The 108,672-nt window shown below is 46.8% G+C and overlaps 1 protein-coding gene across 2 annotated transcripts; it reads right to left on the reverse strand.

The window, feature by feature from the left end:
* Nucleotides 1–3,583: 3,583 nt before the first annotated feature.
* Nucleotides 3,584–99,668, reverse strand: LOC147737108 (uncharacterized). 2 transcript variants are annotated; one of them, XM_086963892.1, is made up of 9 exons: nucleotides 99,431–99,668; nucleotides 91,095–91,221; nucleotides 88,746–88,856; nucleotides 66,149–66,250; nucleotides 56,496–56,606; nucleotides 50,659–50,760; nucleotides 42,629–42,730; nucleotides 32,740–32,850; nucleotides 3,590–4,753 (listed from the first exon to the last, which is right to left on the reverse strand). In XM_086963892.1, the coding sequence occupies exons 1-9, from the start codon at nucleotides 99,494–99,496 to the stop codon at nucleotides 4,074–4,076; spliced, it is 1,512 nt and encodes a 503-aa protein (XP_086820018.1). In that variant the 5' UTR covers nucleotides 99,497–99,668; the 3' UTR covers nucleotides 3,590–4,073. The 2 variants fall into 2 exon arrangements, with proteins under 2 accessions (XP_086820025.1, XP_086820018.1); XM_086963899.1 differs by lacking the exons at nucleotides 88,746–88,856; nucleotides 91,095–91,221; nucleotides 99,431–99,668 and adding an exon at nucleotides 70,608–71,026 and having other exon boundaries at nucleotides 3,584–4,753.
* Between the last annotated feature and the right edge of the window lie 9,004 nt (nucleotides 99,669–108,672).

Genomic DNA, 108,672 nt, shown 5'->3' on the forward strand with positions numbered 1-108,672 from the left:
CCAGGCCCACGCCCATGGCATCGACAGGGCTGGGACGGTTGCTGCAGTGCACACTGGGAGGTCTGGCATTATACCTCCAGGGCTTCACTATTGGTGGGGGACTGTTAGCTAGTATCAATAACCCCAGGGATTGTGCTGCTGCACAACTGTCTTTGAATCACGCCAGGGCAGTATAAGCCCCGTCTATGAAAAGTCTGGAGCTATCGAAGAACGTGTCAATTAGGGATGCTGCAGGTCTCCACAAACCTCGTCCCGACGTGCCTTCTGAGCAAGGTGCCAGTTCCAATGACCCTGCCATTGCGCTCTCTAGTGTCCAGGTGAGATCAGAGTGCATACTTGCCTGCGCTCTGACCATCATGGACCATTTGGGCTAACAAGGCCCGAGGTCCGCTGGGACGCCATCAAGATTTCACTAGCCATGTCCCATGAGGCTTGGGTGTACTTACCAAGAGAGAAAACTCCATTGATAGAGCTGGGTGCTAGATTAGCTGAAGAAAATATCCTGTTTATGAATGCATCAAGGTTTTTGGATTACCTATCGGGATGATTGGTTGGAAATTAATTTTGATTAACCTTGTCTTTTAAAGTTTGAACAATCAAGCTTTCTGGTTTACGGTGCTTGGTTAGGTCAAACCACTGGCGGGCATGAGGATGGCTTAGAACATGTATCAAGACGAGCATCTGTAAGGGCTTTAAGAACGGCTCAGATGAAGCTGGCCCTGGCTGAAGGATCTCAGTCAACACATTCATCGCCATCCATCAGGCCGTGACTTGCAGTGGAAGCAGGACCAATGCATTAACTCAACCTCTTCTTATAGTTTCGCTTCAGCTTCCGAATCAACTTTGAGTGCATAAAGGTCACTTGTCAAGTGACGCAGTTTCATGATCTCTCCTACGCGGTGGTCCCCCACACCAGAAAGACCAGATCGGGAGGCCGCTCCTTCTCCTTCCTCGCAGCCAGAGCCTGGAATGCTCTTCTGCTCCACCTCCGACAGACAACATTGCTTCCCATCTTCGCAAGAAACCTCAAAACCTGGCTCTTCGATAGATCCCCTCCTTGATAGACTGGAACCTGCACACCCTTACCTCCAGCGCCTTGAGACCCTTACGGGTGAGTAGTAGTGCTAAAGAAACGCCTGATTGATTGATTGATCAGAGCCCAAGCTCCACAGACGCAGCTTGTGCAGGTCCATGTCAGACATCTGCTTCTGTAATCTAGGTGTTCAGTGGGGACTTTGTTCCCTTGCTCATTGTGACTGCAGGAAGACTGGAGTGGAGCTCCAGATCCGTGCCAAAGGGTGCAGAATGAAAGGAACTAACGTCCATGCGCGGGAGTGGCACATATATGCTGTTTCGCTCTGTCAGTTATAGGGCAGTATAGAGTCGCCGCAATGCCATACTGCGCCACCTACTGATGCACAGGAGCATTGCTGGAAGAAGTCTCCAGATCCAGTCTGGGGCTTGGATGTGTTCCAGAGGCGAAGAATCTGCAGCTAAAAGTATCCATCAGAATTTTTTATTTTGTTTTACATAAAAATGGGGAGTGATTTCTGTAAAACAATTAACAAACAGCCCGACGCGCCAGCAGTTTCCTCTTAGCACAGGGGGACATGTACCCATATTTCTTATTCATGACCATCATGGCTTGCACATACACAACTGGCAGAAGAGCCACTCGACAGACAGTGCATCTTCAGACCCTGTTGAGCTGCCTATTCTGGGGCGGAAGGACTGCAAGCAAAGAGATTCGAAAGGTGGAGCTGGACGAGTCCCCACAGAAGAAGAGTAGCAATTCTACCACCCTTTGAAATGAGGAGCGAGAACCAAGATGTGGCTATGGCCTCCCAAGGGTTAAGGGGTCCCTGTTGAACTTAGAAATGCACTTTCTACCGGAAGGTTATCCTAAGGGCCCTTGATCTACAAATGAGTTTGTTAATCTATGAATGGAATTTAGGAATTTGGTATCTAATGAACTGATGTTAAAACTAAATATCAATGGTGACCGGAGTGAACACTGGCGGATTCCATGACTGATGGGTGGCAGTGAAGATAAAAAATATACACACTAAACTCACCGCTTTACATCCACCACAAGAAACAACAAAACCAGACAAGGCTCGACTTGTAGAGCAGGGCCAAAATGGAGGACATGATCAGGGCAGTCGAAGGCCCAGAGAGATGAAATGTCGCCTGCATGGACAGCCCTCCATTTGTTTGGACATGGGAGTGATTACAAGCGCAGACCAACAGTATCTTTGCCTCAGTATTGATGGACTCAAGATTTCTGGTTCTTCAATCGGTCCCAGGTTTCCCCAATGGTGCTTTGTTACCTTCTCTAAAACAGCAGCGCCTCCTGGAAAGCTATCCTAATTTACATCATGGGCTCTGAACTGGATCTCTTTAAGAGGAGGTGGCCATTGCAGGTCTGTAAAGAGCTGACGGACAGCATCTCACTCCAGGGAGGGGATAATTACTACATAGTCTGTTCGGTCATTTTTGCAGCAACATTGGATTGAATGTTGAGGTTTTTGGAGATCAAAAATGTATTCAAGGTTTTGTGCACAGAGCCTCTCTTCCCAAAGACAACTTGAGGTCACATAATCTGCACTGCTTCATACACTGCCCGTGGTATGTTCCCTGCTACATCAATACTACTTCACACACAATTAGTTTTTTACTCTCACATCCTCTTTGAGGCATCACTTAGTTCCTGGACCACATCTGCGGCCTTTGTCCTCTGCCAAGTGGTCACCAGATGAGAATACTTTCTCCTACTACCAAGATCTTCATCAGCAGGTCTCTAGACTCCATCAGCCTGATTTCAAATCCAGCTCAAGATACCAATGGAAGGCAACACCAACTGCTATCTTCCACTATCCTCGTTTTATGACAAGTTGGTTAACATGGCTGTAGGAGCTGCCTCAGTTGAATTGGTGGCTCCACCTAGATCCAACAGCTGGACAGAAGCGCTGTTTCCCTGCTCCACTGCCCCAAAACAATGCCCATGGCCTCAAACAGTAAGTGTTTAACCTTCTAGGACTACCACATAAGACTTGGACACATGTGAGTGGGCAGGGCAACTGCCATAGCTATTAGCTGTGTTTTCAGGAGTTTCTAGTGCTATAAGAAGTGGCAGGCAGCCATTTCTAGTGTCTACACTTTAGCCAGTGGGCGTGGCAGTCGGTGGATAGACTCAGTCCTGTAGAAAAGCTGCCGGCAGACCTCTTAATACCCATGCTAAGAGTGAGATCTAGCTATTGCGTGGAGATGGATTGCGCTAGTGGGTTAAAAGATATCTGGTACTTTGTTTGATACTGGAAGAAAAGAGCCATAACCTCCAAGGACGGAGTCAAGTATACGTCTTTTCTAGGTTTTTAAGTAGTGTGGCACACTGCCCGTTCTTTTTACGCAATGCTGTAAAATTTCGCTCTTTGTTGAGTAAAAGCCTGTTTCCAAACCTACGATGATGGACCTATACTCACTGTGTTTTTGTAAAGGGAGTGATGTATATCTGCTTTCTTGGTTTTTAGGTATACCTATAACATTCCACCCACCTCCTTCCTCTCATTTCTCTGACTTTTTTCTGGTAATGTACATCTAACACACACTGTAGTCTTGGGATGGCAACTCTATACTCAGCTTCTTTTTTTTGTATACCAGGTCAGGACCTTCATCAAGAGACAAGGGTTGCTACTATTCTCTCAAAGTAAATCCAGATTATTGTTAACACTTAGCTTCTTTATGGGGTCCATACCTAGTCCCTTTCATAGACTCAATGAGTAAGTTCAGACACAAAATCAACTAAATGTGCCACAACACATCTAGAACGATTTATACACTTCACGGTTTAGACCAGCTGCTGCAATCATCACTGGCCATCCTTATTCCTCTCACTATTTGTGGGGAAGACTTGACAATCAGTTGCAATAACATTTCTTCTTCTGAGCCATATATGTGTAGTTGTCTTTAATTCCATCTGAATGTCTCTTATAACTCTCTTTTCTATGCATTGGTAAAAGGACGATAACAACTCCATGTGCTCCCTAATTCGCTCATGGTCCACACTTTGGTATTTACATAATTTCCACTAGATGGAACTCACAATCGTCTACCATGTTTGGGTGTATTTTCTTGTGGACCTGCAGGTAGTCCTTTCGGTTGAATCCTTTTCCGCATACAGTGCACCGATGCAGTCTTTCTCCTGTGTGCATTTTTTGGTGCCTATTTAAAGCTCCTATTTGATTGAAGCTTTTTCCACACACGGTACAATGATAAGGTCTCTCCCCTGTATGTATTCTCCTATGTATGAGCAAACTTGACATCGCTCCAAAGCTTTTACCACATTCAGTACATGCATATCTTCCTTGTAAGTTGTGTTCTTGAAGATATTGTACATAGCAGCTCTTTGGGCTGGTTTGCCCACTGTCAGCATGTGTGTATGGTTTGCTACTTTGCGGTGTGGTTGATTCACAGAGAACACTGTTGTTTTTCACTGTACTCTCACAGCTCTTGTCTAATCTCCACTCGTAGGGTGTCGACTTTTGCAGAGCACTGCAAGCTCTTGGCCAATTTGCACTTTTCTCTCCTCCTTGTTCTTGAGTACTCGCTGGTGGCATCTGGCTATTGGAATGTCTTATCTCAGAAATGTTCTGGACCATGTTTACTTTCCTCTTTTGTGCCACAGATTTGAAAATTGCAGGTTTTTCATGATATTGAAAAGAGGTACTCATGTTGCTCTTCATCGATCCATTTCCTGTAAGATTGAAATAAATGAATGTTAGCTTTCTAGAAGGGAAATGGTGCATCAATCATTTCCACAGCAGGAGCGTATCGAAAGGCAGTAAGAGCACAAGCTCTGTATACACAACCAAGCACTTTGTGGCTGGACCATGGGTACCAGGTGGTAGAATCACGACTGGCTGACTGATTAAAGAGTTGTAAGGGTAAGCAGTGAAGACATTAGGCATTCTTTATGCTGAGACTATAACAGCACGGGCCGGAGACAGGACAATACTTTGTCTGCAGGCAGACATAGACTGTGAAAAGAAGCAGGGAAATGGGTAAGAGTTCAGCTCTCAATGAAGCCACCCACGAAAGCTACAGAATGAGCCTAACTTGAGCAGACAGAACAAACTACCCAGACAGGCTAATAGGAGTGAACCATCACCACTTTCTCACATGTGCAGACTTGCAGAAGGAACCACTGAGACAGATCAGCCAGAGAGCCACTACCACCTTGTAACGTGGAGCGACAGGAAGCCAGTCAGACAAGCCATCCAGAGAGAGCTATTGACATCTCCTAACATGTGCAGACCTGCAGAACTAAGCACCTACATAGGTGCCGAGAGAGGACCACTGCCACCTTGTAATGTGTAGGAAGAACGAGCCACCCCGAGAGAACCATCGCCACCTTGTAACATGCAGACCTACTGAATGAACCTTCCAGGGAGAGCCTGTGCCTCCTTATAACATGCAGACTGAACGAGCCACCCAGAGAGAACCACTGCCGCCACCTAAGGTGCAGAACTGCAGAACAAGCCAATCAAACAGGCCAACCAGAGGAAGCCTTTCCCACCTTGTGACATGCAAGCACAATGAGACACCCAAATAGGACACCTAGAGCAAAACATTACTGCCCTCTAATGTGCAGATAGAACAAACCACTCAGACAAACCAAGCCCAACCCACTTGGGCTGTCAACCCCCCCCCCCCCGTTGCACATCAACCAACCCCTTCTAAACAAAGCCACATGCTCATTTCAGTGTTTGACTCTGCTTGTGCTTTTTTAAAATCACTCCATAAAACTCCTGAGTCTGCCGCAACTGGAGTCAGAGATATACAGCCTAATTCACAAAGGTAACGTACACTTGTGAGTACTTTTACACTTTTGAATAAGCTTACTAGAGGCGCGAAGGGTGCAGAAAGAGCAAGAGAAGTGCAGAAAGAAGCAACAGAGGTACAGAAAAAGGCAAGAGAGGTGCAGAAACAGGAAGGAAAGGTAAAGAAAGAGGGAACAGGGGTGCAAAAAGAGGCCCAAGGGGTGCAGAAAGAGGCAAGAGGGATGCAGAAAGAAGCAAATGAGGTACAGAAAGAGGCAACAGAGGTGCAGAAAGACGTACGAGAGGTGCAGAAGACAACAAGAGAAGTGCAGAAAGAAGCAGGAGAATTGCTGAAAAAAGCAAATGAGGTGCAGAAAGAAGCAAGAGCAGTGCAGAAAGAACCAACAGAGGAGCAAAAAGAGGCAAGAGGGGTACAGAAAGAGGCAGCAGGGGTGCAGAAAGAAGGAAGAGAAGTGCAGAAAGATGCAACAGAGGTGCTGAAAGAGGCGCAAAGGGTGCAGAAAGAGGCAAGAGAAGTTCAGAAAAAAGCAACAGAGATACAGAAAGAGGCGAGAGAGGTGCAGAAACAGGCAGGAAAGGTGTAGAAAGAGGAAAGAAGGATACAGAAAGAGGCAAGAAGGGTTCAGAAAGAAGCAAATGAGGTGCAGAAAGAGGCAACGGAGGTGCAGAAAGACGCAAGAGAGGGGCAGAAACAAGCAAGAGAAGTGCAGAAAGAGGCAAAGAATTGCTGAAAAAAGCAACAAAGGTGTAAAAAGAAGAAAGAGAAGTGCAGAAAGAGGCAAATGAGGTACAGAAAGAGGCAACAGAGGTGCAGAAAATGACAAGAGATCTGCAGAAAGAGGCAAGAGGGACACAAGAAAGGGAAGAAGGGTGCGGAAAGAACCAAGAGAGGTGCAGAAAGAAGCAACAGAGGTACAGAAGGAGGCAAGAGAAGTGCAGAAAGAGGCAAAAAAGTTGCAGAAACAGGAAAAAGGTGCAGAAAGAGGGAACAGGTGTGCAGACAGAGGCAAGAGAGGTGCAGAAAGTTGAAACGACAAGTGCAGAAGAAGGCAAGGGGGTGCAGAAATGTGCAAGAGAGGTGTAGAAAGAAGCAGTGCAGCACAAAAGAACCAACAGAAATGCAGAAAGAGGCAAGAAGAGTCCAGAAAGAGGCAGGAGAGGTGCAGAATGAAGCAAACGGGGTACAGAAAGAGGGAATAGGGGTGCAGAATGAAGCAAGAGAAGTGCAGAAAGAAGCAACAGAGGTGCAGCAAGAGGCAAGCGAGGCGCAGAAACAGGCAAGAAAGGTACAGAAAGAGGGAACGGGGTGCAGAAAGAGGTAAGAGGGGTACGGAAATATTCCAGAGAGGTGCAGAAAGAAGCAAGAGCAGTGAAGAAAGAAGAAAGAAGTACAGAAATAAGCAAGAGAGGCGGAGAAATAGCAAAGAAGGGTGCAGAAAAAGGCATGAGGGAGGCTGACATTTGCAAAAAAAGGTGCAGAAAGAAGCAAGAGCAGTGCAGAAAGCACCAACAGAGGTGCAAAAAGAGACAAGAGGAGCACAGAAAGAGGTAGGAGAGGTGCACAAAGAGGCAAGAGGGATACAGAAAGAGGCACGAAGGGTGCAGAAAGAGCAAGAGAAGTGCAGAAAAAAGCAACAGAGGTACAGAAAGAGGCAAGAGAGGTGCAGAAACGGGCACGAAAGGTGCAGAAAGAAGGAACAGGGGTGCAGAAAGAGGCAAGAGAGGTACAGAAAGAGGCAAGAGATCTGCAGAAAAAAGCAATTGAGGTGCCGCAAGAGGCCAGTGGGGTGCAGAAAGAAGAAAGAGAGGTGCAGAAAGAGGCAATAGGGGTGCAGAAAGAAGCAACAGAGGTGCAGAAAGAAGCAAGAGGGGTACAGAAAGAGGCAAGAGAAGTGCAGAAAGAGGCAACAGAGGTATAGAAAGAGGCAATAGAAGTGCAGAAAGAAGCAACAGAGGTGCAGAAAGAAGCAAGAGGGGTGCAGACAGAGGCAACAGAGGTACAGAAAGAGGCAAGAGTGGCTTGCCCACCATTAGTGCCAATTTAACACCTACATTTAGCAATAAGTAACAGGTGACCATTCTAGGTTTGCAAAGGGCCTTCCAACACGCTTTAACACTTGTTGCTGCATTTTTGGTAACATTTGAGCTGTTTGAGCTAGAAACAAGGTTTTTTGTGTTCAAATCTGCAGATTAGGGAGCAGACGGTAGATTATGTGGCCAATGCGGAAAATGTATAATTGTGCGAAAGTCGGTGCAGCCAAACAGTTGCATAATTCCAGTGGTCCTGCTCATACCTCTGACTAGGTCCACAAGTGCTCCTCATTGATTCCTTTTTTTGTCTCACTGAGTTCATAGTTGAGCTTCTATGGAAACGAGGAAGACTAAACCTGAGGTTACCAGTCCACAACACAAGACTATCATACCACATAATTACTCTCTATAACACAGTCGAACTCTACATAATTCCCTTACACTAAATACCACATACTTTCTATCCACATAATCTCACCGCACAACTTACCACATGATTCCACTACACACAACGTACATCCATACCAAAAAACTTTAGTAAAAACTTTTACATTTACAACGCCAATAGCTCTAACTCTCGCAAATGCAAAACCTATTACATTGCAAACACTTCTTTAACTAGTAGTCACATTTGCAGAGTGGTGGAGAAAGGGTGATGGGCCTCCGATCAGCGCTCAGGAATTCCGCTGTGTAGGACTTACAGGAGGTACCAGGAGGGCTTCTTGGCTCCCAGAGTCCCTCAGGAGTAAATTGGACTTCATCCCTCATCCCGTAGTCTGCCAGGCCACGTTTGCAGAGTGATGAAGAGAGGGGGGCATGGCCTCCTAAAACGTTTTAGCAATCCCACTGTGTGGGGCTTACTGGAGGTAATATATAAGTAGTTGGCCTCCAAGGATGTCCTGGGGGGCAAACTACCCCTCCTGTTACCTCCATTACGTCCCACACAGCAGGATTGCTAAGTTCTCATAGCAGGCCACGCCCCCTTTGCACACCATTCTGTAAACGCGCTCCCTGGTGTGCTCTTGGATGGGGTTTGAAGTCCACTTCGCTGCTGGGGTCCTTAGGGGCCAACTAGCCTACCTCTTACCTCCAGTAAGCTCCACACAGTGGGATTGCTGAGAGGTAGACACAGGCCATGCTCTCTTTCTCCACCACTCTGCAAACGCTCCTCCTGGAGTGCTCTTGGTTGAGGGATGAAGTCCCCTTGCTTCCTGAGGGTCCCTGGGGGCCAACTAGCCCTCCTGTTGTCTCTAGGAAGTCCCACACAGATGGATTGCTGAGAGTGGTCTGGGGCAACGCCCCCTTTTTACACGCACCTCCTGCTCCTCGGGGGATGAAGTCCAATTGTGTCCTGTGGTCCCCAGGACACCAAAAAATTGTTGTATGATTTTCTTTACCTAATAACTCCTGGTTGAAAATTTGAACACAAATACTGGTCTGTTGCTGGTTGTTTCTCTTGCTCGAGTTGTTAGTAATTCAGATCTATTGATTGTTCCTGCCCTTTCTTTTGCTCTGGTCAAAAACGTTTCTGGATAATTCCTTTCCTTGAATTTTGCGAGCGTTATGTTCTGATTCTCCACGTATGTACTGGCCTGTGAAGAGATTCTTTTTATTCTTAACAATTGAGAATACGGCAGATGTCATTTTAAGGACATCGGATTGTGGTAAATATTTGATTTACCGTCCTAATTGCTATGCAGGTAAGTACTTAAACAAAAATAACTCAATCGGAAAGAAAGAGGCAGAGTCCGTGGTGTTAGAGTTCTTAGGGGTTTTATTCCTTAAAAAGGAATGGTTATGGTACCGGATATCATGTTCCTGCCACCGCTGGGGTGCAGGAAGGGATAGAGCAACATTTTATTGACAATACATAGCTTATATACTTAAATCATCTAATAGAAACCAATACAGTAGGCGTAACAGCTGAGAGAAACAAGATAAGAGCACACACGTGGTAGTGACACGTAATTAGAAGGCGTGAACTAGGCGTGAACATAGAGGCGTGTGCTAGAAACGTCATATGTAAGTGTCACAAGTGGGTGGCTACATAGCAGAATCTTGCAATGTCAGCAGAAATCTGAGGTCTGGATGCGCGCGCAGCTGCATGACATGTGATTGACGTGAAACTGGAGGGTGCAGGGGACTTGACATTTACACTAGCGGAAAGAGACAGAAGTCTGGCATGTCAGATCAACTCGTACCTCTATCATATCTGATATCTGATGTTTAGGAACCATATTATCTAGAAGGAAAAGGTCTCTGGGGCAGAAGCTATTCTATACTGACTGTGAGTGCGTGTATAAGCGTCTAAGTGTCTGCATGAGATGCGAGGGGGCATGGGCCTACCATGGTAACAGAGGCTATGAATTACTTGCACGGAGACAGTGAGGCCGGGCCCTTTGCTCTGCAGCTGGGGGGATGTTTACTTAAACTAGTAGGTAGGAATGCATTTTCGAGGAGCGGAACAGATAATGCGAAGGTTGAATACAGTCTTGGCAGGCAGCAGGCTGAGCTAAGCGCCGTGAGCCGCGCAGGGAGTAAGGCAGAGGTCACGGGTACAGAGGCCGGCCCAGGCTGAGGCATCTCAGAGTCAGAAGGCAGAAAAGGCTTGATGGCAGAATTCAGGGCCTACTTCGCCTGGGCTGGAAAACGTGTAAAGTATACCACAAAAAGACGTTGGCATAGCATACTTAGGAACGGAATATTCAACCCATTCAGGGTGGATCTGAAAGAGGACATGTTAACGTTGGACGCAAATGTATTTGCGTCTTCATAGCTGGCACAGGAGGGAAGTTACATGCACTTTAAGCTGGTACATGGAGACGGTGGGGTACACGTTAGGGAACATTTCTTGACCATAAAATTTATATTTCCTCATTCCCTCCTTGTTCCCTACGGACCCTTCATGATATATCGATCCTCATGAACCGATCAGTCTGTTCTTGTAACATCATTTGCTCTTCTTTCTTCTTTTCGCGTTTTGAGTGAAAACTGGAATGTGCAATGCACGATGTGGCGCACAGACCACAAATCGCTGGCCCACACTGTAGGCACAGGCAGCAACTGAATACTATGACAAGGGCAATGCCTAGGAAGGATAGGATCTTCCATCCCCAAGCGGTCAACGTTGTCCAGAACCAACCGGACCAAGTCCAGGTGCCTGGATTCTGATGTATCAAACTTGCAATCTTATGAAGACGTGTGATAGCTTTATATACAGTTGGCGCGTTTTCTGGAATGAAAACACAGCAACTTGACCTGATGACCTTACAAGCTCCGCCTTTATCTGCCAAGATGACGTCAATAACAAGACGATTTTGAAGGACAACAACCCGCATGGCAGAGTGCTCCTCTGTTAAGTTGCCTAGAGCAGAGGTAGTTTCATTCACTACTGCTTCGAGTGTTCTAGTTAATCTACGTATTAGTTTACTGTTTTGGACGGGACCTGTGAAGAAAAAGAATCCTTTATTGAAATCTGTGTATTGCTCCAATGCCGTTTCAGTATAGTCGACAATCGGGAGATCTCTTCGGAGTCTACTGTTTACTAGATTTGTATTTCTATGATAATCAGGAGGAGCTAGGAAAACAGGGGGCAGAAGGAAGGCAATGTAACAGGTACCATCCCAATCTGGAGGTAAGCGTATGTATGCGGTATGGTCACAAACAAAGTAGAAATGACGAGTAGCTCTAAATGAGGACCTGCCCTGATCATTGAATTCGACCACAGTAGTACATTTTCTATGACCTAAGTGTACCGAACCCTTCTTTCTGACACATAAATCACCAGTGACTGGTAATACTGACATAGCAGGGATAACGGGTGCGGCTTCGGATTCAACAGTAAGAATCATGAGGTTAATTGTATAATTACCTAATCCATATACTTCGTTTTCTAGATCAGTTCCTGTCCTAATGGGTTGTCCCTTCTGGTCAGGGTAGCAGGCGTTGAGCAGAACTAGGTTCAGGTTTCCCCAAATCCAATTCCCCCCGAAAACAGCGATATCAGAATCTAAAGAATTAATTAATCTAAACCATGCACCACAGGAGCCATTGTGAGTGAACGGGTACGGAAAGAGAGGCAGAACTCCCTTGTATTTCTGGTAGGGAGGGAGTCGGCCACATATCCAACAGTTTGTAGCATTGTTAGTCTGATGGGAGTGATGTAACATACTAATGAATGTATTGTTGCGCAGCGCAAGTCGGTAAGATAACTCATGAGGGGGCAATTCACTAAAAGAATGTTCGGCAGTGACATTGTAAACAGGTTGTGTATGCTTGAAGATAGGGTAATATAAGTGCAGCAAGATACTAGCAGCAATAACCAGGAGGCTTAGAAAAAACAGAATCAATAATGTCACTATACAGTGACTACGAAGTGATTTACAATATGCACGTTTCTTGAATTGTCTCTCTCTCTCTCTATCTCGATCTAGGGGATACATGTCAGAAACTAATTTAACCGATTTACCTAGGGGAGGACTTAAACAATTAAACTGTCTGACTTGCTAGATCGTAGTTTCTTTTTGTACTCCTCTTGGGGAGTTTTCTCTCGTTTGGGAACTTTAAAGTCACTAGATTCGAGGCAGTCCTTTGAGGGGGTGGACGAGTCAGTCTCTGGCAAAAGTTTGTTACATTTCTTTATATGACTCGTATGGATCCATCCTTTGCGGCCTTCCACCTTGATAGCGGTCCTCGTAGTCAGAAGGACGAGCTTCGGCTCCTGCCAACGGGGCTCCAGCGGACTCCTCCTGTCGAAGTTGCGGATTAACACAGTGTCACCGGGACGGACATCGTGTGGCTTTACATCAGTGTTGTCGGGAAAGGCTGCAGCAACCTGTGAACGACATGATTGGAGTGCAGACATCACGGAGGCAAGGTAATCTGTCAGCATATTACAATCAACATCGGTTATTTTCTTAGGCATGGGCGTCCCCCACATATTCGGTGGTCGGCCAAAGACCACTTCATACGGGGATAGTCCTGATCTCGAATGGGGGACCATTCTCATATAGAACAGTGCAACTGGCAGGGCGACTATCCAGTCGACCCCTTTCTCTTTACAGATTTTAGCAAGTCGTGTTTTCAGTGTCTGGTTATGCCTTTCTACAAGGCCAGCGGCCTCGGGATGTCGGACACAATGGAATCTCCACTGATATCCTAGCAGAAGGGAAACCTGTTTCATGAGCTCGGATGAGAATGGCTGTCCGTTATCTGAGTACACGATACGAGGCAAGCCGTACCGTGGGAAGAATTCTCGAACCAGCTGCCTGGCAGTGGTCGGGGCAGTGTAATCTGAGACTGGATATGCTTCGGTCCAACGGGAAAGTGCACAAACAACTACGAGGACATACTTAAATCCTCGACAACGGTCCATCTGGATATAATCCATCTGGAGGACTTCAAAAGGGTGATCGGGAGGATGAAATCCACCTTGCTCTACAGGGACGCTTTTACCTGGATTGAACTGACAACAGATCATGCAAGTACGCACTTTCTGTTTTGCTGCTGCTCGTAAATGTTTGTTGTACCAGAGGTTCTGTAAACTGTCTAACATAGCTTTTTCTCCTAGGTGTGCTGGACTATGTGCTGTATTTATTATGACTTGAACCATAGAGTCAGGGAGAAACCATGTAGATTTTCCCTTCGTCATCCATCCTTGATCTGTCTGAATCCCTCCTAGTTCAGTCCATTTCTTTATTTCATCTGAAGTAGCATGTGTCTGAATATCGATTACATCTAGTGTGGGATCCCTAACTGACATACACTGTGTCGGTACTATTGTCTTTGTCACATCAGTTGTCTGGGTGTGAGTTAATGCTGTATGTTTTGCGGTTTGGTCTGCCAGGTCGTTACCCTGGGAAACAGAATCTGTAACTTTAGTATGTGCTTTACACTTCATGATGGATATGCCCGAGGGCAGATGTATTGCTTCTAACAGTGCTTGAATGAGGGGACCGTGTTGGATCTTGGCACCCTGAGAGGTCAGAAAAACCTCGTTCTTGCCATAACACTCCGAAGTCGTGTACGACTCCGAAAGCATAACGGGAATCAGTGTATATGTTAACATTTCTGTTCTTGGCTAGTATGCAGGCTCGGGTCAGAGCGATGAGCTCTGCTGCTTGAGCGGACAGTGTATCAATACGATATGTTTCTTTAACTTTAGTTTCAGTGGTCACTGCATACGCGGCCACTAACTCTCCTGTACTCGTTCTCATGCATGAACCGTCCACGTAAAGTGTCAGGTCTGGATTTGTCAGTGGGACATCTGTTAAGTCTCGTCGGGGCTTTGTTACTGCATTAATGATCTCTATACAATCATGCGGGGCTGAATTAGTCATAATCGAAGGTAACAATGTTGCGGGGTTTAGAATGCTACAGCGTCTGATTTCTATGTGTGGCTGGAATAGCGTCAATTCATAACCTGTCAGTCGTGCTATAGTCAAGTGTTGAGTCTGTGTTCTGTTTAAAAGAACCTCTACAGAATGTGGAACTTGTACTGTTAATGGATGTCCTAAAACAATTGAGTCGCTCTGTCTGATTGCTAGGGCTGTTGCTGCAACTGACTTTAAGCACGCAGGGAGTGCCTGGGCTACTGAATCCAATGTACTTGAAAAATAAGCGCAAGGTTTATGTGAACCTGCTTGGTCTTGAGTGAGGACAGACAATGCTGTACCATCACGTTCTGTAACAAAAAGTGTAAAAGGTTTGCTGTAACATGGTGTCGCTAGAACTGGTGCTTGACATAAAGCTTTCTTTAATTCTTCAAAAGCCTGTGTATGTTCCTGAGTCCAAGGAAGGGCAGTCGAAGTCGCTGCCTCCTGTGTTGTCAACTGAATGAGTTGTTTAGCTAGAAATGCATACTGAGGAATCCATTGTCTGCAGTACGAGGTGAGGCCTATAAAGGCCCGTACCTCCTTTTGTGTCTGGGGTTGTGGCATATTTACAATTAACTGAATGCGGTCAGGAGTGAGCTGTCTCCCCACTTTGGACAGCAAGTGACCCAAGTACACAACTTGCTGAACACAGAATTGTAGCTTCGAAGGAGACACCTTGTGTCCCTTGTCGGCCAGAAAATGCAAGACTGTCAGTGATGCTTGTTCACATTCGGGTTCACTCCGTGCGGTGATCAGCAGATCATCGACGTACTGTAGTAAGGCAGTGTTAACTGGCATTTGAATACAATCAAGTTGTCTTTTCAGTGCTTGACTATAGATGCTGGGGCTTTCTGTGAATCCTTGAGGTGCGCGTGAAAATTTTAAACTTCGTCCATTTAAACTGAATCCGAAGAGATATTGGCTCTCTGGATCAATGGGCACACTGAAGAAGGCGTTCTTGAGGTCAATTACAGTAAAGAACGTTGCTTCTGAATCAATAGCAGTCAATAGGGATGAGATGTCGGGAACCACAGGATACTGTGGAACAATGCATTTATTCAGTTCTCGTAAATCAATCACCAGCCGATATACTGGCGGTGCATTGGGATCAGTACGTTTAAGAATCGGAATGATAGGGGAATTACAGATATTGGAGTCGGTTTCTACGACCACTCCTTGGGCAATGAGCTCTTCAATGATTTCCAGTAAAGCCACTACAGCATTGGGTGGTAACTTGTATTGTCTGATTCGGGGTAAAACAACACCTGGCTTGAGTGTAACACGGTATGGTGTAATGTGCATGCAGCCTACATCGGTTGGGCCTTGTGCCCACAAGTGTTCCGGTACATTTTTCAATCTGACATCAAACTCTCGTAATACATAGTGACCCTTGAAGTCTCGCAAGAAAAGTCTAACTCCTTCCGGAGAACAACATATCACTGCTCCTAGAGCCTTCAATGTTTTGATACCTAACAAGTTTTCTGGACATGATTTCGTGAGTAACAAGTCTGTAACACGTGATAATGGACCCACAGCCAGGGGGAGGGGTTTCGATACCTCATTTACAATAGGCTGTCCTGAAAAACCAAGGGAAACATTCTGTGAGCCTGAGAGGGGTGCCCCTGGGACTTCATCATGGCTGATTGTTGTGCGGCTTGCCCCTGTGTCAATTAAAAACTTTCTGTCTTTTCCCAATACTTGACTGTGTACATAAGGACCCTCTTGATCTACAGGAATCTCAATAAGAGGCAAGCCAACCTCCCTCTCTAGGCTGTTTCATGTGTATCGCTGATAATCGGGATAATCAGATTGGGCGTACTGGCACATTTGCCGTGAAACTTGCTGCGTCGCGGCAATGGGCTGTGGCTGTGATACCGCTGCGGTCTGTCCTGTATGTGGTGGAGCATGCATAGGCTGTGAATTCTGTGAAGTCTGTTGCTGGACCTGGTCTTGTCTAGGCGGATGTGGTCTTTCTTTAGTTTTACCTGTTGCTATATTGTGTTTCAGGACTGGACATTCATGTACGTAGTGACCTGGCTGCTTGCAATAGTTGCATGTCCCTTTAACGGGAGCTGCTGAATTCTGGGTCTGGGTCGTACCTTTTCTCTGGCCGTCGGCTGGAACCGACTGGGCCACTAACATTTTCATGTCTTTCATGCGTCTCTGTTCATGATCCTGTTCTTCTCTAATTCTGTTCTGGTGATACTGTAACATCTGTAACATCTGGGATGGCGTATTTGCTTGCCATGTACTTTCAACCTTGTATACGCGGTTCTTAACTGATGTCAGGGAATTCTCGACTAATTTCGTTACAAAAAGATGCGGGTACGACTCGCTACATGGTTTTAGGCCACTATTAATAATGATATGAATGAGGAAGGGTATTGCACTCGGGTGTACCTAATATTTGAAATATTCCTACAATAGGTGTGCTCTGTCAGATTAGTGCCTGCTCACTGGTAAAACAATGTATATGGCCTAGTGTGTAAAACACTAGGACTCTGACACGCACTACAATCAGAATGCTTTTCCTTTTAACCGTTCTGGTTTATTTTTACTCAATATCATAAATCAAACACTTCCATCACATGCATGTGATATGCAGTAATACATTGCTTAAACAATCATTATGAAATTCACATGGATAATACTGATTATTGTCCGAAACCAACAGTATATCATCAAATCAGAACAAATAAATCAACAAAAACCCAATGCATTTCGGGGCATAAAAAAGCCCCTTCGTCAGGGGTCTATTTTTTATCAACTAAACTCATGATTTATGGGTTTAGTTAAGCTATATTTTCATGATCTGTGGTGGTAAGTGAATTATATCTGTGTTTTAGACGGATTATATCGATAAAACGGGGACCTGCGAGCCTAGTAGTTTAAATGTCGGTCTCGCCGAAATGTCCGCTTTCCGCACTTCTATTCGATAAGCGTGTTGCTCAAAACGGAGTTCTCGCCATGGCTGTCACCGTACGAGTGCCGGCACTCGTACGGTGACAGCCATGGCGAGAACTCCGTTTTGAGCAACACGCTTATCGAATAGAAGTGCGGAAAGCGGACATTTCGGCGAGACCGACATTTAAACTACTAGGCTCGCAGGTCCCCGTTTTATCGATATAATCCGTCTAAAACACAGATATAATTCACTTACCACCACAGATCATGAAAATATAGCTTAACTAAACCCATAAATCATGAGTTTAGTTGATAAAAAATAGACCCCTGACGAAGGGGCTTTTTTATGCCCCGAAATGCATTGGGTTTTTGTTGATTTATTTGTTATGATTTGATGATATACTGTTGGTTTCGGACAATAATCAGTATTATCCATGTGAATTTCATAATGATTGTTTAAGCAATGTATTACTGCATATCACATGCATGTGATGGAAGTGTTTGATTTATGATATTGAGTAAAAATAAACCAGAACGGTTAAAAGGAAAAGCATTCTGATTGTAGTGCGTGTCAGAGTCCTAGTGTTTTACACACTAGGCCATATACATCACTATTAATAATGAAACATTTCTCGAATCTTGAATAGAAGTCACTAGTATCTTCATCGTGTTTCTGTTTACAGGCTGAGATTGCGTCCCAGTCTTCCTTTTTAGTTGTCAATAATCTTGGCAAAACCTGTACTATCAAACCTGGTAATGCTTTAGCTTTCTCCCCAAGGCCTAGCCCTGGAGTACAAATTTTTTCCTCGTCTTCTATTTCAGTCCATATAATCTTTTTATCTCCCACCTCCCATTCTCTTTCCTTGAGTTTCTCATAGATGCCGGTGGGCAACAATACCTTTAACAATTTCATAATATCCGTATAGGTGTAATCTCCCATGAGTAACATATCCTTAAGTTCTCGGTGAAAGCCTGCGGGGTCTTTATCGTGACAGGGTACTAGTTTCTTCATCTCTAATAGTTCTAACTTGGTCAGAGGTGTGTACACATACACACGTTTCAGGGTATTATCGGTACCCATGACTGGGTGTACTTCCCGTAAAGGATTCTGCCTGTCAAAATGCTCCATATGGAACATTTTTCTTTCTGGGCGGAGCGGAAACATATTGTGGGCCTAAGAAAGTGTTATATCTGTGCCGTTGTTCTAGAATTATTTGAATTAACTTGGTACTTAGACCTCTCCATCTATTCATAAGTAGTGCTTCTAATGTATCAGGTAAAGGACCTGGGTCCGAATGTTGATTTCTGTATAACATGAGGAGGTGTTGAATCATGTATACACCAGCTAATTTCTGCTCGTCTGGGGAAAGGTTCAGAAATGTCTGTGCTACTGTGTCATCATTGTATGTATTAGGATTGTCAGCCCATAGTACTGCTGACCGGGCTAGTTCTTGTTCATCCATAGAATTTAGTACGTGGTACCCCATTCGTTCTTGAAGCATTTTATCGGTATCTTGGAACAGATATTCAGGAGAATTCGGTTTTGATATGCCAGAGAGGAAAACTCTCTTGCTTTCTGGACGAATGCCTTTCCTAAGGTAATTTCCCTTACCTACATAAGCTATCATTTCTTTAGTTGTTTCTGGTTCTTCAGGCCCCTCCTACTCGGAGGAGTCGTTCCTGTCACTTTCTTTTTCTTGTTCTCTTTTGTGTATTTCTACTACTTCTTTTCTGATTTTCATGTACATGCTTGCTATGCAATTAAGCTTATCATGTTTTCCTTCGGCTATATTTTGACCCCACTTGTTTAGTGCTTCCATTTCTTCCTGGTCTACCCCAGGCCTGTCTCGGTCTCTTATTAAGCAATTTATGAAGAAACGTAATATATATGCTTGAGTGTCAACTTTCTGGTGTGCCAGGGCCTCTTTAATACTTTCAGGCTGTTCCCCAGTCTGGACAAAATGATATATTCTATCTAGGTGGTCGGTCATCCCTGGGAATAACACTAGGTAATCTGTAGCTTGTCGTAAGCGTAGTGATGCTATCAACATTCTATCGTCTTTACCGGGTACTGGATCATATCTGCAAACTGGAAGGGGTTCTTTGAGCATGTTAGAACCTGGTGATTGGGGTGTACGTTGTTTCAGCATGTCTCTAAAGTTTAATCTGTGTGCTGTTGGCGGGGTCTGGAGACCCCCCGTCGCACCTCCTGAGGCTGAGGCTTGAGCATTATCTCTCTGTGGGGTCTGTATGTGTACCTGAACTTGTCTTTTAATAGGGTCAGGCAAAAACGGATTTGGTATATTAACCTTAGGTGTGGGAAGTGGTGGAGGTGGAGGAACAGACTGTCGAGCGGGTGAACTTTGTTGCGGTAATGGCGGGATATTGTCTTGGAGTGGGTTGCCACCTCCGTCACCGTCAACAGGCGGCACGCGGGCAGATGGATTGGTGTAAGCGGGAGCTACATCATCTAGATAGGAAGCCAAGAATATGTCTTTAGTAGTCCTGTGACTTACTTTAGTTGGAACCAATGGTGGCGGCAGATCTTTCGGTATTTCTGAAGTGGCTTCAGGCGAACCCTCGGCCACTAAGTACATGCCATTTACAAGATTGTTTCGCGCGCTGTCTACTTGTTCTGCTTTTACTCGGATCCCTTCATTAACTAATTCGTTTTCTCAGACTTTATCCGACTCTCCTCTATGTCTGTCTTCTTTTCGGAGTTCTTTTTCGGCACGTTTATGGGATTCTTTACGCCATAATTCTATGGCATCTTTCTGTGATTGTCTGGCTTTCTTTCTCCATAGTGCTTCTTCTACTTTCAGGATGCACTCGGCATCCCACGTTCCTGTAACGGGCCACCTGTGTCTTTCTTCTAGGTGCTTAGTATAATCGGCCCATAAATCTAGATACAGTATGGCGTCTATGCCATGCTTATGGTACATGAAATTTCCAGGCGTGTCCCTAGGGGGGATAGGAATTTCTTCCTCTAGTATCCCTTTCCTAGTTCCTATCTGCTTTAACTTATTGAAGAACGGCACCTTATTTACTTAGTACTTGGATACTCAATCCTTGCTACTTAACTCTGAACACAACTAGTTACACAAAAACACAATAATGTACATCAAACAGTCACTCATACTATGACATTAATCACATGAGACATTTGGAACACATATGACTACCCTCGATACTGGATGTACTGCTAAACAGCACAGATACACTGCTGAGAACAGTGCAAGAACTTGAATGCTAGATATACTGCTAAACAGTACAGATACACTGTCTAAAACAGTGCAGACCGTGTTTGTGTACCCAAACCCGTCTTTACCGGATACATAATAATGTACCCGTCTAGATGCGTCCCCAGCAATGGTACTCACCGGGAAGCACGGAATCGGAAGGCCTCGGAAAACTCGACTGGACTGGACCGGACTGAACTCGACTCGATACGTGAATACTTCGGAACTGGTGGGCCTCTTGACACCTCGGACCTTGCTTCTTTCGGCTAGGCTCTGGTCGGGATCCTCCGCACTCCTCACCGCCTCGTCTGGGTGCTGATCGCAGTCTCCGTCACCTCCGTGGGCCAGAGGGAGATACAGGAAATCCTGCGGGTACGCGTAGTTCCGTCTTGACTTATGGCAGGGGGCAAAGGTTGCAACGCACCAACCGGCGCGTAAGGTGGGGGAGGGGTCCCTATTCGGGCGCCAAAATAATGTGGTAAATATTTGATTTACCGTCCTAATTTCTATGCAGGTAAGTACTTAAACAAAAATAACTCAATCGGAAAGAAAGAGGCAGAGTCCGTGGTGTTAGAGTTCTTAGGGGTTTTATTCCTTAAAAAGGAATGGTTATGGTACCGGATATCATGTTCCTGCCACCGCTGGGGTGCAGGAAGGGATAGAGCAACATTTTATTGACAATACATAGCTTATATACTTAAATCATATAATAGAAACCAATACAGTAGGCGTAACAGCTGAGAGAAACAAGATAAGAGCACACACGTGGTAGTGATACGTAATTAGAAGGCGTGAACTAGGCATGAACATAGAGGCGTGTGCTAGAAACGTCATATGTAAGTGTCACAAGTGGATGGCTACATAGCAGAATCTTGCAATGTCAGCAGAAATCTGAGGTCTGGATGCGCGCGCAGCTGCATGACGTGTGATTGACGTGAAACTTGAGGGTGCAGGGGACTTGACATTTACACTAGCGGAAAGAGACAGAAGTCTGGCATGTCAGATCAACTCGTACCTCTATCATATCTGATATCTGATGTTTAGGAACCATATTATCTAGAAGGAAAAGGTCTCTGGGGCAGAAGCTATTCTATACTGACTGTGAGTGCGTGTATAAGCGTCTAAGTGTCTGCATGAGATGCGAGGGGGCATGGGCCTACCATGGTAACAGAGGCTATGAATTACTTGCACGGAGACAGTGAGGCCGGGCCCTTTGCTCTGCAGCTGGGGGGATGTTTACTTAAACTAGTAGGTAGGAATGCATTTTCGAGGAGCGGAACAGATAATGCGAAGGTTGAATACAGTCTTGGCAGGCAGCAGGCTGAGCTAAGCGCCGTGAGCCGCGCAGGGAGTAAGGCAGAGGTCACGGGTACAGAGGCCGGCCCAGGCTGAGGCATCTCAGAGTCAGAAGGCAGAAAAGGCTTGATGGCAGAATTCAGGGCCTACTTCGCCTGGGCTGGAAAACGTGTAAAGTATACCACAAAAAGACGTTGGCATAGCATACTTAGGAACGGAATATTCAACCCATTCAGGGTGGATCTGAAAGAGGACATGTTAACGTTGGACGCAAATGTATTTGCGTCTTCATAGCTGGCACAGGAGGGAAGTTACATGCACTTTAAGCTGGTACATGGAGACGGTGGGGTACACGTTAGGGAACATTTGACCATAAAATTTATATTTCCTCAGGATGACAGCTGTCAAAATGTAAAGAATTGTTCCTGTCTCGACTCTTTGTGTATACATCTGTCTCAATTCTGTTGTTTTTGCATGTCACTAGTACATCTTGGAATGAAATACTTTCTGTGCTGACCGAATGTGTGACTTGAATGTGGTCGTCTATATTGTTGATGAATGTAATAAAGTCCTTAATCTCATCTAGAGGCCCTTTCCATATGAGAAAGATGTCATCAATATAGCGCCAAAATCTCAGGATCTTCTCATTTCATCTCGGGTTGGATAGGATGTTGTCCAGTTCCAGACGATGCATAAACAATTTAGCTTAGCTGGGAGCCGCACAATTGCCCATAGATGATTCGGCTAATTGTAAGAAAAAGTCGTTGTTCCAGGTAAAGTAACTATGATTTAAGGTGTATTGAAGTAGTTCTAAGAGGAAGATCTTTAATTCTTGTCTGATGTTGTGTTTGATTAGAAACAATTCAATTCCTTCTATGCCTCTGTTGTGCGGATTGGATGTTTAGAACGCACATACATCGATGGTGAATAAAGTTATTGTCATGGTAGGATCCAAAGTGGTGCCGTTTAATCTGGTTACGAAATCGGTTGTGTCGCACATGTAAGTAATTAATTGTTTAACTTTTGGTTGTAGATGTTTGTCTAAGTACCTTCCAATTGGTTCATGGATGGATCCCTTCGTAGACACAATTGGACGGAACAGTGTTTTTTTAGAATCCTTGTGTATTTTGGGAAGAATATGCAAACTGGGGCTCCACAGGTATTCTTGTATCAAATATTTTTTGTCCTTATCAGTGATCACACCCATTGAGCAGGCATTCTCCACAAAGGTTATTAATATTTTAGCAAATTCCCTTGTTGGATCCTGGGGTAGTTTCATGTATAAATCAACATTGTGTACATGTTCACTAACACTCCTTTGGTAGAAGTCTGAATCCATTATTACGAGTGCACCTCCTTTGTCAGCTTTGCAGCAAACTATATTCTGATTGTTGACAATTTGATTGATCGCTTGCCTTTCTCTGATGGTAAAATTGGTGTTTTTGTAACAGGTTTCTTAAACAGTTCCTTAATTTCGTTCATTGTGATGGTCTCATACGAGTCAAATATTTTTTGACTAACTGGTGCCATGAATGAGCTTTTGCTCCTTAAGCCCATATGAGTGTCTCCAGTTTCTCCTGTGGACTCGGGGGCCATATTGGTGAAAAAATGTTTAAGTCTGATGTTCCTCATGACTTTAAATAAGCTGGCTTCGGTTTCAGGCTCATTTGATTGATACGTTGGTACAAATGACGTGCCACGTTGTAGTGTGGCTATTTGACAATGGGTCAGTGTTTCCTTGGATATGTTAATGATTAGGTTCTTTTAACAATGCACCTTCCCTATTATAAACTTTGACACACGCATTCTAAAATGCAGAGTACTATTTTTGAAACCGTACACAAAAGAATGCCATATACTACATACCACTCACTATTTCCTAGGTCTACACAGACATATAATCACTTACACTGGTAGTTATTCATCAATACAGGACTATAATATGCACTCATACATCTATACATGCAGTCACACTCTGCCACTCATCCATAGAGTTACTCACACACCTAGTTAGTAAAGCAAAGAATCAACTACATACCTATTTGCTCATGTATACAGTTATACACACCAACTTTGTTATTTTTAGACATACTACTTCACTTATTTATACAGATACTGACACATATACTGTGTTATACAATCACTGATAGAATCACTTATTTAGCCACACACTCTTCAAATAACTTCGTGTCACTTATACTCATTTATATACTCCAACACTCACATATAGTGCCTTAAAACATATGTAGTTATTCACAGATATACCACTGAGACATTCATTCACTCACCAACACACCCATACGCACACTAACTCACCCATACAGCCCTTCCCAGATGCACTTTATAATCCATGCAACCACTGAATCACCCACTTAGACATCTATGCACAGACTCATACACCCCCCTCCACGCACCCCCACACAGACACTCAGGGACTCATAGAGATACTCAGACTACAAATCAATAACTTATATAGACACTCCTGTAGTTATTCAGCAACCCATGCAGTTGCTTACACACCAACGGAGACTAACACAGATTTTTACACTGTTTAGTCACTAACCCATGCATTCAGTAAGACACGTTCAATTACTCACTTGTACAGTCAGTCACACACCTACTAAATAATCTCTTAAGGTATTTGTAAATGCATTCATTCTTCAATACACTTTGGCATATATATATATACATATATATATAAAACATATTTAACCTTTACAGAAACACACAGTCACTGGATGTGAGATGTCATCAGTGATGTCATCATTGATGTCACTGACCATGTCATGAGTGATGTAATATGTGACATCATCAGCAGTACATTGCGGTCATGCGAGTTATAGTTAGCTCAACTAACCAGAACAGGCGAATTTCTCTGGTTTTATATGAGTGAAATGTCCAACTAACTATAAGGTCCATGAAACCTATGTTTTTTTTCAGTGAATTTCTAAGGTTCTTTAAATGCTAATTCCTAACTATAACTTCTGTAAACCCTATGGTTATATATATATATATATATATATATATATATATATATATATATATATATATATCAGTCAAGTACCAGATTCCCAAACAGTGAAGTGGACCACATGGAAGCTTCTTTAGAAAAACACGAGGTTTATTCACAACTTGCTCGTGACATCAGAACATGGTTGCAGCCTCAGTAATGTTTGTAGCCAAACGCGTTTCGGGATCACCATCTCCCTTCTTCGGTGGCGTTGAGTGAATGCAAGCGATCTCGCTCTTTTGGAGTGTTTGGTAAAACGCCTGCCCCTGGGCGGGGGCGTGGCCATACCTACGGCCTTCTGGGCGTTGTAGTCCATCAATTACTTCCCAAGTGGGTAAGCGAGTTCTATTGCCAGTAAACACCGTTCATGCCCCAGTGGGTTGAGGGGGCCTCCAGCTCCTTTGGCACGCAGCTTTGTAGTTGGGGGGAAGCTGTGTGAGCGCTATTCCAGTGCGCGCTCGCACAAACACAGTTTGCAACTACAAAGCTGCGTGCCAAAGGAGCTGGAGGCCCCCTCAACCCACTGGGGCATGAACGGTGTTTACTGGCAATAGAACTCGCTTACCCACTTGGGAAGTAATTGATGGACTACAACGCCCAGAAGGCCGTAGGTATGGCCACGCCCCCGCCCAGGGGCAGGCGTTTTACCAAACACTCCAAAAGAGCGAGATCGCTTGCATTCACTCAACGCCACCGAAGAAGGGAGATGGTGATCCCGAAACGCGTTTGGCTACAAACATTACTGAGGCTGCAACCATGTTCTGATGTCACGAGCAAGTTGTGAATAAACCTCGTGTTTTTCTAAAGAAGCTTCCATGTGGTCCACTTCACTGTTTGGGAATCTGGTACTTGACTGATGTTAGCGGCTGTTCCGGTCGCGAAGAGGACCCCCGCATTCCCGTGCGGACCTGCAGCTCCACCCGGGGCTTGCGAATGGGGGGAAGCTGTGTGAGCGCTATTCCAGTGCGCGCTCGCACAAACACAGTTTGCAACTACAAAGCTGCGTGCCAAAGGAGCTGGAGGCCCCCTCAACCCACTGGGGCATGAACGGTGTTTACTGGCAATAGAACTCGCTTACCCACTTGGGAAGTAATTGATGGACTACAACGCCCAGAAGGCCGTAGGTATGGCCACGCCCCCGCCCAGGGGCAGGCGTTTTACCAAACACTCCAAAAGAGCGAGATCGCTTGCATTCACTCAACGCCACCGAAGAAGGGAGATGGTGATCCCGAAACGCGTTTGGCTACAAACATTACTGAGGCTGCAACCATGTTCTGATGTCACGAGCAAGTTGTGAATAAACCTCGTGTTTTTCTAAAGAAGCTTCCATGTGGTCCACTTCACTGTTTGGGAATCTGGTACTTGACTGATGTTAGCGGCTGTTCCGGTCGCGAAGAGGACCCCCGCATTCCCGTGCGGACCTGCAGCTCCACCCGGGGCTTGCGTATGGGGGGGAAGCTGTGTGAGCGCTATTCCAGTGCGCGCTCGCACAAACACAGTTTGCAACTACAAAGCTGCGTGCCAAAGGAGCTGGAGGCCCCCTCAACCCACTGGGGCATGAACGGTGTTTACTGGCAATAGAACTCGCTTACCCACTTGGGAAGTAATTGATGGACTACAACGCCCAGAAGGCCGTAGGTATGGCCACGCCCCCGCCCAGGGGCAGGCGTTTTACCAAACACTCCAAAAGAGCGAGATCGCTTGCATTCACTCAACGCCACCGAAGAAGGGAGATGGTGATCCCGAAACGCGTTTGGCTACAAACATTACTGAGGCTGCAACCATGTTCTGATGTCACGAGCAAGTTGTGAATAAACCTCGTGTTTTTCTAAAGAAGCTTCCATGTGGTCCACTTCACTGTTTGGGAATCTGGTACTTGACTGATGTTAGCGGCTGTTCCGGTCGCGAAGAGGACCCCCGCATTCCCGTGCGGACCTGCAGCTCCACCCGGGGCTTGCGTATGGGGGGAAGCTGTGTGAGCGCTATTCCAGTGCGCGCTCGCACAAACACAGTTTGCAACTACAAAGCTGCGTGCCAAAGGAGCTGGAGGCCCCCTCAACCCACTGGGGCATGAACGGTGTTTACTGGCAATAGAACTCGCTTACCCACTTGGGAAGTAATTGATGGACTACAACGCCCAGAAGGCCGTAGGTATGGCCACGCCCCCGCCCAGGGGCAGGCGTTTTACCAAACACTCCAAAAGAGCGAGATCGCTTGCATTCACTCAACGCCACCGAAGAAGGGAGATGGTGATCCCGAAACGCGTTTGGCTACAAACATTACTGAGGCTGCAACCATGTTCTGATGTCACGAGCAAGTTGTGAATAAACCTCGTGTTTTTCTAAAGAAGCTTCCATGTGGTCCACTTCACTGTTTGGGAATCTGGTACTTGACTGATATATATATATATATATATATATATATTTATAATATATTTATTCAAATAGCACACCTTGATCTTCAGCTTTCAACGAAAGGACACAGCACCGCTCCAGAGGTAAAGAATAAATAAATATATATATATATACATATATATACATATATGCAAGGTACAATTCTGCTCGTCACTTCAGACCACAGACAGGAAGGACCACCATACAACTTCGTGAGAGTTTAAAACGGGCTTTTATTATCCATTCTTGCAATTTCAGCAGGCATGACGCGTTTCGGGCAGGGACTGCCCTTGATCACATAACGGAAATGCAGTTGTGGTCACTTTAAATAGAGCACCCACTCAATTTTTTCTTTCATTGTGATTCCACCACGTGTTTCAACTATAGACATAGAAAATAGACTAGTCGTGTAAAGTGATAGATAACCAACATTCGGTAGCTTTCTACTGTTGTTGTAAAGCTTCAGCATGTTTCATGTGTAATGCACAGTCAGCTATGTTATATTTACAACAAACGAAATATAGCAGCATAAATGCAGTTAGTAGTTTGTGCAAAAGTAGACTTAGCAGCATGGAAATGACAATAAAAAACTAGTACAAGCATATATATACACACATTCATATAGTGTTACAATACATTATCCCATTGCAATAAATAGATAAATAACATATAAATATGTTAAAAATTCTGTTGTAAAAAGACCATATATATATATATATACAAATTAAGGTCAGATCATAATTTACATTGAATAAATATTATGATAAAAATTATGCAAATGGAAATTTTGTGGTAAAACAACTATACATCTAGTGTATCCAGTCATAGTTTTGTCCTCATGCCTTGTCTACACTACCACATCTAGATGTCGTATTGTTGTTTGTATGACCATTTAACAATAAAGTGCTAGTGCTATGCTGACCATAATACTGTCAACGACAGCTAAGTGTAATGAAAGCATTTAATCCAAATGTCAGTGTGCTGAGTGATTAAAGTGCAACCTAGATTTTTAAAGGGTTAAACAAAGTGATAAAAGGGGAAGAGAGACAAAAAAGCAAATCTAATATTGATAGCTAAAAGGATGCTTATTTAGTGTTAGTTTGATTTACATATTCTGATAACTGACATTTATTGGTGATATGATACGCTCCAATAACATATACGAGATAAGACTACATGTCAGGGTGGGATACAGGATTGATAGCATATATTACGGTTTACAGGAAAGTATGCATATCCTCCCTGTCATTAAGGCCGTTTGGATGTTTACTGTTGAGATTCAGAATATATCTGGTCTCTAACTGCCTCAATGCCTTGTCTCTGTCTCCACCACGTTTTAGCACCGGTGCCTGATCAATGACAAAATAAGTCAAACAATTCACATCTTTATTATGACTTATTTTAAAATGTCTGGCAACCGGGTAGGCTGGGTCACTGTTGATAATTGCACGAATGTGCTGTAGGATACGCATATACACAGGATTTATTGTACTTCCCACATAGCGTAAGCCGCATGTACAAGTAAGGACGTATACGGCGTATTCAGTGCGGCAGTCATATTTCCCCCTAATTGATAGTTCTTTGGTATTGAACGGGGTACTGTATGTGGTAGTATTGGCTCCAAAGTTACAAGCCCTACAAGTAGCGCATTTGCGGAAACCATTACTTGTGGGCATCCAGGTTTTAATACTGCTAGACCCAATGGGAATCTCTTTGGATAAGAGATTTTCTACGTTTCTGGATTTTTTGAATGTCACATTTGGACGGTCCGATAACGTATTTTTCATAATTGGGTCAGTGAGAACTATGGGCCAATTTTTATTCAAGATGTTACGTATTTTGCGTTCCTGTCTGCAATATGTGGTAATGAGTCTTGGGGAATTATTTTCTTCTGCTGTAATGACATTCACCTCATTGGTGCTGGGAAGCAAGGTAGTTCTAGGTCTCTCATTTGTTTTTGTCATGGCTTGCTCTAAGATCTTTTCGCTATACCCTCTCTGCCGCATACGTTTCAAGCATGACTCACTGCAAATGTTAAACTGCTCAGTTGTGCTGCAGATCCGCTTGAGACGCAGCAGTTCCCCGTAGGGTATGCTGGCTATTAGATGCCGAGGATGAGCACTTGATGCATGCAATATTGCATTACCAGCTGTTGGCTTCCTAAAAGCTGTAGTAGTTAGAGTTGCATCAATTATTTGTACCTGGACGTCTAAAAATTCTAGCATAGTAGCACTCATGTTTGAAGTAAAATGCAAGTTGAAAACATTTACATTTAATAACTCAACAAACTCCTGTGCACTCTGCATACTGCCCTTCCAAATAATAAAAACGTCGTCTATATAACGAAGCCATGCAACAACATTATTCTCAAATATGACCTTGTGTTCCTTCATGAGGACCTGCTTTTCCCAAAACCCAACATGCAAACATGCGTAGCTCGGAGAAAAGCAGGCCCCCATGGCTACCCCTTGCTTTTGTCTGTACATATTTTTTCCAAATGTAAAGTAATTATTGTCTAGGCACCATGAGATTAAAGACAATAGCATCTTATTATGCATAGCATATTCAGCAGGACGTGTATTTAGAAAATGCTCAACACCACGTAACCCACATTCGTGACGTATGCTAGTATAGAGAGACTCTATATCTAGCGTTAGTAAAATCCATTCTTCTGACCAAGATATGTTATTGAGGTACCTTAAAAAATCACCAGTGTCTTTAATATAGGAGGGCAAAGTCTTGACTAGGTCCTGTAAATAAAAGTCAATATATGAGCCCACATTCTCAGTCATGCTCCCTATCGCCGAGATTATAGGGCGTCCTGGAACAGGATTAGTGTTCTTATGGATTTTTGGTAATAAATATAGGAAGGGTACTCTTGGATGAGTCCTAAACAAGAACTTATATTCATCGTTTGATAATAGGCCCTCAGATTTCCATTTAGAAAGCTCTTTCTTAAGGTTCTCCTTCGCTTTGTTATATTTAATCCAAGTTGTAGACTCATAACATTCCTTATTATTTAATTGTCTATTGGCCTCTGAATCGTATTGCTGCTTGGGCCACAGGACCACATTGCCCCCTTTATCAGATTTTTTTACCAAGATAGAAGCATCCTTGGCTAGCTTGTTTATTAACGTGTTCAAAGAAGCTTGTCGCTGGTTTGGAATGAAGTTTCTTTTGTGATTTGTGGAACAGTGTAATTCTTTTATTTCCTCCACGACGCGGTCATGGAAGACATCGATTGAGTCTCTCGGCATCAATGGCATAAAGGTGGACTTTGGTTTGAAAGGGCTTTCCCCTGCACCCTTTTGTAATAAATTCAGTTCTTTTAATTTTACTTGTGTTGGTGCCTGGGAATTCAGCTGATCTTCATTGTTCAAACCGTGTAATGTCCATAATGCTGGTATTTCCCCGACCTGTAGGCCGGAGGAGTTGGAGGCTCCCTGGTTATTTTGTTTGTCCTCTCCCAGATTCTTTAGGGCATGAAATTTCCTGAGTTTTAATTTACGGATGAACAAAAAAAGGTCTACACGTGTTGAGGCATAATCAAAATTAGTATTTGGACAAAAGTTTAAACCCAAAGAAAGCAATTGCTCCTCTGCTTTTGTAAGCGTCATAGTACTGAGGTTCACTACCGTATTGTCACTTATTGTTTCTTCTTCCGCCAGTAGTTTTGCCGCTTTTTCGGCTTGCCTTTTGCGTTTTCTTCGGGCGGTTTTTCTGACGGTGTTCCGCCTTCGTCGGCTTGCTGCAACCATGTTCTGATGTCACGAGCAAGTTGTGAATAAACCTCGTGTTTTTCTAAAGAAGCTTCCATGTGGTCCACTTCACTGTTTGGGAATCTGGTACTTGACTGATATATATATATATATATATATATATATATATATTTATAATATATTTATTCAAATAGCACACCTTGATCTTCAGCTTTCAACGAAAGGACACAGCACCGCTCCAGAGGTAAAGAATAAATAAATATATATATATATACATATATATACATATATATATATATTCACACACACACATATATATATATATTTTTTGAGCAAGCAGTATGGGCTGCCATTGAATCCATTAGAATGTGAATAACAAGGGAAACAGCTTTTTAACCGATTGAGATAAGTTTTGCCTACATCAGTGGCAGTAGACTTGGCCCACTAGGGCACGATAGGAGTCATCCCTGTACTCAACAAGGCAGATCTATTAATGTGTATATATATATATGTGTGTGTGTGTGCATGTATACATACACACACATATATATTTATTGAGCCAGCAGTATGGACTGGCATTGAATCCATTAAGATGTGATTAACTTAAGTTTTGCCTACAAGAGAGGCAGTAGACTTGGCCCACGGGGCATGATAAGAGTCATCACTGTACTCAACAAGGCAGATCTATTAATGCATTGACTGATTTGGCAGCAGTCCTCCTTTTAACCAAAATTAGTATGCAGTGGAAAATGTATGGGACATGAACACTGATCACCCCCAGATGGAGAGAAGTAATCTGGCACGGTGAATCAGGGACACTCCAAGATGGTGCCCTGGTTGCTCGTGTGATGGACACATAGTATGTTTCAAATGTTTTACATCGGTGTAAATATATATGGTGACGTATTGTTTGCCAATGTCATCCATGACCAAGGCCATAGTGCCAACCGCATCACCAAATTGGATAGTGAATGGACACTAAAAAATTAACTGAGCACCTTGGAGTGAGCACTGTTGTTGTCCAAGGATCCGAGCTTCGTGCATATATTTATGTTCACTGGAAAAAAAACACAGTTAAAAGGTAAGTTGTGTTTGAGGCTCAAACGCGGAAAACACTGGAATTCCCAGGTATGTTTAAGAATGCACACAACACGTCAAAACTCACTTATTATGGGTAAACAAATAAAACCATATGTAAACAAATAAAACCATACCTCAAAGGCGTCACTGTCATCATGAACAACCCTCCTGCAGAAGTATCCATGTGAGGATGGACAAAGTAGGAAATCATCTCTTCGAACTAGAACGCGTCAACTGCTTCTTTGTAGCAGCGACCTTCACCTATAGCTGAAGGAGGGGTGAGCAGCACTGATCCGCGAGGGCTGAACCCATGCCAGATTTCCCTAATATCCTCATTAGGATTTTCAAATTTGGGTTAGGTCTGGCCTAGGCAGACCAACATTGGACACCTCGATCTAGTACAGCCCCTAAGCACCTAGGCAGATTATAAAGAGTTGTAATGCCGGCTTTTAAACAGAAACATTATCCACCAATTGCTTTCACATTGCAGCGCTCTGAACTATCAGGGTGCACACACAACACTTCTGCACAAACCACTGATGCCACATCCAAGAGACTGGAACATGTCTCCAATTGTAAACCTACCTGTTATCTGTTGGAATTATAAACTGGCCCCTAGCTCCTCTGCCACTTAACTAAACCTCTCATATATCGTAGCACGGGTACTAACAAGAGGGTCGTTCCTAAAGGCTGACATATGAGAATCAGAACCAGTCACCTTAAAAAGTATGAGCTAAAAAGGGTAGTCCAATTGAACACCTTGGTTCTCGCTCATTATACAAGATTTCAAAGACTTCTAAATTGTCTTCTGCACAGATTATTGAATCAATTCTAAATAGCACAATGTCGGCACCTGAAGGACTGCTCCAGCGTTCTCTTCTTCGATAGGCCTGGACAGCATTGGCCTGCATCTCTTCATCAGCATTAACACCAGCCGGTGCACTTCCACTGCCGACTACAAGCTCTGAAATGAGAAAACAGTTCTAAGCGTAGGGAAGTATTCCAGTTAAGCATGAACACCACAACTGCTCATCATGCGACAGAAACCCTTCTATGTGCTGGTTATACAATTGTTCTACAAGTAGGCGAACATCCCACAGACGCATAAACACGAGCACTACTGCTTATCACTGATGATTATATAACAGATTAAAGTGTGTGTGTTTGTGTGTGACTATCACAGTCCTAAACCCCTATTCTGCAGACTATAAAACAAATCAATGTATGTGCGAATATCGCAGTCATAAACACCCTTAACTGCTGAATATAAAACAGAGCTAAGTGTGTGTGTGTGTGTGTGTGTGTGTATCCGTGTGTGTGTGTGAATATTGCAGTCTTAAACCCACTAACTGCTGATTATAAAACAGATCAAAGTGTGTGTATGTGTGTGTGTTTGCATGTGTGAATATTGCAGAGTCATGATGCCAATAACTGCTGATTATAAAAAAGAATACAGGTATATGTGGATATCCCAGAGAGGCATAAACCCAATCACTGCGGATTATAAGTATAACTAGGGCTCCCGATTTTCAGTTTGAACTCATTTTTATACATAAATATGGACAGAAAAGCATCAAGTTTCCTATCTGTATTTTTAAATATGGGTAACATACAGAAAGAAAAATGCAACGTACCCTGTAAGCACCTGTCCTTGGCATGTAGTGCTGTAGATTCCCCTGCTGGACATACTCCTGCCATTTATTGTTTGGGTCAGATGTTGCAAGTTGTTTTTCTTCGATGAAAGCTTTTGAGTCCTGAGGTTTCAGTAACTCCTCTCGCTGTAAATGCGCCACTCACCGACATGTCACTAACTCCATTGTTAATTTACTTTTCGCCCAGCACGTTAGAGTATGTATGAAGTAGTGCGTATAGAAGTTAAGTGACCATGCAAGTAGAAAAGAAAGACATTAAAATTAAAAGATATCTGCAGCACCCACTGGCTTCCGGGAAGGTGGGTGGGCACATGTGAATCTAAAGCACTACAAGCATCGAACAGATGCTTACTGGCTAAGCACATATACTCTTCATTGCATGGGTGGCTGTAGAAACACATGCTGCGCAAAGACTGTACAGCAGTACACCCTTAAGCGGTGGCTAGACAGTGCTTGGTGCAAAGGTCTGAAACAATGTCTTGAGGACAGCTTGACCAACGCAAGCCTGCTACTTTGCCTGAACGTCCACAGTGTTTTGCAAATGTGTGCGGAGTGGACCACAGAGCAGCTCCACAGTATCAGCAATGGGTATACTGCCCAAAAGCGCCATGGTGGCTCCCTGTTTGCGAGTGGAGTGTGGCCTGGGGCGGGAAGGTAGAGCGCTTTTAGTGTCAGTATAGCAGGTCTGGCTATTACTGCCTTTGACATGGGATGGAATTATCAGGCTGGCAAAAACATACAAACAGCGATTTGGTCCTGACTGTGTAATACAAAAGAGCACGCTTAACGTCAAGTGTGTGGAGCGCCCTTTCAGCGACAGAGTCAAGTTGAGGGAAAACACTGGGAATAATATAGACAAATTAAGGTGGGAAGGGAAGACCACTTTGGACTAAACCTTACGATTGCTTCTAAGAACCACTTTGTCTTTATGAAGTTGGAAGAAAGATTATTAAAGAATGAGGGCCTGCAACTCACTGACACACCTAAGTGACGCGATTGATATGAGGAAGGCAATCTTCCAGGACAGGAACTGAATGGGGCAAGGATGCAGTGTCTCGAAAGGGAGTCCCGGGAGTTTAGTAAGGACAATTTTAAGGTTCCAAACCAGGACAAGAGAGCACCTGCAATGAAATAACATACTTAAGGCCCTCCACAAATGCTTTCACTGCAAGGATTTTGAAGAGGAGAGAATACTTTCTGTTCTGCATATATCAGCAACGGCAGCTAGATGTAGCCTGATGGATGTGCAACCCAAATCTGTTCTTTGAAGATGTAGGCAGTTACAAATAATGTCACTGGAGGGGTTGACAGATTGATGTTGTTTGGTATACAGTAGTGCACAAAACACTTCCACTTTGCAGGGTAGCAAGTGTGTGGTGGGCCTACGAGCCTCTCTTATAATTTTCATGCCCTCCAGCAGCAGACCAAGGTAATCAAACTCTAGGACCTCAGGAGCCAAATCACTAGATTGAGGCGCCTGGAGTTTGGGTACCGGACTTTGCCTTGGTCTTGAGAAAGTAGGTTTGGCCTGTTGAGGAGCTACTCAGGTGGAACAATGGATATCTCTAGCAGGGTTCAGAATCATAGTTGTCTTCCTCACCAAACGGAATAGGAGATGAGGATAAGCGTAGGCAAAGATCCGTTGCCAGTTCATCCACAGAGCACTGCCCTTGGACTGGGTGTTTAGAAACCCGTTGGCGAAGTTTTAGCATTACACGTTTTCTGCGGAGGTAAAAAGGTCTTTGTCTGGAGAGCTCCCCCTGTGGAAGTAATGAAGCTGGACTTGCGGGTGCAGTTTCCACTTGTGGGCTTGTTGCTGTGTCCTCCTGAGCAGGCCTGCAAAATTGTTCTCCACTCCGGAAGGCATTGTGCCAGGAGGTGAATGGTAGATGGTGCAACTGTAAATCTGTTGTGCAAGGGATGACAGGTTAGGTGCGAATGTGTCTCCTTGTTTATGAAGGTAGAACACGGTTGTGTAGTCTGTATGCACCACAACTACCTTGCCTTGGATCTGTTGGAGAAAAGCTGGAGTGCTAGATAAATGGTTAACAGTTAAAAGTGGTTGATGCGTAGACGCCTGCAATGAGGTGGCCAAACACATTGAACAAAGACATTGGACTCTCATATTGTTGCGATGGGCCCCCAAGCCAGCTAGCGATGTGTTCATTGTGATGGTCACCTGCAGAATTGGGTCTGCATATCGACCGCCTTGCAAAAGGTTTTTGCTGTTTCATCGTGGCAGAGAGTGAAGGGTGCTGGCATGCACCATGAAACCAAGACTGCGTAGGAGGGATCTGAGTGTGAGTCAGGCATTTTTGTCTGCTTGCGTTCTTGATCAGCCAGTCATCTAGGTAGGGGAATATGTGATTTCTCTTCCTTCGGAGGTGAGCACATACTAACGCTAAATGTTTGATAAAGACTCTCAGGCAGTAGTGACTCCGAAGGGTAGTACTGGAAGTGCGGGCCACTTACTGTGAAATGGAGGTGGCAAAAATGAGATGGATGAATCTAGATGTGGAAGTAGGTGTCCTTCAGATCAAGAATGGCCATGAACTCACCTTGCACACGTGAAAGTATTCTGGCAGGATTGATCTATGGAGAGGGTGGAGGGCGAGGATTGGCTAGAGAGTTCTGTCCTTTTTGGGAATGGGAAAGTATATGGAGTAGGCGCCTTTGCCCTGGTGGTCATGGGCACTAGCTCAATGGCTCCTTTGGACAGGAGCGCCTAAACCTCCTAGTGTAGCAGTGTAAGGGGTGTCGGTCTCAGGGTGTAGGTGCAAGGAGGAATGTTTGGTGGGGTGGCAACGAGCTCTAGGCAGTAACCGTGCTCCAGTACGGGCAAGAGTCACTGGTCAGGGGAGATCTCCTTGCAGGGAAGAAAACGCTGCAAACTTCCACCAACAGGTCTTGTGTGGTGGGGGATATAGGGTAAGCATCCTTACTGGGGTGCCTTTGCCCTTAGAGCTTAACCCCCCTAAAGGAGCCTCTTGTGAAACCCCTACAACCCTGCTGGTGATAGCTCTGTTGCTGCCTTTAGTAGGATTGGGCAGATTCCGGGCAAGTGGCTTAGAGCTGCCTTTACACTGTTGTCTCTAAAAGGAGTCCCTGCCAGAAACGACCTGCAAGGCGCCCATTGTAAGAAAGTGGCTCTGTATATACTGGACCAAAGTAAGGTGCAGTGTGCACAGAGTCCACAGCCCCCAGAGGTTTGGCAGAGGCTAAAGTTAGATATAACTTCTAAAGAGGTTGCTTGGTCGAGCAATGAGGCAGTACCAGAGGACCGTGTAAAGCATTTGATGTACACACTCATCAGCAAATGGTCTCACACACTCGAGAACTGAACTCTAGGCCAATTGTTTTGTACATAAAAATATATAGTTGTTTATTTTAGAACCACAAGTAGATATCATAAATACTTTCTCAGAATGAGATGTTGCAATTGGGTGCGTACCTCCTAGCATAGTGTACGCAGGTGGGACTGCATGTGCTGTGTTTGAGGTTGGATAGTTGCCAGTGATTGTTCCTTTAAGTGAGCGCTGTGTAGAGTTTCCGATGATAATCTCTCAATAGTGTGAGATCTATAGCTAGAGCATCTATTTTATTTTCCAGGGATCTATTCCTGCAAGCACCACATCAAGTTTACCTAGAACTGAGGCAAGATTGGAGCTGGGCACCGGATCGGAGGAGTTACATCTTTGCATCTGTGGTTTCAGCTTTGCTTAAGGGTTCAGTGGCGTATTCCGGATTTAGGCTGGCTTGCAGGTGCCAGCTCAGGCAGTGACATCCCACAGCAAGAGAAGCCCAGAGCGGCAGATGGTGTCTGGGGAGAAACAGGTGTGTAAGCCACAACAGGTCCTGGAAACAGTCTGGTATTGTGCCCTATAGGGAAGTTAGAAACAGCGGCGGCCTCCAGCCAGCGTCATCAGGTTAAGGCTCCCGCAATATTTGATTGAGGGCAGTCAGGTCCCTGACAGATACCGGTCAGGCACCTCAGAGCGGTCCATCTGTGTAGTCCACAGTGGTCTGTAAAAGACACTAGTACACCCCTGCAGATGGGGTGCACCAGAAGGGAGCCCCAGTGAAGAAAAATCAGGTAAGCAGAGATTCCATTTGGAGTCTATGTAATGTGGGCCGTTTGGCCAGAATGAGTCATGCAGGACCTACAGTCTGTGCTGCCCTGTAATACAGGCCTCCAGACCTACTGTCAACCCAAGCGCAGACCAGGTGAATCAAACAATTGCATCAGCCCCACACCCAGAGCCGTGATGAAAGGTCCCGCTGGTCCAGAGAGATGTACGCTGCCAATGTGGGGTGTTCCCCACTTGTTGATAATTACCACAGGGGGCGAATGGCTCAGGCCGTGGCAGTCGCTGCTCCAGAGGCCTTGGGACCCTGACCAACATACAGCAAGTTTTCTTCTCTGGACGAACAAGGGGAGAGTGCAGAGCAGGGAGTTGTGAGGTGGGATGAAGCGAGCCCCGCCCGCCAACAGTCTAACCAGGCCGTGCATTTCCCCAGATACCAATGGGTCACGTGGCTTCAGAGCGGGCTGCTGTTGAGAGCTACCTGTCCGTGGGCCCCACGGAGGCCGCTCATGCTGCAGCTGGTTCCCCAGCTCTGATGACAGCTTCTGCGTTCAATCAGAGGAGTCGATGGCCGACGGGTTGAGGATAAAAATGCAGATTATGGGATTGCGCCGCAGAGCTCATCTAATCCATGTCCGCCATTTTGGCCTCAATGGCCACGCCCCACAGGAAGACACTGAATTACATTATTGCATTTAATAATGCTAACTTCAGTTAGGACACAGCTAGAAATCTAATTTAAAGGCCTTTTAGTAGTCATTTCAAATCTGATTTAATGGTAGAATCAATTTTTAACAATTATACGGAAAGGCTACTTTTAGAAAGCTATCTTTTAACCACCTTAAGCCTCTGAAGGCCTATGTGCATGAGTTCCAGCTTTCACCTGGCAGTTGAATAGCCTCCGTGATGAAGTGTGAAATTTTCTCCCTGAGCAGGACAAAGGCCTTGGGTGTGGGTTGGTGTTTCTGTTCCTTTGGCAGAATGACTATCTGAGGTTTGTCCAGGAACTAAGTTCACTTCCAAGAGTCTTACCCTACCACAGACAAAAGTCAGCTGACACCTTGGCATGGCACTTCTGTGTAAGCATGGGCTGAAAATTCGTTCCGCTCGCGGAATTTGAGGATTTTCTGCAAATCTCGCGAAATTCGCGGTAAAATCTGCGAATCAGCGGGGACGAATTTTCAGCCAAGCACTTACAGGGTTACAGCAGCAGGTGCAAAAGTTGAAGCTACTTTTTTGTAACCTTTTACAAAAGGGTTACAAAGAAATTAACTTCAACTTGGGCACCTGCTGCTGTAAGCCTGTAAGTGCTTCCTGGCGCCTCGTTGCCTACTTGCAACTATTCTCTGACCCTGCTCTGACCCTTGAAGCAGGGTCAGAGAATAGTTACAAGTAGGCAATGAGGCGCCTGTCACGAAAATTAAACCTCAACAGGAAGCACTGACATATATAAAAACAAGCATTTGCAATGCATTTGCAATGCAATAGGTCTCGCATTAGGAAAGTTTGAGCTATTGGTCTTGTAAATGACAATTTTTTTTATTTATGTGTTGGTTTTGAAAATATGCAGTGGCAGTGGTGAACCAGAGGGTGGCAGTGATGAACCAGAGGGTGACAGTGATGAACCAGAGGGTGGCAGGGGTGAACCAGAGGGTGACAGTGCTGAACCAGAGGGTGGCAGTGTTAAACCAGAGGGTGGCAGGGGTGACCCAGAGGGTGGCAGGGGTGACCCAGAGGGTGGCAGGGGTGAACCAGAGAGTGGCAGGGGTGAACCAGAGGGTGGCAGGGGTGAACCAGAGGGTGGCAGTGATGAACCAGAGGGTGGCAGTGATGAACCAGAGGGTAGCAGTGGTGAACCAGAGGGTGGCATGGGTGAACCAGAGGGTGGCAGTGGTGAACCAAAGAGTGGCAGTGGTGAACCAGAGGGTGGCAGTGCTGAACCAGAGGGTGGCAGTGGTTAACCAGAGGTTGGCAGTGGTTAACCAGAGGTTGGCAGTGGTGAAAGAGGTGCTGTGATGAACCAGAGGGTGGCAGTCGTGAACCAGAGGGCGGCAGTGGTGAACCAGAGGGCGGCAGTGGTGAACCAGAGGGTGACAGTGCGAACCAGAGGGTGGCAGGGGTGAACCAGAGGGTGCTGGGATGAACCAGAGGGTGGCAGTGGTGAACCAGAGGGTGGCAGGGGTGAACCAGAGGGTAGCAGTGGTGAACCAGAGGGTGGCAGTGCTGAACCAGAGGGTGACAATGGTTAACCAGAGGGTGACAGTGGTTAACCAGAGGGTGGCAGTGGTGAACCAGAGGTGCTGTGATGAACTAGAGGGTGGCAGTCGTGAACCAGAGGGTGGCAGTGGTGAACCAGAGGGTGACAGTGCTGAACCAGAGGGTGGCAGGGGTGAACAAGAGAGTGGCAGTGCTGAACCAGAGGGTGGCAGTGGTGAACCAGAGGGTGGCAGTGGTGAACCAGAGGGTGGCAGGGGTGAACCAGAGGGTGGCAGTGGTGAACCAGAGGGTGGCAGTGGTGAACCAGAGGGTGGCAGGGGTGAACCAGAGGGTGGCAGGGGTGAACCAGAGGGTGGCAGTGGTGAACTAGAGGGTGGCAGTGGTGAACCAGAGGGTGGCAGTGGTGAACCAGAGGGTGCTGTGCCCATACACGACTGCATGGATAACTTCACCATGCAAGCGGCCCGCGAACACGCAAAAAGCCCCGCAAACACGCAAAAAACCCTGCGAACACGCAAAAAACCCTGCGAAACAAGCAAAAAAACAAAAATCCGCAAATTCGCACGAATTCGCGTATTTTGCGGATTGCGAATTTGATTTTGCGCTAATTCACGGAACGGGAATTCGCAAATTTCGCCCATACTTACTTCTGTGTTCCCTTAGTCAGGAAGCCTCCAATTCCAAACCCCCAGACCTGGGTTAGAGGGACCACAGAGAAAGGATTGTTCATTTTCCTGCCCACACCTCTGGGGAGGGCACACAGGCTCTGCACAGGGGAAGAAAGGTTTTGTCCCCTTGCATTTAGGCAGAGAGAAGCACTGTGGGATTGCTTGCTGTGGGGCAGCAATCACACCCCCACCAACAGGCTGGTGCCGGGTATAAATGCCTATTTTCAGAACACTACTGGACATATGGAAGATCAGAACCAGAAGAGGACTGAACTTGCAGTCTGGGACCTGAGAAGAGCCTAGAAGACTGAACCTGCTGTCCCTCTTGAACCCAGGACAAAGAAGCTGACCTCCTGTTCAAGCTACAGGGACATGAAAAGCTACAAGAGGCCTTTACTGCAACTGCCCAGCTGACCAGTTCCAACTGGACCTGCCCTGGTCCGTGCGGTTAGATGATTCTCCTGAAGTGAGTCTTGAACCCCAAGGTCTGTCCTGGAACCCTTGGTTTTATTAAAGTGTACCTAACATATCCTGAAAACTTGAACCCAGAAACCTTTTGGATCTAAAGACATCTGCGGTGCTGGGACCAACCTGTCAAGCTGTTCCGACGAAAGTGCATTCCAGCTGGCCTTAGGATGCAGGTTGTTCCCACTTGGAAAACCTCTGCAGCAGCAAATCCAGTTCAGTAGAGTCTGTTCGGGATGGTATCTGGCCTTGTGGAACACTTTTCGGCTAGAGCCTGCAGCCTCGTCTCGCTGGAAGAATCCAAGCTCCAAAAAAGTGACTAAGTCAGAACGTAGAAATCTTCCTAGGGCAAAGGCGCCAATAGTATCCAGCAGGCAAGGGAGCTTCACTGGGTGCAGAATTCAAATTTCTCTGGGTCTCAGATTTACTGCCAAAAGGCAACGGCTTCACCAGAACCTTGTCCAGCAGCTATTCATTGCCGTGAAGCTCTCTGTAGGTACAGCCTGCAGTCTTGTCCCACTGAGCATTTTTGACTTCCAGTTCAGAGATTAAGTCGGAAGGTAAATATTCCAACCGGGAAAACTTTGTTCCTGTACCCAACCCACGCTTCCTCCAGAAATGGTTGAGCCAGGACACATTTTGATAACATTCACCTGTAATTCCTTCGCTAGAACAAAAATAACTTGTTGGGTGAAATTCATTCAATGTTGTCAAATTAAAAAGGTCTTTCAATAAAGATCCTCTAGTTCCTCTGGGTCCATCTATACTTAAGCCTTCTTGACTTTGTCTAAGAAAGACTGAACTATTCCAGCAAAGCAGGAGTAAGTTGATTGTAAGGACGAAGACGAAATATAATATTCGCCAACCAGGAATACAACTGAGTGTAACTCAAACTGCGCACAGAAAAATGGCCTTGTAGTCTGAAGGCTATTCTTACATAAAAGAGTTCTTAAACATCGAAAAATGTCAGTGATCAATTCAGAACTTAAATGGCTCAGAGTCCATAATAAGAGGTCTTCTTTCAATACACGCCATATTCATGTGTAAGCAATCTGTTTCAAAGGCAGAGTAATTCCGGTCAGACTATGACAAAACATGAGATGGATAAAAGACAAAATGTTCTTGATCCAGTACAGCACAGCCTAAATGGCATCTATAAAACTGCCACTTACCCTTGATTACATTTTTGCCAATGACAAGAAAATTAAGTGACTCGTACCAGGACAAATACAAATTGGGGTTTCCTACATTAAGTCTCTACTTTAGTCTTTTAGTGCAACTGTCAGAAATAGAAATGAGAATCTGTATCGAAGCTGAAGTTGTTCCATATGTTACGTTCAATTTGTTGATACAATATCCGCATTTTATCTATTTCATACGTTAGCCTCATTGCAAATGTTTCTCATATCTCTCCTCACCATTTCTTGACCTAGGGCGTTTTGTAGACATCTGGTATTATGTACTGAGTCCTTGGTGATGGCCTTCAGCGCTGTAGCAGGTGGAGGGACAGTTTCCTTTCGAAGTTTATGAATGGGACACACTCCAGGGCATACTAATCTTGCCCTATTACCAATAAAAGTGGATAGATTGAATCTCTTTTTATTGCCATCTGATACTGTTTGACTTGGAGCATCCATGCAGACGAGTTCACTCACCTGCACCGCTGGGTATGCGCTCTCTTCTCTCGGAGTCTAGGTGATGGATAGAGTACGAGTCATCCTCCGTTTTAATTTTCGGTGAACCAATTGATGCAATATCTGCAAACCCAGCAATAAAAAAGGAAGTACAGCACAAATGAATGGTTGGGAGAAACAGGTTCTTTGTTCTTCAAGTTGTTAAATACAATTATTAACAAGGAATAATAATCAGTGTTGGAAGATCCAATAACGGAAAATGTTGATCTTTCACCCCAACAATTATTTATTTTATACTGGACGTATTTTTTGTTGAGCTGTGCAAGCACATATTTTTGAATCATTTTGGTGAGGAGCGTGAGGTTAGTGATAAGTCTGCTATTGTTCGGGTCGGCATCCGGCTTTTTGAGAAGGGGGGTGACTTGGCAGAGTTTGATGGAGGCCGGCATGGAGCCGCACAATAGGGAGGAGTTCATGATTTTGGTCCATACAGGTGAGATGATGCGGCTGAGATTGTTTGCAAGTGCCGCAGGGGTGGGGTCAGGGATGTGTGATGCCGGCTTCATGCTGAGGTTGATGGACTGTGAGGTTGTTGGTTCAATAGGTTGCTCTAGCTGGGCAGTGGAGGAGTGCCATGTGTCAATCAATTAATCCAATCAGGGGTTTTTAAAGCATGACTACTCACCCGTGAGGGCCTCAATGCACTGGTGGGGGGTGTGGGGGGGGGGCTGGTCCTCCTGGGTGTGGAGGATCATTGAAAGAGCCAGGTCTTGGCAGCAAGGAAGAAGAAGGAACTTCCTCCAGTCCTGGTTTTGTTGATCCTGGGAACGGAGGCTAGGGCGCGATAGGCAGACGGGAGTTGTCTGGCGGGTACGAGGAATGCTAGGCGGTGGTCAAGGTATGCTAGTCCTATGTTGTGGAGTGCTTTGTAGGCATGTGTGAGGAGTTTGAAGATGATTCTCTTGTTGACTGGGAGCCAGCGGAGTTGTCGGAGGTGTTATGTGATGAGGCTGCAGCAGGAGATGTCAAGAACCAGTCTGGCGGCTGCGATTTGAACATTGTGTAGTTTCTTGAATTGTTTCTGGGGGATGCTGGCGTGAAGTGTGTTTCTGTAGTCAAATCTGCTGGTGATGAGTGCATGGGTGACGGTCTTACTGGATTCTATGGGGATCCAACGGAATGTCCTTCGAAGCAGCCGCCAGAGTGTATAGAAGCAGGGTGAGGAAACTGAGTCGATTTGGCGGTTCATTGAGAGCAATGAGTTCAGTATGATTCCAAGGTTGAGTGCGTGGTCCGTAGGGATGGGTGGAGGTCCCAGATCAACTGGCCACCAGGAGTCATCCCAGTCTGTAGTGGTGGGACCCAGGTTGAGCACTTCAGTCTTGTCCGAGTTGAGCTTGAGGCAGCTGTCTTTCATCCAGGTGGCGAGACTCTTCGTTCTGCTCTGGAAGTTTGTTCTGGCGGTTGTGGGTTCGTTGGTGAGGATCAGCTGAGTGTCATCCAAGTAGGAGACTATGTTGAGTCTGTGGCTTCAGATGATGTCTGTGAGGAGGACCATGTAGACGTTGAAGAGGGTGGGGCTCACGGAGAAACCCTGCGGCACTCTGCAGCTGATCTCTGTAGGTTCTGAAAGGAATGGGGGTAGTCTGACTCGCTGTGTCCGGCCGGCGAGGAAGGAGAGCATCCAGTCCAGTGTCTTATCGCGTATGCTGGCGTTTTGGAGTCTCATGATTATGGTTCAGTGGGAGACTGTGTTGTAAGTGGCCAAGGGGTCCAGTAAGATGAGAGCTGCGCTCTCGTGTCGGTCGAGAAGGGTGCGGATGTCATCGGTGGCAGCGAGGAGTGCCGTCTCCGTGCTGTGGTTGCTTCGGATGCCGGATTGGGAGGAGTCCAGGACGTGGGATGTGTAGGGGAAGAATGATTCTGATAATCAAACTGTACCGTTCGGTTGTCTGGCAAGAGGGGGCTGAAAGGAGTGGAGTTAGTGCAAGCAGGATTTAGAGTAGACTGATTCGTGGGTGGAGGTGAGGGTGCATGGATTAGTTCTCTAGTAGAGGGTGAGGGGACTTGGCTCTCCAATGTAGGGGGGTGGAGGTGCAACCAGATGGCATGGCGGCACAGAGCTAAGGGAAGTGGCGATCAAAGAGGGTTAGGTTTTGTTTAGAGGCATGGACTAGGATGTTCCAGTTTTTGTAGATGGTCATAGACAATTCTCCGTTGACATTCTGGGAAGGGGATACAGTGAGCTTAGTTCCGTAAGGGACATTGGTAGTGCCAATTATGCAAGGTGCTGTTGGACATCTCTCTCCATTTAGCGGGTTTCATAGTATAGAAGATGAAGTCAGTTTTAAGGCCTCCGTGTTGAAGACTGTAGAAGATGTCAGTTATTAGTGTCTATTTATTTAATTTGTGCTTGACATTTTTCGCAGCAGTTTTGCAGAGGTTTCATGAGAACATAATACGGTATGAGTTGGGGCCATACCTTTCCATGGTGGAGTTGCGGTGTAACACTGGTGTACAGTCCTATTGCACAGACGGCTATTTAGGGCCCTTCTCGGGGGAGGGGATCTGCCAAAATGATTGCCTGTTGCAGCAGAGGGTCGTTCCATGGTTTAGGTGGAATGCCTGTTGTCTTTACTGGGGAAGGGGGGGCAGGGTCAGAGACGCGTGGAGTGGGGAAGTCGTTCAGGATTTGTTGGGGGGTTACCTGTGCAGTAACTGGTGCCTAGATTGCCCAGTAGTACCTGTGTGCTCAATTTCTCGTGTTCAATAATGGTCGAGGTGTCAATGGCTAGTGGCTGAGGTAGGGTTTGTATCATATCATATCATATATCAACAGGATTTGTAGAGTATGGCTTATCATCCGGGCAGTATCCAGGCGCTAAGTATGAGCTCTTTAATCAAACAGCCAGGTCTTGAGTGCTCTCCTTAAGTCGGCACAGGTGGTGGAGATCCAGAGGTGGAGGGGCAGGTTGTTTCAGGACTAGCAGCGCGGTAGGAAAAGGATCGACCTCCTCCATGTATCCGATGGATGTGTGGGACATGTGCAAGGACAAGGTGGCCTGAGCTGAGGTGGCTGGTGGGCTGGTTGGCTGGTGAAAAGTCATGCAGTGGATGATGTAGGCCGGTCATGGGTTGTGGAGGGCCTTGTAAGCGTGAGTTAGTAGTTTGAAGTGGCATCTCTTCTTGATTGGGAGCCAGTGATGGTTTCTGAGGGGGGGAGGGGGTGATGCTTGATCGTCTTGGGAGATCAAGGATGAGTTTGCCCGTGCGTTTTGGATTGTCTAGAGTCGTTTCAGGAGCCGGGTGGTAATTCTGACGTAGAATTAATTTCCGTAGTCCAGTCGGCTGGTGATGAGGACCTGTGCTGCTGTTCTCCTGGTGCCGGGCGGGGTCCACCTGAAGATCTTCCAGAGCATTCATGTGGAGGTTTGTGGAGGTTACTGCGCTGACCCGGCGCATCATGTAGAACCCGTTGTCCATGATGATGCCCAGATTCCTGGTGTGGGTGGTGGGGAGAGGGGGTTGGTGCAGGTCCGAGAGCGGGCCCACCATAAGTCGTATCACAGGGGAGGACTTCTTCCAAAGATGAGCACTTCCATCTTGCCTTTGTTCAATTTCAGGCAGTTATTTTTCATCCAGGCGGCGATGTTGGTCATAGCGTTCCAGAAGTTGGCTCTGGTGGCGCAGGTGTCTTCAGTGGCATATAGGTTGAGTTGGGGGTCGTCTGTGAATGAGATGACTTTGAATCTGTGGCTGCAGACGATGTTGGCTGGCGGAGTCATGTAGATGTTGAAGAAGGTGGGGCTGGGTGAGGAGTCCTGGGGGACGCCGCAAATGGCGTCCTTGACTTTGGAGGTGTAGTGTGGTAGGCGAATTCTTTGTATGCGTCCTGTGAAAAATGAGGTGATTAGCTTGAGAACGTTGCCTCTGATGCTGATGTGGTGAAGTCTGTTGACCGGGATGTGGTGGGACACGGTGTCAGAGGCCGCAGAGAGGTCGAGGAGGATAAGGGCAGCGGATTCTCCACAGTCGAAGATGGTTCTGATGCAGTCTGTTGAGGCTATGAGGGCTATTTCTGTGCTGTGGTTGGATCAGAAACTGGATTGGGAGGTGTCTAGTAGATTCTTTCTCTCCAGGTTGTCTGTGAGCTGGTGGTTAATAGCTTTTTCAAGGACCTTCACAGGGAATGGGAGGAGTGAGATGAGGGGGGTAAATCTTGAGGTTGTTGGGGTCTGCGGTGGGTTTCTTTAGGAGGGGTCTCACTTCTGTGAGTTTCTATGCATTTGGGAAGGTGGCGGTGTTGCTGGCCGCTTTGAGGATGTAAGTGAGCGGAGGGCAGATGTCCTTCTATCCTAGGTTGAAGGTGTGGTGTGGGCAGGGGTCTATCGGAGTGCCCGAGTGTAAGGAAGTCATGATGGTCGCGGTGGTCTCAGTGTTGAGGGGGGTCCAGTCGGTGAGGTGGTTGTGCGGGATGTCGGCATGAGTCGTGTGGAATGATCTCCATTGATTGAGCGTTGAAATTGCTGTAGATGTCTGCTATCTAGTTGTGGAAGTGGTTCAATAGAGCGTCGCAGAGGTCCTGTGTGGGGATTGTGTTTTTGACGGCTGCTGGGGCAGAGAGCTCTCTAATGATGTTGAATAGTTCCTTTGAGTGGCTGCTGCTGGTTTCGATGCGAGTGGCCAGGGTATCTTTTTTGGCTTCTTTGAGGGAGCAGTGATATCTTCTGAGGGCGAACTTTAGTGTGGTGTGGTGTGTGGGGTCTCTGCTGGAGCGCTCTCGTTGCTCCATTCATTTGCATTCTCAGATGGCGTGAAGTTGGACCTCTTGGTGTTGGGTGGTTTGATAGGGGAGGTGCTGTCTGCGCTTGTTTGTAGGCTAGTTTGCCGGTCGGCCTAAGCAGTTCTAGCGCATGGATATACTGAATAAATTAATAACATAGGTACGACGTCAGGGTAAACCTGTACAGCATACATTGGACAGGCAGGGACACTACTGCGGATTCGAGATATAGTAGGGAAAGATCACAACGTGGACAAAAGACATCAACATGAAATCACAGTGTATGCAGAAAGACAATATTGGTGGGCAGAGTCAGCTTGTACGCATATGGAAGAGTCTATGCACAGAAACACAATAAATGCTTAGGGTAATGATGCAGTCGTACAATACCAGGGTCTAACATTGATAAGTTCAAGCACCGAACCAATAATGGCATAAGGCGGACAAGAGCCTAGTTCGTACATAAGCATGTGCCATCATCAAAACAGTGTTGTAGTATAGTGAAACTTGTAGGCCTAAGAAACAGTATATGTCCAGAAACACTGTGAAACACATAGGATAATGATACAGTCGCACAATACAAGCAGTAGATGTGGACAGGTTCAAGCACCGAACCAATAATGTTGTACCGTAGACAAAACCAGGTTTAGATGGAAGTATGATTAAACATCAGGCCAGTATTGGCATATGGTAAACAGAATACTTTAACGTTGTGAGTGACAGGATGTGCATGGAAATATAGTAAGCGCGCCCGGTAGCAGTGTAGGTCCACAGTACCAAGTTTTAACCTAGCTGTGTTCCGGCATCGAAATCTACGCTTTTGTCATAGGTGCTTTCAACTGAAGATTAGCCACAAACAGGACCTGGTGATTGGTAGAAAACCTCTTGAGAGCGCTGCCCAATGTCATTCAGCTGCATTGGGAGCCCAAACAGAAAACAGAGCCTGGTATTTGGTGGAGATCCCACCGAAGGAGCAAAAGAGCATTTCAATTGAAGAGGTAACGCAAAGAGTAGGCTGAGGCTGGAGACAGGTGGAAAACACACTGATGAAGTAGCCTTAGCTAGATGCCTGTTGTGAGGTAGCCCAAGCCTTCCTACTATGAAGAAGCTCAAAAACAAAAGGGAGAAATCTGACATAAAATTTTTTCTAAGGGCCGCAGTGCAGGGGGGAGAAGGGCAGCTCCAGCAGCTCCTGGAGCTTCTGGAGCTGCAATCCTTAGGCTGAGGCAGGTATTACAGGCTTGAGGGGCCAGCTGTGTTAGCAGCCATGTTGTTCAGGTGACTTGACTCCAAGGAAATAACAAGCTAAGAGGTGGGTCACTGTAGTGCTCAAACCATTACGCTCACCCTTCCACACCAGAGTTGGGAGGGCCTGGAATAACACCCTCCTCCCGCCAGGCTTTCCATAACCTTCATGCTCACTTTGATCAGATATCCACCAGGCATGCCCAGAAGCAGACCGCGCTGAGGTGCGCAACGCAGCACAAGATGTGGCGCCGATGACCCCACTGAACCACCTAGGTGCTACCCAGTGCGAGGCAGGGGTTGCTCGTGAGGTAGGCTGAGCTGGTGGAGTGGGTTGTATGTCCTGGTAAGCTTTGCAGCTTCTTTTTCTGTCCTCGATCCTGCTGGGGGCACTAGTTCCAATTGTGTTGACCCCTATGTTTATCCCCCGTTCTCACGAGTGGGGGGGCGATGGCTGGGCTTTCGACAAGATTTGCGCCAATGGCTATCCCTAGCCTTGGGAGCCTCCAGACGGAGCTCCCTACCAGTTGGCCATCATGGAGCAAAAAAAAAACATGTCGACCCATACCAAGAATGAGAGAGTCCGGTGGTTTCTCACAACGCATCCACCACTGCTTTTAATCCTTGTCTACGGTTGCCATTATTAAAGTACAGCACACTGTTGGGTAATTCAAAAGAAAATTTGGATTCACCTCTTTTTCTCATTTGAGATAATCAACCCCCCCCCCCCCCAATAAAACCCGCTCCACTGTAACTAGGCAACAAAGGCACACTCTTGATGCGCTAGGTATCCTTGTTTGCAGCAAGCCACCAACCAGGCTGGTGGGTAGGGAGTCTTTTAAAAAAAACTAAACACGCTTTTTCACACCCAGATTGAGGAGCATCTCAAAAGAATTAAAAAAGGAACTTGGGAGATCTCAACTACTAACTTATTAGCTTTAGGATAGTTTGTGCGCTTGCAGAGATTGCACTGCATTCCAACAGTAAAAGGCAATTCAACGTAATGCTGGACTGAGTAGCAGATAATGGCTTATCAAGGCCCCAAATAATAGGTGCATGCCAGCAATACATATATTAAAATGCATGGATGCAGAGGATGCTGTCTTTATCATCCTGAACCTGGAGCCTTTTGTTTCTATGGCAGTCATGAGCTTCACTGTCAGACGGTAGGTTATCAGGCGGTTTGGTCTCCCTTTCTGATACCTTGACTTATTCTAAGTAGATGGTTCAGTCCAGAAGCAATCCAGTTATTATGATCTGTTAAATTCCCTGAACAGCTCACTGGATCCCTTACTTGGTTCACCCATCTTAAATGTCATCCTAATATTACACTTCTCCTCTCCATGTCAGCGGAGTGTCTCCGCAGCGCACCTGAGCTCCGTGAGTGGCAACAGGCTCATCCTTCTCAAGAGTCAACACCATCCGACCTTTAACTAAGGATCTTGAGTTATACTCATGGTGCACGGGGCCAGGCTCTTAAGAGACCAGCCCCAAATGATCACCTTCAACAGAGGTGCAGTCAATCACAATGTCTGTAAGAGATGACGGGCCTCTTCGGACGTCGTCAATTCCCTGGGATTTGAAAAATGGTATCTGATAGTTCATTACGTGAAGTACTGCAGTATGAGCAGAGTTGTAATGTCGCTTTCAGGAGATAAAAATTAACAATCCATTTGACTCCATATCTCGTTATAGATTACGACTTCCTATTAAGTCATTAGCAGCTATCTTTGCATTAAAATGACCCCTAGTTGAACAGCATCTAATAGACTCCATCGCGTGCACGTCTTTGTTTTAGTGACCGATGACCCTTTTCCCTCATACACTAGAGTCTGCTGAGTGAAGGTTTATATATAAGTGTTCCTTCAGGTACAGTCTGAGCGAGAGGCTACAGGCCTCGTGCTCCTTCTCTCAGCTCTGCAGGGGCAGTGAGATAGACCTTTCTCTTCAGTGGGCCAAGAAGGATCTGGTAGGACCTTCACCAAAGCACACATCCACTCTGCAGGTGACAGGCATCTCTCACCTGTGCCGGGACTGCCGCCTTGCTCCTTCACAGATGTAACTTGCGTATCCTCCATGAACTCGTTTCCCATGAATAACACATCAGAATCCGCAGTCACGTGACCTGTCAAAGTAAGACAACAGCCGTGCTTTACACTTGTGTGTGTAAGATCACATGGAATAATTTGAGGCTCTAAAACCTTTAACTCATCTGCACAAAATCATTTATCATTATTCTTATTTTGAATTAATTATATTACACAGATATCTGTTCACTAGATAAGTCAATGATATATACCCAATAAATACTTTGTATGTGAAAACAAACATATGGGTTGGTTTCGCCGTTAGCCGTTTTGCTGCTAAGAATATTCTCCCTTGTGGTAAGTCCTTTCATTTATGTTTCTGGAACTTCACACTTAAGCCTTCCAAACATTCCCCCCTGCAATAAGGGACATCAACAAAAGGTTTGGATTGCAAGATCACTAACATCCCAGGTATTTTTTTTATTAAAATAAAAAATAATGGAAAAAATAGAAATAGCTCACATTTTCATCTGTAATTATTTACCTCAATTGCAAATTTACAAAAGCAATACATGGTTACGTCCGTTAGACCCTTCTCATTGTAGGTTTATATAGCGTTTGTTGGTTGTCCACAACATTTGAGCTGCAGCTTATAATGATATTTCACTGTGTACCCACCAGGCTTCAATTCATACTGGGAAATTAATGGATGAAAAATGAGGGACCTCTCTGCATTTTTGAAATGTGTCCCAGATACTAATTCTAGGGATGGTGGTTACTCGGAGAGGCCTGAGCTTAGGTTACCCACACCATCATATGATTCAGAGGGTAATTTGCAAAACGTGATCTTTCTTGCAAACTCACTCACATTTGGAAGCCAATAATGGAGAGACAATGAATTCCCCGGGTCCGATGATTATGCACTTACACTTGTTGGTCCAGATGGGGGTCTGCCGCCCACGACAACGACAAATCCAGGGCTAACAGGGTGAAATAGGCCTTGACGGAGTAAGATCTTCCTGAAAGTACCTCCCGCCAATTCGGTACCTCTGTCCGGGAGTTGGATGGGATCCTTCTGTGGTCCCTTCCCTAATGGACAATATGGTGGTTGGATATTTCTTGGAACGAGGATGTGGCAAATGAGGACAAAAAAAACCAACAAAAAAAACAATTGTTGCACTGTTCTGTGTGCCACACTTCTCCTGATAAACAAGGTACCTCACTTGTAGGGCATGGCTTGCGAACACGAATGATACACAAAGGTCCACAAAAAACTAAGTGGAGACATCAACATTTTTGGTGATGAAGGTAGATGTGTTATTTGGGCCCAGTCTCGGCCACCACCAAGGAAAATGTAAAGATTCATGCGTCCAATGGGAGTTAAATAGTAGATTATTAAAGAGGCAAAGATTGTCGAGTGTCGTCAGTGCCTCATACAGAAGATCCCCTTAACAGCTCCGCAATCCAGATCCACTACCCTTCCAAATACCAACAAAGGGCACGTGCCACTTAAAAACACAACACATCTTCCTCCTTTAAAACCTGGCAAAATAAACCAAAATAAATAAATAAACCAATAAGTTATAACCCTAAAACAATAAATACAAAATACACATAACAATTATAAATATAATGTGTTCCTTGAGCAAGGAGCAGAATACAATATAATGCCAGCAACTGCATGGCAGTCCTCTCGGTTAGATAATAACTAAATCCTTACCTTGTTCTGGTTGCATACGGTCTCTTACCGACTTATTAGTGTGGGAAGATTGTGCAGGAACCATATCAGGGTTCTCCATACCGTTGCATGCAGGAGTGTCCCCGTGTTCACCCATCTCCACAACATTCTCATCACTCCCCTCTCTCCAACAACGCTCACGATTTACGCTGTTGTCATCGCACTCAAGACCTACAGTTTGCCCTCATCATTCCACAGCCAACCATTCCTTATTTCCACATCACCTTCTCTTCCTTCCACACAAGAATTGTGTTGTCTCCGACCGCCGCCACGCCGGTTTCACGGCCGCCACCGCGCTGGATATCCCTTCCACAACCCCATTTTAATATTCCCAGCGAGAGAAGTGAATCCAATTGTTTTTTTCTACTAGCCAGGGAATTTTTAAATACTTTAATTTCTTTCACATATTTTATCTCACCCCCTACCACTCACTCTTTCTACACATCACACATAGCCTGACTCATTAACAACAAGTGCTCCCGCGTAATTCGTAGGTTGAAGCAAGCCCTGCCCCGTAGAGTGACGGGAAGACCCCTATGATGAAGCACGACACTATGGGATTCATAGTGTGTGAGGGGTATTTTAAAAACACATAGTGCTTTCTTGTCAACCACAAGAATCAGCAAAATACACACACACACACACACACATATATTTATTGAGCCAGCAGCATGGACTGGCATTGAATCCATTAAGATGTGATTAACAAAGGTTTCGCCTACAAGAGAGGCAGCAGACTTGGCCCACCAGGGCACGATAGGAGTCACCCCTGTACTCAACAAGGCAGATCTATTAATGCATATATATATATATGTGTGTGTGTATGTATACATACACACACACATATTTATTGAGCCAGCAGTATGGACTGGCATTGAATCCATTAAGATGTGATTAACTTAAGTTTCACCTACAAGAGAGGCAGCAGACTTGGCCCACGGGGGCATGATAAGAGTCATCACTGTACTCAACAAGGCAGATCTATTAATGCATCGACTGATTTGGCAGCAGTCCTCCTTTTAACCAAAATTAGTATGCAGTGGAAAATGTATGGGACATGAACGCTGATCACCCCCAGATGGAGAGAAGTAATCTGGCGCTGTGAATCAGGGACACTCCAAGATGGTGCCCTGGTTCCTCGTGTGATGGACACATAATCAATCAATCAATCAATCAGTGACACTTATAGAGCGCGCTACATACCCGTAGGGTCTCAAGGCGCTGGGGGGGGCCGCTACTGCTCGAACAGCCAGGTCTTCAGCTTCTTCCTGAAGAAAAGGTGGTCTTGGGTCAGGCGCAGGTCGGTCGGGAGGGAGTTCCAGGTCTTGGCGGCCAGGTAGGAGAAGGACCTTCCTCCTGTAGTCGCTCTTCAGATGCGGGGGACGGCGGCGAGGGCGTGGTTGGCTGATCGGAGGTGGCGTTTGGGAGCGTAGAAGTTGATCCGGCTGTTGAGGTAGCTCGGGCTTTGGTCGTGTAGGGCTTTGTGTGCGTGGGTGAGGAGGCGGAAGGTGATTCTTTTGTTGACGGGGAGCCAGTGAAGGTCTCTCAGATGTCCGGTGATGTGGCTGGTTCGTGGGATGTCGAGGATGAGTCTGGCTGAGGCGTTCTGGATCCGCTGGAGTCTCTTCTGGAGCTTGGCGGTGGTACCGGCGTAGAGGGCGTTGCCGTAGACCAGTCGGCTGGTGACGAGGGCCTGGGTGACGGTCTTCCTGGTCTCGGTGGGGATCCACCGGAAGATCTTCCGTAGCATGCGTAGGATGTTGAAGCACGCCGAGGAGACGTTGTTGACTTGCCTGGTCATGGAGAGGGAGGAGTCCAGGATGAAGCCCAGGTTGCGTGCATGGTCTGTCGGTTTGGGGGCGGTGCCCAGGGCGGGAGGCCACCAGGAGTCGTCCCAGGCGGAGGGGGAAGAGCCCAGGATGAGGACCTCCGTCTTGTCAGAGTTCAGTTTCAGGCGGCTGGTCGTCATCCACTCGGCTACCTCTTTCATCCCTTCGTGCAGGTTGGCTCTGGCGAAGGCGGGGTCGTTGGTCAGGGAGAGGATCAGCTGGGTGTCGTCGGCGTAGGAGATTATGCTGAGGTTGTGTTTGCGTACGATGGCCGCGAGGGGGCTCATGTAGACGTTGAAGAGGGTGGGGCTCAGAGATGATCCTTGAGGGACGCCGCAGATGACTTCGGAGGCCTCTGACTTGTACGGTGGTAGGCGGACTCTCTGTGTTCTTCCGTCGAGGAAGGAGATGATCCATTCCAGCGCTTTGTCCTGGATTCCGATGTTGCTGAGGCGCTGTACTAGGGTGCGGTGGCAGACCGTGTCGAATGCCGCGGAGAGGTCTAGGAGGATGAGGGCCGCTGTTTCTCCATTGTCCATCAGGGCTCGGATGTCATCGGTGGCGGCGATGAGGGCGGTCTCGGTGCTGTGGTTGGCTCGGAAGCCGGACTGTGAGGGGTCGAGGGATCCGTTCGTCTCGAGGAAGGCGGCCATCTGCTTGTTGACGGTCTTCTCGATGACTTTGGCTGGAAACGGGAGGAGCGAGATGGGGCAGTAGTTCTTGAGTTCGGTGGGGTCCGCTGTTGGTTTCTTGAGCAGGGCGCTGAGTTCGGCGTGTTTCCACCTCTCAGGGAAGGTGGTGGTGTCGAATGATGTGTTGATGATGTCTCGCAGGTGGGGTGCGATGACAGCGTCGGCCTTGTTGAAGACGTGGTGAGGGCAGGGGTCGGTCGGTGATCCGGAGTGAATGGAGTTCATCGTGCGGATGGTGTCTTCGGTGCTGATCGGGGTCCAGGCGTGGAGGGTGGTGGTGGGGGGTGGTTGTTCGGTCATGGTGTGCGTTGGTTGGTTGTTGAAGCTGTTGTGTATGTCCGCGATCTTGTTGTGGAAGTATGAAGCGAGGGAGTTGCAGAGGTCTTGCGATGGGGTGATGTCGTTGTTTCCTGCGCTGGGGTTGGAAAGCTCTTTCACGATGTTGAAGAGTTCCTTGCAGTTGTGTGCGTTGTTGTCCAACCGTTCCTTGACACATAGTATGTTTCAAATGTTTTACATCGGTGTAAATATATATGGTGACGTATTGTTTGCCAAGGTCATCCATGACCAAGGCCATAGTGCCAACCGCATCACCAAATTGGATAGTGAATGGGCACTAATAAATTAACTGAGCACCTTGGAGTGAGCACTGTTGTTGTCATAGGATCCGAGCTTCGTGCATATATTTATGTTCACTGGAAAAAAAACACAGTTAAAAGGTAAGCTGTGTTTGAGGCTCAAACGCAGAAAACACTGGAATTCCCAGTTATGTTTAAGAATGCACACAACACGTCAAAACTCACTTATTATGGGTAAACAAATAAAACCATATGTAAACAAATAAAACCATACCTCAAAGGCGTCACTGTCATCATGAACAACCCTCCTGCAGAAGTATCCATGTGAGGATGGACAAAGCAGGAAATCTCATCTCTTCGAACTAGAACGCGTCAACTGCTTCTTTGTAGCAGCGACCTTCACCTATAGCTGAAGGAGGGGTGAGCAGCACTGATCCGCGAGGTCTAAATCCATGCCGGATTTCCCTACTATACTCATTAGGATTTTCAAATTTGGGTTAGGTCTGGCCTAGGCAGACCAACATTGGACACCTCGATCTAGTACAGCCCCTAAGCACCTAGGCAGATTATAAAGAGTTGTAATGCCGGCTTTTAAACAGAAACATTATCCACCAATTGCTTTCACATTGCAGCGCTCTGAACTATCAGGGTGCACACACAACACTTCTGCACAAACCACTGATGCCACATCCAAGAGACTGGAACATGTCTCCAATTGTAAACCTACCTGTTATCTGTTGGAATTATAAACTGGCCCCTAGCTCCTCTGTCACTCAACTAAACCTCTCATATATTGTAGCACTGGTACTAACAAGCGGGTCGTTCCTAAAGGCTGACGTGTGAGAATCAGAACCAGTCACCTTAAAAAAGTATGAACTAAAAAGGGTAGTCCAATTGAACACCTTGGTTCTTGCTCACTATACGAGATTTAAAAGACTTCTAAATTGTCTTCTGCACAGATTATTAAATCAATTCTAAATAGCACAATGTCGGCACCTGAAGGACTGCTCCAGCGTTCTCTTCTTCGATAGGCCTGGACAGCATTGGCCTGCGTCTCTTCATCAGCATTAACACCAGCCGGTGCACCTCCACTGCCGCCTACAAGCTCTGAAATGAGAAAACAGTTCTAAGCGTAGGCAAGTATTCCAGTTAAGCATGAACACCACAACTGCTCATCATGCGACAGAAACCCTTCTATGTGCTGGTTATACAATTGTTCTACAAGTAGGCGAACATCCCACAGACGCATAAACACGAGCACTCCTGCTTATCATTGATGATTAAAGAACAGATTAAAGTGTGTGTGTTTGTGTGTGACTATCACAGTCCTAAACCCCTATTCTGCAGACTATAAAACAAATCAATGTATGTGCGAATATCGCAGTCATAAACACCCTTAACTGCTGAATATAAAACAGAGCTAAGTGTGTGTGTGTGTGTGTATCCGTGTGTGTGTGTGAATATTGCAGTCTTAAACCCACTAACTGCTGATTATAAAACAGATCAAAGTGTGTGTATGTGTGTGTGTTTGCATGTGTGAATATTGCAGAGTCATGATGCCAATAACTGCTGATTATAAAAAAGAATACAGGTATATGTGAATATCCCAGAGTGGCATAAACCCAATCACTGCGGATTATAATTATAACTAGGGCTCCCAATTTTCAGTTTGAACTCATTTTTATACATAAATATGGACAGCAAACCATCAAGTTTCCTATCTGTATTTTTAAATATGGGTAACATACAGAAAGAAAAATGCAACGTACCCTGTAAGCACCTGTCCTTGGCATGTTTTGCTGTAGATTCCCCTGCTGGACATACTCCTGCCATTTAGTGTTTGGGTCAGATGTTGCAAGTTGTTTTTCTTCGATGAAAGCTTTTGAGTCCTGAGGTTTCAGTAACTCCTCTCGCTGTAAATGCGCCACTCACCGACATGTCACTAACTCCAATGTTAATTTACTTTTCGCCCAGCAGGTGAGAGTATGTATGGAGTAGTGCGTATAGAAGTTAAGTGACCACGCAAGTAGAAAAGAAATACATTGAAATTAAAAGATATCTGCAGCACCCACTGTCTTCCGGGAAGGTGGGTGGGCACATGTGAATCTAAAGCACTACAGGCATCGAACAGATGCTTACTGGCTAAGCACATATTCTATTCATTGCATGAGTGGCTGTAGAAACACATGCTGCGCAAAGACTGTACAGCAGTACACCCTTAAGCGGTGGCTAGACAGTGCTTGGTGCAAAGGTCTGAAACAATGTCTGGAGGACAGCTTGACCAACGCAAGCCTGCTACTTTGCCTGAACCTCCACAGTGTTTTGCAAATGTGTGCGGAGTGGACCACAGAGCAGCTCCACAGTATCAGCAATGGGTATACTGCCCAAGAGCGCCATGGTAGCTCCCTGTTTGCGAGTGGAGTGTGGCCTGGGGCGGGAAGGTAGGGCGCTTTTAGTGTCAGTATAGCAGGTCTGGGAATTGCTGCCTTTGACATGGGATGGAATTATCAGGCTGAAAAAAACATACAAACAACGATTTGGTCCCGACTGTGTAATACAAAAGAGCACGCTTAACGATAAGTGTGTGGAGTGCCCTTTTAGAGACAGAGTCAGGTTGAGGGAAAACACTGGGAATAATATAGACAAATTAAGGTGGAAAGGGAAGAGCACTTTGGACAAAACCTTATGATTAGGAACTGAAGGGGGCAAGGATGCAGTGGCTCGAAAGGGAGTCTAGTAAGGACAATTTTAAGGTTCCAAACCAGGACAAGGGAGCACTCGCAATGAAATTACACACTTAAGGCCCTCCATGAATGCTTTCAAAGCAGGGATTTTGAAGAGGAAAGAATACTTTCTGTTCTGCATATATCAGCAACGGCAGCTAGATGTAGCCTGATGGATGTGCAACCCGCATCAAAGCTGGAAAAGCCCCCCACTATCTCTCCACCTTAGTCCAGCAATATTGTCCCTCTCGCACCCTTAGGTCTTCCACTCATTGCAGATTCTCTGTTCCCCGCTTCAAGCGTGCCAGAGTCGGCGGACGTTCGTTCTCCCACCTGGCACCTGCGCTCTGGAACTCACTTCCTATCCCTCTGCGGTCTGAAACATCTTACATCAAATTCCGCAAAGGTGTGAAAACCTGGTTATTTTCTCTGTAACCGATTCCTTATCTTCCGTTGTCCTCTCTTACTTCTGCTCTCTTAGCGCCGGGAAACCTACGGGTAGCTGAGCGCTCTACAAAATCAGATATAATAATAATAATAATAACCCAAATCTGTTCTTTGAAGATGTAGGCAGTTACAAATAATGTCACTGGAGGGGTTGACAGATTGATGTTGTTTGGTATACAGTAGTGCACAAAACACTTCCACTTTGCAGTGTAGCAAGTGTGTGGTGCGCCTATGAGCCTCTCTTATAATTTTCATGCACTCCAGCAGCAGACCAAGGTAATCAAACTCTAGGACCTCAGGAGCCAAATCACTAGATTGAGGCGCCTGGGGTCTGGGTGCCGGACTTTGCCTTGGTCTTGAGGAGGTAAGTTTGGCCTGTTGAGGAGCTCCTCAGGTGGAACAATGGATAGCTCTAGCAGGGTTCAGAATCATGGTTGTCTTCTTCACCACAAATGGAATAGGAGGAGGTGAGGAAAAGCATAGGCAAAGATCCGTTGCCAGTTCATCCACAGAGCACTGCCTAAGGACTGGGTGTTTAGTAACCTGTTGGTGAAGTTTTAGCATTTCGTGTTTTCTGCGGAGGTAAAAAGGTCTTTATCTGTGGAGATCCTCATGTGGAAGTAATGAAGTGGGACTTTCAGGTGCAGTTTCCTCTTGTGGGCTTGTTGCCGTGTCCTCCTGAGCAGGCCTGCAAAATTGTTGTCTACTCCGGAAGGCCCTGTGCCAGGAGGTGAATGGTAGATGGTACAACTGTAAATCTGTTGTGCTAGGGATGACAGGTGAATTTCACATCCCAGACCTTCTCCTTGCCATGTGGAGTACCACAGGGATCCTCGCTAAGTCCGACACTATTTAATATCTATGTGTCGGACCTGGCGAGGGTCATAAAATCCTGTGGAATCTCCCTTACTACCTACGCTGACGATACCCAATTGGTGTTATCGATACACAATGACGGAATCTCAGTAGCAGCCAATTTCCAAATGGGAATGAAGGCAATAAGCTCCTGGATGTCATCCAACTGTCTTAAACTCAACTCTGATGAGACAGAAGTGATGACATTCGGGAGGCTTCAACCCACCTGGTCCCCTCAATGGTCGCCTCACCAGATGGGACAACCGCCAGAACCTGTGACGAAGGTACGCAACTTGGGCGTTATCTTTGATAACAAATTGACATTCCAGCAACATGTCAATGCTGTGGTTTCTTCTTCCTTCCACGTACTAAAAAGGATAAAAAAACTAATCCCATACCTTCCGTCACATGCAGGTAAAACCTTGGTCAGTACACTAGTATTCTCCAAAACTGATTACTGCAATGCATTGTTACTCAATACACAACAAAAGGTTCTTAATAAACTGCAAACTGTCCAGAACGCTGCCGCCAGAACACTGCTATCTATCCCTAGATTTGCATCAGTTTCCCCCTACATTCGACAATTACATTGGCTACCGGTGAGGAGCCGCATCAAGTTTAAGGCTTTATGCATTGCATATAAGGCCATTCACGATCAAGGACCCTTATTCTTAAGAAAAGCCTTCCGACCGCTTGAACATACTAGAACTCTGCGGTCATCCTCAGCGCACCTACTCATGGTCCCCCGTACAAGAAGGGCCAACTGGGGCGACAAACGCTTTGCTGTGGCCACGGCCAAAATGTGGAACGCACTTCCTCTAAACATCAAGAGCGCTCCGACCCTTCTTAACTTCAGAAAGCAACTAAAGACATGGTTGTTCCCTGCCTAATCCCCCCCCCTCCTCCGGAGAGTTCTGCAACTACAGCGCCAAGACACCCCAGGGTATTTGCGCGCTCTAAAAATCGCCAGAAATAAATAAATAAATAAATAAATAGATGAATGGCTACCAGTTCCAAGTGGTTGATGTGTAGACGCCTGTATTGAGGTGGCCAAAGACATTGGCCAAAGACATTGGCCAAAGACATTGGACTCTCATATTGTTGCGATGGGCCCCCAAGCCAGCTAGCGATGTGTTCATTGTGATGGTCACCTGCGGAATTGGGTCTGCAAAGTGACCGCCTTGCAAAAGGTTTTTGCAGTTTCACCGCGGCAGAAAGTGAAGGGTGCTGGCCCTTACCAACACCAGATCTTCCCTCTGACCCTTCCCTTGTGGCCACTTGCTTGAGAGGCACTCTTGAAGAGGCACATATGAAGCCTGGCATGTGGCACTTTGGCAATGCATGAGGCCACCCTTCCTAGCAAATGCAAAACCATGCGAACAAAAGGAGACTGAGTGGCTGACAAAGAGGCAGAAGCTGCTGAACACCTGTACTCAGTGAGGTCTGTGGAAGGCTTTGCCACGACTCAGGTGAGCACTACCCCTGGAAAAGCCTGGATTTAGAGGCTCCTAGTGCTGATTCTGTGGCATGCACCGTGAAACCTAGACTGTGTAGGAGGGATCTGAGTGTCAGGCATTTTTGTCTACTTGCGTTCTTGATCAGCCAGTCATCTAGGTAGGGGAATATGTGATTTCTCTTCCTTCGGAGGTGAGCAAATACTAACGCTAAATGTTTGGTAAAGACTCTCAGGCAGTAGTGACTCCGAAGGGTAGTACTGGAAGTGCGGGCCACTTACTGTGAAATGGAGGTGGCAAAAATGAGATGGATGAATCTAGATGTGGAAGTAGGTGTCCTTCAGATCAAGAATGGCCATGAACTCACCTTGCACACGTGAAAGTATTCTGGCAGGATTGATCTATGGAGAGGGTGGAGGGCGAGGATTGGCTAGAGAGTTCTGTCCTTTTTGGGAATGGGGAAGTATATGGAGTAGGCGCCTTTGCCCTGGTGGCGATGGGCACTAGCTCAATGGCTCCTTTGGACATGAGCGTCTGAACCTCCTAGTGTAGCAGTGTAAGGTGTGTCGGTCTCAGGGTGTAGGTGCGAGGGGGAATGGTTGGTGGGGTGGCAACAAGCTCTAGGCAGTAACCGTGCTCCAGTACGGGCAAGAGTCAATGGTCAGGGGTGATCTCTTTGCAGGGAAGAAAACGCTGCAAACTTCCACCGGCAGGTCTTGTGTGGTCGGGGATATAGGGTAAGCCTCCTTACTGGGGTGCCTCAGCCCTTAGAGCTAATCCCCTAAAGGAGCCTCTTGTGAAACCTCTACAACCCTGCTGGTGATAGCCCTGTTGCTGCCTTTGGTAGGATTGGGCAGATTCTGGGCAAGTGGCTTAGAGCTGCCTTTAGACTGTTGTCTCTAAAAGGAGTCCCTGCCAGAAACGACCTGCAAGGCGCCCATTGTAAGAAAGTGGCTCGGTATATACTGGACCAAAGTAAGGTGCAGTGTGCACAGAGTCCACAGTCCCCAGAGGTATGGCAGAGGCTAAAGTTAGATATAACTTCTAAAGTGGTAGCTTGGTCGAGTAGTGAGGCAGTACCAGAGGACAGTGTAAAGCATTTGATGTACACACTCAGTCAGCAAATGGTCTCACACACTCGAGAACTGAACTCTAGGCCAATTGTTTTGTACATAAAAATATATAGTTGTTTATTTTAGAACCACAAGTAGATATCATAAATACTTTCTCAGAATGAGATGTTGCAATTGGGTGCGTACCTCCTAGCATAGTGTACCCAGGTGGGACTGCATGTGCTGTGTTTGAGGTTGGATAGTTGCCAGTGATTGTTCCTTTAAGTGAGCGCTGTGTAGAGTTTCCGATGATAATCTCTCAGTACCGTGAGATCTATAGCTAGAGCATCTATTTTATTTTCCAGGGATCTATTCTTGCAAGCACCGCATCAAGTTTACCTAGAACTGAGGCAAGATTGGATTCTGCAGGCTGCTGAACACCCAGCAGCGGCATCAGTGGTCATGAGTGTATGAGCTGGGCACCGGATCGGAGGAGTTACATCTTTGCATCTGTGGTTTCAGCTTTGCTTAAGGGTTCAGTGGCTTATTCCGGATTTAGGCTGGCTAGCAGGAGCCAGCTCAGGCAGCGACATCCCACAGCAAGAGAAGCCCAGAGAGGCAGATGGTGTCAGGGGAGAAACAGGTGTGTAAGCCACAACAGGTCCTAGAAACAGTCTGGTATTGTGCACTATAGGGAAGGTAGAAACAGCGACGCCTCCAGCCAGCGTCATCAGGTTAAGGCTCCCGCAATATTTGATTGAGGGCAGTCAGGTCCCTGTCAGGCACTGGTCAGGCACCTCGGAGAGGTCCATCTGTGTAGTCCACAGTGGTCAGTAAAAGACACTAGTACACCCCTGCAGATGGTGTGCACCAGAAGGGAGCCCCAGTGAAGTAATATCAGGTAAGCAGACATTCCATTTGGAGTCTATGTAATGTGGGCCGTTTGGCCAGAAAGAGTCATGCAGGACCTACAGTCAGTGCTGTCCCGTAATACAGGCCTCCAGACCTACTGTCAACCCAAGCGCAGACCAGGTGAATCAAACAATTGCATCAGCCCCACACCCAGAGCCGTGATGAAAGGTCCCGCTGGTCCAGAGAGATGTATGCTGCCAATGTGGGGTGTTCCCCACTTGTTGATAATTACCACGGGGGGCGAACGGCTCAGGCCGCGGCAGTCGCTGCTCCAGAGGCCTTGGGACCCTGACCAATATACAGCAAGTTTTCTTCTCTGGACGAACAAGGGGAGAGTGCAGAGCAGGGAGTTGTGAGGTGGGATGAAGCGAGCCCCGCCCGCCAACAGTCTAACCAGGCCGTGCATTTCCCCAGATACCAATGGGTCACGTGGCTTCAGAGCGGGCTGCTGTTGAGAGCTACCTATCCATGGGCCCCACGGAGGTCGCTCATGCTGCAGCTGGTTCCCCAGCTCTGATGACAGCTTCTGCGTTCAATCAGAGGAGTCGATGGCCGTCGGGTTGAGGATAAAAATGCAGATTATGGGATCGCGCCGCAGAGCTCATCTAATCCATGTCCGCCATTTTGGCCTCCGTGGCCACGCCCCACAGGAAGACACTGAATTACATTATCACATTTAATAAAGCTAACTTCAGTTAGGAAACAGCTAGAAATCTAATTTAAAGGCACTTTAGTAGTTATTTCAAATCTGATTTCATAGTAGAATCAATTTCTAACAATTATAAGGAAAGGGTACTTTTAGAAAGCTATCTTTTAACCACCTTAAGCCTCTGAAGGCCTATGTGCACGAGTTCCAGCTTTCACTTGGCAGTTGAATAACCTCCGTGATGAAGGTGACATTTTCTCCCTGAGCAGGACAACGGTCTTGGGTGTGGGTTGGTGTTTCTGTTCCTTTGGCAGAATGACTATCTGAGGTTTGTCCAGGAACTAAGTTCATTTCCAAGAGTCTTACCCTACCACAGACAAAGGTCCGCTGACACCTTGGCATGGCACTTCTGTGTTCCCTTAGTCAGGCAGCCTCCAATTCCAAAGGGATAACAGTTACCCCCAGAACTGGGTTAGAGGGACCACAGAGAAAGGATTGCTCATTTTCCTCCCCACACCTCTGGGGAGGGCACACAGGCTCTGCATAGGGGAAGAAAGGTTTTGTCCCCTTGCATTTAGGCAGAGAGAGGCACTGTGGGATTGCTTGCTGTGGGGAAGCAATCCCACCCCCAACCAACAGGTTGGTGCTGGGTATAAATGCCTATTTTCAGAACACTACTGGACATATGGAAGATCAGAACCAGAAGAGGACTGAACTTACAGTCTGGGACCTGAGAAGAGCCTAGAAGACTGAACCGGCTGTCCCCCTTGAACCCAGGACAAAGAAGCTGACCTCCTGTTCAAGCTACAGGGACATGAAAAGCTACAAGAGGCCTTTACTGCAACTGCCCAGCTGACCAGTTCCAACTGGACCTGCCCTGGTCCGTGCGGTTAGATGATTCTGCTGAAGTGAGTCTTGAACCCCAAGGTCTGTCCTGGGACCCTTGGTTTTGTCAAAGTGTACCTAACATATCCTGAAAACTTGATCCCAGAAACCTTTTGGATCTAAAGACATCTGTGGGGCTGGGACCAACCTGTCAATCTGTTTCGACGAAAGGGCATTCCAGCTGGCCTGAGGATGCAGGTTGTTCCCACTTGGAAAACCTCTGCAGCAGCAAATCCAGTTCAGCAGAGTCTGTTGGGGATGGTATCTGGCCTTGTGGAACACTTTTCGGTTAGAGCCTGCATCCTTGTCTCGCTGGAAGAATCCAAGCTCCAAAAAAGTGACTAAGTCAGAACTTAGAAATCTTCCCAGGGCAAAGGCGCCAAAAGTATCCGGCTTGCAAGGGAGCTTCACTGGGTGCGGAATTCAAATTTCTCTGGGTCTCAGATTTACTGCCAAAAGGCAACGGCTTCACCAGAACCTTGTCCAGCAGCTATCCATTGCAGTGGAGCTCTCTGTAGGTACAGCCTGCAGTCTTGTCCCACTGAGCCTTTTTGACTTCCAGTTCAGAGATTAAGTCGGAAGGTAAATATTCCAACCGGGCCAATCTTGTTTCTGTACCCGACCCACGCTTCCTCCAGAAATGGTCGAGCCAGGACACATTTTGATAACATTCACCTGTAATTCCTTCGCTAGAACAAAAATAGCTTGTTGGCTGAAAGTCAATCGATGTTGTCAAATTAGAAAGGCCTTTCAATGAAGATCCTCTAGTTCCTCTGGGTCCATCTATACTTAAGCCTTCTTGACTTTGTCTAAGAAAGACTGAACTATTCCAGCAACGCAGGAGTAAGTTGATTGTAAGGACGAAGACGAGATATAATATTCGCCAACCAGGAATACAACTGAGTGTAACTCAAACTGCGCACAGAAAAATGGCCTTGTGGCCTGAAGGCTATTCTTACATAAAAGAGTTCTTAAACATCGAAAAATGTCAGTGATCAATTCAGAACTTAAATGGCTCAGAGTCCATAATAAGAGGTCTTCTTTCAATACACGCCATATTCATGTGTAAGCAATCTGTTTCAAAGGCAGAGTAATTCCGGTCAGACTATGACAAAACATGAGATGGATAAAAGACAAAATGTTCTTGATCCAGTACAGCACAGCCTAAATGGCATCTATAAAACTGCCACTTACCCTTGATTACATTTTTGCCAATGACAAGAAAATTAAGTGACTCGTACCAGGACAAATACAAATTGGGGTTTCCTACATTAAGTCTCAACTTTAGTCTTTTAGTGCAACTGTCAGAAATAGAAATGAGAATCTGTATCGAAGCTGAAGTTGTTCCATATGTTACGTTCAATTTGTTGATACAATATTCGCATTTTATCTATTTCATACGTTAGGCTCATTGCTATTGTTTCTCATATCTCTCCTCACCATTTCTTGACCTAGGGCGTTTTGTAGACATCTGGTATTATGTACTCAGTCCCTGGTGATGGCCTTCAGAGCTGTAGCAGGTGGAGGGACAGTTTCCATTCGAAGTTTATGAATGGGACACACTCCAGGGCATACTAATCCTGCCTATTACCAATATGAGTGGATAGATTGAATTTCTTTTATTGCCATCTGATACTGTTTGACTTGGAGCATCCATGCAGACGAATTCACTCACCTGAACCGCTGGGTATGCGCTCTCTTCTCTCGGAGTCTAGGTGATGGATAGAGTACGAGTCATCCTCCGTTTTAATTTTCGGGGAACCAATTGATGCAATATCTGCCAACCCAGCAATAAAAAAAGGAAGTACAGCACAAATGAATGGTTGGAAGAAACAGGTTCTTTGTTCTTCAAGTTGTTAAACATAATTATTAACAAAAAAAAAATAATCAGTGTAGGAAGATCCAATAACGGGAAATGTTGATCTTCCACCCCAACAATTATTTACGTATTTTTTGTTGAGCTGTGCAAGCACATATTTTTTAATCAAGCATCGAACCAATAAAGGCGGACAAGAGCCTAGTTCGTACATCAGCATGTGCCATCATCAAAACAGTGTTGTTGTATAGTAAAACGTGTAGGCCTAAGAAACATTATATGTCCAGAAACACTGTGAAACACATAGGATAATGATACAGTCGCACAATACAAGCAGTAGATGTGGACAGGTTCAAGCACCGAAGCAATAATGTTGTAAGGTAGACAAAACCAGGTTTAGAGGTTAAACATCAGGCCAGTATTGGCATATGGTAAACAGAATATCTTGGCAGTGTGAGTGACAGTATGTGCATGGAAGTATAGTAAGCGCGCCCGGTAGCAGTGTAGGTCCACAGTACCAAGTTTTGACCTAGCTGGGTTCCGGCATCGAAATCTACGCTTTTGTCATAGGTGCTTTCAGCTGAAGATTAGCCACAAACAGGAGCTGGTGATTGGTAGAAAACCTCTTGAGGGCGCTGCCCAATGTCATTCAGCTGCATTGGGAGCCCAAACAGAAAACAGAGCCTGGTATTTGGTGGAGATCCCACCGAAGGAGCAAAAGAGCATTTCAATTGAAGAGGTAACGCAAAGAGTAGGCTGAGGCTGGAGATTGGTGGAAAACACACTGATGAAGTGGCCTTAGCTAGATGCCTGTTGCCTGAGGTAGCCCAAGCCTTCCTACTATGAAGAAGCTCAAAAACAAAAGGGAGAAATCTGACATAAAACCGTATTTTAGGGCCACAGTGCAGGGGGAGAAGGGCAGCTCCAGCAGCTCCACACTGTGCCCCAACATCTGGTGGAGCAATCCTTAGGCTGAGGCAGGTATTACAGGCTTGAGGGGCCAGCTGTGTTAGCAGCCATGTTGTCCAGGTGACCTGACTCAGAGGAAATAGCAAACCAAGAGGTGGGTCACTGTAGTGCTCAAACCATTACGCTCACCCTTCCACACCAGAGTTGGGAGGGCCTGGAATCACACCCTCCTCCCTCCAGGCTTTCCATAACCTTCACGCTCCTTTTTATCAGATATCCACCAAGGGCTACCGGGCTGCAGGGGGTGCAGAGAGAAGCAGCCCACTCAGCCTAACCTTTACGATGCAGTGGTGGCGGATGGCTACCCAGCAGATGGCTTCACAGGATCGCCGCAGTCGAGGCAAGATCACTCAGGAGGTGGCCCGCACAAGATTGCTGCAGTCGAAGCGAGGGGACATGTTCGCCCGACCCCGGCCAGCAGCACACAGTGCAGCAGCGTCCAGAGGGCCGGGAGCCGCACACTCCCCCGGAGCCCCACACCACGGGACTCCCCCGTCGGCATGAGGCATGCCCAGAAGCAGACCGCGCTGAGGTGCGCAATGCAGCACAAGATGTGGATGTGGAGAAGTGTGGCTCAGGGGTTAGAGGCGGCAGACCCGGAAGCTGAGATCGGTCCTGGACCAGGGTTCAATTCCCCGCCTCGGTGGGTCTTGGGATCAAAAATTCCACGGACTAGATAATTCTCGCTCCGGTGCCTACTCGACTCACAGGTTCACACTCTGCGACTCTGGGCAATAGCTTGCTTAATCTCCACAACGGCCCCTCGCGGCGGGATGCCTGGCTTTCACCTTGTGGATACCCTGCCGGGGGTATCTCACAGGGGAATACCAGGACGGGTTCCCTAAGCAAGCGCTTAGATACCGGGTCGGTGATTTGCGCTATATAAATACATGTACATTTACATTACATTTACATTTACATGTGGCACCGATGTCCCCACTAAACCACCTAGGTGCTACCCAGTGCGAGGCAGGGGTTGCTCGTGAGGGAAACAACACTTACAACGCAACTTTTACAATGCACTACCTTTACAACGAAACTTTTACAACGCAATATCCATTACAACGCAACCATTACAACGCATGTCACTACAACGCATACCACTACAACACATGTCATTACAACACAGTCATTACAATGCATACCATTACATAGAATACCTACACTATTTAACACTTACCCTACTGTTGCACCCCCTTGGAGTTGGAATAGTAATTTTTACCCCACGCTATCCAACGCTTTCCCTACTGTTGCACCCCCTGGAGTTGGAATAGTAATTTTTACCCCTACACTATCCAACACTTACCCTACTGTTGCACCCCCTGGAGTTAGAACAGTAATTTTTACCCCTACACTATCCAACACTTACTCTCCTGTTGCACCCCATGGAGTTGGAATAGTAATTTTTACCCCTACACTATCCAATACTTACCATACATGCAATGTAATGGTATGCATTGTAATGGTATGCGTTGTAAATGTAGTATGCGTTGTAGTGGAATGTGTTGTAAAGGTAGTTTCAAAGAATTCGTTGTAATGGCATGCGTTGTAATGGAATGCGTTGTAATGGATGTTGCGGTGTAAAAAATGTGTTGTAAAGGTATGCGTTGTAAAAGTATGCGTTGTAACGACATACATCCCTCTCGTGAGGTAGGCTGAGCAGGTGGAGTGGGTTGCATGTCCTGGTAAGCTTTGCAGCTTCTTTTTCGGTCCTCGATACGGCTGGGGGCGCTAGATTCCGATGGCATTGGCCCCTATGTTTATTCCCCGTTCTCCTGAGTGGTGGGCTAGGGCTGAGCTTTCGACAGGATTTGCGCCAATGGCGATCCCTAGCCCTGGGAGCATCTAGACGGAGCTCCCTACCAGTTGGCCACCTTGGAGCAAAAAAAAACATGTCGACCCATACCAATAATGAGAGAGTTTGTTGGTTTCTCACAACCACAACGCATCCACCACTACTTTTAATCCTTGTCTACGGTTGCCATTATTAAAGTAGACCACACTGTTGGGTAATTCAAAAGAAAATTTTAATTCACCTCTTTTTCTCATTTGAGATAATCAAACACCCTCCTAAAAAAACCTGCTCCTCTGTAAAAAGCCGACAAAGGCACACTCTTGATGCGCTAGGTATCCCGAATGATGATGCAAGCCACCAACAAGGCTGGTGGGTAAGGAGTCTTTAAAAAAAAAAACTAAACACGCTCTTTCACACCCAGATTGAGGAGCATCTCAAAAGAATGAATAAGGAACTTGGTAGATGTTACCTACTAACCTATTGGCTTTAGGTTAGTTTGTGCGCTTGCAGAGATTGCATTGCATTCCAACAGTTGTAAAAGGGAAGTCAACGTAATGCTGGACTGAGGAGCAGATAATGGCTTATTAAGGCCCCAAATAATAGGTGCATGCCAGCAATACATATATTAAAAGGCCTGGATACAGAGGATGCTGTTGTTATCATCCTGAACCTGGAGCCTTTTGTTTCCATGGCAGTCATGAGCTTCACTGTCAGACGGTAGGTTATCAGGCGGTTTAGTCTCCCTTTCTGATACCTTGACTTATTCTAAGTAGGTGGTTCAGTCCAGAAGCAATCCAGTTATCATAATCTGTTAAATGCCCTGAACAGCTCACTGGATCCATTACTTGGTTCACCCATCATAAATGTCATCCTAATATTACACTTCTCCTCTCCACGTCAGCGAAGTGTCTCCGCAGCGCACCTGATCTCCGTGAGTGGCAACAGGCTGATCCTTCTCAAGAGTCAACACCATCCGACCTTTAACTAAGGATCTTGAGTTATACTCATGGTGCACGGGCCAGGTTCTTAAGAGACCAGCCCCAAACGATCACCTTCACAACGTCTGTGAGAGATGACGGGCCTCTTCGGACGTCATCAATTCCCTGGGATTTGAAAATTTGTATGTGATAGTTCATTACGTGAAGTACTGCAGTATGAGCAGAGTTGCAATGTCGCTTTCAGGAGATAAAAATTAACAATCCATTTGACTCCATATCTCGTTATAGATTACGACTTCCTATTAAGTCATTAGCAGCTATCTTGGAATTAAAATGACCCCTAGTTGAACAGCATCTAAAAGACTCCATCGCGTGTACGTCTTTGTTTTAGTGACCGATGTCTCGTCTCCCTCATACACTAGAGTCTGCTGAGTGAAGGTTTATATATAAGTGTTCCTTCAGGTCCAGTCTGAGCGAGGGGCTACAGGCCTCGTGGTCCTTCTCTCAGCTCTGCAGGGCCTGTGAGATAGACCTTTCTCTTCAGTGGGCCAAGAAGGATCTGGTAGGACCTTCACCTTAGCACGCATCCACTCTGCAGGTGACACGCATCTCTAACCTGTGCCGGGACAGCCACCTTGCTCCTTCACAGATGTAACTTGCGTATCCTCCATGAACTCGTTTCCCATGAATAACACATCAGAATCCGCAGTCACGTGACCTGTCAAAGTAAGACAACAGCCGCGCTTTACACTTGTGTGTGTAAGATCACATGGAATAATTTGAGGCTCTAAATCCTTCAACTCATCTGCACAAAATAATTTATAATTATTCTTATTTTAAATTGATTATATTACACAGATATGTGTTCACTAGATAAGTCATTATATATTCCCAATAAATACTTTGTATGTGAAAACAAACATATGGGTTGGTTTCGCCTTTAGCCGTTTTGCTGCTAAGAATATTCTCCCTTGTGGTAAGTCCTTTCATTTAGGTTTCTGGAACTTCACACTTAAGCCTTCCAAACATCCCCCCTGCAATAAGGGACATCAACAAAAGGTTTGGATTGCAAGATCCCTAACTTCCCAGCATTCAGGTACAGCCAAAGTTATAAAAAATAATACCACAGTATGTTAACTTCTCCAAGGGATGGTCCATTTTCCCTTTTTATGTGCTTTCCACCTACTTGCAATTTACGGTGGAGAAAGATCCGAAGGCCATGGGTGAACCCGGAAAGCTATACATTTCTGAAAACTAGACATTACAAATTCAGCAACAGGTATTTTTTTTAATTAAAATAAAAAATAATGGAAAAAATAGAAATAGCTCACGTTTCCATCTGTAATTGTAGACCTCAATTTCAAATTTACAAAAGCAATACATGGTTACGTCTGTTAGACCCTTCTCATTGTAGGTTTATATAGCGTTTGTTGGTTGTCCCTTTGTCCCCACCCTGTTTTTCTGTGAACCTTAGACAGACTTCCTTTCGTCTCTATAGTTGTCTCTTCCCTTATCCTCACTCTCTCTCTTCCCCTACCCCCCGACTACTTTCTCTCGCCTTTCTCTCCTCCCCTAGTTGTATTGCTGATTGTTTGATTTAATGTTTACTTGTTGATCTTCTTCTAGTATTTTGTTGAACCACATTGTTGCACTTCCTGTCGCCTCTCCTATCGTCTCCTACCGCATCCTCCCTCTATTTATGTCTCTCCCTCGGTCCTCTCTCAATGTTTTGAGACTGAACTATTTTGTCTGATGCCCGATGGAGCTACTTGGTTTAGCTATAGGGGAGATGGGCCGTGGATTACCTCCTTGGTCGTCACCTACCCAGTCGGTCTTTAGGCAGACTTCTTTTCGTCTCTCCTTTTTGTCTCTTCCCGAGCTCCGATCCTCTCTCCCCTTGCCTGCTACTCTGCCTACCCCCTGTCATTTGTGCCCTTTGACTAAGCACTCCTTCTCCCCTTGTAGGGGAAAGATCCAATATTTATACTCTGGAGTCTCAGCGAACCCGCTGAGTGAGTCCACTGTGTCTCTCACCCTCCCCTCCCCTTTCCCACCTTCATTATCTGTCTACTTCCCCTACTCCAACCCCCTCCTGAATCTCTCACCTTGCCTTCTTTTCCGCTTACGTATTTGTGCTTATTGTTTATCTCGACCTTACAAGTAACTATGTTGCCATGCTCTAAGAAATGTGTAACCTATGTAACCTGTAACTATGATCTGATGCTCATGTAAAGCGCTGTGATACCTCCGGGTCTAGCCAGCGCTATATACAACTTTTTAAAATAAAAAATAAAAAATAAATACAAAATAATGATATTTCACTGTGTACCCACCATGCTTCAATTCATACTGGGAAATAAATGGATGAAAAATGAGGGGCCTCTCTGCATTTTTGAAATGTGTCCCAGATACTAATTCTAGGGATGGTGGTTACTCAGAGAGGCCTGAGCTTAGGTTACACACACCATCATGTGATTCAGAGGGTAATTTGCAAAACGTGATCTTTCTTGCACACTCACTCACATTTGGAAGCTAATTATGGAGAGACATTCAATTCATAATAACAATTGTTGCACTATTCTGTGTGCCACACTTCTCCGGATAAACAAGTTACCTCACTTGTGAGGCATGGCTTGCGAACACGAATGATACACTAAAGTCCCCAAAAAACAAAACGGAGACATCAACATTTTTGGTGATAAAGGTAGATGTGTTATTTGGGCCCAGTCTCGGCCACCACCAAGGAAAATGTAAAGATTCATGCGTCCAATGGGAGTTAAATAGTAGATTATTAAAGAGGCAAAGCATTGTCGAGTGTCGTCAGTGCCTCATACAGAAGATCCCCTTAACCGCTCCGCAATCCAGATCCACTACCCTTCCAAATACCAACAAGGGGCACGTGCCACTTACAAACACAGCACATCTTCCTCCTTTAAAACCTGGCAAAATTTACCAAACTAAATAAATAAACCAATATGTTATAACCCTAAAACGATAAATACAAAATACACATAACAATTATAAATATAATGTGTTCCTTGAGCAAGGAGCAGAATGCAATATAATGACAGCAACTGCATGGCAGTCATCTCTGTTAAATCATAACTAAATCCTTACCTTGTTCTGGTTGCATACTGTCTCTTACCCACTTATTAGTGTGGGAAGATTGTGCAGGAACCATATCAGGGTGCTCCATACCGTTGCATGCAGGAGTGTCCCCTTGTTCACCCATCTCCACAACATCCTCATCACTCCCCTCCCTACAACAACTCTCACGATTTACACTGTTGTCATCGCTCTCAAGACCTACATTTTGCCCTCATCATTCCACAGCCAACCATTCCTTATTTCCACATCACCTTCTCTTCCTTCCACACAAGAGTTTTGTTACATTTGGATAATTTACTGCAATGCAAAGTCTTAACCATCACTTAATGGAGCAGAAATAGAAACAAATGCGATCACCTGAAGGGGACTGTCTTATTTTTCTTTGACCTTTCTAAACTTTCACACCCATTTCAACTTGCACCCAATCACCCGACTCCAACACCACATTCTTAACACCATGTTCCTGATCAAAGTACTCTTTAAGCACCTCTTAGGCTCTCCTCAGGCTACTCATGATCACAGAGGAAGACCACTCTTCATGTCGATCTCCAGACAACCAAGGAGCATTGTCCTTCATAAATGGTTCTCGACTCGTTGACACTCGACACAGGCTGCACTCTATCAAGGGTAATTCTGTAAAACTAAATCAACTTGTCCAACCCTTATTCCCAGCACTTACCATTCTGAACGGCAATTTGTATACTGTCCATAATCACCCTATTGAAGCGCTCCACTGACCCATTGCTAGGAGGATGATAGAGGGGACAAGAATTGCTCCAACAACTCTGACACAAACTGTGATCCAATATCAGTCAACGATGTCTTAGGTATTCCCTCTCTGAGGAACACCCCTTTAAAAAAATACAATTGCACGAGAATCAACCATGGTAAACACATATGTTTCTGGCCACTTGGAAAACAAATCCAAAAGGGCTATAAAGTATTTTGGAAATCCAGTACAATCAAGACCCATCCCTAGAATATCAATGTCTTTCCAAAGACCCTAGCGAATACTCGTAACTCCTAGGAGTGGTTTGAATGTGATCTGGGACTTGTCCACATTAGCACAGGACATACAATTCCTTATATATCTTTCCACATTAACACCAGGTCACCAAAAGTACATTTTAACTTGTATCTTAGGTTTGATCATTCCCAAAGGCCCTTCATGTATGATGGCCAAACCTTTGGACCTCAAGGATATAAGAGGTATTATCCTATCTCCTCGCAGCAAGCACCCCTTGTTATCAACTGACAACTCATTCCTTACTTCCCAAAATCTTTTGGAACTTTTATCCAGAAAGTTCATACTTGGCCAAACCATCTAGACAGCAATCTTTGATTGTACATAAAATTCTATCCTCCTCGTAAAACAACATTTCCAATCATCCACAGAAATGGCACAGTCTTCATCACCTCAGAAAAGCCTACGCTATAGTCCTCCTATTCTCCCCCTATATGTTCATCCATGATCAAGGGAGACCTGATTAGAAAATCTGCCACATTGTTTTGTACGCCAGGGAAGTACTCAACATTATAATTACAATCCAAGAGCCTCCGAGACATTGAGACTACACATGGCGGTGCTTTTAACTCCTCAGTAGTCGTTAAGATTTTAGTCAAGGGCTTGTGGCCCGTGCGTAATGTAGACACAGACCACCAAATATATTGCCTAAACTTTCCTAAAGCCCACACACAAGCCACCATCTTTCTACGACTGAAAACTTTTCCTCAGATGGAGACAAGGAATGTGAAGTAAGCAACAGTATGGGTTCACTTCCCTTCTTGTCAATTTGGGAAAGCAATGAACTGAGCCCCTTTCCATGGGCATCTGTGGTGACAACAGAACGAGCCAAGGGATTAAAACCCTGCATGGGATGGCTTGACATACATAATCTTTGACTGCAGTCAATTCTTGTTGCAACTGATTATTACATACAAACTCAGTACGATCCTTAAGAAATTGTCTAATTCCATTAGTCTTGCTCGCAAAAGTTGTTTACAAAAGAACATTCTGACAACCCCAGAAAGGATATGACTTCATCCTCTGAGGCTGAAGCAGGAGCAATCTCGATGGACCCAAGATTTCTTTTTTATGCGTGATTCCATTTCACTCACTTCATGCCCACGGTATGTCACAGATTTCACAGCAAATGCACATTTTTTAAACTCTGCTGTCACCCCCTTATGTTTCAACACCATTTGCAGCTTATCATCATGTTCCCATCACCAATAGATCATCCTGAAAATATACAACTCCGGTGGTGTCTTTAAAAATGTGATGCATCAACAGCTGGAATACAGCAGCAGCAGACGCTAGGTCAAAACGCATTTTTATGAAGAGAGAACCAAAAAGGCTGATAAAAGCCGTCTCATTCTTGCTATCTGGGTGCAAACTTACCCGAGGTGAGGTCGATGGAGCCAACCACTCAGTCAACGCCAGAGGTTCAATTATTCCATGGTCAACAAGTCTGTTTCATTCATTACTGACCTCACCTCTCACTCTAGCAGGTGTGACAGATCTGTCTGGCATCTTCCTTCAAGGTGATCTTGTGAGTGAACCCCTGCAATTCTCGTACATTTACTGTGAAAACCTCAGGGACTCTTGTGCAAAGGATGACACGCCCTCACCTTCATCATCGATCAATACCACCTCTTCTACACTGTTGAGATTCAGTGTGATCCCCACGGTTTTTTGGTCTACCCAACTTATAACTGAGGCTCCCTTCACTGCCACATATAGTTTCCCCATGCCTCTATCATTCTTAAACTCAATCATAAAGAGCTCCTGTATCTTACCAAAGGAATACTTATGACTGAGGCTCCCATCACTGCCACATATAGTTTTCTCATGCCTCTATCATTCTTAAACTCAATCATAAAGAGCTCCTGTATCTTACCAAAGGAATACTTATGACTGAGGCTCCCATCACTGCCACATATAGTTTTCCCATGCCTCTATCATTCCTCAACTCAATCATAAAGAGGTCCTGTATCTTACCAAAGGAATACTTATAACTGAGGCTCCCTTCACTGCCACATATAGTTTTCTCATGCCTCGATCGTTCTTAAACTCAATCATAAAGAGGTCCTGTATCTTACCAAAGGAATACTTTCTCCAGTAACATTTTCTAGGCAAACATCAGGTAGTTAAAGTTCCCCACCTAAACAATGAAGACATTTGTGATCTCAAACCGAGTTGTTGACAATGGCAGAGGTATGGAATTGTTTAAAAAATCTACTTGTCGAAGGACAAAATGGCACAAAAATCTACTTGCCCTGCCAACAAATCTACTTCCCTTACCTCTCCGCTGAATCAATAAGATGGACAGACAAAAGTCTAAATTAGGTTTCAGACAGTGCCCGTAAACATTCCAGCACTTGAAACATTGAAGCAGCCATTTGGGAGAACAGCGTCACCACAGATGCTGCGTAAGGAATCAAAAAACTAAACATTAATACAGTGCACTCCGTACTGGTGAATCAGTATTATATAGTTACAGGATAACATTTTTGCATAAGGTATTTGCAAAGAATGCAAAAGGAGGTAACATATCAGCATGAACCAAACTGTTATCCGCAAAACATTTGCGATCCGAGCAATAATCAGGACTGGATATGAATGTGATCTGTGATTACGACTAGAATAGAGTGTCCTGCTCAGGAAAGCTTGGCTTTTCTAGCTATCGAGGGAAGAGTAAGAGACAATTCCATTTTCCATTAGGGATAGGTCTGTAGATTTCAGCCCCCTTAGATCGAAGTACCCTCTCTGAAAGAGTGTACGGTTTTCATTTGGTGAAATCAAACTCTGTGACATTGTGATGCATAACGGCAAGACTGAAAACCCATGCAGCTCATTTGGGGTGGGGACACACTTAGACCAATGCTGTACACAGGAAGTGCTAGAAGAACTATTCAGAAATGAAGTGCCCTTTGAGGCATGTGGAACAATCACTAAGCCTGAATCCTTACTGCACCAGAGGAGTCTATCTAAGCATCTCAAAGAAAGAGTCTGCAGCAGCCGAGAGGAAGACCCATCATGAGAGTCGACAGCGATACTGGTTGCCCGGTCAGTAATATCTTCAACAAGCCCAAGACTCAATTTGTGTTACACAGGAAACATAAAACAGTGCCGGAACTCTGGAAGGAGAACACACACTGACAGTCCAGGGGGTGTTAAGTCAAGGCCAAGGGTGAATTACCCTGTCTCAGCTTGCTAAATGGAACTGATACAAGGAATGTTCATGTACTGAATGTCACACAATCTAAAATACCATGTCAGTCGATGATATTGAGGCCAGGGAAGTGCTATTGCTAATCTAATGTATATTATTAGTTTCCAGAGATTCTCAATGCATCAAGGTACGAACTTCAGGAATTTGTGTCTGTGAAAGTGAGTTACTACATGTATGCTGTGCCAGTGATTGACACTAGTATTGAAACCTGAATGTTATTGCTCTATTTAACGGAATAGTTCTAGATAATTGTGTATAAGATTGAGGAGGACTAGTTATTAAATAATTATGGGGAAGAGCACTCCAACGCCCACAAGGTCAACTACTAGGCAAAACCTCCCTGTGCTAACCCCCACTGCCAAACCCACAGCCATTGATAAAAAGCTACAACAGGCAATAGGAGCTGTCTCCAGTGAAATAGCATGCACCGAGAGACGCCTCTCTATAACACCAACGATTCCAAGAACCCCACAAACTTTGGAGCCAGGAGCACTCCCTTCTTTCCAAACACCTGATCTCCTGACCACTCCAGACTCACTCCCTAAACAAGAAAGTTCTAGTAAACTTATGACGGGAGGGGGCTAAAAGGAAAGGAGCACTCTGGAAACAAAAAGATCATAAGGGAGGGAAACATGTGAACCATAACCCTGAGGTGGTGATAAATCATCGACCAGTGGGACATGGAGCTGGTGAAAATAGCTCAGAATTAAGGGAGCCACCGACAAGGGCAACAAACATGGTAAAAGAGTTTAAAACCTACTTTGAACACCTCATAAAGTTAGAATTTGAAAACTTGACCTCATCAGTAGATTCTTGGGGGAGTAGAATTAATACAATTTTGCAAATCACTGGATCCGTTAATTCTTTGGCCCAGACTTCTGTCCCCCAACAAAATCAAGTGACTCCACCTGCCCTAACTGGGCTACCTGTCCCTGAAAGGCAAAAACCACAGCACAAACAAAAGCCTTAGAACTATCCCCCGAACCCAACAAATCCAGGCCCAAGCCACTTCCTCATATAGGGTGAACCAAGCTGCAGACAATGCTTATGGCTCTAGGGACATGGCAACCATACCTGGCCCGTTAGTGGAACGCCTTTTACCTAGTAATCGTAAAGGAGGTAATACGACTATACACCAATCGAACCTAAGGGGAAAAAATCCACTTTGCCATGTATAGATTTGCCCCCAGCTTCTTCTCCCTATGTGGTCATACCAGCTGGAGTCCCACAGCTGGAGATAGGTCGTGGGGAGTCATATCCTGATTTAAAAAACAAAACTATCTTTTGATTAAACAAGCGTAGACCTCTCCCCCACCGAATCCACAGTGAAATTTTATTTGCACGCAGGGTTAGCTGGTTGGGACAGAGGCAGAAAGAAATCCCGGGTGACAGCGTTTTGATTAACTTGAGGGACAGCAGGGTGGTCCAACACATTCTCGAATGGAGACCGCCCAGGGAGACAAGTGGTATTCACACACTCCACCAAGGCTATTTTTATCCTCCTAGCTCTTTGATAGAGAGTATGGAAAGTGTGTACAAAAAGAGGGAAATGAGACCACAGACTAAGAATCTACTAAACCCATGTTGGGGTCCTGAAACCATCTCGCCGTTTAACATCTCTGTCAGCAATAGTTTTAGCCCCCTAGACCTGGTTGATTGACTAAACCCTTATGCTAATCACCAGGAACCTATGAATAACCAGCTAGTTAAGCTCCAAAATTGTGAAAGCCTGGTGCTCCCAGAACAACCTCTTAAGAAAAAACGATGAGGCTACATTTGTAGTCAGAATCCGTGGAGCTCCTGCTAAAACACCAGGGGATTACCACCATCCCACACAAGGACGGGGCCCTACGCACATGAAGACTGGGACAGTCGAAGAACCACAAAACACTAAGAATTTATCCTGAAACATAGCAGGTCTCTCCTCTAAATGGGATCTTCTGGATTGGGGAGACTATGTAGATACCCATGAGCTATGTCTGTTCCAGGAAACATAGTCAACGATAGCATTGTATAGAGTAGGATACGTTGCTTAGTGCGCGCCAGCTGTTCAGGGGCCCAGGGGGAGACCCTCAGGGCAGGTATACAGTTGAGTTGTACAATCAAGATGGTAGACACCTCCTCCCCGAATACCTTGTGCATTCTCCTTTCCTTTGATAACTCTCTAAAGATGACTATTATTAATATTTATTCTCACCCAGTCAGGCAGGGACAAACCTCACAGACTGAGTGCTTGGCTTCCTTCCTTCCCACTCTACCCGAGTCTGTACACGTAATTATTGGACGGGACGTTAATTGTCACTTCAAACCCCTTAACGGTATAACTACGACGATTACTAGCGAGGAAGACTCGGTCTGGGAAATACCAGAATGTAATAGCTACCCAATAAGGGGGTGGTCCCCCCTTGTCCTTCAATTTAACTCTTTTACATTCAGTCATCTGCTTAGGGCGTGTAATGGCTGCTTTCCCTCGGACAGTCCGGGGAACCCTACTTTTAATAAACAGGGACAGGCATCCATAATTGACTATATCCTGGTAGAGGTTGAGTTATGGCATAGAATTCTGGACTTCGCGGTCCAGCCTCGATGTGAGAGTGATCACAACCCATTGCTCCCAGCCCAAGGTTGACCAGGGAATGGTATCACATTCTGTCCCAAATTTAATTGCAACTGAAGGAGGCAGGAGAGTACAATGGCGAACATTAGCACAATCACAAGAAAAAATGTCCTCCCTCTACCAACAAATTATACAGTTTCTAGAAAACGCATTTGATGTCTCAGAAAATAGCCGAGGCCACGAATCATTGCTAGCGTTAGGTAAGAATTGCCAGAATTTGTTTTCAAACTGGGTGGAGTTTTTCTACAATGGGAAAAATAATAATAAGTCTGACCCTAAACCGAAACATCCCTGGTACAACAAAGCATGTAAGATGCAAAATGTGCTTTGTTATCAGGGATTAAGGATAAGGACAACCTATGAATCAAAGAAACTAGGGCACTCTATGAAAAAACCCTAGCTGAAGCCAAAGCATAGTGGGAGACTGAGAAATGGGAAGCTATTAAGAAAGCTTTAGACAATAGAGATATGAGAGGCTTTTGGAACCTAGTAAAAACTGGTAAATCCGAAGGCAACTCAGCGATCGAACCAAATCTGGGGGAAGAAGCTTGGAGATCCCATTTTTAACTTTTATATTCAAGGCCTTTAGATGGAGACAAAGTTGCAAGGGTATCTGTTATTGAGCCAATTCCCCTAAACACTTCTCCACCTCTCTGCACATTGGCAGAGGTTCTTCTGGCACTGGCAAAATTGCTACCAAATAAGGCACGGGTTGGACAGAATTTGTGGTGATCTGTTTAGGAATGAACAAACAGTATGGGCACCCTACCTACGGGTCTTATTTAACGCCATCCTTCAAGGTATGGCACCCCCACCAACTTGGGCTGGCGCAGAAATCATTCCTATTTACAAAAAAGACTCCCCTCTGAACCCGGAAAATTATCGGCCAATAAGCCTCATTGATGTCGCCCAAAAGATAGTTGCCTGGGTTCTTCTAGGCCGATTGCAATCATGGATGGATGAGGTGGACATCCTAACTCCTTTACCAGCTGGTTTTAGGTCAAAAACTTCGACCATCTAGCAGATTTTCAGATTGCAATTGATTAACTGGAAATCTGTAATCTTGGAGGGTGGCAGTCTTTACCTAACCTTCGTGGATCTCAAACCCGCATTTGATATGGTGAACCGCGATCAGCTATGGGGTCTACTCCTTGATATGGGAGTACCTGTACACCTTTGCGACCAGCTGAAGTGCCTACACGATGGTACTTATGCGAGGATAAGACATGGTAAGAAAGGGGAATTGACAGCTCCCTCCCTGCAGAGAAAGGGGTGAGACAGGAAAGTGTCCTAGCGCCGACTCGGTTCTCCCTCTTTCTAAATGATCTAATTGAAACTCTCTTGGCAGTGAAGGACATAGATTCACCAAGGTTAGCGAACCACAAAATACCAGCTTTAATGTTTGCGGACGATATGCTGCTCCTGCCCAAATCCCCTATGGGTATGCAGCGGGTATTGGACGAGTTAACCCAATTTTGTAGGAAGAGGGATTTGGAGATTAAAGATCCAGAAAACCAAATATATGGTATTCCATGCCAACACTAGAAACTGCCCTCCCCCCAAATGGAAGGTAGGCCTTTAGAGAGGGTGTCCATTTTTGATTATCTGGGCCTCACACTGAATGACAAGATGGATTGGGGGACCCAAATAAAGAAAGCCAATCTTAAATTAACTCAGTTTATAGGGGGCATTTTAAAAGTACATAAAAATGGCACCCAAAAGGTGGTGGGCCCTCCAGCTAAAATGTATAAGACCCAAGCAAGGGGAGCTTCAACCCATGGAGCCGAACTTTGGGGGCATTGTTCATCCAACAATATGTTATCTGTAACAGAGAACACTTTCATCAGGAAGCTGATGGGTCTTCCCAAAAGCACTCCCCTCACCACATTAAGGATGGATCTGGGCATTGGCCCCATTACCGACTCAATTGCCTCTCGCCCACTTCTATTCTGGCTACGCCTATGGAGTACGCCCGGGTTAGAAACATATAGGGAGGAATTGAAGGATGTTGTGTCCATACTGGGAGCTGGGAATTTACCTTGGTTGTCCTATATTTGGAGTACATGTTACCCGATGGGAAGGGCAAATGTGTGGCTAACACCAGAAGAGACCTGCTCCTCTGTCTCTAAAAAATCCCTAACCCTTGCCTTTAAAGAATTCAAATGTGCCCACCTGTCCCAGAGTATGAATTCTTACTGTCTGACCTCCAGGTTCCTGGATGTCAAGCGGCAGTACAAGTTGGAGATGGCCCTTGATAGTATCCAAACCTTCATGGCAAAGAAATTGTATTTACAATTTAGACACAGGTCGCTTCCACTTCGTGCATTCACAAATAAATGGAAGGGAGCCATCAAACTAGATTGTCCTGGGTGCACTCAGACAGAAGAAACAGAACTCTTAGAGAAGGTCTAGGTCTAAGTGGGTCATCCAACTATTTAGAAACCTGGGGCTTAGAAACTACTTCAAGGTTTTAAGGCTTCTGAAATATGAGACACACCTATTATTCGTAGTCGCAATCTCGACATTGCACTGTGGTGCCTACGCAGAGGCATTATAAAGGGTAAAGAGCCGGGTAACATTTCATAGTGTCTTCTTCTTAACTGCCAGTGATTTGTATCTGCAGATATCTTTAAGTAGGGAAATCGTTTTGATATTGCTGTTTTTTCTGTTAATCAATTTTAATGTTTTTCTTTTAAATTATTTTTTTACAGAAAATGTCTTATTTATATTCCAATTGTTTTAGATGCTCCTTATACCACTTCTTATAGGATAATCTAGCAACAGCTGATGCACAGGATGGTTAACCAAGGGTTGGAGTAGTAGTGGGGAGAGAAAATATGTTATAAAACTGTAGCACATTGCTTAAGGCTTTGTGGTTTTAGCACTATCGTTTTAATAGCCAATTGTCGGTCATATGAAATTTGTAATTTATGTATTGTTATAATCATGCACTTTTATGGCTGCATAGCCGAAATAACGTTTTTTGACTGACTGACTGAAACCTGTTTGTTTTCGAAAATTCTCAGCTGGAGAATAGAGACTGAGATAGCAAACTGTGGGGCCCTTTTGAGGGGGCATAGGGGCAGACGGGTCGGTGACATAATGGGCCTCATTTTGATGTAGGGCAGACCACCGCAAACAGGCCGCCGGTGGTGCTCTGCCCAATATCCAGGCCATTGATCCGACAGTTGGATTACAATGCTGGCGGTCTGAGTGATGATGTGAGGGGGAAAGACCACCGCCTCCGACAGGCTGAAGGAACTCATCAGGGTGCTGGTGGGACTCCTATCCCTACTATGAGGGCGGTGCCTGCGCAGGCACCCTTTCCGACTGCCTTTTCACGGCGGTCCCTCCGCCATGGGAATGCAGCTGGAGGGGGACTTTGGGGGCCACAAGCGCATATATATATGCGCTCGTGGCCCCCAAAGCGTATATATATATATATATATATATATATATATATATATATATATATATATATATATATATATATATATATATATTCACTAAAAAAACCATAGGTTTTAGGCCTTATATAGTTAGGAATTAACATATAAAAAACCATTGAAATTCCTCCTATATAGTTAGCTGGACATTTTATCGATATAAAACCAATGAAATTCGACATATAGTTAGGTGCACTAACTATATATTTCGCGCATCCGCAATCCAATGCTGATGATGTCACATATTACATCATTCATGACATCACTGATGACATTACTGATGACAGCTCATTTAACATCAATAATTACTAATGATATACTTCATGTGATAATGCAATGCACCTCCTTACACTCTAATACACCTAGTGTAAAATACAAAGTATCATTTTTGAAACTATTGACACACCAATACCATTTACTACATACCCACTAACTAATTCCTACGTCTATGTGATAATACAATGCACCTCCTTACACTCTAATACACCTAGTGTAAAATACAAAGTATCATTTTTGAAACTATTGACACACCAATACCATTTACTACATACCCACTAACTAATTCCTACGTCTACATGCACATTCATTCATTCACCCATAAGGTCATTCGTACATACTATCACTCATCAAGACACTCACACACTGCCACTCATCCATGGAGTTACTCACACACCTACTCAGTCCTGTAAAGAATCAATCACACTTTGATTTCTTAATCTATACAGTTAAACACAGAACAGCTTAGATTTTCACAGATATACAAACACATACTTACTCACTTATACAATCAAATCCTTCATCCATACTCTTATACATCCCCTCATTCTTCAATATGTAAAACATATTTAAACTTTACAAAAACACACAGACACTGGATGATGTCATCAGTGATGTCACTGACCATGTCATGAATGATGTAATATGTGACATCATCAGCATTGGATTGCGGATGCGCGAAATATATAGTTAGTGGACCTAACTATATGTCGAATTTCATTGGTTTTATATCAATAAAATGTCCAGCTAACTATATAGGAGGAATTTCAATGGTTTTTTATATGTTAATTCCTAACTATATAAGGCCTAAAACCTATGTTTTTTTTAGTGAATTTCATTGGTTTTTTAAAGGCTAATTCCTAACTATATATAGTGTATATAACCTTTGGTTTTTTCAGTGAATTTCATTGGTTTTTTAAATGCTAATATATATATATATATATATATATAGGAGGAATTTCAATTGTTTTTTTATATGTTAATTTCTAACTATATAAGGCCTAAAACCTATGTTTTTTTTAGTGAATATATATATATATATATATATATATATATATATTTCTTTCAAAATGTCCTGGTTTGTTTTCAAGAAATTGATTTTATTCGCAGAATGCCTAATAAGCTAATACCAAAAAAAAACATTACGTTATGGTTACTTTAATAAAACATACGTTTATCAGACATTATTTTTTTCTTCATTATTGGTCTTAATTCGCTGCGCTAGTTATTCAAGTTGTACATTATTTAAAAATACCTCTAATAAAATCTTGATAACACAATAAAGGGTAGTGAAAAATACTGTTTACCTTGTAAAAAATGTCCCTCCTGATGCGAGCTGCCCGATCAGAGATGTTGCCAAGTAATGGAAAAGGTGAGAGTACAAAAGACGCCCACTCCTCACACTTTTAGTAACAGAAGGGGTTGACTCTCAGACGGCAGCAAGGCTACGCAGGTCCCTACCACGCCCAGCGTCAGGGAAATGAAAAGGACTTTGATCTGCGATGCTGTCAGGCCGAACGCTGGGACTAACTCCAGGACGCCAGGTGTTTGCGGACTGGCAACAGGTACTTATGAAAGCAACGTCAATCAGGGCCGAAACAGGCCACAGCAGTCAGGCAACTTTGAAGGCTGTCTTTTATGCTGCAGCTAGAAAAGTCTGTTACTCCCGTGAATGCCATGGGCTCCATTGCAAGCCATTGGGCACTGGGCAACAGTGCCTGCAGGAAACGCCCCCACCCCAAACCACCCCCCACTACTGGTTGAGTAGATAAATCCACCAATAATTGCTCTAGTCTTAGTTTCCCAAGCAACTAAGACTATACATGGAAATGCTGTCCCGAGATTAAGTTGCATTATAGAAAAATCAGTGTCAGAAGGTGCAAATTACAACTACGGTTAGGACAGTTATTTTTGAAATCCTATGTCGGCAAATGGTCATAACAAATATCAGATGCATTCAGTGTGAAAGGTTAGCAATGGGTGAGTGAAAAGGGACCGTAAGTAGTGTTTAGTAGTGTGTGAGTGCATGGTGAAGTAGGTTTGTGGTGCGTGAGTGCAGGGTGAGTGGTGTCTGGTTTGAGGTGAGCGGAGTCTGGGTGCCGTGTGAATGGTGAGTGGGTGATGGGTGAGAGATGGGTGAATGGAGTGTGTGTAGTGTAGAAGATGGCGAAGCACATCCGCGATGCATAGGCAATGATGGTCGTCTGTAGAGCACGGTATGTAATGCATGACTAAAGGGTGAGTGAAGAGGGAGTGGTGGGCGTGTCTACTGTGTCCGGTGTAAGAGTGGTGCCTATGTGATTGTAGGATTGAGGTCTCTATAAATGAAGGGTGAGATGCCCCCTTGTGAATACAGAGTGAGTTGCATGCTAGGATGAAAGCAGGGTGGAGCACTTTAAAAAAGGACCCATCGGCATTGCCAATGCTTGTGTATATTTTACGTTAGTGTAAACAAGGCTCCGAAGGGAGGCTGGGGGTCTCACAATTTTTATTTTGGAAGAAGTAGAGGAATTACATTATAGACAGTGTAGGTTGGGCCGTAGCGCACAGGGAACACGTGTTGACGTAAATTGGTTTACATGCCCAAAGACTATAGCTTGCACTAGCACTTCTAATAGACTTCATAAGTGTCTGCATTTCGAAGCCATGAAACGAACAGCCATAAAAGTAACGTTTTATGAGCAGACCGTTGGGCCACTTGGTCGTTTAAAACAAAAAAAAACAGCTCCAGGTTTTCGGTTGTTGTTAGATGACTAGAGCAGCGTGACTCACGGTTTGCAGCTTGCGGATTGCCGCAGCTCCGTATCTCTGCTCCGCTCTGCTCTTCTAGCGGTAATCAGTAATGGTGCAGGCGGGGGCTCCTCAGCACACGGGAGCCCCGCACAAGTACTGCACCAGCCCGCATCATTAACCGGTCTCCCCCTTGGCACGGGAGACCGGTCCGGACATCAAAGGCTTCCCCCAGGCAGGGGGAAGCGGAAACCACGTCCTCCCGGCCCCGCCTACAACCAGGAGGCGGCCATTTTAAGGCGGCTCGGGCCGCGGCGGTGATCTCGGCAGTAAAACGAGGGGTGAGCACCCTCGAAATTAAAATAAAACACAAGAAAATATAAGGCAGAAGCCCCCCAAGCCCCCCCCCCCCAAAAAATCCGAAAATTTGCGGGGGTGCGCGCACGCGTGCGCGCTTATAGATATATAATTGATTTCTCTTCTAATTTTCTCAGGAACCACTGGAGGGATTTACACCATTTTACCAAAAGCGTGATCTGCATACCAGACACTACCATTTTGACAAGTTTGGTGAAATTCCCTTCAGCGGTTCAAGCTGTAGCTGAGTCTAAAGGTCCTATGGAAATTAACATGGGGAAAACACGTTTTGGGACCCCCCTTTTTTCTCAGCCCCCACTTGACGAACCCCCCCCCCCCCCCAAATTTTCAGGGAAGGAGCGGAGCGAGCCATCTTCTTTGAGAAATTTGCGAAGATTCATCAACCAGGGCCAAAGTTATTCCCAATAGAATGTTGGGGATTTCCTATGGGAACCCGTCCTAACTATATATACCTACTGGCTATCGCCAGTAGGTAATATATATATATATATATATATATATATATATATATATATATATATATACGCTTGTGGCCCCCAAAGTCCCCCTCCAGCTGCATTCCCATGGCGGTGGGACCGCCATGAAAAGGCAGTCATAAATATATATATATTTACAGGAAAAAATATATATATATATATAAATAAAGAAATAATAAACTTTAAATATATTTAAAATTAACACTAATATAATTTAAATGAAAAACATTTCATTCATTTAAAATTATATATAACTATTATAACAAATTAAGTAAACATATTATTATATACATTTAGTTACATATATTTCATTTTAAAATATTATTAAACTAATTTTATTTATTTTTTTCAAATATATTTTTATTGGCATTTTGTAGAAACTGATCATTAAAATACAATCAAGAGAAAAGGAAGGAATTTAAAACAAGAAAGAAGAGGTAGACACAATCTAATGCACCTGCTATCTCAGACTACATTCAAGGGCGCGTGTCCCATCCATATAGAAGTATCTCATCAATGTTATAAAAGAGTTGTTCAACATCCATCTTTCTTGTACATGCCCGTTCCTGATGTGGATCATAACTTGCCATTGACAATATATAATGCCACATTAATTAGATGGTGTGGTCACAGCAATATGCTAACAACTAGTGAGGCTGACGACTATCCCAACCCACCAATAGAACAAACTTGGCTGATGCGGGGGATCCCCCCCCCTCTTATCGGTACTCTCCAACCACCGTAGATCTGACCAAATACGAGCGCGATCTAAGTCCACCCAATCCCTCGCTAAACATCAAACCGCAGCAGCTCACGACTGTCCTGGCTCAAGCGTTTGGGTCTCACCATCTGGGCCTGGCAACCCACGATCCTCCCTCGTCACTGCCCGACTCCTGCAGCCTCTCCCATGCAGCTGCTACTTCCCACCACTGTTGGGCCATCGGGAGCATCCTCACGCCTCTAGCTACCTCCCACATCAATGCTCTGCCCTATGCTCCCACCCACTCTATTACATCCCTATCCCAAGCCGAGATCCGCGGTCCTCTCACAGACTTTCACTCTAGCGTGTTCCTGCGTTAAGCTAAGCATCAATCAAACAATTCCCAATTTTGCGTTTAGGCGGTCTGGGGAAGAGACCTAACAGGCACGATTGAATTGTTAAGGCCAACTCCCTACCAAGCACCCCTTTAATCTAAACCAGCACCACCTCCCAGTAAGGGCGTAACCTCTGGCAATCCCAAGTCATATGGACAAAGTTGGCGTCAGGATGCATACACCTGGGGCATGGTCTTACTTCCCCTACATATGTCACATTGAGCTGATGCAGTGTCATGTAGGTCATATGGGTATAATTAAATTGTATATATTTCAGTCGGGTGTTCAGGGAGATTTTCCCAGGATATCGCAATACTTTACGCCACTCCTAGTTATTAAGAACCCTACCCTCCATCACATCCCATCGAAAAAGTTTCTTTCTTTCTTACTCACTTGTGGACAGGTCAACATTGATGATTTTCTCTACATCGTCAAGATCTTTAGAGCACAAGTCTTCTTTTTCCTTTGGTCTTAATGAAAAAACAGAATTGGCAATCAGGGGGCCTGTAATGAAAAGAGAAATATTATTAATTCAAGCTTTTGTGAAGCGACAAAATACAGCAGAAGCATTGCTATGAAGGAACTCGGAGGTAGACAAAGTAGAATGAAAAAAAATGTACCAGTGATAAATGGGAGGGAAGAAAGTACAGGCCCCAAACTGCAATTTCTGGCCAGTCTGCAGGTTATCGATGCTAAGTTTTGTTGTGTGAGCTAAATATGTCTGAGAGTTTTTAGTCATCTTGTGGACCACTGCCAACTACCAAACAAACTTTTATTTTACAATCATAAACAAGAAAGGGTTCCAAGGGGCCTACACCCCGTTTGAGAATACATTCCCGTCCAACCTCAGGAGTCTGTATTGTTTCATTGTTTTGCAATGAATGTTCGTTACAAAACATGGATACTTCTTGTATGGGATCACTATTTGGGAGGAACAATTACAGCACGGCCCTTCGAAATAGCTAATTGGTATTGAGTCGAAAAGTCATTTTAGGAGTTGGTATAAATAAAAACCCAATATATTATACCCAAGGGAAATGTTGATTCCTGGTAAAAGGGACAGTTTGTGTATTGTTATTGAGCGTCATTTGCGTTTTTCTATATTCAAAGAGACCTGTACTTTTCTGCCTTAACTGGGACTTTGTGTGGCTACTGTTTTCAGTATTTGTAAGCACTTTCATACGAGTTTGGGTGGGGGGGGACTCTGTGACTGGCCCATAAAGCTGCAGAGGAGAATGTTGTGCACATTTTTTTGTGTCCAGCCTATGCCTCCGCCAGTAGGACCTGGCCAGCTCCCATATGCAGGCCGCTAAGTGAACCCAACAACTCTGCGCACTTCGCATCCTCAGGGCAGACTGCCTTCCGGCTGTAGCCACATTTGTGGGTGCTTTGTGGGTGATCAGAAGGAATGTGCTTTACCTCCCTGTACTTGTCTGAAATTGTTTGTATTATTTACTAGGTGCCACTTACTGTTTTATCTAAATGCACGTTTTGTAAATTACTGTTTTATTTTTTTAATCTTTTTTTTAAGTTAGCGATTGTTTGAACATTGTTTAACTATGTTTCTATTAATTATTCTTCATTTTAATTTTGTTGGTGTTTTTGTGGCCCTGGTGGCCGAAATAAAGTTATTTGACCTGAAGTGAACACCATCGACAGTCTAGAAAGGGTTGCCAGACAGGGTACAAGCACACAGTGGCATAAGAAAGAGTGAGTGCTATTTTTACCCTATGCAGGTAATCCTGCTTTGACTGAATTGTCTTCTCCCCTACTGTGCTAACGCCATCTTATTCGCTGCTAGGAGTGCCAGCAAGATTTGCTTACCCCTGTGGGACTGGAAGAGGAAAGTATTGTTTATCAGTAAGCCAACCATCATGTATGTGGAAAGTCTGGCAGTTTTGTCTTGAACGAGTTTTTCTGTTGTGTTGAGAACTTTTCCCCACCAGATCTGAGTTTTTGTGCAAGTCCGTAGCAAATAAATCAAGGTCCCTGCTGAGTCGCCACCCCTCCAGCATCTGCTTGAGGTTCTTGAATTCCATTCATGGAGGTTAACTGGAGAGCGATGTGACTAGCTACTAAGGTTATAGCTGTTTTATGTGTGTTTATTTGAGTGGTGTTAGAGCTCCAACATGTATATATCTCCAGTCGGTATCGCAGAAAGCGTGCCTTATTTCTCTTTAAATAGTGCTTCCAAAGCATTTTGGTTGCATCCCCCAATGTGCACTCTCTATCAATCCTCTTTTGAGGGTATAAATGATTACAGAACTTTCGTTGAATTGTTTCACGTGTGGTCTTTTAATGAACTCTTTTCTTTTGCATGTGACTGTTCTTTCACTTTTCATGTTCCATATTTTTGAAACATTATTAATTTTCATTACGCTCCATATTCCACGCTCCAATGCATTTCGAACTTTAATTCCTCTTCATCAGGGAGCCATTGAGTCTTTTGAACTCGTCTCCTCCCGTCACATCAGGAAACATTCAAACCTTCAGTGTAGCCTATTCGCCGAATAGACTACTCGGAAGGTTTAAATCTTAGTAACTGGTCATCCTTAAATTCTAACATGGATGCAGCCTGATATGCCTCATCTAAATATGATAAACGATGAAACCATGAAACAGAATGATGAGGGAGTATAAAGTAATCTATTCTAATAAAAAACCCAGAAATGTCTTCACATCTTGAGCAGGGCTCTTCGTACAGTACATACTGGTACCCTAAGCGTGCCAGGGCCATCTTACCCAGAGAGCTGAAGGCCAGCTGGATTTCCTTCATGACCTTCTTGTACAGCTCCTTCTGCCAGCACTGGAGCAGCTCCCACTCTTCGTCAGAGAAACAAGCAGCGACATGGCAGAACGTCAGCGGGGCCTGGAAGAGCAAGCATCAGAGCACAGAGTTCAATCTAGCACACCACAGGCCGCATATTTCTGTCACACAGACTAGCGTTTGCAAGTGTTCACAGTTTCAAAAGATACCAGAAGAAGACGTGACTCCCCCACTCTGAAGCAACTCTAAGTCCAGATTAACGCCTTCAGCCCGTCAGCGGCAACTTGAGAAATCCAAAACTCGCTTAAAACAGAACGCAGGACTATACAAGTTTCAGCAAACAAAAACTCATTTTGGAATCCCTTCACAACGGAAACAAATGTCCAGTAAAGGACAATCACATAATTACTGGACAGAAACACTAATCCAGCAACTTGAGAAATCCAAAACTCGCTTAAAACAGAACGCAGGACTATACAAGTTTCAGCAAACAAAAACTCAGTGTGGAATCCCTTCACAACAGAAACAAATGTCCAGTAAATGACAATCACATAATTACTGGACAGAAACACGAATCCAGTACGGGTAATGGGTTTATACTTTTATAGCTTCTTTTAGCTCTTTTAGCTATTCCCCATTTTTTCAGACCACTTTTTGAATAAATATGTACATATGTATGTGGTGTTTACATTCCGCAAACCTATCTGAAAGAACAATGAGGAAGTGATGTTCAAGTCGCCAGAGTGGCCTCGGTGGAAAGTATGGGGCCCCTTCCTCCTTTAAAGACTAACATTTCAGGATTAGATATTGGGATTAAACATGGCATGGGCTTCTTCGTCAACAGAACGCGAGAGGTTTGAGGCTTCCAGACAGATATCCTGCAGACAGTGCAAAGCTGATGAACAAAGTCACCAGTTCAACCACATGCCAATAAATAACAGGACAATACCAGAGCAAAATGAGCTTCCCACTCCCAACCCATATAACAGCTGAAGTTATGGAGGGCTGATCTCAGCAGCTAAAAGAGGGAAAATGGGAACTGGAAAGCTGTGATTGGAATGCATTTCTGGACAAGGCTGCAGGAAACGACAGCAGTATTTCACAAGCAGCCAGCTATTTTTTAGAAATTGCTCCGATATTGGATCAGAAGGCACTTCAGAAAGAGCTCTTTTTTCTATATGGGGACACAGTGATGCTCTCTCCTCACCACCCATCCTGCTGCACTCACCTCCCCTGGGGCCTGCTGGCACAGCTCTCTCCTCTCTCATCCTCTGCACTCACCTTCCCCGGGGCCTGCTGGCACAGCTCTCTCCTCTCTCATCCTCTGCACTCACCTCCCCTGGGGCCTGCTGGCACAGCTCTCTCCTCTCTCATCCTCTGTACTCACCTCCCCTGGGGCCTGCTGGCACAGCTCTCTCCTCTCCTCCCCCGGGCTCTGCACTCACCTCCCCTGGAGCCTGCTGGCATAGCTCTCTCCTCTCCACCCATCCTCTGTACTCACCTCCCCTGGGGCCTGCTGACACAGCTCTCTCCTCTCCTCTCCTCTCCTCTCATCCTCTGCACTCACCTCCCCTGGGCTCTGCTGGCACAGCTCTCTCCTCTCCCATCCTCTGCACTCACCTCCCCTGGGGCCTGCTGGCACAGCTCTCTCCTCTCTCATCCTCTGCACTCAGCTCCCCTGGGGCCTGCTGGCACAGCTCTCTCCTCGCCACCCATCCTCTGCACTCACCTCCCCTGGGGCCTGCTGGCACAGCTCTCTCCTCTCCCATCCTCTTCACTCACCTCCCCTGGGGCCTGCTGGCACAGCTCTCTCCTCTCTCATCCTCTGCACTCACCTCCCCTGGGGCCTCCTGGCACAGCTCTCTCCTCTCCCATCCTGCTGCACACACCTCCCATGGGGCCTGCTGGCACAGCTCTCTCCTCTCCCATCCTCTGCACTCACCTCCCCCGGGGCCTGCTGGCACAGCTCTCTCCTCTCCACCCATCCTCTGCACTCACCTCCCCTGGGACCTGCTGACACAGCTCACTCCTCTCATCCTCTGCACTCACCTCCCCTGGGGCCTGCTGGCACAGCTCTCTCCTCTCTCATCCTCTGTACTCACCTCCCCTGGGGCCTGCGGACACAGCTCTCTCCTCTCCTCTCATCCTCTGTAATCACCTCCCCTGGGGCCTGCTGACACAGCTCTCTCCTCTCCCATCCTCTGCACTCATGTCCCCTGGGGCCTGCTGGCACAGCTCTCTCCTCTCCACCCATCCTCTGCACCCACCTCCCCTGGAGCCTGCTGGCACAGCTCTCTCTTCTCCTCTCCCATCCTCTGCACTCACCTCCCATGGGGCCTGCTGGCACAGCTCTCTCCTCTCTCATCCTCTCCACTCACCTCCCCTGGGGCCTGCTGGCACAGCTCTCTCCTCTCTCATCCTCTGCACTCACCTTCCCCGGGGCCTGCTGGCACAGCTCTCTCCTCTCTCATCCTCTGCACTCACCTCCCCTGGGGCAGGCTGGCACAGCTCTCTCCTCTCTCATCCTCTGCACTCACCTCCCCTTGGGCCTGCTGGCACAGCTCTCTCCTCTCCCATCCTCTGCACTCACCTCCCCTGGGGCCTGCTGACACAGCTCTCTCCTATCCTCTCATCCTCTGCACTCACCTCCCCTGGGGCCTGCTGACACAGCTCTCTCCTCTCCCATCCTCTGCACTCACCTCCCCTGGGGCCTGCTGGCACAGCTCTCTCCTCTCCACCCATCCTCTGCACTCACCTCCCCTGGAGCCTGCTGGCACAGCTCTCTCTTCTCCTCTCCCATCCTCTGCACTCACCTCCCATGGGGCCTGCTGGCACAGCTCTCTCCTCTCTCATCCTCTCCACTCACCTCCCCTGGGGCCTGCTGGCACAGCTCTCTCCTCTCTCATCCTCTGCACTCACCTCCCCTGGGGCAGGCTGGCACAGCTCTCTCCTCTCTCATCCTCTGCACTCACCTCCCCTTGGGCCTGCTGGCACAGCTCTCTCCTCTCCCATCCTCTGCACTCACCTCCCCTGGGGCCTGCTGGCACAGCTCTCTCCTCTCCTCCCCCGGGCTCTGCACTCACCTCCCCTGGAGCCTGCTGGCATAGCTCTCTCCTCTCCACCCATCCTCTGTACTCGCCTCCCCTGGGGCCTGCTGACACAGCTCTCTCCTCTCCTCTCCTCTCCTCTCATCCTCTGCACTCACCTCCCCTGGGCTCTGCTGGCACAGCTCTCTCCTCTCCCATCCTCTGCACTCACCTCCCCTGGGGCCTGCTGGCACAGCTCTCTCCTCTCTCATCCTCTGCACTCAGCTCCCCTGGGGCCTGCTGGCACAGCTCTCTCCTCGCCACCCATCCTCTGCACTCACCTCCCCTGGGGCCTGCTGGCACAGCTCTCTCCTCTCCCATCCTCTTCACTCACCTCCCCTGGGGCCTGCTGGCACAGCTTTCTCCTCTCTCATCCTCTGCACTCACCTCCCCTGGGGCCTCCTGGCACAGCTCTCTCCTCTCCCATCCTGCTGCACACACCTCCCCTGGGGCCTGCTGGCACAGCTCTCTCCTCTCCCATCCTCTGCACTCACCTCCCCCGGGGCCTGCTGGCACAGCTCTCTCCTCTCCACCCATCCTCTGCACTCACCTCCCCTGGGACCTGCTGACACAGCTCACTCCTCTCATCCTCTGCACTCACCTCCCCTGGGGCCTGCTGGCACAGCTCTCTCCTCTCTCATCCTCTGTACTCACCTCCCCTGGGGCCTGCGGACACAGCTCTCTCCTCTCCTCTTATCCTCTGTAATCACCTCCCCTGGGGCCTGCTGACACAGCTCTCTCCTCTCCCATCCTCTGCACTCACCTCCCCTGTGGCCTGCTGGCACAGCTCTCTCCTCTCCACCCATCCTCTGCACCCACCTCCCCTGGAGCCTGCTGGCACAGCTCTCTCTTCTCCTCTCCCATCCTCTGCACTCACCTCCCATGGGGCCTGCTGGCACAGCTCTCTCCTCTCTCATCCTCTCCACTCACCTCCCCTGGGGCCTGCTGGCACAGCTCTCTCCTCTCTCATCCTCTGCACTCACCTCTCCTGGGGCCTGCTGGCACAGCTCTCTCCTCTCCCATCCTCTGCACTCACCTCCCCTGGGGCCTGCCGACACAGCTCTCTCCTCTCCCATTGTCTGCACTCACCTCCCCTGGGGCAGGCTGGCACAGCTCTCTCCTCTCTCATCCTCTGCACTCACCTCCCCTTGGGCCTGCTGGCACAGCTCTCTCCTCTCTCATCCTCTGCACTCACCTCCCCTGGGGCCTGCTGACACAGCTCTCTCCTATCCTCTCATCCTCTGCACTCACCTCCCCTGGGGCCTGCTGACACAGCTCTCTCCTCTCCCATCCTCTGCACTCACCTCCCCTGGGGCCTGCTGGCACAGCTCTCTCCTCTCCACCCATCCTCTGCACTCACCTCCCCTGGAGCCTGCTGGCACAGCTCTCTCTTCTCCTCTCCCATCCTCTGCACTCACCTCCCATGGGGCCTGCTGGCACAGCTCTCTCCACTCTCATCCTCTCCACTCACCTCCCCTGGGGCCTGCTGGCACAGCTCTCTCCTCTCTCATCCTCTGCACTCACCTCCCCTGGGGCAGGCTGGCACAGCTCTCTCCTCTCTCATCCTCTGCACTCACCTCCCCTTGGGCCTGCTGGCACAGCTCTCTCCTCTCCCATCCTCTGCACTCACCTCCCTCTGGGCCTGCTGGCACAGCTCTCTGCTCTCCACCCATCCTCTGCACTCACCTCCCCTGGGACCTGCTGACACAGCTCACTCCTCTCATCCTCTGCACTCACCTCCCCTGGGACCCGCTGGCACAGCTCTCTCCTCTCTCATCCTCTGCACTCACTTCCCTTGGGGCCTGCTGGCACAGCTCTCTCCTCTCCCATCCTCTGCACTCACCTCCCATGGGGCCTGCTGGCACAGCTCTCTCCTCTCCCATCGTCTGCACTCACCTCCCCTGGGGCCTGGCACAGCTCTCTCCTCTCCCATCCTCTGCACTCACCTCCCCTGGGGCCTGCTGGCACAGCTCTCTCCTCTCCACCCATCCTCTGCACTCACCACCCCTGGGGCCTGCTGGCACAGCTCTCTCCTCTCTCATCTTCTGTACTCACCTCCCCCGGGGCCTGCTGGCACAGCTCTCTCCTCTCCCATCCTCTGCACTCACCTCCGCTGGGGCCTGCTGGCACAGCTCTCTCCTCTCCCTTCCTCTGCACTCACCTCCCCTGGGGCCTGCTGGCACAGCTCTCTCCTCTCCCATCCTCTGCACTCACCTCCCCTGGGGCCTGCTGACACGGCTCTCTCCTCTCCCAACCTCTGCACTCACCTCCCCTGGGGCCTGCTGGCACAGCTCTCTCCGCTCCACCCATCCTCTGCACTCACCTCACCTGGGGCCTGCTGGCACAGCTCTCTCCGCTCCACCCATCCTCTGCACTCACCTCCCCCGGGGCCTGCTGGCACAGCTCTCTCCTCCTCTCCACTCACCTCCCCTGGGGCCTGCTGGCACAGCTCTCTCCTCTCCCAACCTCTGCACTCACCTCCCCTGGGGCCTGCTGGCACAGCTCTCTCCGCTCCACCCATCCTCTGCACTCACCTCCGGTGGGGCCTGCTGGCACAGCTCTCTCCTCTCCCTTCCTCTGCACTCACCTCCCCTGGGGCCTGCTGGCACAGCTCTCTCCTCTCCCATCCTCTGCACTCACCTCCCCTGGGGCCTGCTGACACAGCTCTCTCCTCTCCCAACCTCTGCACTCACCTCCCCTGGGGCCTGCTGGCACAGCTCTCTCCTCTCCTCTCCCATCCTCTGCACTCACCTCCCCTGGGGCCTGCAGCTCTCTCCTCTCTCCTCTCTCATCCTCTGCACTCACCTCTCCCGGGGCCTGCTGGCACAGCTCTCTCCTCTCCCATCCTCTGCACTCACCTCCCCTGGGGCCTGCTGGCACAGCTCTCTCCCCTCCCTTCCTCTGCACTCACCTCCCCTGGGGCCTGCTGGCACAGCTCTCTCCTCTCCCATCCTCTGCACTCACCTCCCCTGGGGCCTGCGGGCACAGCTCTCTCCTCTCTCATCCTCTGCACTCACCTCCCCTGGGGCCTGCTGGCACAGCTCTCTCCTCTCTCATCCTCTGCACTCACCTCCCCTGGGGCTTGCTGGCACAGCTCACTCCTCTCATCCTCTGCACTCACCTCCCCTGGGGCCTGCTGGCACAGCTCTCTCTTCTCCCATCCTCTGCACTCACCTCCCTTGGGGCCTGCTGGCACAGCTCTCTCCTCTCTCATCCTCTGCACTCACCTCCCCTGGGGCCTGCTGGCACAGCTCTCTCCCCTCTCATCCTCTGCACTCACCTCCCCTGGGGCCTGCTGGCACAGCTCTCTCCTCTCCCATCCTCTGCACTCACCTCCCCAGGGGCCTGCGGGCACAGCTCTCTCCTCTCTCATCCTCTGCACTCACCTCCCCTGGGGCCTGCTGACACAGCTCTCTCCTCTCTCATCCTCTGCACTCACCTCCCCTGGGGCCTGCTGGCACAGCTCTCTCCTCTCCTCTCTCATCCTCTGCACTCACCTCCCCAGGGGCCTGCGGGCACAGCTCTCTCCTCTCTCATCCTCTGCACTCACCTCCCTTGGGGCCTGCTGGCACAGCTCTCTCCTCTCTCATCCTCTGCACTCACCTCCCCTGGGGCCTGCTGGCACAGCTCTCTCCTCTCTCATCCTCTGCACTCACCTCCCCAGGGGCCTGCGGGCACAGCTCTCTCCTCTCTCATCCTCTGCACTCACCTCCCCTGGGGCCTGCTGGCACAGCTCTCTCCTCTCTCATCCTCTGCACTCACCTCCCTTGGGGCCTGCTGGCACAGCTCTCTCCTCTCCCATCCTCTGCACTCACCTCCCCAGGGGCCTGCGGGCACAGCTCTCTCCTCTCTCATCCTCTGCACTCACCTCCCCTGGGGCCTGCTGGCACAGCTCTCTCCTCTCTCATCCTCTGCACTCACCTCCCCTGGGGCCTACTGGCACAGCTCTCTCCTCTCCACCCATCCTCTGCACTCATCTCCCCTGGGGCCTGCTGGCACAGCTCTCTCCTCTCCACCCATCCTCTGCACTCACCACCCCTGGGGCCTGCTGGCACAGCTCTCTCCTCTCATTCTCTGCACTCACCTCCCCTGGGGCCTGTTGGCACAGCTCTCTCCTCTCCCATCCTCTGCACTCTCCTCCCCTGGGGCCTGCTGGCACAGCTCTCTCCTCTCTCATCCTCTGCACTCACCTCCCCAGGGGCCTGCTGGCACAGCTCTATCCTCTCCTCTCTCATCCTCTGCACTCACCTCCCCAGGGGCCTGCGGGCACAGCTCTCTCCTCTCCTCTCTCATCCTCTGCACTCTCCTCCCCTGGGGCCTGCTGGCACAGCTCTCTCCTCTCTCATCCTCTGCACTCACCTCCCCTGGGGTCTGCTGGCACAGCTCTCTCCTCTCTCATCCTCTGCACTCACCTCCCCTGGGGCCTGCTGGCACAGCTCTCTCCTCTCTCATCCTCTGCACTCACCTCCCCAGGGGCCTGCTGGCACAGCTCTCTCCTCTCTCATCCTCTGCACTCACCTCCCCTGGGGCCTGCTGGCACAGCTCTCTCCTCTCCCATCGTCTGCACTCACCTCCCCTGGGGCCTGGCACAGCTCTCTCCTCTCTCATCCTCTGCACTCACCTCCCCTGGGGCCTGCTGGCACAGCTCTCTCCTCTCTCATCCTCTGCACTCTCCTCCCCTGGGGCCTGCTGGCACAGCTCTCTCCTCTCTCATCCTCTGCACTCACCTCCCCAGGGGCCTGCTGGCACAGCTCTCTCCTCTCCTCTCTCATCCTCTGCACTCTCCTCCCCTGGGGCCTGCTGGCACAGCTCTCTCCTCTCTCATCCTCTGCACTCACCTCCCCTGGGGCCTGCTGGCACAGCTCTCTCCTCTCCCATCCTCTGCCCTCACCTCCCCTGGGGCCTGCTGGCACGGTTCTCTCCTCTCCTGGCTCATCCTCTGCACTCACCTCCCCTGGGGCCTGCTGGCACAGCTCTCTCCTCTCCCATCCTCTGCACTCACCTCCCCTGGGGCCTGCGGGCACAGCTCTCTCCTCTCCCATCCTCTGCACTCACCTCCCCTGGGGCCTACTGGCACAGCTCTCTCCTCTCCACCCATCCTCTGCACTCATCTCCCCTGGGGCCTGCTGGCACAGCTCTCTCCTCTCCACCCATCCTCTGCACTCACCACCCCTGGGGCCTGCTGACACAGCTCTCTCCTCTCCTCTCTCATCCTCTGCACTCACCTCCCCCGGGCTCTGCTGCTCTCTCCTCTCCTCCCCGGGGTTCTGCTGCTCTCCTCGGCCTCTCATGGTGTCTCTGCTCAGAGTGAAGGGTCAGGGTCGGTGTCTGCAGCCTCCACGATCAGCCTCGGCGGCGCATGCGTAGAAGAGACCCGGGCGCCTACGGTAGACACAACCAACGAACTACGCATGCGCAGAGGAGACTCAGGACACGTCCCGGATCCACTAAACATCCGCGCATGCGTAGAAGAGACCCCGGCACCTACAGTTGATACAACCAACGACCTACGCATGCGCAGAGGAGACTCAGACACATCCCGGAGATACTAAACATCCGCGCATGCGTAGAGGAGACAGAAGCGCTGAGTGGAGACAGACCCATCAGCGCATGCTCGCCGGTAGAATACGGCCAGACCACGCCTAGCTAAGGTTCTTCTTTTGCTCATGCTCAGTGTCGATGATCCAACTAGAAGCGCTGAACTGAAAAAGCGCTTAACTGAAGTAACGCGAACCTACGCATGCGCGGTATGATAGAGCGCCGACCGCCCACTAGAGAGACATGGCTCGTCTGCGCATGCTTTATTTATTGTAACTGTGCGTAGTGCGCGTGCTCAGTATGATCGCGCGGCCCCTGTTCTAAATATATCACCACCCCCGTCGTTTTGTACACCCCTACGTCAGAGGGGTGTCGTTACATGCAGGTTCTGCCTGTATATTCGCGCTGCCCCATCTGGTTGTGCACCCTCTCCTTGCGCATGCGTGAACAGGCCCACTACCACCACGGGGCATGGAAGCCAGGAGGGCAGAGCATGCAAAGGCAGCGCCGCTGCTGAGGAGGTGGAAAGAGGCCTCTTCAGCAGCGCACCTGCCGCACTGTGCTTTACAATGCCTCTTGGTTTAGCCCCCCCCCCCCTTCCCTAGGCCCTCTTTCTCCTCGGAATTGTACCAGAGAAGAGAGATGCTGTTACTGCATCCTGTGAGGTGAGGAGGGGGGTGGGGAGGGCTGCAGGAGCACTGGGGCTTGGGTGGGATGAAGTGCCGAGGAACAGGGTGAAAGGGTGGGGGAGACGTGGACGGCTTGCAGGGGGTGCTGTGGAAAAATGTGCAGAAAAAAGCGCCTGCCACAAACTATACTTTTATATCACGAAAATGACGTTTGGTTGTCAACCTTGAGCACTAAACTTTATCTATGTTTTTATAATTAAAAATTGAACTTTGTGAGGACATCTTCCAGTGGGAATTAAATCACCGCTTGCCCAAAAATCAGGACAAGAAGCACAGTCATTTTAATTTCCTCCAAGATCCTGAGGTATCGTGAAATAAAAGCATTGTTGGGAAATAATAACTGTAACATGGTTGTCACATGAAGACTGCAATTGGGAGCCCAGCCTTGCAAGCAGGGGCTGTCGTCATGAAGTGAACAATGGCCAAGCTGAGCAGAGGTGAACTGCAGTTCGAGTGCAAAGCAAGTAACTCAGCGCCATGAAGAGATGGCTGAAGGTGGCACCTACGATGCAGCTCTCTTGTTTCAATAAGCCAGGATGTCTATTACTATGGAGGGGGGGGAGGGGAGGGGGGCGGGAACTGGAGGACTCTTTTCTGCATTGCTCTTTACATTTATGGTCCTGACTGGATTCCGCGGAAGCGTCAGATCCTCACATGCGGTCGGTCTAACACCGCTTACACATCGAGTTTGTCCAGAAAGGGCAGCGTGTGCAGTATTTTTATTTCTATGTCTCGTTGCTATGATGAAGTCTGTTTTCTAAGGGGAAAGTGAGCGGCTGTCCACATCAGACAGGACCCCTCCCAAGCCCAGAGGCCGCCGTGCCTTCGATAGTACAGATTCCTAGGTGATGACAGGTCCCAGGATGGGACTTCTTGCAGCCACAGGTGTAGTGACGTTTGGACACCACTCTCTCCCCTCAAATGTCTTATACGTGATAACGCGCCCGAGTCGGGCGGGAGACTCCCGATTCTTACAGCAGGAAATAAGAAACTTTTTGTTGCTTCACACCTGAAATTGCCTTCACTACAATGGAACTCAGTGGAAAAAATAAACTCCCCCGTATTTTCTACAAAACTTTCCTCTTCTCAAATGTTGGCACATATGTCAGGTGCACGATTTTCTGGTTGCAGGAGAAATCTAGTGTTTGGTTTGGTGGCGCCTCAGGCAGCTGCCCCTATTGCATAGAAAGGGGCATGTATGTGGCTGCAGGTGAATTTAACTGGTTTTCACCTTATGTGGGATGATGAAATGCGGAGGGTGGTCGACATATGGGTTAAACCCTCTGCAGACATCTGTGTGCTACTTGGAGGTCACCGGCTCCACATATCTGGTGGTCCTCAGTCTGAGGTGTTAGCGTGCCACTTGGGGTGTAAAGGCAACACCTGTTATTTACAGCATTACAAAAACACAGCATCCATGATGACAAGCATCTTATGCCGAATCAAACATTTAGTTATTCGTCACTGGAGGTCATGTTGAGTTTTTTAGTGTAGGAGTATATAAGAATATTCAGAATCTGTAACTACTACATGAGGTACACCGGCTATTTTACTCAGCTGAACATACTCTTAACCCCATTGCGTCCAAAAGGTGGACCCCATTTTATTCTGAAATTGATAAGGAAACAAACCCTTAGTAGCTTTAAAGGCAGCCTTTTGGGCGCCTTTTATGGCTACAAACCCCTAGAGGTCATATGGTGGCATAGAAATGTTACCTTGGCTAAGGCAAGCCTTTAGCTGTATCCAGGCCCTAATGTGACTGTGTCTGGCCAGCATCATGGATCCTTTTGTGCACCTTAAAAACCAGCATTGCAAAAAGCCAATACCAATAAATCTGGCTGTAATCTGTGAAGGTTTTCCAAGACCCTTTCTGCGTGACCAGGTTGGCATTTTTAATTATGCCACTACTGTTAGTTTTGTCAATACTTGTTTTGCACACAGCACACACAATTACAACACAGACCCAGATACAGCTAACATTTAACAAGCATTGGAAATGCAATAGGTCTCGGATTTATTTGAGTTAGCGCTAATGGCATTGTAAATGGCAATGTCTTTTAGCCATGTGTTATGGAGTGTATGCATGTGGTGTGTAGTGGAATTATGTGGGTTGGATTTGAGTTGTATCAATGGTGACATGCTGCGCTTTAGATGAATATGTTTAAAAGTAAAGTGCACCATATTGAGATTGCTACAATAGTTAATTGTGGATGCGTTAACAATTGATGTGTGCACTGGTGGTGTGTGTGCCTGTAGAAATTGTGCACTGATGGCTGGTGGTGTGTGTGCCTGGTGGAAGCGTGCACTGACGGCTGGTGGTGTGTGTGTGTGGTTGTGTGTGTGGTGGTGAGTGTAAGGTGGTGAGAATGTGGTGTCCAAGTGTGTGTGTGGTGGTGTCTGTGTGTGTGGTGTATTTGGTCTTATGTGTGTGGTCTTATGTGTGTGTGGTGGACTTAGTTCCAGTTTTTGTACCTTGCACATTTACACACTGCCCCTACACACTCACACACTGCTCACCCTACACACTCACACAATGTTCACCCTGCACGCTCACACAATGTTAACCCTGCATACTCACACACTCCTCACCCTGCACACTCACACACTGCTGTGAGTGTGTGTGTGGTGTGTGTGTATGATGTTTGTGTGTGTGTGGTGTTGTGTTGCGTGTGTGGTGTGTGTCTGTGTGGTGTGTGTCTGTGTGGTGTTTTGTGATCCTCTGTCAGACACCGGGGTCTGTAGTCTGGAATGGAAGCTTTGGTCAGATGGGGGAGCATGGAAATGTTGCGCTCCTGTGAAAGAGCTGGCAGGTGATTGGGGTCCCCCTTAGAAGGCAAAGACTCTGAAAGCAGTGCCCCTGTCTTTAACACCACCACACCAGTGTGCCTCAAGTAACATGTGCCAGGTCTTCTACAACGCAGGGGCAGAGAGGAGAGGAGAGGCAGGACAACACAGGGGCAGAGAGAAGAGGCAGGACAACGCAGGGGCAGAGAGGAGATGCAGGTGCAGAGAGGAGAGGCAGGACAACGCAGGGGCAGAGAGGAGAGGCAGGACAACGCAGGGGCAGAGAGGAGAGGCAAGACACAATGCAGAGGCAGAGTGGAGAGGCAGGACAACGCAGGGGCAGAGAGGAGAGGCAAGACACAACGCAGGGGCAGAGAGGAGAGGCAAGACACAACACAGGGGCAGACAGGAGAGGCAAGACAATGCAGGGGCAGAGAGGAGAGGCAAGACACAACGCAGGGGCAGAAAGGAGAGGCATCTGGAGGGGAGAGTTAACCAGGGGAAAGGGCAGGGACATGAGCGGCTTTGAAATGGGGCTGGGGCTAATGGGGACATTAGCAACATAAAAGGGAATTAAGAAGGTAGAAAAAAAATGAAGTGAAATTAGAGAAAAGGTGGTGAGAGGAAACATACCAGAAAGATAGAGGTGTGCTATTGGAATGAGAGTGGTGCTTGAGGCGTGGAAAGGGAAGGAAGAACATGGAAACTGGAAAACGAGAAGAAGAGCATTGGCAGGTGGAGAGGCAGTGACTCCGAAAGGAGGGTGCCTTTTACAGAGCAGGAGAGGGCAAGGAAAACTAGAAGGGAGAGCGACACGCGGGGAAAGAACCCGATAGAGCTGAAATTGTGCATTCAGGAGAGCAGAGAAGGCCAAATAGGGAAGTGAGGGACGGGGACAGGGAGGAACAGGACGGGAATGGGCAGAGCAGGCCTATAATAGGGAGAAAAACATGCACAGAAATATAAAAGGGCGGGGAGAGACAGACAGGCAGAATAAAAAAGAAAAGGTGGTGCGAGGCGGAAAATGTGCAATAGGGTAGATGGTCTCTTGTATCCTGGAGAAGATAGGGGAAGAAAAAGTGGAATAAGATACGGCTTGTGGTGAAGAGCAGGGCAGGCGGGAGACAGGGACGTGGAACTGGTGAGAGGAAAGGGGCAGTGTAGATCGCACAGAAGGCGAGGGGAGGGAGGATAAGCGAAATCAGTGGTGAGGGAACGGGTTGCAGAGAAGGTGCTGAAGAGAGATAGAGGGAGAAGGGTGGTGGTGACCGGTGCGGGGGCTGGGGTTGGACAGGCGGTTAGGGAGGGGTAGGATTGAAGCAAGAGAAGCAGAGGGGTGCAAGGGGACGAGAGGGAAGGAGGGCTGCAGCCCTGAAAGATACAGCTTTTTGTTTTACACTCAACATGTTCATTTTTAGAAATGTCAAGTATAGAACTCTCAAAAGGTAAACTTGGATTTGAGGTTATACACTAGGGCTTCATGAAAAGAAATACTCACAGGTAGACAAAAACAACACAGATACTTTTGGGTGGCAAGCACTTTTCAAAACGGCATCATGCTGACTATGGTTACCCCAGATTTTTTGCCTTGTGTTTAGCTGGTTTCCTGCTATTCAGGGCCCCAGGCTATCTGCTCTCTATTTAAAATGGACTCCATTTACCCTAGGTGCATAACTAATTGGATATTGGGTCACCTTATCAGCCCCTGTACGGTGTACTATAGGTACCCAGGGCATAGGTGCATCCAAGGCCTACCAGGGGCTGCAGCATATCTTTTGCCTCCCCTGAGTGGCTATCCAAACTGACACAACTGGCTGATCACGCAGCTGGTTGTGTAATCACCTCTTGCTTAGATATAGTATACCTATATCTAAACCTATATCGGGACACATATATACCTATAAGTCACTCCTATGGCAGGCCTTCACAATCCTGGAGTCAGAGTGCTTGGTTTTATGTGAGATGGTGCTCTAGCATGAGCTGAGCCTGTCTGCAGCTTTCGGAGATCAGTGTTTTGCCGCCCGAGTATATATGTATATGTCTACACACCTGGCCCTCTCGCAGGCATTATGTGGGCATCGTAGCAACAACCTAAAAATAAACAAGCATTGGCATAGCCAATAGTTCTCGCATTTGGGACCTTATAATCTGGCCTCCGGGGGCCCTGCTTCACCAATGGTGCCCCCAAGGTGGTCCCCAGGCCCAGGACGCTGGCCAGTGTGGTAGCAAAGTACGACTCAGGACCCCACTGCAAACGGGCCCCAATGCGATGCAGCTGTCCACGGTGCCACCCTAGGATCACCTCACCCCGCTCACTTCCCGGTTCCGGCAAAGTCCTGCTGGCCAACGCGGGCACCGGGGGAAGGACTGGGGCACCGGTCACCTCTCAGAGTCAGTCTCCCCCGTTCCGACCACCGGGCGCGGGAACAGTAATGGTCGTTGTGAGAAGTTGGCCTGGCATATGCTGTTTACTAGTTATAGTGAACACCTTGCAACAGTCCAATTCGACCCTTATAGTGTTAAAGACAACCTTTAAAGAAAGATATCCTAGTGGTAGCTGTGTAGAGCATCCTTCAGGGTAAGTCTTGATGGAGTGTTAAGCTTATTGTTTTACCATAGATAACCTCTTGAATAGCCAAATGAAAGAGTAGTCCACACAGGTATATATTCAAAATATATGTATTTATTCTAGGAACAACCCTACTAGTCTATTTATGAGACTAGAGGCAAAAGATACATTTTCAAACAAGCATTAATAGTTACAATAAATAGCACTGGAATCACAGGGCCCCAGGGGGGACCAAACCATATATCAAACAAGCATTGGAAATGCAATAGGTCTCGCATTAGAAAAGTAGGAGCTATTGGTCTTGGTAATGTTTTTTTTTGTATTTGTGTTTATTTGTGAATTAGCTAAATTGATAGCTTTGTCATTCACAACGCCAATAGTTTTAACTTTTGTGAATGTGACACCTATAGCATTTGGAATGCAACATGATTTGTATTTATGTGACTTTGATGGCAGCTTTTGTTGTTATGCCACATCTCTAGAGAGCAGGAGAGTGCAGCAGGGGAAGAAGCACAGCCCTGCAAGCTGAGCGTCCTCTCATCGCACACCCATCTGTGGCTTGAGTGGTGTGAGGGTGAGGGGTGTGAGGGTGAGGGGTGTGAGGGTGAGGGATGTGAGGGTGAGGGATGTGAGGGTGAGGGTGTGTGAGTGTGTGTGATGGTGAGGTTGAGTGAGGGGGTGTGATGTTGAGTGTGTGTGACGGTGTGTGATGGTGAGGGTGAGTGAGGGTGTTTGATGTTGAGTGAGGGAGTGTGAGTGTGTGGGTGTGTGACGGTGGGAGGGTGAGGATGTGTGAGGGTGAGTTAAGGAATGTGAGGGTGTGTGAGTGGGTGAGTCTGAGAGTTAGGGGGTGTGAGGATGAGTGAGGGTGAATGAGTGTGAGGGGATGAGGGTAAGGGTGTGTGAGGGTGAGGGGTGTTGATGGTGAGAAGTTGCGAGGCTGAGGGTGGCTGAGTGTGTGTGTGTGGGTGAGGGTATGAGTTGTAGTGAGTGTTAGAGTGTTGTGAGGGTGTGAGGGTGTGTGAGTGTGAGGGGGTGTGAGGGTGAGGGGGTGTGGTGTGTGTGAGGGTGAGTGAGGGGGTGTGCGGCTGAGAGTGTGAGGTGTAGTGAGTGTGAGAGTGTTGTGAGGGGTGTGAGGGGAGCCAGGGTGTGCGAGGGTGATGGGCTGTGATGTTGAGGGGGTGTGTGTGTGAGGCTGAGGGTGAGTGAGGGGGTGTGAGGCATAGGGTGTGTGACGGTGTGTGAGGGTGAGGGTGTGTGAGGGTGAGTGAGGATGATAGAGGGGTTGTTAGGCAGAGCGTGTGTGACGGTGAGTGAGTGTGAGTGAGTGTGAGTGAGTGTGAGTGAGTGAGTGTGAGTGAGTGTGAGGGGGTGTGAGGGGGTGTGAGGGGCTGTGAGGGGGTGTGAGTGTGTTACGTTGTGTGAGGGTGTGTGAGGGTGAGTGAGGGTGTGTGAGTGGGTGAGTGTTAGAGTTAGGGTGTGTGAGGGTGAGGGTGACTGAGGGTGTGTGAGGGTGAGGTTATGAGGGTAAGGGTGTGAGGCTGAGGGGTGTTGATGTTGAGAGGGTGTGAGGGTGAGGGTGGTCAGTGTGTGAGGTGTAGTGAGTGTGAGATTGTTATGAGGGGTGTGAGGGGAGCTAGGGTGTGTGAGGGTGAGGGGGTGTGAGTGTGTGTGAGAGTGGGGGTGAGTGAGGGTGTGTGAGGGTGAGGATGTGTGACGGTGTGTGAGGGTGAGTGAGGGTGTTTGAGGCTGAGGGCGTGTGATGTGTGAGTGTGAGTGAGGGGGTATGAGGTTGTGATGGTGTGTGAGGGTGATGTTGTGTGAGGGTGATTGAGGGTGTGTGAGATTTTTGGGGTGTGTGACGGTGAGGATTGGAATTCTTGCATCTGTGAATTATCATGCACTATTACTAACTTAAGGGCTCATGGGCTTACCTGATGGATTAGCTTTGCACTTTGTTTAAGGTCACATTTTTTGCACAACTCATGGCAAACATGTCAAGCAATGTTCTTTAACTTAGTGTGTTCTGACCTATCTGTGTATAAATTATTGGAACATATTTAAAAAAAAACATTAAATGTCGAGTGTGATATTTCCATTTACACACAGTGGATTCAGATGTAATATACAGGAAAAATGCTTCCGTCTAGTGGGAAGGCATCTTTTTCGTACATATATCTTTAAGAATATTGCCCATATCTATATCTGCATGTGACCAATAATAGTTTAACACTGAATTTTAGTTTTCGTTTTTTTTTAATTAATGGCATGTATTGAACATGTTTTTAATAACTGATGCCTTAGAGAAATCGTTATTAAAATTATACTTTAAGAATTGCGCAATAATTACGAGAAAACATCCTGTAATTTTCTTACTCCTTTTTTCAAGCTACACATTTTGTTTGGGTACATTTTATTTTGAAAACCGTCTCCAATCGTGCATCCTTTGTTTTTCATGTAATCAAGAAACATTCTTGTCGAATTGTAAATGGTCACAATGGTTACATTTTGTAAACATGTAGACGTGTTTATATTGGAACCACTGTACGTAAAGCGAACTGTTTTTACTGTACTTCTTGCCTAAGAGTAGGTCCTTAGTTCCTACTAAAGACTTTGGGCAGCGTTCACGGCCGGGCGAGGGATCCGTCTCCGAGCACCTCAGCCTTTACACTGCCACTCTGGAGCACTGATACGCTGCACGCCAGGCCATAAAATTATTCATAATCTGTCCGGTGGGTGGCATGGCAGTTTGGTGGTCCTGGGCCAGTTGCATGGCATCCGTTTAGCGGCCGCCAAACTTGAAAACATCCTCCCAGTCTTTTTCAGTGTTGCAAAGCACATGGTTTGAACTGAAATCAAGAAAGGTATGTCCAGTTATGACCAATGT

This window comes from Lissotriton vulgaris, chromosome 1_1, assembly GCF_964263255.1.
Source record: "Lissotriton vulgaris chromosome 1_1, aLisVul1.2, whole genome shotgun sequence".
In the NCBI taxonomy this organism is placed as follows: domain Eukaryota; kingdom Metazoa; phylum Chordata; class Amphibia; order Caudata; family Salamandridae; genus Lissotriton; species Lissotriton vulgaris.

Bases quoted from the DNA above. Each gene is read 5' to 3' on its own strand.
- LOC147737108 (XM_086963892.1), bottom strand. From the start codon at position 99,496: ATGAGAGGCCGAGGAGAGCAGCAGAACCCCGGGGAGGAGAGGAGAGAG. The intron at 91,222-99,430 runs GTGAGTGCAGAG...TTGCTCTTCCAG, and splicing joins AGCAGCAGAGCCCGGGGGAG to GCCCCGCTGACGTTCTGCCA. The intron at 56,607-66,148 runs GTGAGTGAATTC...TTCTCATTTCAG, and splicing joins GCGCATACCCAGCGGTTCAG to AGCTTGTAGGCGGCAGTGGA.